The sequence below is a fragment of the Anguilla rostrata genome, chromosome 9 (genome assembly GCF_018555375.3).
Source record: "Anguilla rostrata isolate EN2019 chromosome 9, ASM1855537v3, whole genome shotgun sequence".
NCBI classification, from domain to species: domain Eukaryota; kingdom Metazoa; phylum Chordata; class Actinopteri; order Anguilliformes; family Anguillidae; genus Anguilla; species Anguilla rostrata.
The window spans coordinates 35,204,081-35,329,967 of NC_057941.1; the positions used below are offsets into that span (position 1 = coordinate 35,204,081).

The window sequence follows — 125,887 nt, forward strand, 5'->3', positions numbered from 1 at the left end:
GATTTCTGGGTAAGACTGGGTAAGACACTGCCGTTGTACCCTTGAGTAAGGTACTTAACCTGTATTGCTTCAGTGAATATCCAGCTGTATAAATGGATGCAATGTAAGTCGCTCTGGATGCGAGTGTCTGCTCAATGCTTGTAATGTAATGGAATACAATGTATTTGTTCTTGGCTTCCTGTGATTGGTCATAAACTTTACAGGCAGCATTCATCATCTCACACACCTGGTATATGCACAAAAACAAAGGTCTAAACGTGTCATGAATCTCATTTTTTTCTGTCGGAATAATTTAAGAAAAGTTTTGTGAATGAGACCCTTAAAAAGACTATAAAGTGACCGCCCATCAATCAATAAATAAATAAATAAATAAAGAAAATGGCCGAGACTTCAGAATGTAGCCGTGTTTCAATTATGTGTTGATGATCAAAAACACCGAAAAACGCAGTTCCACTCAGAATAACGCCAGGTAAGCAGAACGGTGTAGTATACCAAAGGCAGCAGTCAGAAAATGGGCTGACTGTTATTCATTTCACGCACGTTTGCCGGTGTTTTTGCTCGGGCTTTATTGCAGACGGCATTCAGAAGCCAGACGAAACGGCGCGGCGGAGATTGGGACTAATGTCACCGCTTTCAGAGGAGAGGCTCATTAAGCGGCGGGCGAAATCTTCACCCCGCGCCCCCGGGACGCCGTCATTTGCGGGGGACGGAAACACGACCCTCTCCCGTCGGCACCTCATTTCGGGAAATCTGATGCCGCGTCTTCTCGGCTCCCGCGTTTCTCGGGGTGATATCCGCTTACCCGTAAGACGTCCGGGAGCCCTGATTACAGTCGCTCTTTAATGAAAATGGCGGAGCAGTGCAGGTCACCCCTGCTGCAAATCATTTAACGGCAATCAGCGTCTCAGCGGGAGATCTGTCAAGTGCCTGCCTGTGTATAGCTACCCTGACGGAAAAGCTGCCAACAGCCACTCTCAAAGATCAGAAGCTTCGATCTGACTTCAATGCGCTGCAGTCACACAGGACTATGTCAGAACTATTTTTGTTGTGTGATAGTGTGCTGATATGTGCTTATTGCAGGTTACGTACAGTACAGTGGGGTTTTCCCCACTCGTGTACCAAACTGTGCTGTTGGCCTTCAAGGCCTGCTGTTAACGTTTCCATTACTGACAAAAACACACTGTGCTGCGTTCCAGGAACTAAATTGAATCCCTTCTCTTGACTAGGAGCTAAGAAAACCCAGCTCAAAGTAAAATATCCAGTTGAATTGACATCTTAACAGTGTCGATTCAACTCTTAACAGATAGCATTTGGTGCCACTCTGGAATGTGAGACCAAAAGTTATCTGTTAAGAGTTCAATTAACATTTTACGGCGTAGGATCCAATAGGTGGAGCTAGCAATACTGCAGATCATTGATTTAACAAGCACAATCTTTGCAGATGTCACCATAACAACTGCTTTTTTTTACTGGTAATATTCTGATCATTGTAATAAAACCACTACATGCAGAGCTAGCCCTAGGGCTTTGGTGGGCCTAAACAAGAATGCTGCTGTGGCTCCAAAGTGCTCCAATATAAGTCACACCCTCCTCCTACACTTGAATTGTGTGGCCCAGGGATTGTTGTGGCTGAACTGCACAGAGTGCTAGCGGCACTGGTTACATATGCATTAAGCGCTACATGCCATTATAAGCGCTATAAAGAGATCACAGTCTAGACGTCTGCATTAGTGAGCAAATCAGCTACTGGATTACAGCGTATAAATAGGAGCTCAACAAAGGTGTGAACCGTGAGCCATTTTACTGCGGTGCGGTTCCTCAGCCGGTCGGTTATTTTAAGGGGCTTTGAGGTGAGAATGCTCCGGAACACCTGCCGTAGAACCTTGAGATGCCAGGTAAACATGCACAGGTTTCACCTGGCAGGCGTTCAGACACCTGGCAAACCGATAAGGCATTTCAAGCTCGACAGAAAAAAGAGGCTCAGAGACTGAAATAGATCCATTTTTCACCACGGATATATTGAGCGGTGACCACCGGTCGCAAAGCCAAGTAGCTGTCTGCCGGCGTGTGTGATGTAAGTACAGTACTGTCTGAAACCGGAGAGCACTGCACACGTTTCTCTGGCGCGAGATTACCGGTTGCTTTGTGAGGGAGGCAAAATGCATTGTGCGGTGCGGGAATTCGACCAGCGTGCGTTTTTTTAAGACTGGCCATTGAGGAAGGAATTAACCCTTGTTCACTGACCATGAATTCCAAAGCTGAATTGAGGTTTTGTTTCTTTTTTTTTTTTTTTTTTTTGCTTTTTGTTTATGGGCTTATTTTGCAATTAGAGATGAGAGGAAATTCAATTAACCAGAGGCTACCAATGAGTGGGTTCCTAATGGGCCTCTAGCACAAAGCCATGCAACAGCGTAATAACCTGATCTATAAAGAAACAACGCATCTCAATATCACTGGGTTGCGGCTGAGATGTTTCCTCTTCTCAGTGCTATGTGCTGTGTTGCTGCGGCCGCTGCGTTGGCCTGTAGGGTGTTAAATAGTCAGTGGCTTGTGGGTGAGTGTGTCAGGGCAGCGTATGTGCTTGGCCTGCACTGCTTCTTTCATGGGTACAGGATATTTAAAAGCAGGGGCAGCCACTAAACTGAAAATTGAGGAGGCAGAAAACTTTCCCTTAAACTGATTATTGGTCCGGACTCGTTCTCAATCATTTTACTTGACTAACAAAATACTAAATGCCATCAGACATAGCCAGTTCTCCTCAATTAGGTTAGGCGCAAAATTATTGTTATTTCCATCAGAAATGTGCACATTTCAATCAACATTATTTAAAATTGTGGATACATACACTCTTATTTTCTTGCACTCACACTTGGAGAATATTCTAAAGATAACGCAACACGTAAATTTTGAAATTTAAATGATCTTGAAGCGCAGGTTTTGTTAGATTTATTGCAGGTTGTGCTGAAAGCTAACATGGTAGTCAACAGAGAGGTATATCTTTTTCATTAACTGTTATTCACTTAAGAACTCAAAGTGAATAAAACAGATTTTTCTAAATTGAATGTTTTATTTAATCTCCCTCACATATGAAGAAATAAGCTTTGTGGTTACTGGCAAATTCTTTAATCAGATCTTTGGCACACTTGCTAATCAAAGAAAATCAGTTTCAGGGGAAGTTTCCTGCCTCAATTTTCAGCTCAGCAGTTGCCACTGCTTAAGCTGGCAATATACTCAGTAAGAAGAAAGCACTTCAGGATTGAGAACCACCGGCGAACATGTCAACGAACACTGTTGTTGGTATACTCAGTGAGAACACCGCACCGTTTAAAGTCACTCGACGCCGCTGGGGCGTGAATAATTACGAGGCAGCTATTAACCAGGGCTGGAATCTCGCCCAGACCTCCGTCTCGCGACTACGCCATGGATGTATAAAGAGAAGAGCTACGCGAGATCACAACACAAAACAAAAAGTTTAAAGTGTTTAAAGTGGCTTTAGTTTATCTAGCTATGCAAAAGAAGAAAAAAAGGCAAAGGAGATGGTACGTTCACCCTCTAAATCAGAGTAGGATGGAGAATGGAGAGTTTTGTCCGTACATTCGGCAAATGCGGAGTTTAGACAAGGGGGTCCACTTTCTCTTATTTCCGAATGTGTGCTAGGCGTTTTGATGACTTGCTGAAACGAGTAGCACCATTCATCAAACATGCGGGAGCTCAAAATTCCTATCTCCACAGAAGAGAGATTGGCATTGATTCTCCGGACATTAGCATGTGAAGTCTGCCCTCTGAACTCTCAACTGTGACGTAACCAACCATGTGATATTTGGACCAATAGCTGAGAGGGGGAGGTCGGAGAGCAAGAAAGAAGTTTTCCAAAAGTTCTCCCTGGAGGCCGTTGCACACTGCACCGTACAAACACACAACACCGCGTCTTTTTGTTCTTCAATTGTTCTCATTGCTCCGTTTTGCTCAAAAAGTTCTACTTCTTATGAAGTATACTGCCTACTTTAAGAGACACAGCTGTCGATTTAAAATTGGGGGGGGGGGGGGGGGGTGGATATGTGGTGTGTAATAGAGAAGAAGATTTTAGGTGCAGACATTTTGTGAGATCTTTTAACCAAAACCCTGGTTACAGTACTGTCCACATCACCCTGAAAGGCATTGAGCAGGGGAGTGGAGAAGCCCCTATGGATATTACACCCCTAAGTTTTGGACCATTCTCTCGCAGTCAGGTCTCGTTTTTCCATAAATTTGGGCTGGCCGTTTTGTGCAAATGAGCCGATAAATCCTTTAATTAGGCTGTCAAAACCCCAGTTTCTGCAGTCGGGTTTTAGATAGGGTCAACCTTGTCACTTCTGCTCGAGAGCTGAGCTCACTGCATTCAAAATACAGTTGGGTATTTCCCATCATGCCCTTGATGCTGTGAACATTACATTGGACTTCCTGTTTCTCTGTGCTCCATAATGATACTGTTAGGTGGAAGCCTGCTTCAGACGCAGAGGTTCTTTTACTGTCACAACGCTCTATTTTTAACCGTTATCTTGTTTTGTCGTTATCATAAAAAACATAATGTTTCAGCCATTGGATATCTTAGACACTTTTTTGGATGATCACACTTCCAAAAACACTTCTGTCTTTCTCGATAGTTCATAAGAACCATTAACAATCATCGAAGTGGGAAGAACTACCTTCACCGTGTATTCAAGCAAAGATGACTCCTGCAAAACTGCTCGAATGAATCACTCTCACAGTGAAGCTGGAGAGACAAAGCTAAATGCTATGGATCCGTCATTACTGTCCTGTTCTCTGTGTTAAACGGGCTATGGCACTTATCTTCATTCCTAGTCCCGGCAGGGCCCAGGGTCCTCTGGTTCTTGTTGTTACTCGGCACCTAATTGATCAATTAAAGCCTGTCGATTACACAGTTGGCTCACCTCACCTGGCGAATTGGTCGAAGATTTTAAGGCGAGAACAGAAACCGGCAAACCCTGCGGCCCGCCAGGACCTCAAATGATGATCACTGGGGTGGAGGGATTCCGTGTTAGTTGAAGACTCACAAAAGGCTTTTCAAAACTGAACAGAACAGGTCCTCTTACCCTAAATGTGACCACAGCAGCTGCATATGCTTTTGGAAAAGACATTAATTTCACATTTTCGACAGGACCTGACAAGAAGAGAGATTAGAGACAGAACAACCCTGCACACCATTTTCTCTTGTACTCCTAGGGAAAACCACACACACGGACACACACACGTGCACACCCACACATACACACACATACAAAGCTTCTTATACAAAGCTTTATTTTTCTACCCGTCACTTCACAAAATGGTGTGACAACAGCTGCGACTTAACTGAACTAATTAATTCCAGCCGCTTGAATGCTGGCGTTTTGTAGGGCCGTGTAACAGCTGTGGCGACAGATATGCAACAACGCACCGCATTGAACAGCAAGGGGGACACAATGACAACAGTGAGAAATGGGACCGTATTTAATCATTATCTCTCTCTGGCAAGCCCGCCTTTCTGCTGGAAATAATGTTTTCTGTTGACTGTGCAAACAAATTGCACTTCGCCAAACACAAACCCCAGCAGTGGAATTTAGACCCGACCTGGGCCTTCCACCCAGAATCTCAAACTCAATCTGTTATTTACAAAATATGTACAATCACAGGTGTGCATAGGATTTAAAAATATGCCTGTCATGCAGGTGCCAAAGGAAGGATTTTAGTGAATGCCGAGGTGTGGGGAGGGGGGAATTTATAATCGCAGGTAGCAATAAAAAAATAAATAAAAATATCTTGACTTACCCAGGTTCTGCTGTACTACTGAATTCAGTGTCCGCTTCCCCTGAATATTCCCTCGGTACTTTGCATGTAGGCTAATGGGGAGGTGTAATGGTACCCCCTGGCACCTATCAGCACACGCCCCAGTGCATGATAATGCCATTAAAGTTAGCACAATTCCGGATCATAATTTGTCACCATAAAACCCTCTGGTAATATTAAGTTTTAAAAATAATAACCAGATTTTCTATACTGAACAAAAATATAAACGCAACACTTTTATTTTTGCAGCCATTTTTAATGCGTTTAAATAATACCTCAAATATTTGTTTTATGTGCACAAAGATCTTATTTCTCTCAAATTTTGCCCACAAATTTGTTTATATCACTGTTAGCTAGCATTTCTTCTTTGTCAAGATAATCCATCTCTTGCACAGGTGTGGCATATCCAGAAGCTGATTAAAAGCCAGATCACTACACAGGTGTTCCTTATGATGGGGTCTATAAAAGGCCACCCTAAAATGTTGAGTTTTTTGTTGTTCAACACCATGTCTCAAGAGTTAAGAGATCATGTAATTGGCATGCTAACTGCAGGAATGTTCTGTAGAACTGTTTCCAGAGTAATGGGCGTTCATTTCTCCACCATAAGCCGCCTCCAGCATCGTTTCAGAGATTTTGAAAGTTCGTCCAACGCGTGTATGGCATCGGGTGGGTGAGCGGTTTGCTGATGTCAACGTTGTGAACAGAGTGGCCCATGGTGGTGGTGGTGTGTTGGTATGGGCAGACATATCCTATGGGCAGAGAACTCAAGTGCATTTTATCCATGGCAATTTGAATGCACAGACATAGTATGATCGATTAGATCCTGAGGTCACACAATTGTGTGCGACATGTCAGGATACCATTGCGGCACGAGTCGTCAACCTGTCATGCGACGACCCCATGTTGCATAAGGAATCTGGTAAGCACAACTCTTCCTACATCTAGCTGAAAATGTCCCGGTTCTTCCATAGCCTGCATACTCACCAGACATGTCACCCATGTTTGGGATGCTCTGGACCGGCGCATACGACAGTGTATTCCAGCTCCTACCAATATCCAACAATTACAGCTATTGAAGAGGAGTGGGACAATATTCCACAGGCTACAATCAACAATTTGATCAATTCAATGAGAAGGAGATGTGTTGCGTTGCATGAGGTGGTCACACAAGATACTGATCAGTATTCTGTTCATTTTATGGTATCTTCTTTTTTGGGGAATCTGTGACTAACAAATGCATATCTGTATCCCAAATCACATGAAATCCATAGATGAGTGCTTAAAGAATCTATTTAAGTTGACTGATTTACGTTTATTACCTTTGAACTCAATAAAATCTTAGAAATGGATGTGTTCCATTTATATTTTTGTTCAGTGTAGATCCCTACAAAGCTCTACATTCAGATAGTATGAAGTAGGTCTTTTGCCCTAAAGAATAATCATTTGGCTCTATGTCATTCATATCAATTTCATTGCTATGTTTTCATCTGACTGCATTATCACTTTTATAGATTTTCCTGTGACTTAAGCAGCATTAAGTATATTCTAGAATAATAACATTGTAACTTGACCTGTGTAAGACCATCAGTGAAGTAATTCAATGTGTAAACAATTTTTAAACACTTGTAATGGCAGGCAGTATATTACAATGGCTTGGGGGCTTATAATGATGGGCAATATATTACATTGGCTGGGGAACTAGACTTGCAACTCAGGAGCTGCAGGTTTTATACCCAGCCAGCTGTGCCTTAAACCAGACATTTAACCTTAAATGCTTCAGTACATACCCAGCTGTGTGAATGTATTGTGTGTTAAATATAAGCTGTGTAAGTTGCACTGGATAAGTCTGTCTGCTAAATGCAAATGTCATACATGTTAAAACCCTGTAGTGACATAAAGCCAAATCACATCCGCCACTGTTTACAGGATACCTAACTAGGGTAAGGTATCCTGTAAACAGTGGCGGATGTGATTTCCATTTTTATTTTTTAAGCATGTGCAACCCACATGGGACAGATTTGAAAAAAGAGGCCAAGGCTTTTAAACATGTGTGAGAGAACAGTGGATATGGCCATGCAGGTCCTCTAAGGAAACACTTTTATAATATATACATCCTCTGGCCCAAACAAAAGTCCACACATCTGCTTATGCAGTTCACCTCCCTCTTCCTTCACTACTTGTGGGAAGAGCACTCTCGAGGATAACAGTAAGCATTTTACTTTACTTTAACCCTTTGAAGCATAGGTTTTTTTTTTCAAGATTCAGAGTTGGTGTTCTAGAACTCAGTGTTCTACCAGTTCTAAGTCAGTGTTCTACCAGTAGGGATTGTTACTGTACATCAACGTAAGAATGTTCAGTTAAGACCATTCTAATCACACATTTGTGACCTCACAATTTAAGGGGTTAAAGGGCTTGTGGGCAGAGAGCCTCGACTAGCAGCGAGCAACAGAATGGCAGGGGCTTCCCTCAGAGGGAACTTCTGAAACAGAAGGTTTTGAAAAGGGCCCTGGGGGTGAGGAAATTTGTAGGAGGAGGTCAAAGGTCAGAATGTTTTCATTTTTTATTTTTAAAAAGGTGCACATTGCTGTTCGTAATGTTCTGTCTGTATTTACATGTGAATTTATAATATTCAGATTTGTGCTGAGGCACTGATTGTGGGATGTCAGAGCTGCTTCTGAGTGGACCTTTCATCGTTTTCAAACCCATAGACATCCCGGACATGTTTGAAAGAAGAGGCAGTTTAACTGTCACGTATAATCTAATCCAGTACCTGTCAGGCCAATCACATGTTCTAATGGCTTCATCAAATACAGAAAAGTTAGTGAATCCATGCAGGCTTCCAGGGTAAAATACATGGTCAGTTATTCTGCCAGACATCTGAGGAAGCGATTCAGGTTCAGTACCGTACACATGGGTACAGCTGTAGCACCCAACCGAAAAACTGGACCACGTACAGACTTGGTTTACCAACTCTAGCCACTTAGAGGATGGATTATTTGTTCTTTTTCTGTTTCTTTTTTGTTTCTCATTCTTGTCAGTCTGTTTTGAGAATTAACTGTACTGCAGTTGGGTAAAAACTTCATACATACAAGAACACACACACACACTTTAACAATGACTGTCAATTAAAGTAAAACCCTATGAAATACCCAAACGCATAAAATACATAACAAAGTTTAAGGTGCTTGTGAGTAGAACCGAAGGCCGCCTTAAATCAAGGGAAACTGAATTCTTTACCTTGGTTTTAAATACAGTATCAGTACCACCTACTCTTACACAAATAAAGCACAGAGATTTTTTTTTGTCATGACAGCCTACCGGCATCTCCTCGCTCTGCCATTACCAGTGAATGCCCTCTTTTGTTCTTTCATTTCCTTTTTTGAAGACCGAGACATCAGCCAGCGACCGAACACGTGAAACTGTTTCCCCCAATGCAAAATGATGCAAACATTGAGGCCTTGACCTTACCTTCACAGAAAAGTCCAGCTGAACATTTTTCCCCTTTATATTTCCGTGATATCAGTATATGATAGATGTACTTGATGTGTAAGGATCTTGATCATGTTTATTATTGGTTTACACAAGAGCTGGGGAGGTCAGGGATTGGTGAGGTGATAAGTTATCGTGTGTAAGACAAAAATAAATAAACAACATATTTTAAAAAAAAGAATCCATTTCCCCCATTATCTCCCAAAACATCCAACAGAGATGTAAACCAGCGGGAGGGATGATTCTGACACGCCTAATTTGTGACGTGACGCGTTGCGTTGAATTTTTTCTTTTACATTACATGCTTGTTCAGGGGAATAAACACATGCGTTTCAAACCCAAGCCCTACAGAGGAATTGTATCCCTTTCATCTTACTTTCTGATCTCACAAGCAGATGTTCTCCAGTCCGCGCTCGCTTGTAATATTAACCCTCACAGGCTAACATGGCTAATGCTGCAAGCATTGAAAGCCAGTAGACGTGGTGTGCTGACCAATAGCTGCAGAACGTGCACTGAAATTATCTTTCACTCGCAAAAACAAATGGTAGGAAAAAGAGCCTGAAAAGGTAAAAACTCTTATCACATAAAAATTATGGGTTTAATAATTCATTTGTACTTTTTTATTTTTTTTTTTTTTTGCCTGTAGAAGGTTCTTAGTTAGTACCAAAAGAACATTGTTGTACCGCTTATGGTATGCTCAGTAAATTGTTTCGTTAAAGAACAAAAATGTACCTCCGCTTTCTGAGAATGTTAGCCACGGGTGGGTCTAGACCGGCTTCACCAGCTGACCATGAAGATATGCATCCTCCTTCATCAACCCCAACCCCTCCCCCCCTCCAGCATGATACCTCGCAGAAGTACACAACACATCTCACATCTATGGAGTAGGCTCCCAAATTACTGTGATATTGAAGAGTGGGCATGACAAAACTATAATGTATGCATGAATGCATGAACCATAAAAAATAATGGTTGCAGTAGGTGACTGTACATCTGGTGGATATATCCTCATATAATCAATGTTCATATTATACATTGTATCTCTGTTCTTTAACTGAAATGTTGCTCATGCATAGATGAAAGAACAGAAGCATTGGTGGCACAACAAGTGCAGATTCTTTATCTCCTATTTAAGGCTTCATTCTGTGTGCTGGTAGTGCAGAATAACAGGAAATGTTAAAGGAAATTCGGATAAGTGTTCTTTGTTGTTTGTACAGCCCCCACACACACACACACACACAAACATATCCCCAAAAATGGCCCACTTAACAACTTAGGGTTTGTCTGTCTGGTTTGGAATTTTCTAACCTCTACCCCCTCCTGACATGAATTCCTGGCTAAGCCACAGGAGGCTTGTGAATTATCAAAAATAAAATGAGAACATCGCTGTGTGGAACAGAGCTCATATTTATTTAGGGTATAGACTTTTCTCCAGAGCCAAATAAGGCATTTAGGATCACCAAAGAGCAATCAGTCACTTGACTATAGTATCCGAAATGTTTCCAATTATTTTGGTGCGTGGACTGAAGGAAGCATTGGTAGCCCTACATGAGAGAAACGAGGGGTTATAAGAGGATGGAGGATGTTTCTCAGTTTAAGGACAAAAAACACTCTGAAATTCCGCTCATGAAAAAAAAGATTGCTACGGCTCTCGGCTTAACCAACATGTATTTATGGCATTAGCAATACTGCAGAGTGTAACAGGGGTCCATTACTCGGGTTGAACAGGATGTAAATAGTGCCACTTTGACAAGCTCGTTTTAACATTCTCCTCCAAAGATGATGTTTTTATTCTAATAACACTTGAATGACACCCAACGTCATTCAAGTGTTCCAAGCACGCGTTTTACAAGATTACATTTGCATAATGCACATATCGGCCGCGGTCGACCGCACTCAGAAACGGCGCGTTCCGAATCGTCGTTTTCATTGAAAAATGCGTCTTGGATGCTATCCAAACAATGCATTACTTGTTCGCGCGAGCTCCTGTCGTCAGCTCGGATGTTTCCTGACGTAGCTGACACTGCTAAAGCTACCTTTCTAGAGGTGATTTTTCATTGGGTGGAACTGATGAACCCTCTTAATGCATTCACCTCATTATCAGCGCACCAATAAAAACTCCTATAATTAGCCATAGCCTATAAATAACTTTTTCTTACCAGCACGAAACTCCTTGAAATTATGCTGGAAGAAAAGAGGACCAGAAAACTCTTGCTGCACTGAGACCTATGGTAAAAGCTTTATATTACAACGCAAAGGAGGGAACTCTTTAATATTTAATGTTGGCTGGGGACTTTATTTGATGTCATGATTAAACAGCATTGCATTCGTAATGTTCTTTCCTGTTGGATCATTCACGATTGTCACACTCTGCCTGAAATGGGTGGAAAAATGTTCTCTCTCTTGTTTCATAAATACAGGACTATATCTTAGCCTCTTTCGGGAATCATAGATATTTCTTTCATTAAAGGCTACAAGGCTTTCAGGAACCATAGATTTTCTTTACATTAAAGCAGTGGTAACCAACCCTGTTCCTGGAGAGCTACCCTTTCTGTAGGTTTTACCATCAAGCCTAACAAAACACACCTCATTCAACAGCTAGGGATCTTGTTGAGCTGCTAATTAGTAGAGTCAGGTGTGCCAAATTAGGGTTGAAATGAAAACCTACAGGATGGTATATCTACAGGAACAGGGTTGTTTAACATGGTATAAAGACTATGAGGACTTCATCAAGTCTAAGAAACCATGACAAAGTGCTTTGTGTGCAGTGTTTGTGTTATGTCTGGGGCCTATAAAACTCTATACTGCCAGATGGCATTTATGATTTATTGGCTTCCTGTAAAATAAGAATGGATCTTGACCTGGAAAAGCACAGAAAAACTGCATTAACTTCCTCCCTTCCTAAACGATAGCTACCAATTAAAATCAAAGGGCGAGTTGGGATGTAAACCAAACACTCCAGCAGCCTCAGTGACCTCTGTGAGTGAATGAGATTTATACCCAAGACTGCCTTTTTCAAGTCTGTGGGGCATTTCCTGAAAAAATATATGATAATAAACTTTAGCTACAGCAAGCAGCTTAGCGACCTACAAACGAAGACTGCAAACCGACTGACCGATAGCATTTAAAAATGTCCACGGAAAATGGCACAAGTCATCGGCCGCGATCTAAAAACAAAACATCATTTCTGAACAGAGAAGACCAAATGTTGGAGCTAGAGGTGCACAATGAGGACTTACTTATCTTTGGTTGAAATTGCCTGCAGAGTCAAAGGAAAATAAATAAAGAATTCTGTTCTTATTTGGATTCGACTGCTCACCCCTATTTTGTGATTCTTTGGAAAAGACCACTCTTTGGTCATCGACAATATCTATTCAAAAGGAACAAAGGAACCACTTGCTGCTGTTCCTTTTAGCTTCAAATTGCTTAGTGCTTTTGGCAGGATTTCAGTGCAAAAAAAGGGCTACGTGTCCTGAAATACCTAGACAATATGTTATCTCTTTCCAGCCATTTCAGAACAAGCAGTTTTAACTCTTTGAAGAGTAGTTTTTTGGAATGTCTTTAAGTCAGTGTTCTAGAACTTCCATTACTTTCAGTTACCAGCAGTGATTGTTACATCAGCATTAGAATGTTCAGTTAAGAACATGCAAAGCACACATCAGTTATCTTACATTTTAATGGGTTAATCGCTTATTTTCACATCTAATTTGACTATTAGGGTTTGTTTGTGTGTGTGTTTGTGTGGGTCTCCACATATGATTCCAGCTGATTTCCCCCAGTCTTAAGTGGGTGCATTTAATTAGCACATCTTTTTGAGATTCATGAATTCTGGCAAATCTAACATTTATGCTATTTAATTTCAGATTTTCAAGTAATACCTGAGGGTAGCTAAATATTTTGATCCAATCATTCGTATTTATTTTGCAGATAACATCTAGATTAAATATAAATTTTGTCACTAAATGTATTTTTGCGAAATATACAGACATAATTAAAATATTTATTTTTGTAAATAATTATTTTGACAAAGACAGATTTAAGATTTGATATAAATATTAAAATGTTTTAAATATCCTTTTTATCAACCAAAATCTTCAACAAAACAGAACATTTTCATTTTGAAATTTCACAAAGCAGGATTACTTCACTCCATGTTTCAGATTTTGGAGGGTTCTGGGTTTTACTCAGTGCTGTTATCCAGCTTATATCATTAATCCTGCTTTTGTGAAACAGGATTTGTTTGCTGATGGGATCACAATCAAAGGAACTCGTAACTATTTGCTGTGGGTATATTTACAATATACGGCAGGAATTTAGCAGATGCTCTTATCCACAGCAGCTTTCACAACTTTTTACTTGGTATCCATTTGTATATTGAATCAATTTTTGGTTAAGCACCTTGTTCAGGAAATCAATGGCAGCATCCAACCTGTGAATCAAACCTACAACCATTGGGTAGCAAGCCTAGTTTCCTAACCATTACACTTTACTACCACCCATTGAAATATAAAGCCAGCGTAATTATACAGAGTCCATAAGGTCTGGAGTCATTAAGAGGACAAATATGTCTTATAGAAATCGTAGTTAATTCTGAAACCATTTCCTTTTCTGCCACATTTATGCAAGACAGATAAGTTCCCGGGGTTGGATGAAGGTTAGATATTAATGGAAAGATCATACGTGTAAGTTTAGAATGTAAAACCAAAAAGGGGACATCTGTATATAAACTGTCTTCGCTGCAGAAAGACGAGGGACATCTTAATACAAACTTATTTCATTGTGCAAATATGTGTTTTACCAAAGACAGGATGTAAAAACAAACTCCTGCCATTTGTGTGTTTTTTTATACCAAGGATAAATATTCTTCTTGAAATGACCCATTTTGAAATGTCATGGACTCTGTGTGTGTGTGTGCGTGCGTGCGTGCGTGCGTGCGTGTGTTTCAGCGTTAACTTTTTTCCCCCTGGCAATGGCTCATCAATCATCAGCTCCCAGAATTTTTTTTTTTTGAATTTCAAAAAGCCCTCTCACCAACAGCTCGGCCTCCATAACTCTATTCCAGTCCTTCCTGGAAGCTGAACTTTCCTTAACCGAAGCCGAATACAAAGTAAGATATTTCCAGGCAGACCGAAGGAACGAACGGGGCAACCTTAAAAATCTTACGACTGGATGAGAGATCGGGCAGCATTGTTAGGGTGATGTCAGTGTCTGGTGTTATCGCCGATGAAAAATATCTTTGCGTGTTTCTTTTTATGGCTTGCTTTCCCCTGATACTGAGGGGAAATATCAGTTCAGCGTAAGCAAGTTGATATACTAGGTGCCTTGCAGCACAGGGGAAGCTATTACATGTGACACACTGTGAAATATTAGCATAATATATGTGCTTAGAAATGCATAACAGCATTATAAATGGTATATAATTCTATAATAGGTCATTATTTTCTGGGTCTTGTTTACAACTTCTTGGGAGCAGACATTTTTATTGTTTAATTATGAACATGTTTATTATTTTAGAATTAGTTGACCTAATCTGTTGCTTCTGCTCAAAATGTTTAAGACATGGAGTATGCCCCTGCTATGCCCCCTTTCAACTGCAAGAACATGGGGCATAATAGCTTTGTCATGGTCTGTGTTCTTGTCTGCGTTTCCCTGTTAAGCCGCAGATGGCGCACTTCTGTTTGTGTCTGCTCCCTGTGTATTGTATGATTGTTTTCAATTGTCTCATTATTGGTTCTGATTGTCTCGTTTTCCCTTCCCTCTCTGTGCCTGATTGTTCATGGTGCCCTCCTGTGTCTCGTCAGTGTCTGTTCTATTAAGTTCCCCTCCTTGACTCAGTGCTGGTTCCTTGTGGTTATGTCAGATTGTTTGTGCATAAGCCTCTGCCGCATGTGTTCCTGCCCATGTCTTGGTTTTCTAGTGTTTTTTGGAGTTTCTGCATTTCCTTTGTTCCTGTGTTTGTTTCCTACGTATGTTTGCGCCGACCGTATGTACCTGCCTGTGTTTGTGACCTGTTTGTGTTTGTTTGAATTACCCTTGTGTTCTGCCTGCCTGTGTTCTGCCCTGCCTGTATTTGTGAGTCCCCCTTGTTTTCTGCTTTTAGATATTTTTTGAGTTTGTGGTTTTGCCCATTGTGGCCTTGTTTGTTCCCTGTTTGTTTGCCTGTTAGTAAAGTCTTTGTTAATTTTCCCCTTTTTGAGTTTCGTGGTTTTTTCCCCACTCTGCGCCTGGGTCCCAGCACCCGTACCCTGACAATGCATTATATTTTATGAACATTTATTGAGACCTCTAGTGCTTTCCATGAAAGCATTTTATACTTAGATGTGAGTGCAAAATCAGGTGTGCGCAGGGGCACAATCTGGTGTGAACAGGGGCACCACCAGGGATTTGGGGCTCCATGACATAATCTCGCATTGGCCCCCACCACCCCAGAAGATCCTGTGTTCTAATATTTTTTGAGGGCTCTTGTTTGTCTGGGTCCATGGAACCATCCTCTCACCCCACCCTCACCTTTACAGTGCCCCTGGGTGTGATAATAGGCCAATGGTGTGTCTGTATAATGATTAATTGTGACATTGCCACAGACAATATGGTAGGGCTTTGCTGTTCTGTTCAGTAAATCACTAGATTTCCTTTTCACATAAATATTTAATTATTGGCCAACGAACAAATTTGGATGTGATTTTGTTTATTCATCCGTGGCATTGCACGGTGGGGCCCCTCCGTGTTCTGTGGCTGTTTGTGGAGTGCTTCCTGCTTCCTGGGTATTATCTCTGCAGTCTGTGCCCAGTCTGGAGTCACAAGAGACCTTTTCATCCAGAGCTGTGGCCACTGGCAGCCATGGCACTACATGCTGATGAGACTGATAAAAAAAAAAACCTAAAGAACCCCCTCCTCGCCCCCGCCCCCACCCCCTTTCCCCCCTCCCCTAACCTTGTTTGAGTATTAAGTACCTGCCCTATTTGGCCTGTGTATAAGTGAATTTGAATGGTTCACGCACAGGGTAAGGAGACAATGCTGATTACTGAAAAGGTGCGCAGTGACCCAAGGGCCTTGTTAAGGGAGGAACTTTGCTATTAGAGCAGGGACGAAGGGTAATGGCTTCCATTTTATCTCCCCTTTATCTATTTTAAAGTCTCACTTCCCAAGAGAGATCGCATAATGTGTTTTTTCTACGTGTCACTCAGAAATAGAAATATGCTGTAAAATTAAAATCAAACTGTATGCACTACTGTGTGCTTAGGAATTATTTTATTTGATATGCAAACTTGTGAAAGAGACCTGCCAGTCACTACCAATTTGCAAGCCCTAGTTAACCCTGCCTAAATGAACAGAAATGGCAACGTTTCCTCTCTCTCTCTCTCTCTCTCTGTCTCTCTCTCATACCACATTCTCTTTGAAAAAGTTCCCTAGTACATCACACAGGCACCTACTGACTGGCTTTTTAGCACGGTGAATACAACTGGGTTTTTGAAATCTTGAGACTGCATTAAAGTAATTCATCATGGAAGCCACTTTTCTTTGAGTTACATTGGCAATAATTAAATAAATTGTTTTCTGGTATATTGTGAAGTAATATTAAGCAGCCCCCCCCCCCCCCCCCCCCCGAATACTGCGTGCCTTCTAGGCTCACCAGTGCACCTCATGTCTACAGGGTATCCAAATACACAATTTAGGCTGTTCCCAGTGCTTCTCTCTCCCATTGCTAATCCCTGATGTGCTATTGTTCCCTCTGAAAAGGGACGATGCGCGACGCCTGGCACTTTCTCCCCGTGTGTTTTTCGAACGCCGTCCGAATCTGAAATAGCCTCCTTGATGGTGTCCCGGCCTGAACTCGTGCGGGTACTGTAAGACGCTATTGAGTTTCGGCTACACACACGACCTCTGACTCAGTTCTGCGTGTGAAGGAATGCTACGCATGACTGCCGCTGGAGGTGTCAAATGACTGCGTTTGATGGGCGCCCAGCGGGCATCCGAAAGCACCAATCATGTGAGCAGCTCGCGAGAATGCGTTTTACAGTTAGCAGCGTGAAACGACCTCAGATTTTAACAACCTGGTTTTTTCTCTGGCGTCAGTGGCTTTCATCGCGAGATAAGAGACTTAGTCATCTTGTCTTTCGCAGATTCCTCCTGTCAATGCAAGAGGATGGTAACTCTCCCAAATTGGGACAACATAGGATTCATTACCATCCATCATAGAAAATGAATATGAATTGATTGCAGACAGTTAAAAGAACAATGGACCTTAGTCAAATGGTATTTTTCACAAACACCATCTGCAATAAAAAACCTTTTTTTGTTTATATTTCACGTTACCATTTTGAGGTTGAGCTCATGAGAGATCTTTTTAGCAGTGCACCACTGCACAACTGTGAGATGCAATATTTCAGAAGAAATTCTCATGAAATTCTATTCTCGCATAAAATATTGATGTCACACAAAATCCTGTTTTTCCTAAATATACAACAAAAATGTGTTTCTGTTTTTACTTCCTTTAATCTATCCCTCACACAACATTACAGCATTCAAATCATAAAACTACAGAGATGCATAAAAAGATTCCTGGCATGTGTTAGATTGTCATAAGGTTTTCACAATTTTCAGAATTTAGGACTCACGTCATGGTGAATGAGTGAAGGAATCAACCAGGTAAAATGAACTCACTAAATCAATCAGCAGCTCATTCAACACCTCAGTGAGGCCTGGAAATAACTACAGTATGTCACTTTAACAAAATCTATCGATCGAGTACCTGTGTGGAGCGGTAGTGTTCTGTGCTAGCCTACTCAAATGCACTATGTAACGTTTGTTTGCTGGAAATCAGGTCTGTGTATTGGTACTAAATGAAAATGAAGGAGACGTTTGGCTGCAAACGATGGTCAGTTAAGTTTTGTCCCTCACCCTGATTTGAATTGCGATCAGGTATATAAAATAAAGTAAAATATAAAATAAAATAAAAAAATTGATTAAAATAATAATAATAATAATAATAATAATAATTATTATTATTATTGTTATTATTATTATATACATATATATATATACACTACCGGTCAAAAGTTTTAGAACACTCCCATTTTTCCAAGTTTTATTGAAATTTAAGCAGTTCAAGTCCAGTGAATGACCTGAAATGGTACAAAAGTAAGTTGGTAAACAGAGGTTAAAAAGTTTAGGTTACCAAAAACTGAAAAATAATGTAAATTTCAGAGTTATAAAAAAAGGCCTTTTTCAGTGAACAAGTAACGGGTTAACAATTTACAGTTTTTCTGCAGCAATGGAAGTAAATTAAGCCTTGAACGTTGATGCAAACAATTCCTACAGGTGTCCCAACTTTTGTTGATTACTTACAAACCCTCTGTCTGTATAAAATCAGTGTTAGAACAGACTGTATTACTACACCCTCTGAAGCATTATTTGGGCAATATTGCACTGCAGGAAGTAGTACATTGCTATCATAATGGCGAGAAAAAGGCAATTAACAAAGGAAGACAGACAGACCATTATAACCCTTAAAAGTGTAGGTCTTTCCTTTAGAGAAATTGCAAAGAAAGCCAAGGTGTCATTGAGTACAGTGTTCTACACCATCGAAAGGCACTTGGAAACTGGAGGAAACTCTGACAGGAAGAGGCCCATCAGACCCAAAGCCACAACAGAATCAGAAGACAAGTTTCTGAGAGCCAATAGCTTGTGTGATAGGCAGCTCACAGGACAACAGCTTCAAGCACAGCTTAACAGAGGTCAAAGTAAGCAAGTCTCAGTTTCAAAAAGAAGAGAAGACTTCGAGCTGCAGGTTTGACAGGTCGAGTGGCAGTACGAAAGCCATTGCTAAAATGGCTAAACAAGAAAAAGAGGCTTGCCTGGGCCATGAAGCACCGGCAGTGGGCTACTGAAGACTGAAGAAGGTCTTATGGACCGATGAGTCAAAATTTGAAATTTTCGGTTCATCACACAGGGTTTTTGTACGCCATCAAGTAGGTGAAAAGATGGTTCCTCGGTGTGTGACACCAACTGTCAAACATGGAGGAGGAAGCGTGATGGTCTGGGGCTCTTTTGCTGGATCCAGAGTTGGCGACTTGCAAGGAGTGACTGGCACCCTGAACCAAAAGGGCTACCACAGCATTTTGCAGCGCCATGCAATACCCTCTGATCAATGGCTAGTTGGCAAGGGGTTCATCCTACAGCAAGATAATGACCCCTGTTTTGGGTTGAACTGGACAGAAAGGTGAAAGCAACACAAAACCTACAAGTGCAACACATTTGTGGGAACTTCTGCAACAGTGTTGGGGAGATCTTTCTGAACAATATTTGGTTTCCATTGTAGAACGAATGCCACGAGTGTGTTCAGCTGTTATATCTGCACAATGTGACTACTTTGATGAGTCAAAAAATCAGAATAAATTATGTTAAACAGAATGATTCCATGATTTCTTTTTTTTATTTATCTCCAATTGTTTATTTGTTTTATGCTTTAATTTCAGAGTACATTGAGACAACTGTGTAAATTTCAATAAAAACTGGAAAAATGGAGGCGTTCAAAAATTTTTCACCGTTAGTGTATACAGCTCACAAACCTGGGCTATCCCACAATGCAACATTACAGCTCAGAAACTGCAGGTCAGCAAACTTGTCACACCGTGTGAAATTATGCATGCTGTTAGCGTTACATTAGTGGACATTCACCCCCCCCCCCCCCCCCCCCAAAAGCCTCCCAAACGTGCCTACAGGGCTTTGTTTGTTTGCCATGCTGTTATTCAGGTAATGTGCCTGTTGTGATTATATTCCGCTGGTTGTTTTCTGAATTATACAGCCCTTCCTATGAGTACATACAGTTGGGAGAGTCTCAATCAGGATTTTAACCCATATTCCCCTGAATACAATTCCATATCTAAGTACCTTACTCTGTAAAACTTGTGTGTGTGTGCGTGTGTGTGTATGTGCATCCATGATAAAGGTATGCCTATTTATTCCCATAGGTATGTGGCAGTGCAAGCTTTGCATGCGTGTGTGCGTGTGTGATTGAGGATACATGCTACATCGTTCTCGTTAACATGTCTGTGGGTGCATGTGCCTGTACGTGTTTTTGTGTGGGTGCATGAGGAAGCATCCTATATATTAACATGCGCTTGTATGTGTGAACGTTTGATTGAGGAGGCAATCAAAAACATATCAATAAACATGGGCTGGTATATGTGTGTGCATGTGTTTTCTAGTGGATACCTGAACAGCTGGTTCTGTGGAAGCAGCATTCTGTTAGTAAATAATAATAATAATAATAATAATAATAATAATAATAATAATAATAATAAATTGTGCTATCATTTAATCTCCAAGTGCTTCACCGTGAGGGGGAAGGACCACTCACCTCAACAACCGCCAATATCTGCTGCTCATCCCGCCGAAGCACGGCAGCCATTTTGTGCTGAAATCCTCCATACATCAGCAGATGTGGTGAAGGGGGGATTCATTTGGCACATCAGACCTGTGGGATTGTCATATGGACGTTTTCGAGAGGGCCGGCCAGGAAATTTGGCCTGGATGGAGCTGCGTTACTGACCTCTTACTCAGTGTCCTCAGCTGTTGGGTCGTATTATAGAGCCAACATGGCCGTGCCCTGGCCTGATGTTGTCTCTGCTTCCTCATAATCAAATGGGAGAGGGGACAGAGTGTACCCTTCGACGTTCTCAGTCCAGATCTCACATTTCAAACAAGGCCTAATTCACTCGGGCCTCCAAAATATAATATTCATTATTGCCAGCACTCAGCCAAGTGTACTATGTCTGGTCTGTTTTTGAAGTAAGTGCTTGAGCTAAGTATATTTAGACATAGCTGCGATGCTTCAGATCATATGAGACGTTAATCAGCAGGGCCCCTCCTCTGACTGTGACAGCAGCAGTCTTAAAGTGAAAGCTATTTCTGTCCTTTCAAAAGTCATGTGTCGGTGGCATTGTCTTTTGCTGGAAGCCAAGAGTTTCCCATTGGGCACTCCATGAGGGGCGCGATAGCTCTATGGGGACAACTTAGCTCAGGAGGTAAGAGCGGTTGTGTGGCAGTCGGAGGGTTGCTGGTTCGGTCCCCCGTCCTGGGCGTGTGAATGGGTGAATGAGAGGCATTAATTGTAAAGTGCTTTGGATAAAAGGTGTGCTAGCAAGTCTTTAAAAATTTTAATTATCTATACGTCGAAGTGTTGGAATACACACCTGAAAGGAGCAGACTTTCTAGCCTGACATGTGGATTTATACACTCATAACGCGACCAGACAATCCCATGTGTTCCCCGACCCTCCACCCCTCCCCATCTCACATTTTTTACATTTCTTTTCTGTTCCACTTAGTGTACGTCACTTTGGATAAACGCGTCTGCCAAATAAACGTAATGTAATCTTCCAGTCGTCTTCTACTCAGCCATTCTTTGTTTGGTTGAATTAAATTGCGGCGGCTCTAGAGCAGATTCAGTCAAGGTCTTTTAAAAACCGGCGGGATGTTCTTGATTTATGGGCGTTTATTTTCTCAGCAATCTAAGAGAGGTAAAACTAGATGCAGGATTTTTTCAAAATATTCTCACACCATTAGAGGAATGTTTTGTCAGTGTTGTAATATTGCCGCTATGCAATGGCAGTGACACTGTGAGAACGCTCTGTGCTAGCTGGGATTTACTACGCAGTTATTTCACCCAAGTGCTTCAGCGACTCTAGGATTGCCATTTAATCAAAAGACGGGCAAATCTGCAGCAAACATGATTAACTTTGACGTGCCAATACACGACAAGCACAACAGCAATAATGCATTGGATACGGCTAATTAAATTAGATTGAGAGCAAGTCAGGGATTATCCAGTGTAAATATTGCAATATGCTAATTAGAAAAAAAATTCAATATACTAATACTTAATTGCGCTGTCACCAGCTGATTGTAAACTGAATAGTGTGTCAACAAAATGGCAGCCTTCATTCTGTGGAGGAGAGAGGCGGATGGAAACTTCACAAGTGGAGACCTCATGCTGTCTGTGTTTGCTGACAGCTTAGGCCTATTTATAATAGGGTGGTGGCTAGCATCTTTATTGTTGTTAGTGTGGCACAGGAATAGCACAGGTGGTACTGTTATAATCCAGGCGGTTATTACAGAAGAAAATAGACTTGTCTGTTCTCTCACTCTCTCTCTCACTCACACACACACACTCACACACACAAACACACTCAAAGCAGCACATCAAATTGTCCTCATAACATTTCTCAAGTCACTTTTGAGCGAGAGCGCCACGCGCGCATGTCTTTTGCAATAAAACCCCTTAAATATTTCTAAAACGTTTAAAATAGCAGAACAACAGTCTTTATGATCGCAAGATTGCTTTGTCACAGTGGACTGGATCTGAACTTCGCTGTTCTTTACGTGTGAAGCGGCGGGTCAAATCAAGCGCGGTTCAACTGAAATAACCTGATGTGCCAGACTGCTGACCTCTGAAGTCCCACTCCGCTTCGCCCTGCCTGTTGATATAGACTTGTTTATTCCACTTTGGACTGCGAAGATCACGGCAGCGCTATTCATTTCAGCGTTCATTTTATTTTATCCTCCCGGAACTTGATTTGTCGCTGCTGTCGACCCCGAGAACTGCCTCTGCCGTAATAATGTCAGTTCCCCCTGAAGAATCGCCATTCCGCTTCGCAGGCTGTCGGCTCATTTGCAGAGACCTTCGCTGATCATTAAAAACTTCAGTTCGCCCTGTTTGCACATTTGTGAATGACTGCCACTGGGTACCGTACAGAACATTTGTTCATCTCAGGTCAGCGAATCCTTATTTTTCTATGGAGTCAGGCACGGGGCCGCGTTATCGTTTTACAGAACAACTAGGTAGCAGTTAAGACGCAGGTGTAGTGAGCAGTGTCATCCAAGGCTCTGGCGCTATACTTACCTGCTGTGCCGGCTCAAGACCCTCTCTAAATGTGTCCTGCCCGATATCAGATGCATTTCGGAGTACTCAGAAAAATGCTTTAAGCATAAATTGATCGCAGCGGTCGGCCGAAAAGCGAAACGTTGCGGCGATGCTGTCTGGCACCTTACGGGCGATAAGGCGCCAGGCACATTTTAAACTGATCGTACTTATCGCGTTTTGTAGTACTTGCTGTAGAAACCCGTCTGCAGGTCAGCATATTGGGTGCACTCGGTAATCCTGCCGGCCGCGACAGAGACTCTCAAAATCCCAGTCACAACCGGGCAGTTAAAAGGGAGCTTCAGCAGGACATCTCACTTAATCAATCTCTCCTCGGTCAATGAGTGTGAATGCTGCACCTTTAACTCTTTAAGTTGCGAGGTCACAAATATGTGATTGTGATGTTCTAATTCTACTGCTGATTATAACCAGCACTACTGGTAACTGAAAGCAACGAAATTCTGGACTTAAAATAAAAAATGTTTTAAAAGTGTTTAAAAAATTTTCAAAACCCTACTCTTCAGAGGGTTAAATTTGCTTGCCCTCACCTCTCTGGCTGTTCAGCAGTGGCCGTTTTTACCAGGTCTCGCATTCCGGAGGACATGGGCCCTCTTGCCCTGTTCCTCTGAACCCTTGCAGGGGAACACTCCCAGAAGCTGGGGTCATTCCCAGTCTTGTTCCCTGTCACCATGTCAGTCATGTGTCAGCTCATTAACATTTCTTTATTTAAATGTCTGCCTGGTTGAACTACAGTCATAAAAGTAACAATTAAAATTATGGCAGGGATGCAGACTAATAAAGGTATCACATTATACCATGGCTTTGCTGAATACTCTGATTATGATTCTGATTGGTCAATGCGCAATCCTAATTTCTGTCATAATCAATGACCGCTGTAGGGAAATAACTATGCAAAATCAAAAACCGACTTTGTTTGTGGTTGCTAGGACACTAAAAGCTGTTGTTGTTTGTTGGAAACATGTTTGTGGCGGACACTAAAAAACTTCAAATACGTGCGATTAAATTGAATATAAACATGATTTACTGGCATATAATGAATTTCTCAGGCAAGTAGCCAAGGGCATAAGCAAGATCATGTGCAGCAAGCTTGTTATCTGTTTCAAAATAAGCCTCTTCTGAGAAACTGAAGACTCCATTTAGAGTCAGGGTCGCATCACCCCCTTGGAGCTTTTTCTAAAACAACTCAAACGCTCACTTGCATAACAATTGTAAGCATGAGCTGGAATACTAATGAATACTAGAACCATAAGTCTCTTAAGTTTTTACATTTTTAAGACAATGATAAACACTGGTAATAAATCACAACAGTGTCACTATTTATAACAAAATAAAGGGCAAGGGTAAGGAACTGGGTGTGTAACCGAAAGGTCATAGGTTTGATTCCTCAGTAGGACACTGCCGTTGTACCCTTGAGTATGGTACTTAACCTGCATTGCTTCAGTATATGTCCAGTTGTATAAACGGATGGAATGTAAATGCTATGTAAAGTCTGTAAGTCGCTCTGGATAAGTGTCCGTTAAATGCCTGTAATGTAATGTAATTCACATTCACAATTGAAAGAGCATTCAAAGACAAGAGATACAAGTTTGATGTGAGAATGAATGGTGAGAAGAACAGAAAATAGAAAGAAAAAAAACACCTTTTATCTAAAAGGTCCAGTCATGAACACAGATTTCATTGCATCAATACATCAGTGACAGCTTTGTACAAAACAAATACATCCGAAACAGGAAGTGGTTTGGTGTGTATGACAGGAAGTGTGTGTGCAAAGTGCTACTAGCTATTTGTGCTTCTTCCTTTGGTCTTCACAGCTGCCACTGCCCTTGTTGCGGCAACCAAAGGACCCAACCAAACATCAACAACTGGCCTTATTTTGAAACAACTGACAAGCTTGCTACAGCTGACATTATCTTGCTTATTCCGCGGCTACTTGCCCAAGAAATTCATTATCTGCCAGTAAATTGTGTTTAAACGGAATTTATCATACATACTTGTACATTTCTAGCTTCTGTCGCACACATTGTTCCGACAGACGACAACAGCTTTTAGTATCCTAGCAACCGCAAACAAGGTAAGTTGTTTTATCCGCTTTGCGACACGAGTTGCGTTTCAAAACACGACAGCGTGAGCACAAGCCCGGCTAAATATATCTCATTGCATCTAAGATACGGGCAATGCCACATTGAGCGTTAGATTAAATTCTGGCCACGGTAAACATAGTGAAGAGTACCGGAGAGTGACTGGCGAGAGAAAGGCTGATAACCCGGCAGCTGTGCTTGTATAGCTGAATGAGGGTTCCCTTCATGTGATGGAGTTGTCTGTGGTGCTCCACCGTTGACCTGCTTGGAACCCGAATCAATGATTAACAAGCGCGATGTTGGCGGTGTGTCGCCCGGGTTTTGGGACCCCTGCCACGGCACCATCGTATATTTAGCCTCATTCTGTAATTCTATCCCTGCTGTTGAGAGTGGGGGTTTGTGGGAAGGCCTGGTCCTCCCTATTCCTGCCCCCTCGCTCTGTGTATACCACGGTGATGAGACAAGGAGAGGAGGAAATTAGAAGAGAACTTAAAAAAGATACTTACTTTGAAGGGTAGGTTTTTTGAAATGCTTGCCCCCACCCCCCTTAAATTCTAAGTCAGTGCAGTGTTCTAGAACTCTACTGCTTTCAATTAACAGTAGCAATTGTTACATCGGTTAAGCACATTCTAATCTCGTGCTTACACAAAAGACCACAAATACACGATTAGAATGTTTTGAACTGAACATCATAATGCTGAAGTAACAATAATGCCAGTGAATGCAAGTGCACCCTGCGAGTGCATTTTGGCCATCGCCGTACTTGATTTTGTGTGGTCCAAGGGGCAGTTACACTGCTGTTGCCACACTTTCCCACACTCCCTGGCCTGTTCACCTGTCCTGTCTACAAATCATGTTCCCAGAGCTCCGATCCAATCACAGACACCAAGCCTCCAAGCTTGCCTCTTTGGGGTGATCGAGTACCCTCTGCTTCGCATCAGGGTCACATTGCCTTGCTGGAGATTATTCTGGAATGATTATGACAGTTGGAATCAGTCTCATAAGGTGTTTTCTGAAAAGATATAGCTAATCAATACTAGGTAAATACTGGTAATTGATCACTTTCTCCACCATTCCACTGCTTCCATCGTTTCACAGTCTACATTGTTCTCCATTAGATCTATAGATTGTCTCCAACAGGTCTGTGATCCTCCCTAGTCTGTGGAGGTCCATGCATTACGCCCAGCTGGCAATCCATCTGCAGTCCTGCTGCTGGTTTCCCCCCGGCCACATGAACCTTCCAGCCGGCTCCAACTCTTAGCTGAGGGCCTGGACATCTACCTTCCTGCAGGTTTTCACTCCAGCCCCATGAAAGCACACACCACTCAACAGCTAGAGCAAGGTTGCCCAGCCCTGTTCCTGTAGACCTGCCCATCTATAGGTTTTCATTTCAACCCTAACAAAGCACACCTCAACAGCTAGAGAGCTAGTTGAGCTGGTAATTAGTAGAATCAGGTGGGTCAGTTTAGCGTTCAAATGAAAACCTACAGTACGGCAGATCTAGAGGAACGGGGCTGGGCCACCCTGCTCTAGCTGTTAAATGAGCTGTGCTTTGTTAGGGTTGAAATGAAAACATACGGGACGGCAGATCTACAGGAACGGGGCTGGGCAGCCCTGCTTTAGCTCATCTGCCGCCAACACCTGCTGCCGTTCCCAGCGCTGAGCGATTGATTGCCCATGAAAGACGTGTTCAGCTCCAAGCGCGCTACCTTAAGTGAACCCGCCGTAAAAAACAATCTGACACCCAGCCCCATCTCCCGGCTGAATGCAGGGGGCAAACGGGGGACTCTGCAGTGAGGCCGCAAAATAAGAAAATTGCTAAATTTCTCTCTCCGACCCCAAATGGATGAAGCCAACATTCCAAGTGTTGCAGAAAGTGGAAAGCCCTTCTTCCTTCTGGAGAAGTGTCCGTCTCCTCACAGAAAGGTCACGGGAGCCCGGCCAGGGGAACTCTTTATATAACGCTGTTTATGGAGGCTATACGATCTACAGCCCGTCAGACGTGCGATACGTTCATTTCCACGCTTTTGGTTTCGGATAAATAAACCTCCTTCCCACTCCCTATCAAGTATACAGCGGTATACAAGCTCCACGTTAGTGTGAACTCTCGGGAGTTCGGTCTCTCACTGTAGATTTGCAGGTTTTGATTTCACGGTGGGAAAAGCCTTCTGGTTCTTGGGAGTATTTAACAGGAATTGCTCCCGTAGCTAGCCAGCTGTATATCTGAATGTCTTTTATAAAAAATGCAACATTCAAAAATATGATGTATGCTTCACAATAAGGCAACACTCGAGCTGATCCTCAGAATGTGGCCAATGGGGAAGGTACTGAGGCATGTCTGCGCCTCCTTTTGCTCTTCAAATAGCTCTTTGAAAGCTTTAATAAAACCACAAAGGTACAAACATCAGGTACTGCGTAACAAACAGGCCGGGGCAACATGACTTTATGGAGAAAGCGGGAAGGGGAATTAGATGAGGGATTTACTGGTTGGCGGTGATGGAGATCTTGCCGCTCATGCAGTTTAGAGGAAGAGAGGGACTGGCCATTAATAATCAAAGCAATCCTCTCCTGCAGTTCAGTACAGCAGCATCTTTTTAAATGAAGCCGGTGGGCCGGAGTAGTGTGTGCATACAGCCACTTAACGGGTGCACAGGATGTACTTGTGCCAATTAATTTCGATGTTCTGAATCTGAGAACACTGAATCATAACATCAAAGACGTTCCTTTATTTTCATACATAAAGAAACGGGGAGTGTGTATTTAAAAGGGACCGTTTCCTGGCGTCCATGACGCTCACACCCTGAGGCTCTCCAGCTTAATGTGCGAAATGCGGTTTTGCGAAAGGTCTGAATGTGAATCACTGATCAACCGTAATTGGGTACACTTAAAGGGCTGCCTCTTTTGCCAAATCAAATCCCCGGGTTCTGCAGACAGGCTGTTCAGACAGGTTCTCGCATCCATATCAATTTATTTTCTCTCCGTTCGGGTCGGGTACTTGTTGAATATTTTCATGCTGAGTAAAGAAAAAAAAGAAAAGAAAGAAAAACAGATTAATCAGAAGCTCGTTGATGTGTTCCAAGTCCTGCTGGCACCTGTCATTTAAGTACGCAGTAATATTTCTCCCCCCTTGTGGTTTTTCACACAATTAGCATTGCTGCTCAACACTCTGCTCAACGCTTATCAAAGCTCTTTTAGTTGGGGTATGTAGGTAAATTAGGCCTTTGTGGTGTTTGTGGTTTGTAAGCAAGAAGCTGTGCAATAATTTTCAGAAACTAAAATGAATTTAATGATTGAATAAATGCTCACGCCAATAAATGAAAGCAAGAAACAAAACAGCAGAACAATTATTATCTTCTTTATCAGCTTCAACAGAATTTTCCCTGTAAAAAAACCCCAAACTGTATGTCGGATGCTGTTTATTACAGATGGTTCCATCTGGCAGTGAACAATCTATCTTATTGGCTGACAGGTTTCCATCCTGATGCAGATCTAGTGTTTATGGAAAACAACCTTCCCCCCATCCTTCCCCCCCCCCTCCCCACTCGCACCCCCCCTCCCTACCACCCGCCCCACCCCAACTCCCCACCCTCCCGGCCACAAACCTCTCCCCCACCTGAGAAAATCATGAGATAATGAAAAGCCATTGCTGTTGATCACATCCTATTCAGCTCAATGATTACAGATACTCACACAACGTGATGAAACTCCCTGTAAGAGGGAATACGTTAAATCCCAAAACTCTTTCCGTCCTTAATTCTATTCCATGTCACCTCTTCATTCACTGCAAAAACCAAAAAATAAGTCAACCTTAACAAGTATTTTAAGGTATATTTAGGTAAATATATTTTAAGGTATCACATATTTAGACTTTTCTTGCTAAATAAGACAAAAGATTGCTGAGGAGGGGAGATAGTTAGACTCATTTCAAGATTTGCCAACGGGGTTAGAAAATGCAAATGTAACAAAAAGTAGCAAAAAAAACAAGCTAATATTTTCTATGTTAGAAGAAAAATTATTTTAAATCTCATTACAAGACTAAGACACTTCTTACTGTGAGACAGACTTTTTTTCTGTGTTGACCTTCTGGCAGACTGGAGCTGCACTGCTGACATTCATGGGCACAGCCTGTAAGATTTAGTGTTGTGTTTCGTTTTTTTTTTCTTCAAGGGCAGTCCACTTCAGAGTCTGCTAAGCCAGTGGTGCACAACATGGGTCGATCCATTTCAGGATTTTGTGCCAACTTGTGCTTTTCATTTTTTAATTATCTCAGTATCTCAGTATCAGGTCATATCTTGACCTGAGGTTTTTCTGAAAGCACAAGCTACAGCTGCAAAAGTGTCTTTACTGACTTTACTGTGCTCAAGAACGGGAGTGAGCCAGTGTCGTCTACAGAGCCGTCAGAAAACTAAAATAAATATAATTGGTTGGTACAAAAACCCACACGCAGACCGGCCCTGCAGGACCGGAGTTATGCACCGCTGTGCTAAATGATCTTGTCAGAGAGCTGAAGATTGATCTCTCTTTGTGCGCTACAGTCACTTTCACACCCTTTCCTTCCGCCTCTGTCTTTTATTTGCTTGCGCATGCACACACACACACACTAACACACGCAGACGCATACATACACAAACAGACACACACACAGACACATACATGCACAAACACACACACTCCCACACGCACGCACACACACACACACACACACATACACACACACACAGAAACACACACAGTCAAACCGGATAGGAAGGGAGTTGTCACCATGGTGATGGGAAGTAGATTTGGGCATGTGTGAAAAAAATTTGGTGGGACCAGCAGCTAACCACAAAAAAAGACATCAGGCAATATATTTAGATAATATAAGAGCTCAGGTAAGAGAAGAATACCCGAGTGCTTTGTGTACATCGTTCAACTAAGATATAGAGAGTGAAATTTTATTTCACTGTACACTTTAAAATCAATACAACAATATAACATTTTAAAATCAATATAGCAATCCCCTTTAACAAAAGCTCATCTTTGACGATCCGTCGATGCAGCCATAGCTTTTGTATACTTTTCTGAGGAAGTGAACTAATAATCTGTGGAAATTATTTTCATTCACAAGGACTCTTAAAGGAACAGTGCAGAAAGGTACATTTGCATTATACTAAGAAGCAACAGAACACAGGCAAACTACAGCTATGATTTGCTGACCACAGCAGGTGACAATAGATTTAATACTAACTTGCCTAGAACTAATTGGATAAGATTTTCAGTGTGGAAGCAGATCCACAATGACCGCACGTATTCATAGACATAAATAAAAACATACATGCATAGACATAAATGATAGCTCGGCCATCTTGTTTTCATAATTTTCTCTTGCAGTTCTCATGCTCGTTTGACTGATAATATGTGAGAGTGAGACACTGAATTAAAACTGCAAGCCAGCTGTGTTAACAGCTGTCGTGTGCAGCATAAGCGAAGGAAGTACAACAGGCAAACTTTGCCAAGGGGCAGATGTATATTCTGTACGAAAGTCAATTAAAACAAGCTGATGTGGTCCAACAGGACTAGATACCTCCGAATGTTGTCTTGATGTAGTTCATAGTTTCCTTTTCTCAATAAAAAACGTATCATTGTTGGGTATATTAACAAATATGTGCATGGGACGTAATTACTGGGAGGATTAAGCCCTCTGCAGTGTATGGCCCATGTATCCCCTACCCCAGCCTAGCCCTATGGCACAACAGCTGGCACTCAGTCATACAGCGCAGCAGCTGGGTGCTAGGAACACTGTTCAGGGGCTTATTTTATAACCGGTCAGGCGGCTCCAGCTGTCCGTTAGATTTCTGCCCCCTTTGTCAGCGAAGCTGTCGGGTCAGGGACCTTGTCAGAGCCCATGTTGTCTCACTCACACAGTGTTGAGTCGCTGACACTGTGACAGTCCGGTTCCTCTGTCATAACATCCGGGTGAATGTAGCTTCTCTGCCCAGCATTCCAGCAGCTGGAAAACTGCCTCGACTGGAGGAGAAATTTCTCCGGGGGGGGACGGGGGACGGGACGGGGGACGGGACGCGTGGGCTTGGGGAAGACCGGGGAGGCAAGCGGCGCCTTATGGTATCCTCTGTACGCATCACCCACATCTCTGTACCTGTCCGTCAGCAGCTGATTCTATTAGCGATCAGCCGCACAGTGCATTGCCTACAGCCTCACCACAGCTATTTTGGGGGGGGGGAATAACAGGGAGCACTGTATCAGCGAAGAATATATCAAATAAAACCTCGTTCCCCAAGGTGGTTTTTCCCCTATTTTGTTTATGTCGTTGGCATGGCGATAAAGACAGATTAGAGCTCTCCGGATAGCATCTTGACTTCAGTAGGCCACTGAAGTTATGCAGTCGAGGTCGTGGGAGCGAGCTAGATGATGTCGCGCAGAATTGCTTCTCGTGATGAAGCCGCTCATCTTCCTCACGCCACTGCACTCAATGTGCAAATGCGGGTTTGGGGTCAGGGCGCCGTGGAACTGCTTGTGGGTGCGGTGGAACGGAACGGCGTTCCTCCCAGGTCTCCCTGCATCACGACATTCCAGGGAATACCATGCGTCAGAGGGCGAGGGGAGAACTCGTAATGTCACTGCGTCACGTGACCATATCACAAACAAGACTGCTGTAGCTATTGTTGGTGGCTGGTCAAGAGTTGGCTAAATTCACCCTTTGGTTCAATAGAATAGAATAGAATAGAAGAGCTTAATTCTTCCCTGGGAACCAAAAAACATGTCTCTTTTATATATGAATAAAGTCAGGTGCTACCTTTTTGCGGCCGCGATGAATCAAATGAAACAATCACGTTAAATTTCTGACCTTTGAACTTGCTGAGCTGCGTTCACCAAGAGAAGAAAAGCAAACAAAACAACGCGTAAAATGAATTGTGTATGATTGTGTCACGTACTAGTTATAAATGATATAATTGAAATCAATATAAGGAGCACTTTTACGGCGCGCGGATAAAACCGCTGCTGCTTTTTAATATGAAATGTTTATGGCAGTATTGCTATTCAGGTGTTTCTCACACGACCTTTTTCATGAATTTCATTGTCTGACTGATTCAGTTCATTGCATGAAATTAGGACAAGACAGGCTGCCCATTATCATGCACGAGTGCACTCATTGTACGTCGCTTTGGATAAAAGCATCTGCCAAATAAAATGAAATGTCATGTAAGTGTGACACAGACCGACCGGCTAGGGCCGAACAGAAAAGCATATCAGTTTCGCAGTTTGCTTGGTGTTTGCAGTGTAAGATGTACACACATCAATGTTATGCATTACATTTTGCACAGAAATGTACAGTACTCCAACTTTAAAACACTAATCAGCATTTTAAAAAAGTTCTTGTTTGCTGCACCCTACGACATGGAGAAAAATTAGCTGATACTGGTCATTACAGGCTGGATAACTACATATTGCATACTGGCACATCTGGTCCCTTCCAAGTCAGGTGTCATACGTAAAAGACAAAATGAAGCATATTTGTGAGACTGGCACTCTATTTTGATTGGTCCGCACAGGTCCATGTCACACCTGGGACGTGATGCCAGGTACATGGCAGGTACAGCCCACCTATGCTGAGACAGACATTTGCAGTTAGACAACATTTTCTTTTACTATTGTTTGTCATGCGGTAATTTTCAGTGGGAAAATGTTTTACAGAAGGAATAAATAATAAATAATAACGATTTTTAATAAAAAAAAATTTGTGTCACCGTGGGGAAAATGTGAAAATGATTCACTGACCGCTTCAAAGACACTTGAGCTGAACTTAAAAATAATGGATCGCACATTAGAATAAAACACTGTATACAAACAGGAAGAGGAAAGCCCAGAATTTTTGTGTAACTGTAAAGACCATCTTACAATAATGGACAATTATTAAGTTGTTAGATATTATCTAGTCTGTAGGTAATCAGAGCACAAATTTAGTCAGAAAATGGTGAGTATTTTTGGGCTGAATGGCTTGTTCTTGTCATTAGGTTATGTTATGTTATTACAGGGGCGACATAGCTCAGGAGGTAAGAGCGTTTGTCTGGCAGTCGGAGGGATGCCGATTCGATCCCCCGCCCTGGGCATTTTGAAGTGTCCCTGAGCAAGACACCTGACCCCTAATTGCTCCCAACGAGCTGATTGGTACCTTGCATGGCAGCCTTTCACCGTTAGTGTGTGAGTGTGTGTGTGTGAATGGGTGAACGAGAGGCAAGGCATCAATTGTAATGCGCTTTGGATAAAAGCGCTACATAAATGCATAGTATATTATTCAGCTAAGAAGCTATTACTGCTTGTGTCCTATCTGGGCAGCTATGGTAGTCGCTAAATGAAAAGAAATACATGTTCAAATGATTTTCTTTTTTAAAAAGAAGATTTTTGCTTGTTTTTTTCTGTTGTCTGCATTATTATTGTTCACCTCATTTTTTTAGATGACCAATCTCTTGCTTGGGTGGGCCTTCTACAAGTTTTATACCTAAAGACAGCCAATGACCCATACGACAGAGCAAAGCAATGACAGGTAAATAGTGCTGTGTTGCTTGGCAACGGTAAGCATCACCTTGTCAAGCTGATTGTCCGCACTTCCACACACCTAATCCAATCCTATCCTGGATTGGTGATCAATTGGCATTCTGTTTTACAAAGAGAATTGAAAAGAACATTTTCCTTGAAAAAAAAATTCTACTGTATTTCCACTGCACAAGAAGACGTGAGCATTATTTCAAGAACACACAGTATTTAAAAATAAAAAGCCAACATTTTTAACAGTCGCAGTTCATGGCAGTTTTCCCAAGCAGTAAAATGTATAACTGTTGACTTTTAATTTAAAACAAACAAACAAAAAGGTTATTATTTATTATCTGATATAGCTTATGTAATATGTTTGGTTTATTGGTTTTTGAATACTTCAATTTTCACTATATTATTTGATATTTTTAACTTTGAACTTTTTTTTTCCAAGAATTAGTCTTTCACCTTGATCCAGTTATAGACATTCAACTCACACAGTATGTTTGTCTGTTTTTAAAAGCCAATGATAAAAAAGATTGGTATAAATTAAAGGACATAGTAACTCTGCCTAAACAGTGCCTACTTCTGAAACAAACTGTGATCACCAAATGTGCTGTTCCCTTCTTTCCTTGTAAAGGTTCTATATTTATATTTTTGTAAGACAAGAATCAAACTGGTCTCGCTCCAATTTTGTATTTGATATCTGGTTCCATATTTGTCTGGGGACGCCAAACCAGCATATTAGGAAATAACGTTATAAATCTGGGTACTCAAATGTTCCAACTGAACTTTCTTCTTCTCCTTTTATATTAAATGTCTCATTGTTAATATAAACCTTTGTCGAGATGTTATGATTCATATAAAGGAACTTGGCAACTTATCAATCCATTCACTCTCTTAAATATTAATTATTGCAAAATGTGTGACTATGTAGGCACAAATATTTAACCAATTTTAAACAGTGTCTGTAGCTTTCCTGGTCTGGATTCATTTAGTACACTGCCATACATGCATAAGCAAAGAGTGAAACTGGTCACACATATCTGGAGCAGTGTGATACGTTCTGCCCTGTATGTTCAAAGGAAACGTGCTGCTTGTTGTTTATATTTGTTTAAAAGAATCGTTCAGTCAAGGTGCTTCAGCCTGAAAATATTTCTCATCTTTGTTTTTTTTCCTTGAGCCACCCTGAGTAATTGGAAATTAAACCTGCAAATTAAGATGTAAAATCTCATATTTCTCCATTTCATTATTGTACTTGCAGATTAATATCTTACTTTTCTCACTCTGTGGAAGAGAAACTAAATCCACCCTAAACATTGCCCAGTGTTGTTGACATGTATAGCACTGTGTTCTTGCAGAACTATCTGAACAATATTTATCAGACCAGTGGAGTGCCCTGGTGAGATTTTGGGGGGGCGGGGGGGAGTGACGACCTGGCAGGGTAAAATGGAAGGAAGGGGACGCTCAGACACAAGCTAATCTGAAGGACCTGCCCCAGGAACACCAGGGGCGGTCCGTGGATACCTTCTGCATTCTGGGGAAAGGTCAGAGGTCACGCTCGTCTATAAACAGCACAGCCAAAGCCAGCGAGACTGAGTGTAGTCTGGAAAGCGTACACTGCAAAGCGCACACTGCAAAGCGCACGCTGTGTTGTCACAGGGGACGTAATGACACTGCTCTTCCTTTTGTTAATGACAAACAACTGATTTCAAATTGCATAACAGGGACAACCGCGGGCGTTAGAGCCTGATGACTGCACATGTGATTCGCAGAGCGATGAATAACGCAGCTTGCTCCACGGAGCGGCTTTAGTCTTTCCTAAGGCACCGCTTCCGAGTGGTAAATTATACACATTATTTTTCACAAAAATGTTCAGCTGTAATTCAGGCCCGTTGCATAAGGGAGAAAAGCACCAGCATCACTGCAGAAGAGTGTTATTACAGATGAAAGGACAGGCAAGGGGAAGATAATGTTTCCTTTGGAGGTGCTGGAGCTTAAAGATCTGTGGCCGTTGCCTCTCTAGATTCTGCTCCCTGGGAGGGGCTAGAGCACTCATGTTTAGTGGGTGCAGATTTTCAGGCCTACATATGCAGTTTGCATGACACACAGTAAAACGTCCAGCGTTTAATCAACTCTCACAGTATCCATCCTCACAGTGGGACCCACTGTGGCCGAAAGTGTGTGTGTGTGTGCGTGTGTGCATGTGTGTATGTGTGTGTGTAGATGTGTGTGCATGTGTGTATGTGTGTGTGTAGGTGTGTGTGCACATGTGTATGTGTGTGTGTGCATGTGTGTATGTGTGTGTGTAGGTGTGTGTGTGTGTGCACGTGTGTGTGTGTGTGTGTGTGTATATGTGTGTGTGTAGGTTGTGTGTGCACATGTGTATGTGTGTGTGTGCATGTGTGTATGTGTGTGTGTGTGTGCACGTGTGTGTGTGTGTGTGTGTGTATGTCGGGGGGTGGGGGTGTGAGGGGATGCAGAGAAAGTACTGGAAAATCGCCATTGGAAAGTGCAGCAAATTGGGTCAACCAATCAGAATATGATTGAGTTTGCAGACAGTGGAGGCACTCTGAAATTGAGAATCTGAGAAGCTGGACTTCCTGAATATAAATGACTGAACACACAACACTATACGACACCATTTAAGAATTGGAGGGGATTATCGCAAGACTTGCACAAGTAGAAAAATACATACTGCTCCTGAGAAACCAACAGTCAATAGACTGTGGTATTGAATGAGGAGGAAAAGCAACTTTTTCTGAATGGCTAAATAAATTTCATGGATATTGGATATTGCTGCAGCTCTTGCTGCTCCTGCAGGAAAATAACAGTAAGGACACACTGAAATGTGCTTGAATAATGTGGCATGTAGCCTTATTTGCCAATGCTATAACTCTCCGCTGTATGCCTGGTTGGGAAATTCAGAGAGACAAATATCTGTATATATATTGCCTATGTATAACCCATATGTTTCCAACAAATCACAGTGTCAGTGAGAAGGTGGTGATTCAAAACGAATCAAATCTTTAACAATGTTGTTGTCATTCTAAAATGTTGTCATTCTAAGATGTCGTTTAGGCTTCACTAGTGAAATGGAATCAAAGCTGAGTATCTTAGAAAAAAAAAACTGGCAATCTTAAGGCGATCATAATTCTGGAGTGTACTGGACAAATTCTGCCGCTATGACGACTCGCGAGGGAGAAAATGTTGCCCGGGGACCTCAATTGCGAAATGAAAGGAAGTTTTTGAGTACCAAGAGGAGGCGTGTGCCAAATAAACAACACGTCAGCCAGCTGCCCCGAGGGAAGCGGACCAGTGACTGCCACCACCCTTTTGGGGTGGCATTCGCTGAATCTGAAAATGCGTTTCCTGGAGAGCGAGTTAAGAGCCTCCGGAGAGTTTCTTCGGAGTCTGTTTTGATCTGCCTGTCTGGCTGCTGAGGCTCACTTGGGCATTTGCTCTGGGTTTTGGGCATCGTCAGTGAACACTGTGACTGTGAGACTCGCCTGCAGGGGGCGCCATGTTCTGTTCCAGTCGACTCATGGTGGTTGTGAAGGTGCTTGTGAAAAACGCCGCTGGAACAGCTCTGATTCACTGGTCTTCAGATACAGCAAATGAAAGCGATCCATCATACCAGTTTCAGTCAGCCATGCTCGCCCCTGCAGGAACAAGAAAAAAATGTCAAATTTGTTGCAATGCTTTGTTTAGTTAATGAAGCAATCTGTCGAGATAACTCTCAGCGCCAGTTTATCAAAACATGATGCATTATTCAGCAATCTATTTTATGACTATTTTGGATGACAGCAAATCAGTATGTTACCAGGGAAACGCAGTCACCTGTGTATTTCATTAATAATAATAATAATAATAATAATAATAATAATAATAATAATAATACACATTTGCCCAATCAAATGTTACTTTGTTAATTTACAGTCAATTTAATATTTAGTGTAAGAGTTTGAGGGAAAAGAAACAACAAAAACCACAGATACAATCACAGATCTCTGAATTTCGGGGTAACTGAGCAGAGATATCACCCCTCACTGTTTTTCTCCATTACATTACATTACAGGCATTTGGCAGACGCTCTTATCCAGAGCGACGTACAACAAAGTGTATAACCATAACCAGGAACAAGTGTGCTGAGAACCCTAGAGGGAAGTACCGTTCCAAGTGCAGGGAGCGACCGCGTAGTTTAACTTGGACCCTGTAGGTTACCCTCCAGGCACCAGTGTACCAGCAGGCCACCTAATCTGGCCCTCTCTGTCTCCCAAAAACTATCAATTCTGAGTTAAATTCACTGAAATAATCCTTCTTTCCAGCCCACAGTCCTGGGTTCTAATGTCACCTTGGTGACGAGGTGGTGGTTGAGAAGCATGCGATCGTGTATGTACGCGTCACACATACACAGGCATGTGCATGTTGACCAAAGGAGTTTGTATGGTAAATGCCATCTCATAAAAAACACGTTTTCAACGTACAAAAATGGCAAGTTACTCACACATACAAGACATACACCGTCTATAACTCATTAATTCAGACTGCCAAAATCCAGGCCTGCCATTAAAAGTACTGATATCAAAATGACGCCAAGTTACGGTACTACAAACAATATAGGCTATCTTGCCTTGCCAAAATTAAATAAGATGTATTCCAAAGCAATGCTACCCAATATTTCCTCAATTCTTTCAAGTCACTTGGCCCTGTGTTTTGAAGAGCTCCCGTTGAATCCATATGGCTTTGCAATATTGTAGTGCAGACGGTACGTCATAATGCAGTGTATACGTTCGGTGAATGGCGGGTAGATATGGTGCAAAAGCAATAATTGAGAAGTAGTGGACAATTATTAGTGAGGGTAAAAGCAGGTTAAAGAAACATATTCCTAGCTGGGCTTGAACCTAGCACCCTATGTTCCCAAGACTGTAACCTTGCCCACTAGGCCACAGGCAGACTAGCTTTTTAAACTGGAAATGTTTCAGAATAAAAAGGTATGGGTATTTTGCGTGTGTATGCAAGTTTTTGATTGGGTCATGTAGGTGAAGATTTGGCTGGTGTCGGTAAAATGTCCAATGGGGAGACATGTTGTTAGTGGGATAGGCGGCAGGAAAAATAAGAATGAGAAGAAGAAGAAGAAGGAGAAGAAGAAGGAAAAAACGCAAAATCCCCTTAGTTTGGGGCTTTATTGTGTGGACATGTGAAGTTGTTTATGAAATCTGTCTGTTGAAATGGGGTGAGAATGTACAGAATTTAATGTTTTTAAGGGCTGAGTGTCTGTGGCTGTTGTGGTTATTTTTGTGGGGAACCCTGAAAAGTGCCAAACTCTCGGTGCAGTATAGGTATGGGGCATGCCCCCGCCAAGGCGTAACTTGGCGGGATGGCATACCTGCCATCCTAATCCCAATACCTTCAGACTTGCTATGGCTAGCCATAAAAGGGAAAGTCGCAGGAACTTCTGTCTTGTTCGTTTCTCTGAGCTACACACTGAGATTATGGTCATGTATCTCCCTCTCAAACTGTCCGCAGCACATCTCCCTGCTTCAGACACTCAGTTATAAATCTCTTAATTTCGCTGGTAAGTTAATCATTCTACGGAATTTATCTTCTGTTATCTCTCACAGTAAACTTGCATCAAAGGGCCAGGGATGTTTCAATACTGATAAAATGGCGAATGGTACACTAATAACGAAAATGGTGAACTGTAACCGAGGGTTACATGCCTGAGTGACGTGCGGTGACTGGACATATCGATCGTGATGAAAAATGTCCTGGAAGATTGCAGGCGAAGTTATTAGGGGCACTAGCAGCTCTGTTGCCACAGCGACAGGCTGTCACGGTAATGGGAGGGGTGACAGGGGCAGCCGGCAGGCGGGTGGGAAACTGAGGGAGGATGAGAAACTGCAGGTCTTGCTCCCTGGCTCTCCCTAAAAACCTCTTTCTGATCTGTTGGTATTTCTCTGGAGGAACAGTAAGGTGCTCCATCATAGCTGAGCCATCTTCAGGGCTGTACTGAGGGCACCATTTAAAGTGAACGCAAAATTTATTGATACTTCCATACCCAAACTCTCAGGCTGATGCATAGTTCTAGATAGGGCAAATGTTCAGAAGAGAGTGGTCCAGTTTCTGAGTGAGAAATATCTGTTTTCACTAAAAAATTCCTGTCCTGTATTCAGGACAATAGTTTGTGTAAATATATAATTTTTCTCAATGTAACTACCCAATGCACTTAATATGGTAAATGGTAAATGGACTGAATTTATATAGCGCTTTTATCCAAAGCACTTTACAATTGATGCCTCGCATTCACCAGAGCAAATAGGGGTTAATGTCTAAAATGATGGTAGAGCAGCTGTTTAGACTCTTTCTTTCTCCATCAAATCCAACATATGGCAGAGTCAGTGCATTTCTTAAAGAGCCTAATCATGGCTCCTTCTGTCTTTTGATCATATCTGGTTCATTACATGTCATTTTTTAATGACAACCAAATTATTTTTCCCAAATGAAGTGAGAAAACAGTTCACTTGTTTCTAAGGTAGGCAAGCACTTTTTATTGACTTTCAAAGCTGTTGCTGCATGCTAACAAATTACTTTTAAGGTATGGTAAGTGCAAAGAAATTTGAAGCTCGTTCTCACGTTGTTTTACTGACTGTGTTAAAAAAAACTGCTCACATTAGCTGCTAACTGTATTTATCTTAGAGATTATTGAGGACAGGAATATAGAACCTCAGGCTTGTTTGGCTAGGTGTGTGTGTGTGTGTGTGTGTGTGTGTGTGTATGTATATGTACTGTATATATATACAGTTTTGAATGGAGACATTTTGTCCCATTTCCAGCAGCTGTGGCGTTCTCATTGAGCGTCCTGTCCTGCCCCCGGGGGTCATGGCCAGAATTTTCACAAGGGAATTCCAGTCAGTGAACGTGCCCCATGTGGACGTCAGATGCCATGACTCAAGCTTCAGCTCAAGGGCTGGACTGGTTAAGTTCTCACCCACACCCAACATGTCATGCACAACTCCTTTGACTTAACCCTTCAAGATGCATGAACACAAATATATATATATATGATTTGCACACACACACACACATACCTACACCCACACACATACATATGTACACGCGCGCGCTCACACAGACACGCACACGCACACACACACTCACACACAGGCAGACACACAGACACACACGCACACTCACACACAGGCATACACAAACACATACACACATATCCTCACACACAGACACACACTCACACACAGGCCTCAGGTTCCTTCTGCATGTTTATGAGGGTGTCCTGCTGTCTTCACTGGTGTTATACAGCATTGGCGAGAGGGGGTGTGGGGTTGACTTTCTTTGTTTGAAATTACAGAGAGAAGGCCCAAGGCCCTCTAACTCTAACTAACCACTGTACCACAGCGCACATGAGAAATCTTGATGCCTGCCTCAGTCATTCACATTTATTTGTTGTTGCTCTTGCCATTGTTCTCTCCAGTCTTCATCACAAACCGTTAGACTGCACAGACAGGCAGAGACATTCGCCCGTTGGAGTCACTTCTCATTGTGGTTTTTCCTGGTCCACTGTGAAGAGTTTAGTTTATTTTGTTAACAATAAAGGGGGAGGTGTCATTTGTCAATGATGGTTCACACAGAATATGGGGAGCCCAGCAGTAGCCAAGGAAAGGGCATTTATGAGGGTCATTATTTGCAGTGGCGGAGCCAGAGGGGTGTCCGGGGTGGCACTGGACACCCCTGATATCTGATTGGCCACCCCGGGTGCCACCCTAAAATTTCATTCGCTATCACTGGCATTTGATGCTGATTGACATCTCATTTCACCTCTTGTTGAAAGAAGCATTTATTTTGACATCCGGCAGCACCTTTTTGAAATCGAGGAAGAGAGAAAATATTTCCACAGCTCACGCGTCACGCGAGCAACTGACACAATTATGGCAGACCTGCGGTGAAAGCGGCGACTGGTGAGATGAAAATCGGTGGGGCACAAAACTTTCCTTTACACTAATCATTGATCTCAAGTTTAGCATCGGGTTTAGGTTTCCTGAACAATTTTTTGTGAAAGTTGAGTCGCTGTGTAGATGCATATTGGTAATTTAGCTCCATAAATGGAGCATCGCGTAGTTCTGGCAGGCCGCGAGAGTCAAGCGCTCCGGCTGAATCAGCTGATGGCTCAGCTGAGTGATGTTCGCCTATCACAGTACATTCACTAACAGGGCGGTCTACTTAAACAGCTTCCCTCTACTCATTCGGCTGCTCCTCCTGCATGCAAGCTGCTGCACGCTGCTTTGTAAATACCCTCCACCACCCCAGCTCCGTCCCTATGTGTCAAGAATTTGCATTTCTCCATTCCTATGTGTTAAGAATTTGTATTGCTCCATCCCTAAGTGTTAAGAAATTGCATTGCTCCCTCCTTATGTGTTAAGAACTTGCTTTGCTGCTGGATCTGTTCTGTGTGTACCCCTCTAGGGGGGTTTGGCTGCTGGCCTCCCGGCCTTATCCACGCGGGCTGCGTGGTTGGCGGGAGAGCTCCAGAACAGAGCCATACCGCCAAACATAACTGTATTGCCTTTATTGTCAGTAAAGAACTACTTTGATGACAGTGGTCCTGACAGAACAGACAGTTAATCAGATAAGAGAAATCGGTTCCCAATTTAGCCTAACATTATGTTTACATCTGTGCTAGTAATGCACACCACGCATATACAGTGCAGTGTCGTAAGTTACAGTATACAAGTGTTTAGCTAATGTGGGGTAACTAGTAGAGCTGTCAGTGTTCAGTAAGTTAACGTTTAGCAATTTGAAATCCATTAACTCAGTTAGATTTTCGTACTTGAACCCAAAATGAACAATTGTTATTATCAATCTGTTAACGTTAATCAAAAGATTACCACAATTTGCAGATAGCCTGTTTGCTATCGTAAAGGTGTAAGAAATTATAGCTACTTACTGCTGAGTAGGGCTAGCCATGATCTAACTAGTAACTTAGGCTGGTAGTTGATTTTAAGGTACAGTTATGATAATGGGGATTTGTAATTAAGATTGAGATTGGACTAAAATGTAGGTAATTGGATGCTTAGATGTAACCATATACTTATTCTTATTTTTGCATAGGGTCAATTAAAACAACCATGAAAAGAAAGGGATAGATATTATTTTTAAAGAAGAACAAACAGGCAGATCAGGTGCAAACAGAGCCCCGCCCTTGCATCACCACCGGATAGGATTCATTCATGCTCCTTAGATGCCAGGTTAGGGTTACACACTAATTTTCTGTCATGGTCTATGGACCCGCTGAAGTAGCCTTGGACACCCCCTGGCCACCCCATGTATAAAACTATAGTTCCGCCACTGATTATTTGGTCCTTCTAGATAATAATAAAAATTAAAAAAAACAAAAAAAAAAACAAATGACTGTCATTTGAACAGTAGGTTTTTTGGAATGTTTTTTATTTGTTTATTTTAAGTCAGTTTTCTATAATGCCACTGCTTTCAGTTACCAGGAGTGACAACATTCTAATCTCATATTTGTGATCTTGAACTTTAAAGGGTTAATGCTGTTCATGGGAATTCCAGTTTTTATTTTTTATTTTTTGTACACCAGAGCAGACAAATACATTTGTGAATCCCTTTTGCAGTTGTCGATTCAGGAGAGGACAGAGGACAAAAACTGAGTCACCTTCTTTGTTCTTACAAAATCCATTCATAATGTGCCGCTTCGCTCAATAGTTCCTCCTATGCCAGTCCTCTTACAGTGTACAGCACTGGCTATTGTGCACTATTGTGCACTATTGTGCACTATTGTGCGCTCTGCTGATGGGGAACCACTTCAGTTTACGTGGAGACTCCTGGCAGCGGGACTCTTGAATTCGCCCTGCCGTCACCGAGGTCAGCCGTGAGTCTGGCATAAATCCCGCGAACGAATGTTAGCGGCGGAGACAGCGAGAGACTACCCAACAGACCCCCTCGTTAGACCGCCTGCTACACTGGTGATGTTTAGAGTATTCCTGCGCTTTGATAGATTCTCATACATACTCCCCTTTTTCCTCTTGTCTTGCTGAGGGAACCATATTTGAACAAAGCCAGCCAGGATTCGTTTCTTTCTATTTAATGCACGCTATTTTATTTTTATTTTTTGGAACATGGCTTCTGAGTAAGAGACCTGTCATGAATTGCCCCCTGACCACGTTAAGCATCGATTATAACCTACAGACCTTAGCCAGGCAGATTTGATCACATCTTCAGTCTTAGTCATATCTTCATCCAGGTTCCCCACGATTGCACATAGAGACAAACATAGAGGCATGCGATGACTACCCTGTTCTCACTTTTAATTTGTTTGTCGAACACAAGCAGTTTATTACATTACAGGAATTTAGCAGACACTCTTATCCAGAGCGACTTACATTGTATCCAATTATAAAGCTGGATATATACTGGAGCAATGCAGGTTAAGTACCTTGCTCAAGGGTACAACGGCAGTGTCCTACTGGGGAATCGAATCTGCGGCCTTTGGGTTACAGTAAGCCCATATAGGATCTGACCTGCCTATGGCTATAATGCGCTTTATGCTGCTAACAGCACAGTTTGTGAGGTACGGGTCATACTACGGGTCATTTTGGCACGTAAATATGCGCCACTTGCTGAGACCATTACTGCATTTGTCCTCCATTTAAATTTAAAAAGGCAGTGCTCTGTGCAACAGTACCAATCTTCAGGTACATTTTTAGTCCAAAAGGTTTTTCAGCAGAGCATCTTAAAATGTCCTATATTATAAAATATAACTTGTTGTTGTGTAATTTGTACAGGGCACTCACCACACTTAGGTAGCTGTGCAACATATATAATGATGAGATAAAAACTGCATGAAGGTCACTGAGGCAAAATCATTGCATTATTTTGCAGCTGTCAAGCACAGACACGCACACACACATACACACACAGCCCCCACACACACATTCACATACACACACAGACATACACACACACTCACCCACACACACACAGACAGACATACACACACACACACATACGCACACACACAACACATACATACATACAAACACACACAGACACTCACACACACACACACACACACACACACAGCCCCCACACACACATTCATATACACACACAGACATACAAACACACACAGACACTCACACACACACACACACACACACACACACACACACATACAAACACACACACACACTCACACACACACACACACACACACACACACACACACACACACAACACACACACACACACAAACACTCACAACACACACACACACACACACACACACACACAACACACACAGACACTACACACACACACACACACACACATACAAACACACACAGACACTCACACACACACACACACACACACACAAACACACACACACACACACACACACACACAGACACACACAGACACACACTGAGGGAATTGTGACACAAAGGAAACGTCCCTGCCTCCTTTTATACATGCGGACAGATCCATCCCTCTGCTCTGGCAGCTAAAGCTCAGGCTGCCCACCTCTTTGTTATCACACCTGTGTTTTGTTTTGGTCGCCGTGCAGGATGAATCAAACAGAGGGTTGCCACTTCCCACTAACCCACTAACCTCCCTTCCCCCCCGACAACCAATCAGCTACCACCTCTTTCCTTTCCAGTTCCCCAGACGGATTTCAATTATACTGAATGGGCCACCCCATAAAAAACCATCATGCTATGCAGCCGTGAGAGGACAATTGCGTGATTCGCCGCGGTTAAGCTGAGGTGGCACATTGCAGCTGTCCTGGATTACGTAACGCTGCGTACAGCGTGTCTCCGCAGCCATCCTCTCAGTGGGTGTTCACTTCCCCTCGCTGACTTCCTGTTCGTCTGGGGGATTAAAACACAGTCGATCCGCAGGCCATTCAAGTACAGCCTCACCTGACTTTAAACATGTCTGATGGATGAAAGCCAAATAATTATTTAATTAGGCTGTGAAAATGGTCACTGGAAATGTGACAGGGCAGGACTCCATCTGTCAACGTGAGGAAGACGCAGAGAGGGGCTGACGAGGCCTGAAGCAATTCTGCCCTTCTCTTGCAGTTCTAATTAAACCAGCTGCTACCTCAGTAATTAGCCCTTAGCTGATTGAAAGCATTCTCTGTTGTTGACAATTTAAGTGTTTTCCAGTATGAAGAATGAAGAGAAGAGAATGAAGAAAGAAAAAAAAAGAAAAGAAACACTGGCATGTGTAGGCAACATGTGATCATGTGTTTGAAATCCCAGGTCATGCTTGTTTTACTATAGAATCTTTATTTACAAATTAAAGTTGACCACTTTTTGAATGGGTAGGCACATTTTTTATTGACTGTGATAACACCTATTTCTCTGTCAGACAAATCTATGCGCTTGGAAAGGGAGACAGCTGAAGCAATCATGGGCTAAACAGGCTTAGGGAACACAGAGGAGACTAATGATCATAGATTTAGTTGCGGTTATAGAGGTAACACAATAAATAGTCTGGATGAATAAAGTCATGAAATCTATTCTAATCGGCTAATGGTAGCTAGTGTGAGCAGGCAGTGATTGGGGGGGTAATGTATGCGTCCCTGATTGGTTTTGTTCAAGCACCAGCTGCCAAATTTGTAACAAGATGCAGGCGATACAATAGATGCCGATTCTGACTCTGAAAAGAGTCCAGTCTAGAGGGAGCGAATGTATGCACAAGGCACTAATTGGATCACTCTAATTACTGGTATGTTCCTTAATTGATTCTAGCAGGCCTGGGATACTTTGTGGCAGCACTGCCATCTCTGGTCCAGTGCATGCTGGGAAAACATAAGAGTTTTTTTTCATTATTAAATTTAGAGTTCAGTTACTAGGCAGGCATTTTTACCCAACACTATTCACATGGTAAACCAACACCACACAAGCTAGATAGGTAATAGGCAAATGATACAATCATCTAAGTGGCACTATTAAGACGTATGCCTCTAGACTTGTGAGATAACAGTTTTATTTTTATATAACCAGATGTGTGTTTTAGACATCTGCAGAAAACAGCCAGTGGGTCCACCTTCCTGACAGACAGGGGACAGTTGCTCCACCATCGGGGGCGAGGGGGGGACGGGGGGCTGAGAAGACCTGCGGTCCAGTGCTTAAAAAGACGGGACGCCTGGCGGGAGAGAGAGGATGCTGAACAGAGAGCTCTGGCTTGAGCGTGCGGTGCAATCATGGTCAGAAGACAGGCAGGCAGGAGCAGGGCCACTTGCAGCTTGGTTTGCCAGCGTGAGTGCCTTGAATTGAGCGCGCACAGCCACAGGAAGCTTTTGTGTTCAATAAGCTGTGCGACAGCGCATTTTGTACAATGCTACACAAGCTATACGAGAGAGAATACTTCAAATGAAAATTGGACTGCATTGCATAAAACTCCCCCCACCCGCCCCAAAAAAAAAAAAAAAAAAAAAAAAACGAAGGGATTGTTTTCTTTGTGGCCCTAGATCCTTGTGCGGAACTGCCTTTAGTTGCCATGCAACAAGCTGTTTCGAAAGGCTTATGAAAATACAGTTAATCAGTCAAAAAAAAAAAAGCGAAGCCAATTTGCTAGCAAAATGAAAAATAAAAAAACGGCGAGATTAGGGAGGAAATGGGCACGTACTACCGTGGGTCAGAAAATACCGCGGAAGAGAGATGACGCAGGAGCAGCACAATGGACGTGATTGCGGGGGGGAAGGAAAGGAGTCAATCCGTCAACAGATCTCTCTCCTCCAAACGCGTCCAGGTAACAGAGCGCTAACCAACGGGAAGGGCTTTTCCCTGCATCTCCGTTTTAACTGGCAGCGCGTCCGGCGAGTGTGCCGGAGAGGATCGCCGAAGCCCGGCGCACCGTAATTAGCCGGGTGCCGCTCTGTGCGGAGAGGCTGGCAGCGTGGCACGGCGCGGCACGGCGTGGCAGGGACTGGTGCTGAGGAAAGGCCACTCTAAATGAATACACAGCCCATATCTTAGGAATGTGCATTAAATAACATTAAGACATACGGCAGGTTGCTCAACAAATGGCAAAAGCCAAGTACAATCGAATAAGGGACACAAGCAACCTGCACTATGCATGGTGAAGCCATTTTTGGATTACTTCTCCTTTTTCTTTACAATTAGGAAATAATCATAAAAGAGGGGTTTCACACTTAAAACAATAATGATGTCCTTTTAAAATTGTGTTTTTCTTTTGATATGTTTTTAGACATTGTTTTCCCCAAACTAGCAATAGATGAGCATTACAAGGCTATAGCTCATGTCTTGGGCATTTAATTTGGCCATTTAATTGTATTAAATTATATGGCCAAGATGGTCCACACATGGTCCACACATAGTCTATTACAGTTAAAAGTACTCTATTGGAGTTCATTTCTCACATGACATGTTGATGTGTAATGCAACAGAAAACACTGATGCCTTTTAATGAATCTACCTAGCACAATATTATCATAAGAATTGTTGATGAATACAGTTATGACAATAATTTGGGAGTTAGTGCCTTGATGAGAAGTAGGATAAAAACCTGAGTAAAAAGAAAAGGACTATGCACAGAACCTTCACCAGAGCATAGTTATTTTTTTGGCACGAATGGAGAGAGAGGGGGCAGGCAATGATAACTTTGTTTTTTTCTGACCACAATCTCCTGTTTAACCTTTAACTGGGCTAAAGCAGCCTATTGAAATGCACCAGCAGAAAGCCCCTGAGGTCATTGACGTGCGCCTGCTGGTTATGGATCTGCCCGCTTCTGTAATGGGCTTCGTTTGCTCGCACCGAACCCCGGCCACAGACGCCCTGAAGGTGTAACGCATTGCATCTGAGGGAGAATACACGTCCCCGGAAAACTGTGTGTATGTGCGTGTGTGTGTGTGTGTGTGTGTGCGTGTGTGTGTGCGTGTATGTCTGTGTGAGTGCGAGTGTGTATGCGTGTGTGTGTGCGCACGTTTGTGTGCGTGTATGTTTGTGTGTGTGTGTGTGTGTGTGAGAGTGCATGTGTGTGTGTGTGTGTGTGCGCATGTGTGCGTGTAGGCGTGCGTGTGTGTGTGTGAGTGTATGGGTGTATATTTGTGTGTGTGTGTGTGTGTGTGTGTCTATGTGTGTGTGCGCCTGCGTCTGCGTGTGTGTGCGTGTGAGTGTATGGGTGTATATTTGTGTGTGTGTGTGTCTATGTGTGTGTGTCTGCGTCTGCGTGTGTGTGCGTGTGCGTGTGTGTGCATATGCAGGATTTTCTCTGCCAGGTCCCATTGTGTCTGTACAGGGAACTGCTGAACCACACGCACATGCAAGTCAGACAAACGACTTCCTCTTTCGGGCAAGAACAATTTCACACCCTCATTTCAACCAAGGCTGGCTTACCGATGCGTGGTGAAGACTACCACATGTTTTAAAAGGATGCTGGTGACTGGTGATTAACATTACTTCTGTAACACATAGAATGCTTTGGAAACGCATCTCTATTCAGGTTAAGCCCCTAATAGCTGTGTTGTCAAGGAGTCAGTGTGTGTAGTTTTCTTTTCTCTGGAAATAGCGAATGACCTCGGAATCAGCAGTCTGCTTTTTCTTTTTTTTTTCTTTTTGGAATTTGGCATTTTCACAGTTTAATTTCAAGCACATGCTTAGTTTCGGCAGACTCCACTGTAAAACAACAGCTGAAACCTGGACCAGCTGCTGACTTTACAGTCTCAATCTGTCATACTAAAGCTCCGGCAGAAAACAATTTCTGAATGAATCTCCCGGACTCACCGGCTATATTTTACGGCGGATCATCTATATATGCCGAAACAGGTCACCATTTGCCTGCTGTAAATCATCCTTGAGAATTTTGCTTTTAAACAAAAGATGAGAGCTTTTTCATTCATTAGTTTCATGACTGTACTATCTGAAATGTGGACATGAAGGAAGCCAAACTTTTTGCTACATCACCAGATTACACCGCTTTACTCGTTAGACCTTTTGGTCCCAACTGTTTCTGGAAATGTCAATGAAATAAACAGTTCATTGGCTCGTTAAAGTTCAGTTACTTCATCTCATAATAGTTGTTCCTAACTTCAAGTCAGTGTGGACAGTAAATGCAACTGGAAAGTTCCCTTGGGTTTGTTCAGTATGACTGAATTTAAGTATTAGATATTAATTATTGTTATGCTCCCATGACAATTTGGTGTTATTTTGCTTTTTTTTTTTTTTTTTTTGTTTAATAACGAGAAAAAAACTAGGCACAAATAAAATCAACACATTGTTTTTGAAAGCAGAGTTGACTGCAGTTCCCTGGTCATTGCTAGCTGTTTGCTGATTGGCTGGGACAGGAGGATGATGTCAGCACTGTATGCTATAAGGGCTCTGACAAATAGCCTGTTAGACACATCTAGTGCCAGAGAGCTTCATGTGTTCAAACACGGTGCGAGTGAGTGAGAGAAAGAGAGAGGGAGAGGGAGGGAGGGAAGGAGGGTAGGAATGAGAGAAACGGACAAGCAGTATGAGGTGAACAAGCTCGATACTCATGGAAACTACTTCAAACCATTTCTCCCCTTCTCCAGAGGAATATAAACAAATATAACTTTTATGGGAAGTCAGAAAAAGGATTACTCTCAGAGGTTTGTGAACTCTTTCTAAACAGTTATGGGTTTTTTTGTTTGTTTTTTTTCGATATTTTCAGAAATGCTTTCATTTTTGGACATGCTTGAAACTGTATTTTTATTTGCATATTTCCAAGAAGTAATGGACAGTGCATAGAACACATTATATAACCTGCCTCCACCACTGCACCAACAACACATAGTGCTGGCTGATCAAAAATATATATATAGCCTATATGTATATATGTATATAGCCTCTATATATATGTGTGTGTGCGTGCATGCGGGTATGTGCGCGTGTGTGTGTGAGTTTGTGTATGTCTGTGCGTATGTGTGTGTGTGCATGTATGTGTGCGTTCATATGTGTGTGTGTGTGTGTGTGAGTGTGTGCTTGTGTATGTGTGTGTTTGTGTGTGTGTATGTGTGCATGCATGTTCGTGTATGTGTGTGTGTGTGTTTGTTTGTGTATGTGTGTGTATGCATGTGCGTGTGTGTGTGTGTGTGTTCATGAGTGTGTATTCCTCTGTGTGTGTGTGTGTGTGTGTGTGTGTGTGTGTTCCTGTGTGTGTGTGTTCATGAGTGTGTATTCCTGTGTGTGTGTGTGTGTGTGTGTGTGTGTGTGTGTTCATGAGTGTGTATTCCTGTGTGTGTTCCTGTGTGTGTGTGTGTGTGTGTGATATATTTTTGTATGGTTTATGTTCATGCCTCTGAAGTCTTGCCCCTCATTTCCTCTCTCTCTCTCTCTCTCTCTCTCGCTTTCTGTTTGTGTGCTCGGGTTCCCTCTCAGATAATGGGAAGCACAGACACACCCGTGGCGTTCAACGTGTGCGTGGAGCTGAACGGCAGCCTCGCGGACCGAGGCGGGCCCGAGTACAGCGAGGCGGAGATGGCGGTGCTGGGCGTGGTGATGTCGCTCCTGGTGCTGTGCATCGTGTTCGGCAACGTGCTGGTGATCAGCGCCATCGCACGCTTCCAGCGGCTGCAGACGGTCACCAACTACTTCATCACCTCGCTGGCGTGCGCCGACCTGGTGATGGGCGTGGTGGTGGTGCCCTTCGGCGCCTGCTACAACATCCTCAACGCCTGGCACTTCGGCAGCTTCTGGTGCGAGTTCTGGACGTCGGTGGACGTGCTGTGCGTGACGGCCAGCATCGAGACGCTGTGCGTGATCGCGCTGGACCGCTACCTGGCCATCACATCGCCGTTCCGCTACCAGTCGCTGCTGACCAAGAGCCGGGCCTGCGTGGTGGTGCTGGTGGTGTGGCTGGTGGCGGGGCTCATCTCCTTCCTGCCCATCCACATGAAGTGGTGGATCTCAGACGACCCCGAGTCCCTGTGCTGCATGCGGGACGCCTACTGCTGCGACTTCAACACCAACACGGCCTACGCCATCACGTCCTCCATCGTCTCCTTCTACATCCCGCTGGTGGTCATGGTCTTCGTCTACAGCCGCGTCTTCCAGGAGGCGCGCAAGCAGTTGGAAAAGATCGGCCGCAGCGAGGGCCGCTTCCGCGCCCAGAACAACAACCTGGCGCAGGAGAACCGCGGCGGGGGCGGCGGCGGCGGCGACGGCCGGAACGGCGGGAAGCGGATGAAGTCCTGCCTGAAGGAGCACAAGGCCCTGAAGACCCTGGGCATCATCATGGGCATCTTCACCCTCTGCTGGCTGCCCTTCTTCGTGCTTAACGTGGTGCTGGCCATCTGGAGGGTGGAGAACATCAAGCTGGCCTTCAAGATACTGAACTGGATTGGCTACGCCAACTCGGCCTTCAACCCGCTCATCTACTGCAGGAGCCCCGAGTTCCGCTACGCCTTCCAGGAGATCCTGCACCTCCGGAGGGTGCACTTCGCCAAGCCAGGCCCCGCCAACGGCCTGACGTCCGGCAGGAACGCCTGGCACAGCGAGCTGCAGGCCAAGAGGACGTACGGCCCCGAGGGCGGGCATGCTGGGAAGGGCCCCCCGGAGCTGGGCGAGGGCCCCTCGGGGGCCCCGGAGAGAGACTCCTACAGGAAGTGCCAGGAGGCGCTCACAACGGTCATTTAAGCCGCTGTTCTCACGGCAACAACAACAAAAAACAACTTTTCTTGGCTTTTTGCGGTTGTTTTAAGTTTTTTGTTTTTTTTTTGTTCTTTTTTTACAAAGACAAATGGCTAAGCGGGTGAAGTTTGTCTGGTAAGCAGATGCGGAGATGGCAGATTGGAGTAAAGCGGGGCAGAGGGTGGGGAGGGGGGCTGGAAGCGGCGTTTGTTTCATTTTTGTTTTCTTGTGAAAACACATCAGCTTTATTTTGGTCACTGTGTGTGTGTGTGTGCGTGTGTGTGTGTGTCCGTGTGTGTGTGTGTGTGTGTGTGTGTGTGCATATGAAAATTTATGTACTTGAGTTTCATAAGGATCTTTTCCACTTTCACTGAAATTGGAAAGGGAATTTTCTTGCATCTACCTCATCACTTTTTGTGAGCTATCCTCACTGTCTTATCATGAAACTGTACATTTGTATACTAATCAAGCCACCAGCTGCCTGTAAGGCTTGCCATTTAAATAAATTACTAATTATATCTGACTTATGATATATGACCATTCAGTTCAATGTAATTGAATATCTTAATCACCCTAGATAAAATAAGCAACAAATAACAAAAAGCTTGTAAAACTCAACAACAACAAAAAATAAATTTAAAAAATGGTGTCTCCTGCTTAGAGAAGCTGTGCGATACGGGGCCTGATCACATTCCACGCTCGTTTGGATTAGTCTAAACCCGGGGATTACGCAGTGATTCCAGTCGCTGCGCCGCGAACATCGTAACCCAACACTGTGATGAGGGGTAGCAGGTGCAGACCGCCACTGGCGCTATTACCGTACAGCCGGGGGGGGAGGGGGGGGGGGGCGAGGGGGGTGGATTGGAGAGAAGTTGAGCAATATTCAGTAAGCCCTGTCTTGCTCTCCGTGTTTCTTATGAACTTATAGCAGTGAATAAAGTCATTTGTGTTTTTTGCTCCAAGATCCACATCAGTGCATGGTATATGCAAATAATACTTAACATATGTGACAGTTTTTTGGGGTTTTTTTTGCATTATTTTGTTGCGGGGGGAGGTTGGAATTGAATGAGTGGTATACTAATCCTAGTAGGACAGCCAGAACTGGAACATTTTGATAATCTCTCTTCTTTTTTCTCTGTCTCTTTCTTTTTTCTCTGTCTCTCACTCTCTGTCTTCTTTCATTCTCTCACTTTCTCTGTCTTTCTTTCTCTTTCACTTCTTTCTTTTTTCTCTCTCTCACTCTGTCTTCTTTCATTCTCTCACTCTGTTTCTCTCTCTACTGTATGTGTGAGTGTATATATATATATATATATATATATATATATATATATATATACACAGTATATTGTATATATAAGAACACTTTGCACTTTCAAAAGAAAAAAAAAAACCTCAGTTGAGTGGTAGTCCAGAGCGGTTGTTGTTTCTGACTGTTGCTTTGCGGGTGAAATGTCGCCCACTGTGTTTACTGAGATCTGGAGAGATGTGAGAATCCTGCAAAGCAGGGCCATTTCTGACTTCAGCGTCAAAATAGTCAAAAAACGATTGTAATCTTTCGGCACCATAAAAAGAGAAGACGACATGATATTCTCAGGTACCCGTGACAAAGAAAGATATTTGCGTAAAACTATTTTATCTTGAAACACAAGTGAACAGTTCCAGAGTTTGGCTTAAACGCGGCAAAGTGAGCTAATGCTTATCTGCCGTTGTCTGCGGCCGACAACATTGACTGTTTTTAGCCACTGGTCACCAACTGACTCCGGTCTTTTAAATTCAACACAAATGTTTTATTTAACCGCCATCCTCTAAGCAGCGACATGAAATGGCAGTTATTATAAATCTTCGCTCGAGCACATCTCTGAAATCGAGCCGCACGGCTGAGAAATATGCTCCTTCAAAGGAGCCAGGCTTTCCGACATGAGGTGTCTGTGCAGGACCCTGCAGATGTTGAAGATAATAGATATGTAAGGATAGCATTCTTAATGTCGAACTCGCAGCAGTTGGGAATTCACTTAAATGGAGTCCCAGTGATTTTCAGTCTGCATAATGTACACCAGACTGTGTGCATTACCGCCTGCCATTAAACATCAGTGTTTGTGACCTTGCCAATTTGCGTAAGCAGCCGTCCTTCAAAGTACGGCGAAGGCATCAGTGTTGAAACTGTGAACTTTGTCCTTTTGGAAGATCCTCTGGTACTGTAGTGTTTGTTTAACGTGCTAAATCTAACTGTGTTTCTGTGGCTTGTTCTCAGTGTCTTCATCACAAAGCATAACAAGTATCAACATACTGTATCAGTGTCCTAGCTGATTATAGTGTATACTGGAAATGTCTACATAAACTTTTTTCCATTTGTTACGGTTGTATGAGAAATGTTTTTATTAATGCAGACATCTGATGTTGAAGTTTTTTTTTTTTACATAAGAAAAAAATATGTAAATTATCTTAAAATATGCTGTCTACTAACTGAACGTCTTGTTTCATGAAATTGGTGTCTACAAATGAACAAAAGCTGAATCCCCCTGGCAAATATTTTCTGTCAAATTTGGTGGGATATAAATTTCTTTGTCATGTAGTATTCGTCGTGTGTTCAGTGAATAATGTTATGTGCATGTTTTTTGTACAACTGCCTTTCGATGAACTCTTAAGTGGGAAAAGCTGTGAAGCATTACAAATATATACTGCCCCCTGTTGGTAGACTCCACATCTGCAGCATGCCAGTGACCCAGCCCGTTGTAAACTCAGTTTTGAGTAGCTTTTACTTTTCCTTCCTCACCACTGAAAAAACAGATCTGCATATGTAGGCACGTTTGTTCCACAGTATTTTCTTAATTTATCCTAAGGGAAGCAGTGCTGTTGCATTCAGTGTAATAAAACTATTGTTAAAGCAGAACAAACCGATCTGACATTGCATTCCATGATACAATGCACTGACCGCTACAAACAGCCACTGCTGGCTCACTGAGTGATCTTCACTGACCGTGAGATGCGCCACTTTTCATTCTGACACCCGCGAGGGTGGGAGATGGGACGCGGCTTTTTGTTGACTTTGGATTGCGGCGTCCCCGAAGTCCTCTGTCTCGTGGAGCAGCGCAGCATAGTCTGACCACACTGTAAGCGCGGAGCCGCCATTTTAAACGCAGCTCGTCTTAAAACACGCGGTGATGACGACAGAGGCTCACCAGGCCTGTGGAATGTATTGGCGGTTCAGGTGACTTAAGGTCGGCATCTCCCTTTCAGACATGAACATTTTAGACGCACACTTTCCTGCTGGGCGATGCCCGTGCAGGTGCTGGATCTCCATGCACCCACGACATGCCAGCTAACTCATCCTCCACAGATAAATCCACTCGCTGCTCACCATTGTCACCAAACGCTTCGGAAGTCACCTGAAATTAGAACCAAGAGGCTAACAGAGAGATGAACGGTGGCCCTATGACCACAATGGTTGACTGCAAAATATCGATGTGATTACCTGGTTTACTCGTTGCATGCAATAACCTTTCTGTAGTTGTTTTGTAATACAAGGGGGAAGTTTGTGATGTAAAAGCACCATTTGTTTACTGTGATTGTGAAGATTGTTTTTTGGCACAATATCCTTTCCGTTTGTTACTTTCGTTCAAAGAAACGTGTGTTGAGATCCATTTCACTGTGGTATTTATTAAGCAAATGTGACGCTGCATTTGTATTTCAATATTAAAACGTGTATATCATGCATGTCTTGTAATCTGTTCTTTATTTTTGCAGTTCTGCATTTATATTACTAAAAGGTTTTGCCCTTCCTAAAATTTCATGAAGATAGGTGAAACGATTTTAGAATTCTGAGAATTATCGGCTGAAAAATGATCATGTACTGATGCTCTTGTTGCTGACGGATGCCCCATTCAGGCCTGAATCCAGTCAATATTTGTCCTTACACGTCCTTGGATTTTCTGGAAAGAGTTTATTTATTTATTTATTTTCATTTTTTTGGGGTGAGTTACTTTTTGTGGATATTTACTTAATCCAGGTCTCTGAAGTGTCTCTGAAGTTTATGGGGGCAAGTTATTTCTGAACGAGAAGTCAACAGAAAATTTTTACAACTTCGGTTTAACGTGATTTGAGATATATAACCTGACAAATGTCTATGCCAAGCAGGCCATTCTGCTTGGCACAGGCATACATCATGTCAGGCTGCCAAGCGTAGTTCCTGGGTATAATTTTTGAATTTGTGGCCATTTCCCAGAGACGTTTCAGGTCACGGTCAGATATGTTTGCGCTGTGCGTTCAAAGACAGGCAGGGATATGGGTACTTTTTACTGGAACGCGGAGAGGCACCACAGAAAATAATTTATAAATGATGTATGAATGACGTGGGGGGTGTGGGACAGCTTGTCTTGGGTGGAAAGTTCCTTGCTGAAGTGAGACTGCAGAGCTTGTAGTCGCATAGCTTGACTAGGTGAGGCAACTGTAAGCATCTATTTTAGTTTTGGAAAAACAAGACACGTGTGAGGAATGGAAAATGACACAGGAAAACGTTTTCAATAGATGTGATCCTTCTTTTCTGCCAAGTACAGACGTAGCCTCTTGCATTTGGGCTACTTGATAGTCACATAGTGGGTCAAATTCAGATTCAAGAGGATATTAAAAAGGTTCCGTTTTATAGGCCCAGAGAAAGAAACTCATATAGCGTAGATTTCCAGTTTTATGCCAATGAAAAACAAATAATAAACAAATCCAAACATCTTTCCTGGGCAACAGACGAGCATTTCACAAAGCAGGATAAGGGAGATTCAGCAGCTGACTATCTTTGGTAAAACATATGAAAAATACAAAATTTTACAAAATACTACTTTACAAACTCTAAAATAATGTATTTAGGAAGATCAGCCAGCACACTCCTTTAACTACACAGGCCTGTTGCTTGCTTGTTCACATACTGGACTTAACTAAAGCAGAAACACATGGGTGTATAGTCCTCCTGGCCATGCAAAGAATCATCATGATATAATCCATATCATTGCTTTTAATAGAGTGATCTCAACAATTATTATTTCAAAGTGCTTAACATATTCATGAAAGTCCACACACACACACTTAGCTTTCTTGTGCACAAACATATGCAGTAATGATGGAGCAAGGACACACAGCTGGCTAACAAACAGGTGAACTGCCAATCGTCCAATTACTTTGGTTCCCTTGAAAATGGGAATGTATAAAAAAAGGTGTAATTTCTAATATTCCAAATATGGATGTATACCCTGAACTTAAAGTTGAGAGTCTTTACTTCATAATCATTGTTTTACCCTCCAAAAGTATGCTAATGGTAGAGTGAAACTATTATTTTTCTATATACTTAAGGCATTTGGATCTGAGAGCAAAATATGAATATGAGTCAGAAGTATAGACAATCATTTTTCATTCATGGTATTTACATATACTTATGTTTTAGCATTTTACAGAAACAGTTGCTTCTCTGTTGAGACCCCTCATTTTTTAGCTGAGCAAAAGTAAGTTAACCAATTAACTTAAAGCGACAATCTCGAAGATTTCAGTTTTGTTCTCTATGGCGGTGCCAATGGCGAGAAGCGGTAATTGCAGGTGTGTTTTTGGACCTCACTTCCCATAGATCCAACCGGATCCAACCAGTGTCGCCTGTGTGACGTCAGTCAGTTGGCACGCCAACTATAACACTTACTATTTACTGAATAAAAAACGGTTGTTATAAAAGTAACGTTATGTACATACTCATTCGTTGTCTAACATTAGGCTAACTCAAGATGTCTTTACACTGCCGATCCGGGTTAAAATGCCGTAGCAAACCTGGGGTAGAATTAGTGATGATCAATTTCTGCAAACGTTCTTTATCCGCCTATTGCCCAGTATGAACATCTTTACACTGCAGAGAAGAATTTGCGGGATTCACTGTGGCTCGTGTAATTATGTATCTCGTGCACAATAAGCAGTCTTTTTCGTGAATGATTGTTGTGTGGTATTTTTGAAACAACTGCCTTGCAAAATGTTACCTCTGGTGTTTCTGGTTTTGCTAGCTAAACTGTTCGAGAATAAAGCTGAGCTGGGTGTTAAATTAGCAATCAGAACAAGAAGAATAAAACAAAAACAAAGGAGATTTCATCAAAAAGGGCATAAAGGTTGAAGGAACATATGAGGAAGCATAATAAAATAATAACAATGCTAATCCATACTGCCATATTCTTTTATTTAGTTTTTTAGTTTTCTCCTGCACTCCTGCACTTCTTGGTAAATTGTATTTGTCCTAATACTGTAGCTTATTCTTCTGCCTAGTTTGGCTTTGCAGATGTTAGACCAGGATAGTGTTCATTGTTCTCGGCTAGAAATAGCTGTACAAAATAAGTAATTGTACCTTACTGAACCCGTGTTCAGCAGTTGTCTACGATCATGAAAATGCACTTCTTCTACGTCGCTTTGGATAAAAGCGTCTGCCAAATGAATGTAATGTAAAAATGTAATGCATGACGTCTTCAGAAATCAGACCCGGCTCTGCTCCACACACCCCAGCTTTATTCCGATCGTTATAATATATTGATGAACTCGATGGCAATGTAAATAACGGTAACGTTAAGGCCAGTTCAGATCAATGATTCGCAACAAGGCGAAACGGTTTTAGAATGTTGCAGAGAAAATTGCAGTGGTGTGAACTGGCTAGTAGCAGAGCCTTTGCCTGCCCTGAGGTTTTAAAAGACCATCCTTGTCAAATCGCCAAGTGCAGTTTTAGAACGTTTACAATCAGACGTCTTGGAATTTTGCAAGTTGCACCCAGTCTCATTGCGAATCATTGATCTGAACTGGCCTTAAGTTAGCTACACTGCAACGTTGCAACAAGGTAGCATTGCATTCGAGAGACGGTTTGCGAGGTCGGTACCGGTCGGTAGCATTAGTTAGCGTTTTTTCTAATTGTTAGCCGACATTAGATTATGTTAATTACATTAGCTAGCTAGCTAACGCAACGTTACCTGATATGAGAGATGGATACTGTGCGCAACGTTGTCTAAACTAATGTTGTCTTTCTTGACGTGGTCCGGTAGCTAGCGTTAGCTGTGCAAATAGCTATGTAATTAATAAAGTTATATTGTCATTAAATGTAATGAAATCTACATCAACAAATAATATGATCTCTCATGTTACACAAAAACTTTTTAGGGTTCCATAACTCCCCCAACCACCTCTGTTATTGTAATGCATGCAGACACCAGAAAAAACAGTACGCCGCTCACACACAAGTGAGTTGAAGATCGAGCCTGTTGCGTTAGTTCCACCTGCCCTCTCTGACGGACCAACCACTGATGGGTGATGAAAAACACGTCACTAACTGTGCGCCGCTTGTGATTTTTTACCGGGAATGTCGCCACAGACACCAAGTTTTTTAATCATGAATTATGATAATAATAATAGTATTAATTAATATAAAAATAGGCTCAATCACCATTGTGTTACCCAATGCAGCGATAGATAGTGACTTAAAAGACATTTATTTTAATGAAAATCTTAAAATCAAAGTAATAACATCTAATATTGGGTTACATAGCCCTTCGGTGCAATCACAGCATCAAGTCTACAACTCATTGGCATCACCAAATGCTTAGTGTGCTTGGATCATGAGCTGTTGCTCCTGCCTCCACACTTTGGGCTTTTCGTCGGTTTATTAAAGGTTTATTTTGGTCTCATCTGTCCATAAACATGTGTTCCAGAACTATTCTGGCTCATCTCCGTATTTTTTTTTTTTTGGTGAATTTTAATCTGGCCTTTAGATTCTTGCTGCTTATCGCATCTCACAGTGTGGCCTATGATTCTGTTCTCAAAGCCTGTGTGTGGTGGCCTGTGATATTTTCACCCCTGCCCTCTGGAGACTGCTGGTGATATCACCGACTGTTGTTGAAGGGCTTTTCTTAGGATTCGTCTGTCAACTGCAGTTGTATTCCTTGGCCGACCTGTAATGGTCTCTATTTCTGAGTTCACCCGTGGTTTCTTAATTTTTTCTCGAGCCTTTCCAAACTGCTGTACTTCATGTACCCAGTTTCTGTGCTATCCTTCTGCATTAATTCTTCAGCTCACAAGTTAGTTGCTTTTCAGCCATGGTTAGTCCTCTGGTCTTCATGATGGTGTATGAGGTCTGACACCAAATACAATCTCCACAGATGAAAGCAAAAGGCTATAATCAAGACTGGACACTCACTGCTCTTATATATGTGAACAATCCATGAAAAAGGAAACACCTGAGCAACAGTTAACACCTGTCAGTTAACACCTCTTTGATAACCTACTTTGGCACAGGTGAAATTGGGGGGACTCCATACAACAAGCAGCTGTTTCCGTAAAACAGTAAAAACATGCATCTGAATGCCATGAAATAAAGCTGACTGTCTGCACTATGGTCTCATATTCATTTCATGATCTCAAATCCAAATGGCTTAAGTATATAGCAAAAATAACACTAACATTTCAAACAAACTATGTAACAAGCTGTACTATTACTATACTTTTGGAGGGCACTATATATATATATATACACACACACACACATTAAATGATCTATATAAATTATCTCTCCACACATGAGCAGGCATGTGATATCATAAAAGCTATAAATCACTCCAGCCCAGCTTGTCAAGGGCATGCGCATCCAGTGTGATAATCATCCTCCGCAACAAAATTTTCATTAAGAATTGACGTGCACTGCTCCATTGCTCATTCAGTTTCATTCTGGATGTGTGGACATTTTTCTCATTAACCCGTTCATCCAGACAGACCTGAGTGTCCTCTCCCCCATCACTGTAAGCCTCATCTGAGATCTACCACCATTACTGTAAGTTACCTTTAAAATTTTGATCTTACCTTTTTTTTCCCAGGAAGGCCAACTGAATTTCTAAGTTTCACCTGCAGTGGTGGACCTGGAGAACCAAAGTAGGTAAAGAATATAAGGGATTGTGTTCATCACAGAAACTGTTTGTTGGCAGGGGTGAAATCCACAAAAATGTAAATGCTCTTGAGGCCATTACATTACATTATGGGCTTTTAGCAGAGACTGTTATCCACAGTGACTTGCACAACTTTCTCATTTTTGACATAGTAAACCCTTTCATACCGCTAGATATTTTGCTTGAGCATTTTAAGTACCTTGCTCAGGGGTACAAGAGCAGTGACCTACATTTAGGCCAAGTTCCCTAACCATTACACCACACTGCCACCATTAAACCTGCAGAAAAATGAGCATATGATTGCATTACATTACAGACATTTAGCTAATGCTCTTATCCAGAGCGACTTACACAACTTTTATGTAGCATTTACATATCATCCATTTATACAGCTGGATATACAGTATATTGAAGCAATGCAGGCTAAGTACCTTGCTCAAGGGTACAACAGCAGTGCCCTACCTGGGAATCAAACCTGTGGTCGTTAGATTAAAAGACCAGATCCTTACCCATTATACTACACTGACACCCTGCATGATTCATAACCTATGCAGTGCACGTGCTGGGCCATAAACAGTTCAATTTTGTTATCTACGTAGATTTCAGCGCCCAACTGCAGTGCAGTACTGGGTCTGCCTGACGATTGCAAATTGCCACTCGCGACAAGCTTGGATTTGTTCAGCTAATGTGGCTATTTGCGGCTATAGTCTATATTAAAGCCGTGCATTGTGCAAACATGTCAATGACCCTGGCAGCTGTAATAGATAGAAGAGGAAGAGACCGCTAACATGCTAGATATGCAAAAGAGAGTGGCTATTCCAGATAAGGGGATCCCACTTTGGGTTTGGCAGACAGACATTTTGCCATAACAGATATGCTCAAAATGCTTAACAGCAAACATGACTTTGAACCCGCCCCCCGTAATTTTATTCACGGTCACTGTAAGGGGGGGTCAGTTGGGTATTTTGTCCCGGGCCCTTGGGTTGGGGGGTGGTGGTAAATATTATTGCCCCAAGCACAGGAATTTGGGATTTTCACCTGGCAGCCCTGGTTGTATTTCTGCTACAATTTAAGTAGGATATCCCACTGTATGGAGACAGATATTGAGAGAACTTTAATAACAATGTTACATCAATAAAAAAATCACTCATTAGAAATGGAGGTAAATTAGATGAACAATGACTGACTAGAAAATAGACATCTTCAATAAATTTTGAAGGGGTTCATTTACTGGTCATTCGACTGATCTCATTTTTTTCAGTTCCCTTGTTAAGTCATCAGTATCACTGCTCCGCTGTTTGTGTGCTAAACGAAAATGAGTGTCTCGCAAAAAGGCGGTAAAGGTGTAAAATTAATGTTATCAAATCAGTGCTTGCTCAACTTTAAAAAAAAATATGTGTGAGCAAAACCAGCCTTGGAATTTATTTTCATGAAATAACTTAAGTTATTTAAGTAAGTAAGACCTAGATTTTTTGTTTAAAAAATTTCATACTCAAGACAGCTGAAATGAGGTAAAGGCTCAAATGTGAACTAATGCAGCAAAAAAAAGATCTTGATGTGATCCTCACTCGAAAAAAAAAAAAAGTTCTGAAAGCTGATCTTACGATGATGTTTTTGCAGTTGCTCGGTTTTCTTCAGTCATTAATGCGATGCAGACCGAGCTTGCAGCCGCACGCAATGAGCTGCAGGAAATGTGCTCAATATTTTTATTTATTTTTTTATTTTATTTTTTTCTGGATCTAGCCCTCTAGGATTCTGGAGACTTTTCAATGGGCCCACTATTAAGTCGGTTCTGGGACAGATTAAGTTCTGGGGCAGATTAACTTCTGGGGCAGGTCATTTCTTGCAACATCCTCACTATGTCACATCTTCGTTATCAGTCTAATAACATAATGACACGGTGTCTGGAGGTGGTCTGGCTGCACCTGGTTATGACGGGGTAAAAGGTGCACAAAAAGTTCAGCTGTAAACGGGCCAAATATGATTTCATGGATTCCCTTCTGTAATGGGGGTGGGGGCGATTGGGCAAATGCCAAAACTGTAAATCTGTAATTAATTGAGTTGTGAGATGTGGGGAACAAAAAACAAGCTAAAACATGATGGATCAGCTGGGGTATGCCTAGCTGGAGTTTAATCCCTAAACCTGGAGATTTACTACTGGATAAGGTCATCCCCATTTTATATATTTTGAAGACTGCTCCAGTTCTAATGCAGTTCTGTGGTCTGTGTGTGGGAAGGGGTGGGTAGGGGGGTGGGTTGTTAAACTTGAGGTTTAATCTCCAGCTAAACACACTGCATTTGACCCTGATAGTGTTTTTTTTTCTCTAAAAAAAGTATATTGAGAGACTGTCAAAGGGCAGCAGACTGTGACATCATAAAGGGCTTGATGATGTCATCTGGACACACACAGGGCTGATGGGAAACAGCAGCAAGCTCGAGTCCCCAGCCGTACGCTAGTCTAATGGAGGTCCACAGACTGAGAGAGTTGTTTCTACATCCCCCCGAATCCGACTGACATGTCCCTGCTGCGTACTCCACCGACTCTCCTTTTATCGGTCCCGGATGCGTGCGCACCAGCAGCCGGCAGCGCTAATGATTTATCCGCGTCCATTTCCCAGGGGCTGGGAACGCCACAGGGCCACCATGCTGGCAGGAATTTTGGTGGGAATTCCGAGGACGGGGATCAGAGAAAAATGTGACCGGCCTTTACAAAGCCAGGAAATCTCCGTCCTCTGTTTCTTTCAGTGCGCATCAGGAGCTTTCTCCTCTTTATAATCATGTCTTCAGTTCCCTTTCAACTGCCGTTTTTATGGATTGGAGAACGTCCATTTTGCTGAGCCAAATGCAACAGGTGTGTCCTTGGTGAAGAATTTCAGCCGGTCTTGAAGGAGGCACATATGGTTCCTGATGGCTCATGTACGGCATACTCACACAGCCACACACAAGTCTGCCCCAGTTTCATTCTGTACTGGTCCGGGTCACATCCATTGAACACCCCTTGCCTTCTTACTTCTTGTTTCATTTTAATTCAACTTAATTTGCACAAGCTGAATGTTCTTAGGTGGCCTAAACACATACAGGGACAACAACATTGAACAAAAATATAGTAAATAGTATTTAATATTGAATATTTAGAATGGAAGAGAAAGAACAGAGAGCACTATTTGTTTTTGACTGATTTTTCTATATTTGGCAATAATAGTTAAAACAAAAGAGTAAAATGCGCTGTTTATGTAAGTTATTATTTGACAAGGAAACCCTGAACCTGTGTGCTAGGAGAATGATTTTTACAAAATTGCATGCAAGGTTTCTATTGGCTTATGTGTTAAAATCTTGCCTGGTGTGTGGACTCCACTCTCTCTTATCATATAATGCAAGAGAATGGAATTTAAAGTATTGATTTAAAAAAAGACTAAGTTGATTCACTTGAGTCTCTGTGTTGTGCACAAAAATTCTAATAAATGTAAACAACTTGAGCCATGTTTCCATTTGCATTTCTTTCCATGACTATTTTTTCCTATTTATTCATATCTATCATATTCTGTCCTATTTTGTTCATATCTACTGACAGTATTTTCCTATTTTCCCTTTATAAATGAAATACTGAAAATAATAATCATTATTATTATTAGTATTAGTAGCAGTAGTATTAGTAGTAGCAGTAGTAGTATTATTGGTATTTTTTATTATTATTGAGTCAGACACTTTTGTAGCCCCGTTTATGTCCGTGGAAGGAGTGCTTTATCTATAAACTTTATCCCCTTTATGCTTATATGCCATGTGTTTTCCCTGTGTGCCACTTGATAACAGTAAAACAAACGATCATGTAAAACCATCACGGTTTGTACACCATACTATCATATTATCCAGGTTGAACCGAAAACCACTTTGAAGTCTGCGTGGACTTTACAAGTGACATTTTGTGAGGTGTTTTACAAGACACCTAATATGGCAACCCTACGTGGTTGAGAGTTTAAAACTCATGCTTAGATAAAACTGCAAACTACAGTACCTTTCCCAGATTGCTGTTCAGACAAAACCGGGGTTGTTAGGGTCGAATTTGTCTTCCACTTCAAACGCTAGTTATGAGTCTCTGATTCTTGTTATTCCTACTGCTATCTCTGTATTTCGCCCCTCTGACTCTCTCTCTCTCTCTCTCTCTCTCTCTCTCTCTCTCTCTCTGTAGTAGTGTATGAATGCAGGGCACACAGTAAATAGATGTTTAAACAGATTGCGCTACTCCAGAATATTTTTCCTATCTCAGAGAGGGGCGGAGCGGCATGACATTTCCCAGCAGGCAAAGCGGCTGCTGTTACAGCGAGCTGGTAATACCTATAATGCCAAACGTCTATCATGCCGCCAGACAAGAAAACAGTTAGATTTTAAAATGTGCAAATGGAGGCCTTTTCAGCAGACGCAAGATGACAGACCTCACAAATCTTAGGCAAACTTCATCACCAAGGTTTGTTTTCATTGTAAATAGGATGTTTATTTGTGTTTTATTTGCTTTTTTCCCCCAAGTAGGTGATCAATAAAGCATATGGCATTTACCTCTGGAACACAATGTATTATTATTTTATTAAGGGTTTATTTTTTATTAGTTTTTTCATATTTTTCACCACGGTCATAAAATATGTGACGAGCAAATCAAAAGCATACAGTTGCTTCACAAAAGATACTGGTCACACAGCTAGCAAAGCATTTACATTGTACAATATCTTATCTGCTATTTTCTGTGTGTTTGTGATGTTTGTGTGCATCAGTAAATGCAATTTTTTTTTTAATGATTGGCTCATATTGTGGATATTAATTTTCTTTTGTTTTGCTGCAGCACTGTAACAACATATCCATGTCAGCCAAGAACTTTGAGGGTTTTTATATGTAGAAAACAAAATGATTAGGCATTAAGGTGGTGCAGTGAGAGTGCGCTGTCACAGCAAGAAGGTCCTGGGTCTAATTCCAGCCTGGGCCTTTCCGTGTGGAGATTGATTGTTCTCCTCGTATCCACGTGCATTTCCTCCGGGTAGTCCTGTTTCCTTCCACAGTCCGAAGACATGCAACAGAGACTGGAGACTCTAAATTTCCTGCAGGTATGAGCGTGTGAATGCATGGTGTGTGCGTGTTGCAATGGATTGGCGCCCAATGCATGCTGGGATAGGCTCCAGCACCACCGCCCCCCCTCCCCCCCAACCCTCACTCCCACGACCTTGACCAGGAATAATTGGGTTAGATATTGTATGGACACTAATATGTGTGGAAGATGCAGCAGTAACACAACACTGAGATGTGCAAACTATAAACAAGCCACATTAAATAAGAGTGCCCATTAAAGCAAAGCATGTGGACGCAAGCGCTGCAGTAAATCTTACAAGCCAAGACGGGGAAGTTCTATTTGTATGTCCCTTACAATACGTGCCATCTTTCGGTGGGCCATTGTCATTCTTGCCATGCCGTTAGCGTCATCCTGGTCACAGGAACAGCGTATCAATGCCAGAGGCTCGCGTGGGGGAAGGTCAATGACGACAGGCAGTACGCAGCGATCACAGACTGATTGACTCCTGGCACTCTGCTCCCACAGGCCTGTTTGACGCAAACGGAGTTCCTGAGAAAGCCAGCGGCGGGATCATTAGCGCATTGTTAGCGGCGGCCCCTCGCCGCTCGGGAGCCATCGAAGCGTAGCCAGCCTCGGGCGGGGCGGAAGGTCAAAAAAAATTTCAAACAGAGACGAAACACACGTGGGCTGAGACTGCGTCAGTGCAAACGCTCTCGTTTATGATCTCTGTGGATGGGAGAGGAATTATTAAAACCAGGAGATTTGACTCTCTTAAGTGTTTTAGTCTCGTAACGACATCTTATTTTCATGTCTTTTTCTCTCAAATACAAAATATTAGCATGTTTTGTTAAAATTCCTTTTTGCCTGAAAAGTGAAATTGTCTCACCCCATTGGAAAAATCTTCAAATGAGTCAAATTATCGTACATCATTGGCAATCATTTTGTCTTATGAAAAAGTAATAGAAATAAAGTTAAGACTAAAATGCTTTGGTTTTTTCAGTGCAGGGGAAGGGATGATGGGGAATGAACCCCCATCCTCCATCCATGTCACCCCCTTCCCCCGTCCCCTGTCCCCTTAGCCTGCAAAAGGGGGGGGGGGGTCAAAGAATTTAAATAGTTTCTATGGATCTGTCCCCCATGGAGATATTGCTCCAAGCACACCGTTTGTATATTGACTGCCATTACAAGTATCCAATTGAAATGGAATGACTTCTTGTTGCATTGCAAATTGCAAATGAATTGCCGGTCATGAGTTCATTAACTCATTTTTCTGGTTGTGGCTATCTCCAAATATAGTCACATGATAGTTGTAGTCATAAAATCATCATAGCAATAGTTTTTTTTATGGCATACCCCTTTTAACATGTTCTTATTGTATAGAGCCTTCCATATGATGGCTTTCCTGTTTAAGTAGAAGTCAACTGTCCATGGAAATGTACTGAATGATGTATGGATAAATGCAGAAACACAATCTCACAGCACCATCATTAGTGCCAGTGTTATAAAATGTATGGAACGTGCAACTTATTCACTCCAGATGAACCGTCTCTTTCTGTCACAGTCCAACTGAAATGAATTGAAAAAATAAATAAATAAATAAAAATCTGAATCAGCTTGCTTTCTTCCAGCTTTCCCAGAAGAAAGGGCTCCAAAAGGCTCCTTTGTGTCTCCATAGAGGAACCCAGTCTAGTTCCAGTTTTTGTTAGGCATAATGGTTCAAATTTGGGAGATTTCATACTCTCAACACCTACCACAGAGGGTTCCATAAAATGACTAAAAAGGGTATCCCTATGGAGACAAAAAAGCCTAAGAACCTTTTTATGGCTGGACCGCAACAGCGAAGCCAACCCTACAAACGCGAATGTCTGTGAGTGACTGACTGACTGACTGAGTGATGAAGTTATATCATTGGTCGGCCGAATTATTAAGTTACACCATTGGTCGGTCAGATCACGTGTGTTAGGTCCAGCTATATGCTAGGATTTAACCTGGTCTTGTTTCTGAAAGTGTATGACGTTGGAACAAATCCAGAAACACAACGTCACAATACCATCCTTAGTGCCAGTGCTATAAAATGTCCGATAATGTGTCTAATTTACTTTAAATGGTCAGAATAAACTTTCTTCCTACAATGCATTCAGGTCTGCTCCGGTTACAGGTCTTGTATAAGCACATCCAAGGCTGCTAACACAGGCTTTGAGACCAGAGCCTCCCTCTGTGCCTCCCTACATGGTGCCATAGGGTCAAAGCCTTTTTCGCTGAGTAATTTACCGTTCAACTCAAACCTCTCTGAAGTGTGGGTCTTTTCTAGTAAGTGGGCAGATACTGTGAGATTAAGCTGAAAGGTCACTTGATAAAGTGAACTTCCGTTGTGGATAGGTACAACTTGTTCGGAGAACTTCAGCGAAACAAGCCTTTAATTCCTCATTCTTTTTATAGATTTATGCTGACTGACAGAAACTCAGCAATTTGATGCAAACAGACTGAACATTTCAAAAATCTTTTACAATCTGGAGTCAGGCAGTTTGAGACTGCAGCACATTCTGTTGATGTGTCAGTAGCAGGTTAAACCAGTGCAAACTCAGAGCAAACAGTGCTTCACAGATTCCAGGAAGCACCCCTGGTTATGTCAGGGTGTCCTACGCACATAATCTGTAATCAGTCTTGCAAAAAAAAAAAAGAATCAGCGAGAAATGTTAGATTAAAGATGACACGCTGGTATTTTTAATAACTAAATTTTACTTGTCTACATTGAAATTATCTGAATGTACGCCAAGTACAGACACTGAGATTGTGAGTATGTGTAATTTTTCAATTCCAAACAGCAGCAAAGTCATCTGGTTTCGATCACAGGAATTGTTAGTCACATTGATATACCACCGGTGAATTTATTTTGTCAGACATAGTATGAATGAGGCAATATTTTTTCAGTCTGTTGATTTTATTTGATGTGTGTATTACATTGTAGATTACATGACTGAAAATGGGCCAATTTTTTGAGGCCTGCAAAGAACATAAAACTACCATTTAAACCAACAGTGAAACATATAAAGCCCAGACAAAAGAAGGAACATTTCACAGGTTTGCTTCTCTTTTCATTCTTTTATCTTGTCAGGATGAAAGAGATACACTTATGCAGAGCCCTCCAGCGGAGATGCTGATTCATTCCTGGCATGGCACAGGCTTGGGTTCGACACAACCTGTCAAAGGCGATTATGTAGATAGAGAAGACCTGGCCATGTACACTCTACCGGCCCAGCTTTGTGTAGAGAAGTGGGCAAGCACAGTCTGACGTAGGACACGACAGAAGAAGGACCTCTCACGCAGGGAGCCGAAAATCGGGATGAATCATCATTCGCTGAAGACGCCTTGCAGCGATGGGAGTCCACTTTATCACCAATCAGAAGATTGTGGGCTGAAAAAAAAAAACGAAACAATATTCTGGGGGGGGGTGGGGGGGTTGGTGGCAGGGGGGTGTGGTGAGGGCGAAGGGGACAGGGGGCAGGAAAAGGGTGGGTGGATGGAGGAAGGAAGACACAGTGACCGAAGAAAGGGATCGTTTTGTTCCCCTGCGTTTTTTGCTGCCATTGCCAGCGTGAATCGCAACCTGCAGCTGATGAGATTAGGATGCTAATTTTCGGCTGAACGAAGGGAAGGGAGGGTAGAACATCAGCATGCCACAGGCAGGAGAGAGGAATGTAGAGCCACACCGTGTTCCCAAACCCGAAAACACAAGTACAAAAAGAGAAGCAATTTCAATTTACTTTGTACCTCCCAACCACCCCCCCCCCATTCCCCCCACACCCTCCCCATTTCCCTTTTTAGTAATATCCGAAAAGCGATCATTCCAATTTAATTGCTTGCCATACGCCTCATTTCCAAGGAGAGTAACACACTGTAGCTCACATGCAGTACTATTCATTACAGAGCGATTCAGGGTAATGAGCTGCGCTCTATGTTGAACAAACACCCTTCTAGGTAAGCTCAGCTCTTTATGCACAATACTGCAAAAACAAAAAATAAGTCAATCTCAACCCAAGTATTTCAGTCTTGCATATCAAGTAAAAATCTTAACTCTATCGCCTTTCCGCCAAAATAAGGCTGAAATATTGCCAATGAGGTGAGACAGTGTGACTCATTTCAAGATTTGGAAATGGGGTAAAAAACAAAATCAGGCACGGCCATAGAGTGAGCCTGCCTGTACTCACTGTGTTTAAAATATATTCCTTGTACTGGAAGAACAAACGGCAAATAGCTTTGGCTACACATCCACATATACAAATCACTGCAGCTTTCCGCTGCAATTGCCAAAATGCGTCGGTCGCATGCTTTGCTTGTCAGGGCCATGCCAGTACCTTTCACGGGGTACATGTTCAAAGTGAGGAAAGGGCACACCAACTTAGAAAAACTGCTTTTAAATAAAATCGAATTAAAGGGGCACATCAGACCCTTGGGGCAAAAGGGGCAGGTGCTGAGGGACCCATAGATTCCATAACACCCCCACCCCCCCTCTCCCAGGGTGTATAACTATTTGTCTTTCTGTCCGTAGTTATTATGAGTTTCCACACTGGTTGTCCTGAACTGAATGCACATAAACAAACTTTAATGTGTGCACATTTTGTTTGCATACATTGCCATTCTCCCGCTTTGACTCTGTGAATGAAAAGTGCTTAAACCTTTTGTTAAACTTAAACCGTAAGTCACACTAAAATATTATCCATATTACCCCCCCTCCCCTGCCCTTCCCACACTATGCAGTCCCTCAAAAACCCAACCCCCCTGACCTCCAGAATTTACTTTACATGCTTACTTTCCATAAGAAATATGTACTTTTCCAGTGTACCCTGTAGCAGGAGGACCTCGTTCTTACTCTGTGGTGCTTTTCTGTGCCAGGCGAACACTCAGGATTCTCCATCATCTCGTTTATCTTCTGACCAGCTAAACGTCTTAGAAACAAAGAAAGAAACGCAAAAGAACTAAGGAATTACGCAGAATTATAGCTCTTAACATGAATTACTGGTTCTCTCGACTGCTTATGCACGTTTCCTTAAATTATGTTTGCATCTGCACTTATTTATGCAGATTTTGCTTAATGAGAAGTATGGAATATCAAAGAAAGATCAAATTTTGTTAAGAACTATAAAGAATATATTACTGACAAAAATGAATGCAGGAGGCTGTTGCTCACCCTCATCAAAGCACTCAACTAATAATAATTCTGACAGCGTATATCATGTGTTCTAAGCGTTGAGGTGTTTGTTTATGCATAAAGTAGGCCTTTTTGCATCAGTGATCACAGCAGAACTATGAATTAATTGCACAAAATTATTATTATTATTTTTTCCTCCTCTACTCAGCTCTTTCCCGCAACACACTATTCAAATGTTGTACTGCATAGGTCATCAATGACTAAATTTGTGCAGAAGTTAATAATTGAAACGTGAAGCAGTTTAGGTTTGAACAGGTTAAGCGCTAATGGCTTCAGTGGTTTTTGTGTGAAGCCTTTTCCAATAGTCTGAACTGGAAATTGCAGTCTGAGTCAATTATATCTAAATGTAACTGGAGTTTTGGCAGAAAATGTCAATTTGTTGGTAGTTGAGCTTTAACTTCTGCGTGAACATTGAAGAAAAACAGGAGCGTTCCTAAAGATGTGAAACAATTATTCTTCAAAGTATCCAACAGGAGCAGAATTCTCTGTGTCCAAACGTTTATTGTTTGGACACATATTTCACGAGTGATGTACAGTGAGTGCACAGCAGTTATGACAACAGCCAACAGGCATTCCGAAAAGGACAGCATCCAGCTGCCTGAAACGCATTCTCCAGCTCTTCCAGATTAGCCCTATTTGTCATCTTGTCCGTTATATAAGCTAACCACTGTGATGTTCAGCCGACACACACACACACACTCACATAAACACACACATTCTATTCATACATGTACAGTACACGTTCACATGTACCCATGTTCAAGCAAAGACACAACAGACATGTTGAACGTACATGCACTAAACATAGACGAGTGCATGTGAATACACACACACACACACACACATTCAAACACGCCGTATATGTGCACACTTGCCTCATATGCATTTAAACATGTATACAAACACAAATGCTTGTACACATGCACACACACATGTACACACATACACGCACACACACACACACACACACACGCACACACACGCCATACATGCAGCCGTGCACACATGTGCATGCACACACACACCACCTAACACACCTTATGTACACACGGATGTGCTCAAGGGCCAAACTGAATTAACAGCCTGACTGTTCTTTGCTCTTGCTGTCATCGTTGCCCTGTCCAATCACACACGTGGAGAGAGATCCCGGCTCCTGTGTAAAGGACTGTACAGTGCGTGGGGTATTTGCAGACCTGCCAACCTTAGGAAAATATTTTGAGTACCTCAATAGTCAGTGTAACGCTTAGTTCACACGCTTTGCACGCACGCACACACAAGCCTTTCTTCATAATTCTAGTTTTGACTGTTGAAGTGATCAGGAAAAATTGTATAATTTGACCTGATTCTAAAATATCACTTGCACTGCACTGGGCTATATTATGATACATTTGCAAGTCAAAAGTTTGAGTACGCCTGCTTAAAACAATTTTTTCATGATTCATATTTCATTATATGATATGTGTGCTTATACAAACTGATAACCATCAGTTAAGTGAAATGCATTCAATTATTTAATAAAAATGTAAATTATTTATTTTGTATATTGTAACATATGTTTTCATTTTCAAGTATTTACAGAAACTTATGTTGTAATGTAAAAAAAAAACTTATGTTGCACTGTCAATTATGAATAAAACCAGGTTTCTGTTCATGATTTCCATTTTTATTTAATAATTAAATAACTGAATCAGCTTATATAGGCACACATCATATAGGCCTAATGAAAAAAAAGTATTCAATTGAAAAATTATCTAGGAATGTAGGCCTTCGTAACTAGGTTCAGCTAAATTATTACCTGAAGCTCCTTGGTGGCTAATGTCAAAATCATAATTGCACAATGTGCAAAATGCATGGTGCGGACGTTTTGAGGGGCGGAGGCACGGCCATTGCTCCTGATATTTTGCGAGGAACTTCTGGGTGGCATGGAGTCGCTTCTTTTTAGTAGGTCTGGTCTGCTGCTCTCTCTCTCTCCTTGTTAGTATCCTCGTCATCTGACGTCATGATTATTTTCTAACTGCAAGGCTGGGTGACTGGCTGCAATAATAGGAATTATTTGCTACGTTAAACACCTTTGCAATAGTCACTTTGCTCCATCAGAGCGTGCGCGATTCAAAGTTTGAACAGGGAGTCTCCATGGCGTTTGAGTTACTGCAGCTAAATTACTCCATCAGTTATTCGCACGTCTCCTAACGAGGATAAATCGTATGCGAGCTACTACTACGGCTAACTATATACACAAATTTATCTCATTAGGATATACCCCTTGAAATGCATGATCTCATAAAGTTACCGAACATGTTTTAACGTTTTACATTTTTGTGCTTGATTATTACTCCCCACTTCCCATTTTACCTCAGCAATGCAGCGTTACGTCTCGGTGGATAATAAAGTACCGCTGCGTATCAGTGGATGTTGAGTGGGTCGGGGAGGGGTTACAGAACAACAAGCACAAGGTCATAGCATCTGGTTCAATCCGAGGGATGCAGTTTAAATGCCGAATAAATGTACGGTATTGCTTTGTATTGATTGTTTTCCGTAATTAAATTCCAATATTTTTTATTATTTTGACCAAGAATTGCGTGGCTGGTACACAAAGTGCGTGCAAGTTGGCAGGTCTGTATTTGTTCAGTGCATGCAGACAGAGCACAGCCCACACACCGCACACACAAAGGCAGACCCGGCTATTGGCCCACACACAGGAGCTGCTGAAAATAGTGATATCAACCGCCCGGAAAACCGCCAAGAGTCCCCGCCAGCCGTCTCTACACTGCAAGAAATAATCTTAACAATAGTTTTAGGCTCGTAATGAGTCTTAAAATATTATTTTTCTCTCTCAAGTAGACAATATTAGCCCGTATTACTTCACTGTTTGCTTGTAAAGTGACTTTTTCTTACCCTGTAGGCAAATCTTGAAGTGAGTCAAACTGTCTCACCTCATTGGCAATACGTAGCTTTGTCTTATTTAGTAAAAAAGCTATAGATATAAGATTTAAATTTTAAATATGTAATTAAAATGAAATATGAAAGATGCAAATACTTGTTGAATTTGACTTGTTTTTTATTTTTGCAATGTGCGGCTGAATATATACATTAGTATAGGTCTTTTTTGGCATCATTATAAGCTATGTTGCAACTGCTGTGTAGTTCAAAAGCATTAGCAACAGGTGTTCGGGACCTAGAATGGGTAAAATCTTTCCTCATTCTAAGTCCCCAGCACCTGTTTCCACCTGAAATGCACTATGATGTTAAATAAAGGGTATGCTTGTGGGATTAATAAAATAAAAGATGTGTTTGTACCATTTGTAAAATAAAGGATGTGTTTGTGATGTTTGTAAAATAAAGGATGTGTTTGTGGTGTTTGTAAAATAAAGTATGTGTTTGTGGTGTTTGTAAAGTAAAGGATGTGTTTGTAAAATGAAGGATGTTTTGAGTGGTTTGTAAAATGAAGGATGTGTTCACGGTGTTTGTAAAAAAAAAAAGGATTTGTTTGTGCCCTTGTTAAAAAAAAGGATGTATTTGTGTGGTTTGTAAAATAAAGGATGTGTTTGCACTGTTTGTAAAATAAAGAATGTGTTTGCACTGTTTGTAAAATAAAGGATGTGTTTGCGGTGAACTGTTTTGTTCTGGGAACTCACACAGGTTGTACTCTTCTTCTGTCCAAAGTACACGTCACTGCTCAGAGTTCAGGGAAGGTTTGTCATAGTTTGTAAGGGGCTGGAAAATATGCAGAAATATGACTCCTCTGACAGACGCAATAATCCATGCATCCGCGACAGAGGTGACATACTGTACACACAAACATCCTAGGCCATTCTACTGCAGAGCCATTTGCAGGAAGTGAATTATTCAGTAACTCTGCGCCTTATAGTTGGAACAATATGCAAAAAAAATCCTAAACTAGACAAATTAATTTCAACTGCTGATTTTAAATATGTAATTTGTGACTTGGTGACTGAATTATGCTCCTGCTTTTAACCTCTGCTCTGCTCTTTTATTCCATTATACTTTGTTTTTTTAAGTCAGGTCCTTGTAGTAAGAGAGATTTCGACCTCAATGGGGCATTCCTGGTTAAAATTATGCTGAAAAGTGGTTGCCAGGCAAGACATACAGCGATAAGTCAGATAATAACTATTTACAGACACTCCTGCGAGGGGACATACTGTTCCTCACTCCATGTCCAAGCGACAAAAAGAGCAGGACATTCGCCGGAAAACAAAATGGCCGCTCTGTTCCGGCTCTGCTCGTTCTGCAGTGTGAAGTTTCTCAAGCGCAGTAAACTGTTTGTTTTCGGCGGGACCAAATCGGTTGTGGCAATGCACTCACACAGCAGCTCCCAGGTGCAAATGGAGACACCATTACTGTAACCAGTTCACTGGGTCTGAATGAGTTTCACACACCCACATTAGAAGACCTTGTTTTTTTAATATAGTACATTTTGGGAATTGGGGCAGCAGTACAGGTTCCAATTACATTCTGATGCACTGGCTCACGGACTTCCAGCTGATTCCTTTTAGGACCACATTGCAATAAAATGACCCCAAAATTCAATAAATAGCGGAGCCCACTGTAAGATGAGCTATTTGAATCCGCCACTGGACTAATCTGGGAACATCTTCATCGGTTGATTTTGGCAGAATGGTGTTTTTGCCGACGATGCTTTTTCCAAAACAGTTTTTTTTTTAACCCAGATTGTTTTTTCTCCCATCTTGGTATGCGCAGTCACACATTGCAGGCCTGCACTCTCTCTGCATTGGACATTGCACATTTGGGAAAGCACAGAGAAGGGCTTTGACAAGCTTGCTCAGCTGTCACTCCAGAGGACACATGCCTGAATGGTGAGACAGGGACAATCCCACTGACAGAAACCCTCCCTCTCTACCTTACATTACAGCACACTGCAGTTACTTGGAAAATGCTCTGATACAGAGTGGCACACAGCAGTGCAGAACACCAGTGTTGCTCTCAGGAATACAAAAATTCAGCAGCACCTCAAAGGCAAAGAGCCTCATTTATAATCAATATTTGTGGGGGGGGGGGGGGGGTTCAATGAGCTCGACGCCACTGGTTTGAACACCTGGGTTGTGGAAGCTTGGTGTTGGGATTGGAATGACAGCCAATACAGGCAGAGGTTTTATTAAAGAAAGAAAGAAAGACAGAAAGAAAGGACTGCAGGCAGAGCTGATACAGTATACTGACTGTGGAGCGTAAATTCAGCCTTGTGATGATCATTTTATGTCATTTTATTTTATTTCATCCTGGAGAGATGTCGCAATATGTAGTTCTTTTCAAATTTCAACAAAAACAGAGTTGTGTGGGTAGATAACCTTTAGGGCACAATTCAAATGAACACCTCTTAAATCTCCAGTTCAGAGAGTTAAAAATAAAACTCACAGCGTTAGCATGAGTCACAAGGACTCCTAACAGACATGGCCTTTGTTTTTTTCCCAGTGCAAACCTTTAAGGTTACTTGCTTACTGTTCTCGTCAAGTACATCTTTACTTCTGTCTCCAGAAATGTTACAAAAATGCACTGAATAGTCACCACGCTACACTGTGAAGCTGGGTGCTACTGCAGCTCTTGTACTAATCATTCACATAAAAACTTGGTGACATTCGCTTTTTTAAAGAATGAGGCACTCACAAAGTCTTTTCTGAACTCTGTTCACTTTGCTGCAAACATGTCAGAGGTGCTCCAATTTCTTTATTTTTTGCTTTTCTTTTTATCTGACTGGACGATGCCAGGCTGTCTGGCGGACAGTCCTTCCTGTTCCCGTAGCTGAAAGGAGGCCCGCTGTGCAATGTCATTTTCTGTGCCAGACAGTTCCTGCGCGAGGGCTATCTCCGATAGGAGCTAGCGCCGAGGGACAGCTCACCTCCGTTTTTAATTCAGCACGTTTGCGGTCTGACCGTGTCAAAACGAGTGGGTCAGCAATTCACAAATCAACAGTCCGTAATTTGTGAATGCATTCCTCGCAACTCAGCCGTCCACAATTTGTGAGTAGGTCGTTCACAAATCAACAGTCGATGATTTGTGAATACATAATTCAAAAAATCATCAGTCCACAATTTGTGAACGCATAGTTCACGAGTCACAGTGGCCCTGCCCATCATGTAGACATACAAACCTACACTGCTTTTATGCTGTCACATATCTGGGCTAATTCTTATCTTTTCTCCCCCAAATCTAATCTGTTTTTTGTTTTTTTTCAACCGTCTACGCTCAGTGATTTGCATGAGGCTCTGTGGATTGAGACCCATTACACAAAGTAAAGAGCATAAGCAGAGAGACTGTACATACAGTGCAGAAATAAAGCACTGACATGCAAATGAGTTTGACCTGCACATCAACACAGAAAACACCAGTCGCACGAGAGAGACACAGAACTGAAAGAAAATCGAATGCGGAATGCAAATGCGGTCAACTGTTCCCAAAAGATCGTTTTTTTCTGTTTTGAAAAGACCGGTTCCAAGTGTTTTATTTCCTGTTGATGTACTGGTTGAAAAAAAGCATCATATTTTGAAACTAATTCAATTCCGATCTGTCAGATGGTGACAGTCTAAGCATAGGGATTTGGTTTGTTTTCTCACAAAAGGCACTGCTCATCTAGAGTGGTGTAGAGACTGAACCTTACCAGTGGAAGGTTGGAAGGAACGCAGAGGAACAACGCATGAATGGACCTAGAACATTGCATTTATGGATATTTTTAAAAAATCCAAACCCTGGTTATGCATTAAAATTTACGAAAACACAATTTTAACGGGCAGCGATCCAAACTGAAACTGTTTGTTGCGTGCACTTACAGCGTCGGAGCGGAGTGTGCATATCAAAAGGCCGCGCGCGCTAATAAAAAGCGCCCGGAAATCACGCGCTGCCATTCGGGCATCTGGACTTCATTGTGGGCTTGTCTGCCACAGCGGGGAACGTCGCGTGAAATATTTGAGGGATGAAATATTTTCTACTTTCTTCTGTGAAGAGGTTATACAATATTGGCTTAATGCAGCAGTTTTTCAGAGATAAGGGCATTTCACTACCTGATCTTTACAATTCTAATGAGACTGAGGAACAGTGACAGCCCAAACACCATAGAGGGCTAGGTTATAATTTTATAACTGTAAATGAAAATTTCCCATTTAAATAATCTTAACCTTTAACGAGTAATTCCCACTGAAGCAATATCTCATATTGAAAATATATTTTTCTGGAAAGTAGAAGCATAATTGAAAATATCATTAGCTGGGTTACTTGCAGGAAATTATCCCATGGACCAAAGAAACCTAAAATTTACAAGAATAAAAATATCTTGCAGTGGGAAGGCTGAAAGAGAATATATATATATATATATATATATATATATATAAATAACAAAAAATCCTCCAAATGGAAAAGAGTTTGAGGCTGTCCTCTTCTACAGTCAGTTATGATAAATCAGAACTGTTTAAAATTCCTCAGAAGGAACTCGTCTTTAGAAAAATATACACCCGTATCCTGTTAAGGCACTGTTCTGGTGCATGGATGTGGCAGCGCTGACTGCGGCCAGCAGTCCTGCAGGGTCGTGCACGCTGGGCCCTACCATCCCACAGCGCTGGGCGTGTGTCAGTTGGCTGGGATGCTGGCCTCTCATCGCGCACTAGCGACTCCCGATGGTCAGATCCGCCAGTTAGGCCATGCCATGAAGTGTCTTCCTGCGACTCTTGTCTGCATTAGCCCAGCTAGCGAACTGTGTTGTGATAAGATGTAGCAGCAGATATCATGCACGTCAGAGTAAAGTGGATGCTCGTCCGCGCTCTCTCAAATCGAAGACAGAGGTTGCGGGAATGACCGCGAATGACTGGACACTTCAAACAGGAGAGAAAAAGAGGGACACACACACACACACCCGTGCACACACGCACTCACACACACACACACACACACACACGCTCACACACACTGAGGACGGTGCGCTAATTTAATCAGTGCCATCCCCTGAGGCACCCTCAGCTGGTGAAGCCCTTCAGTGTGTTTGGCTCTGTACCACTGGGCCGTTCTCCCCTGAAACTGGAGCTCAAATGGAAAGAATCCTCCGCTAAAAATTCAGGTCTTGCTTCTTGTATCTTCGTTCAAGACTATAAGAAAAAAGAGAAAAAAATACACTCATTACACCCCACTGTGCGTTTAGTGATTCTCTGCCAAGAGAGGAATCTGTGGCCTAAATCATGTTAACATAAAGTTGCAATTCACCTGATTTTATTCAATTGCCAATTTCTCTTATGCGATCAGACTTTAAGGAGAAATGTACTGATTGCCTCTGTTACTCTCAGTACAACAGCTTCAATGGTTTCATTGATGACTGTATATTCTGCTCATGACCATAAAATCTTTTGCTTGGCAACCATTTGAGGCATCCGAGGAAACCATGTTTTACCACCATCTTGTGGCGATCTGTAGTAATGCATGATAAACATCGAATAATCCGGGGAAGATGCATTTCCAATTCTTGAATATTATAATATGGTTTTGTTCCGCGGTCAATAAATCGTCTTAAAAAACAAGCAAAACATGTGGTTTTAAAGCATTAATTTATTAATATTAATATTTAAAATGCTTTTATTCGTAGTAGGAATATTCAGTAAGAATAACAAAATGTAGTTCTGGACAGAAAAGCAGAATATGGAAGGTGAGAGAGAAAGAAAGAGAGAGAGAGAGAGAAAGAGAGAGAGAGAAGGATGGGGACAATCCCTTAACTGGCTAAAATTAGCATACCCCAATCCACAACACCTGTCTCCACTCCCAGGAAAGGGCAGGGAGGTAGTAGCCAAAGTGCAAGCACATTTGCAGATGTTCCTCCCACATAATGGAGAAAAATCCTTTCCATTCCCAAGCAGCCCAGAATTACTGTATTTGTATTGTAAAAAAAAGTGATATACAGGATGACGTCACCACAATTTAGATACCAAAGGACCACCCTGCACATGAATAGATATACAGATGGTTCATTCATACAAACAAATTACATTTTTTAAATTAAATTTCAGAACAGGCCATAACCTGCAATGACTCACTGGTCTCAGTTGGTCACTTGGTCCTCTCTGGCCCATTTTGTTTGATATAGCATTGAGCCACCATGTACCTCCCACATCCTCTTCAGTCTCCTGTCTTCTGGTCAATGGAAACCAGAAGCACAGCTGTCTGACATTTGTGTGTGTGTGTGCGTGTGTGTGTGAGAGAGAGAGAGTGTGTGTGGTAGCGTAATGTAATGGGTAACGAGCTGGTCTTGTAACCTACAGGTCACAGGTTCAATGTTTGACAAGTTTGCTAGACAAGTGAAATTGTCTTACCCCATCTTGAAATGGGTAAAACTGTTTCAAATCATTGAAATACAGTATAAAGAGTTTTTTTTGTTGTTGTTTTTGTTTTGTTTTTTACAAAAAAGTAATATAAATAAGATCTAAATCTAAGACTAAAATGCTTGTTAAGCTTAACTTCCTTTTTGGTTTTTGCAGTGTGTGCTTTGTCTCCACAAGAGAGCATCATACTTAAGTTAGCTTTACTTTGTTCGGTTGTCTTTGGTCAGTTGATCTTACCAGCAGAAGTTCAGACGCACTGGTGGGTTGGCTTGAAGGAAAAACTACACTACCCAGTAGTCAAAGGGAGACCAAATAGCTCAAGTGATGTTCGCTGGTCAATCCTGGAAAAAGGTATTGTCAGAGCAATGAGAAGCTAGCTAAGTTTAAATTCCTCACACAGCTGGACTTTACACGACAAAGACTGTGACACCTTTTGTGGTTTTTTCCTTCTTCCCCACCAGAGTATAGCCAGCTGTGTTCTTGAAGCCACCTAATTAAAGTCTGACATGGTTTCCGGGGCGACATAGCTCAGGAGGTAAGACCGATTGTCTGGCAGTCGGAGGGTTGCCGGTTCAAACCCCGCCCTGGGTCCTTGAGCAAGACCCCTAACCCCTAACTGCTCTGGCGAATGAGAGGCATCAATTGTAAAGCGCTTTGGATAAAAGCGCTATATAAATGCAGTCCATTTACCATTTACCATTTACCATTTTCTGAGGGTCGGAATGTCAGTTCTGGAGCAATTGTTGGATTCTAGCTGCTGCACACAATCCCCTGTTAAGCTTAGAAGAATCCAGTGACTGAAGTTACCGTGGTGAAAAGAAATCAAGAGGCCCCAGTGCATTCTGGGGTTTTCTTGAACTCATAATGAATGATTATATTTCAGACTCTCCCTCTCTCCCTAACAACAGGTTACTGCAAAAGCAGCCTTCTGGCATTGCCCAATTACCATTTTCCCCACGGCTGTTAATATAGCTTTATTTTACTGCAAATAGCCAAAATGCTATCATTTTGATTCCTTAAATAAGAAGAAAATATGATTCACTTCAAAGCATCTCGCCAATGCTCAAGTGCATGGCTTATATCCGGTCCTCCTAGGCTGATAGGAAACTGCCTTGTTAAGCTGAGGTCTGTGTGTGTGTGTGTGTGTGTGTGTGTGATATAGAGAGAGGAGGGGAGAGAGAGAAGCTGCAAATTCTTAAAATGTGTGAGTTTATGGTAATTGTTCAGTGCCTCTGTGTTCATTAACTTCATAGGCTTTTGACCCTATCAGAGAGAAATAAACTTGGCGGAATGGTTTTCCCTCCTGTCTTCTGTTTACCTGAACAGCCCCAGTTAAAAGCATTTGTGGACCTCTGCTTGGGCTTTTTTGTCAATTATTTTATCGTTCTTCCCTTCGGTTGGTTGAACCCAATAATGTCCTGTTTAAAAGAGATTGTTTAATCAATTTTGCCATTAAGTCCATTATAAGGCAACATAATGCAACCCAAATTTTATGCTCAGTACTTGAGTGGAAATGAATTGCTACAGTACAAAGGCTTGTGTAATAGAATAGAATAGAATAGAATAGAATAGAATTTATAATAGGGGGAACATCAGGTGAAGTAGCTGACATACATGGTATGAGGAATGTAGGTTTATGTAAGGAATAAACCATATGATAAAGTTGCCATACTGCTTTGTATTCGCAAGAGTAACGGTTGATGTTCTCCGTAGCTGTTCGTTACCCTGGATAAGAGCGCAACGTGATTGCCAAGTGATTGTAATGTAATGCGGTAATGTATTCTCTGGACGCGCACGGTACGTACACCGGGACCGCTAATGCAGCTGAGGGCTGAAGGCCAAGTGCCATAGGCCGCTTCGGAAGTGCGTACATATCCCGCGAACGGCATTATGATCACGCGGCTCGGAGGGGTTTATTCAGCTCATTCCACGCATTGCTTCAGTAGCTATACATCCAGCTGTGTAAATAGATGCAGTGTAAATGCTATGTAAAGAGTTTTTGCGTCTGCTAAATGTATGTCATGCAATGTAAGACAAATAAATATACAGTAGTGATGGCTTAAATAAGACGTGTTTTTTTTTTCAGACCAGTGCTGCCATCTACTGGACCAAACTATGCACTACATCGATCCCTGGCAGGAACAGTATTTCTTGGCAGTTTTACACACAAAAACAGCAAGCATTTTTACTTAACTATTTTAAAAGATTTACATTTGCATTTTAATATGTACTTATTATTTTTACCCATGGTATTTAGAAGAATGAGCCACTCAAGCCCATTGATTCTCTGGATAAATACCCACTTGTGGGCAGATGAATATTCCCAAATTCCTGCTATGTCCGTGTGTGTTTAGGATTTGGAAGTCATTATTTGATTTTAGGCTTTTAGATTTCAATTAATGATTTTGAAATCAGGCTAATTTTTATCCCAAATACACAACTAGTAAATGTAATTCACTCAAACTGTTTTTGTATATTCTTGAGATCCATTGTTTAGTTCTGCACATTTAGTGAAGAGATGTTAAATAGGCAAGCAACTTCATCTTTGAAAACACTTTCCTCTATTTAACTGGGAACCAGTTCCACAGAAATCCCCGTTTAATTCTCTTCTATAGAGATAATCTCTAGCACGTTTAATGTTTCAGAGAGTAAATAAGTTTGGGAAACCTTTAAATTCAGCAGCTGTAACAACATTACATTACATCACAGGCATCTGAGCAGACGCTCTCATCCAGAGCAACTTACGCAACTTTTTAACATGCCATTTACATCGCATCCATTTATACAGCTGAATATACACTGAAGTAATGCAGGTGACGTTTAGATTACAAGACCAGTTCCTTACCCATTATACTACACTACAGACAAGTGCAGTGTAGCAGAATTATATATTATCCTGAGGTGGGGGCATTGATGAACACATTGTAAATTCAATGAACGGGAATAGTTCAGTTGTTAACATGCTCTAGCAAAATCAATACAGCAGAATTAAAAAGATATTGGGGAGCACTGAACTGGCTTCTCCCACAGAATGTATAACTTAACATGCTGTTATTTAGTTTAAAAAATATTTCATGCTGTTTCATAATTTTATTTGTAAATTTAAGATGATATGATGTGAGAAGCGATTAAACAAGAACAGGTGAAAACCTATTATATGGCTGGACCTAACACACGTGATCCGGCCAACCAATGGTGTAACTTCATCACTCACTCAGTCACAGACATTTGTGTCTGTAGGGTTGGCCCTGCTGTTGTGGTCCAGCCAAAAACTGGAACATAAAATTCATATTATAGCCATCATTTATTCATATCTCAACTGACTTTTTTATTTTTAAATGTCATATACAGGCAGTTGCTCTTCGGTGTGATTTTGGCCACTGTATTCAGTTGTGTTACAGATTATTTCTGCATCTATATCTATTATTAACCCCTTAGCGCACATGCCAAATATTGCCAATCCTTGCCCATTTAAGGGATACCCTATTTAAAGTTTTATAACTCCAGATATGAACATCACAGAGACTTGAAAAATGGCTTAAATGAAGCAAGACATTTGTACAATTTACAATACTAACGCAGATTAGTTTATATTCATAATTTTGGAAGAAATAAAGTGCCACAAATTCAATTGTCTAGACAAAAAATCTAAAATGAATTTGCACTTTTTTAGTTTGCAATGAAATACTGAGAGATTGCATATATACAGCAGGTTAAACTATACATGTGCTGGATCGAAAACTTCTTGACCACAAGTGCATAAAATCTAAGGGTGGATATGTAGAACTATTATAGATGTATGAAGCAAAAACTAAGCAATATACCCAGCATCTCCAAATCTATCCAAAATGTCTAAATTATGCATTTCTGTAAATCACAACTCACGTATTTCACTACAAATCAACTGTTTTGACTCAAGAAAATCACTGTTGCATCATTTTCAAGTCGGAATTGCAAGCTTTCAGTCCGTACAGTGGTCTAAAATATCTAGGGGTCCAGAAAAATATCCAAAATCTCTCCAAAATTAAATAAAATGTTTTTTGTCCATTATAAAGCATATAAATGAGCCCCTTATGAAGGTTTAAGATGAAACATTGCTATCAGATTTAAAAAATAATGCAAAAATATTGTCACACAATGCGGTACAGTACCTAAATGTGTAAAAATTAACTCTTGTATGTATTTCTATACTCTGTACTCTCGTATGTTTTCTTGTATGGGGATGGGACGACATGAAAACAATTTTCAACCGTCCACCACGTTTTGACAATGTTCCAACTCTCACATCATCATTGTTGCATGCTTCACAAAAACTATTTCACTACCATCCAACGCTTACATTACAGTGTGAAATATCCACATTATATAACACCACTAACCTATTTAAAGACACTCAATTTCAAAAATAACGTATATGACCGAAATATTTTGAGCAGTAATACTTACATAGCAATGATGAAACCTCATCTATGTTCAGTAGATGGGGACAGAGACAGTATCAATGATACTGTTCTATTCGCTTCAGTTTTGCTCCCGAAAACGATGTCAGCTAGGTCTATCAGCAAACATATGGCTTAGCTATGTCCAGAAGTCCTCAATAATAATAGTATTTTCGAAAAATCGTTGACCACGTTTTGTTAGGTGCAGCTACCACAGAGTGAATGCGTCAGTGAATGCGATACTAAGAATATTTTCGGTTACGCTGACCTATAAAACGCAATTCCAAAAGCAAAATTAGACATGTTATACATCGTTAGAAAGCTTATACTCTCACCTACTAATAAATAAATGATTGTCAATCAAGCCAGACTGTACTAAAAAGGGCGACGACGCCCTAAACAACAGGGGTGGTATTACGCACAGCTAATTTGGAAGGTACCCAGTAGGAGTGTGCAAAGAAATCATTATCTGTATCTGTATCTGTATCTGTTCAACCAACAAAATTATCTGTATCTGTATTAGAAGACAGGAAGTGGGCGTGGTTTATACCGAAAGTCACGTTAAATCAGGCAAATGTTGTATTTTCTAACCTAATATTCATTGGCAATGCAATGCCATATAATTAATTATGAAATATATTTCCACATCCTCATACTGTACTTTTCATCTCTCTCTTCTATTTTTAACTAAACTAAGTTTTATAAACTGTCTGAACCCCAGCACCCCCGCCCTTTAACTGGGGTACATTGAACAATCAGAAACAGAAAAAAATGTTTAAATGTTTTATAAATCGAAAGATTCTGTTTTGCATTGAAAAGAGAAACTATTTACAGTAAAGACATATAGAAACATATCCTTCAGTTGAAGGGAATAATCTTAAATTTCAATGATGCTGCGTTCGCGTTTCTTGATGTGTGAACGTTACTGCAGTTCGCTAGGGAAACGTGAATTACTACAAATTACGTAACATTAATAGCCTACATGAACTTTTTTTTGCCTATTTTATTTATTTATTTATTTATTTTCCCCTACTGAACTAAGTTTGGATAGACTGCAAACCATCTGATGTCCTCATATTTTCCCTTGGTGGCAACTGTTACCATGAATGGATTTCGTGTTCATTATAGCCAAGACCTATGACTGATACATACAGCATGTACATCTTAGGCCTACCTTAAACGGATGAATATTGACTGAAATACAAGGTAAAACGTCGGTTTTTTTCAATATTTCGACTGGGTTTTTTAATGGATGAAATTAACATATACAGCTAAAAACTACAGGTTCTAGGCTTGATTTTGATGTATAGATTGCGATGGTTTGAAAGAAATCCAGCTGCCACATCAGGCTTGTGTCTCGCTAGCTCCCGCACCTCCTCCTCGATGCGAGAGTTTCCCTGAGTGATAGCCGGGAACGGTCAGCTCTCAGCCCGCTGCCTGCTGTGCGCTGACTCGGTGGGGGCGACTACAGAATATAGCGATCACTTTTCAATAATGTGTAGTAAATTAAACGACTAGTTAATGAAATCAAAGTCCTATGTTGCAAACTGAATGGGCATTTTTATCTAGTGGCCATCTACAATGATATGAATCGATTTGAAGAAACATAATAGCTGACGCATAGAACTTAGGCTATTTATTAAACGTTTTGCAGTGCAGTGGCTCAAACTTTGTTGGTGTGTGAACTGGTGCCCCCCCCCCCCCCCCCCCCCCGCCCGTGTAACGTTAGATAGAGGCTATGAGAACTTTTTTTCCCCCCGAATCCGAATAATAACGAGCAACTTCGGGTAGAAGTTTCCATCTGTTTCCATCGCATTATTCGTACTTACCCGAATACAGTATTCGGATTCGGATACATCCCTAGTACCCACGCATCACAAATACGCGTATATTTCCCAAACGGATTGTCTAAGACAATATATGACCACTCAGTCTCAAAAGGGACATCTCTATGCGTAAAACCAATGGTAAGCTTCTATATTTATTCAATAGGCCTATTTAGTCCCAGATACTGACTGTAGCATGACATGGTATCATTTTTGAAAACTTTGTCTCGTTTATTTCGTTATTCAGTGAGCAGCATTTTCACTGCTGTATTGGCATATCTTAGGGCTGTTGTCATAGCAAACTTTACAATGTTGTGATGTGAACGCAGCGTTAGATGTCGTAAGCTAACGTCCATAGATATATAGCCTACGTGTATATATCCAGAGGTGGACATTCCAGTGGTCAGAAAGTAAAAGTCCTGCCATGTATTTCATCCACCCCTGAACTCAGCCAGTTGATTTAGCTCTACCTCCTGGCTGAAGAATGGTGATCATTAGCAAATCCAGCTGACTGGAACAAAATCCTGGGATGAACTTTTACTTTCTGAACCTGGATTGTCCACCTCTGTATATATCTATAAGCTAATGTTGGTCACTCACCAAGGCACCTGCCCAGTTCTCCACTGGTTCTCCTCACACCGCAACTACATTTCTTTCCTCTGACCGTTATTCCTTCTAACCCTGGTCTGCTCCTGGTCTCTTGGACGCCTAGCAGGCTCATAATTATACGGTTGTGGTCCGTCATATGCGTTTGCATAAACATTTACAACCTCTTCAGTGTCAAAACTACCACTGAGATCCATTCTTCTTTATTGTTCAACTTGATCGCCTCTCCTTTTGTTACGTTACTTCCGGTTTGGCGGTTTTTTTAGATGCGAAAGTAAAATTCTCTCACAAAAAAGACTTCAGAAGTCACTGTAGTGTACATGTAAGTATATTTTTATGAAAATCTAGTTCCTACATCATTTTCCTACACATTGATTCACTGGGGTCTCCAACCTGCAATATGCCCTTTAATGGACTTCATAACATAGAGCACGGTCAATCACTCGCGTGAACCAAAATATGGAACGGAAAATAACTCCTCTTACATTCCCCATTCAAACAATTAATTAATTGAACTATCAAGGCACTTTTAGCGGCCTCTATCCCTGAGCTATGGAACTCTATTCATTGAGCGCTGCTGAGTACGGTACTGCAGTGTAATTTCAACCAATTCCCGTTGCCTAAATTGCCCAATTAGTAACGGCTCATTTGCAGTCCTCATCTGTAGGTTAGCGCATTCTAATCACAAAAAAGAAAGAAAAAGTTCGCGTATTTAAATCATTTTGGTAATGAGTAAATGCATTTTTTAAATACACGCACACAATTGCCTTCAACAAAAAGTAGTTTCACACCTCTGCTACACGGTCGTCGACGTCACTCACGAGGGATTAGGAGTCTGTCCAACATACCGACAGATGTCTGCCAAATCTAACTGGCTCCAGTATCCCAGTTTCTTAGACTGGCATGGCTGAAAGCCAAACCGGAGACGCGTGATTTCTAAATGTCCCCTAATGTGTTAGTTCAGAAGCTTGTGCTATACTTCATACGAGGCAGATACGATCTAAAACGGGCAATAAACTACCGGCGGCAGGCAGATATCCAGGATGGCTCTTACGGGACAAGATCACATGTAGTGGCAACAAAGATAATTAAGACAATATATCACTTGGTTGCAGTTGCAGTTGTACCAAATGGCAGAAATGAAAGTCGCTGAAATCATAAACAGAGTCCGTGCAGAGCGATAGGCTGCCGATGGGTTAATGTTGTGCGAAGTACATGATGATGAGACGAATTCAAACGCGTGCCGTTATTGAAAACACGCATGTGCATTGTCTGTGAACAGTGCGTGACACGATGAAGCAAGCAGCCACCGTAACCAATTTAAAATTGAGCACACCGTGGAGCCTTCTCCCATTTTTTATTAGTTGGCTAAGCCGGTACAATACGTTAAACGTCATAAAATTGCAAGTTGAACCTACCAATCAACAACCAGATGACAAAATGAAAGAAAGACAACAATGTTATTAGGGGTGGAAGAACTTGAACCATGGATTCCTTTTTCCCCCGGCGCTTTTGTCCGTCTTTATCGTTCTCTGAGGCGCTGTCACTAAGCTTTCTTTCCGGATGTCTTCTCTCCTTTCCCCCCGCGCTCCCTTCTTATCCCCCTCGTCTTCTGTCCCGCTTTTGAGAAGCGGTCACCTTGTGATGATGTGTGCATACCCCGCCTCTTCCCAGCTGATGCTCGCGCTCTGTCAATTTCGATTCTGAGAGGACGAGTTGAGGAAAAAAAACGGGGGAAAAAGAAAATACAGGGGTTCTGCGGAGTCGCGTAGTTACAACATCCATGGGTGGCTGTGTAGGCAGTCACCATGATTCTTCAGGCAGTTTAAACGAAAATTCGGACGGAACTGGAGGTAGGAAACCCGATGCACGCAGTTATGTCAGATTTTAGGTATTCCCGGAGTATGCTTTTTTCTTTTTTTGGTCCGTACCGTGTGTTGGTTCTATGTGCATTGCCTCTTGTCTGTCTCTGTTCCGGATGGAATTCCCGTAAATTGCAGGCGCCGGGAACATCATCGGCAGCAGCCCGCCGGTGCGATGGTTCCCCCGGGCCTCGTGCTCACTTAAAACACTAATGAAAACATGCATTCCCGAATATGCAGCGACGGTTACCATCGACTCTCTTTGTCTATTGCCGAAGAGCCAGACGTTTTCGTGACTTTGTGTCGCTACGCTGGCTTGCTCCGTTGTGAATGTGGGTCACTGTTTTTGCCTTTTGACGTGGAACGTGGAACTTAAGTGTGCAACCTATCAATGTGCTAACACTCGGAGCTTCGAAAGCTAATTGCTTGCACTGTATCATCCTGTAGACAAATGTGGTTTTCACAAACTTTGCTGGTGTTTGTAATAATGCATTTCCATCTTGTTAGTGTTACACATCTAGCTGTGGCTAAACTGTACGATATATAGCCAGTTGCACCCATTTAGCATGGATGCCACATACATTTAAAACTACCCGGACGATTATCATGTAATTATGTCATAAAAGTTTGATTCTCCTAATGCAAGTTAAATTTGTTACGGACGGGACAAAGTAGCTATACAGTGACGTCTACTGTAAACGGATTGAACGGGCTGAGGGAACACGAAAAGGGTGAAACGGTTAGTGTCTTGCGCTAACTATTTGGAGTTTTCAAGAGATGGTAAAAATGCTGACTTAAGCCAGGTAAAACTTATGATTTCATGAATTGCATGAAGACGTAGCATACACGGTCACTGTCCGTGTTTAGCTGTCCCGCGAAGCTGATTTTTATTTGGAATATCTATTCTTTGCTTTTGCCTGCTGTTTTAACATCTGAAGGTGTGACCAGTTTTCAGGTAGCCTATCTGATGTCGTTGTGTGTATTATTATTTTTTGTGAATGCCAGGGTTGTAATAGTGTCATATGGAGAGGGTTGCTAGGTCACGTGAGGATTTCCAGCACAATGGCCCAACCGATTTATACCCACACAGACGTATCCTATTTGGGGAAGAAAGTGGGCAAAAATTGTGCCTGCTGAAATGATGATAGCAACTGAATGCATTTTATATAAATTAGCAGTACATACCAGCTTCCATTATACATAAGATCCAAGGCATCAAGTTTTTAGACGAGCGTGACTGTTTGGGTGCCATTTTAAATTGGTGACTTTTGCAAGAATGTGCTATCTCGAACCCAACAGCCACCCTGCTGCTAAAGTGCAAAGAGGGGTAAGGAAATCAACTTGGCAGTAGTTTAAGCCTCGGGTTTGAACCTAGACTGTATAACTTTATGGAAAGTGGAACAGCTACTGCTAATCTGTGAGATAAGTGGCAACTGTTCCAGTTTTAATGCATCTCGTGGCCCAGGGGGTTTAAACCTGAGGTTTACATGCTAAACTGAGTTTGTTGTAAATACCTCGGGGGTGCCCAGTCTTATCTGAGTCATTAGATTAATGGAAGATGCTGTAATAATTTGCCTCTTTATTTAGTTATTCATGCAGTTTTGAGAGGATGTTTCTTATCTTCTCGCTGCTGAGGCAGTCATGACTTGCAGCGGTAGCGGTTAGCCTACTTATCCGCTCAGAATGAAGCCCAGTAAGCTACACTGGCTAGTGTAACAAAGTAAGAAACCAGAAAAGCCTCGCTTCCATTGGTACATAATACCCTCGACTGTGGCGGTGATCCTCAGTGAAATGGGAGATGTCCTTCTTCTTCTTCAGCTTCTTCTTCTTCTTTCTGCCCTTGGATGCTGAACGAAGACACAGTGGCGGGCGACTCGTGAATTATTAAGTATTAATCCTGTCAGTCAGTACTATGGACAGGTCTACTGGAAGCTTGCTTCTCTGTGCAGCAGTGTCTTATCGATATCTTTCGCAGGGGTTCCCGTAATCTGTTTACAAGCACGTCCCCATGCTGTATCCCAAAAATAAAAAATTGTGAATATATGCAGTGAGAGAAAGGGAGGGTACTGTGTGTGTGTGTGTGAGAGAGAGAGAAATGAGGTGCTGTGTGTGTGTTGAGGTGTTGTGTGTGTGTGTGTGTGTGTGTGTGAAAGGGAGGGTGCTGTGTGTGTATGTGTGTGAGAAAGGGAGGTTGATGCGTGTGTGTGTGTGTGAAAGGGAGGGTGCTGTGTGTGTGTGTGTGTGTGTGAAAGGGAGGGTGCTCTGTGTCTGTGTGTGAGAGAGAGAGAGAGTGGGTGGTGGGGAAGGGTGGTTTTAAGAGGGGTGCACACATACATTTTCAGCATTAGAGGGGCCCCACCACTGGTTGGTTACTTTTTGCCGAAAACAAGAAAAGAAGCCATTAGTTTTATTAGTGCATTGTAAATAAAATATTAATGATGATGTCAATAACTGACAAAAAGCTATTAATCGTATGTTTAGTCAGGGCCCCTGTAATCATCCTAATCCCCACCCCCACCTACCTAAGAGCCTGTGAGAGATATGTTGTACCCTACTGTAGATATTACCTCGTTTGTTTCAATCAATCAGATATTTTTGCACGCTTCGTTTTTCTATAGTGTTTGTTTCACAGACAGATTTTGGAGTGTAGGAATATGTCAACTCAGTTTATGTTGTAAATTTATTCTGCGTATTATTTTATTAGCCTTTCTTGCCCGGATTTCTGCAGCTGGGAATTCAGCAGAATGCTATTGTCTAATTTGATGTACGAATGTTCTGTGGCCCCTAAGATTGAGCATATGAACATTATGAAAGTTTTTTTTTTTCCCCCCCATAAGCACCATGTGATACTGCAGGTCAAACCCTGCATCCTCATTCACATGCAGTACGCTTTCAGGCTGGGTCATTAACAATCTTAATGAATGATTTCATTCGGCGTTCCTTCATTAATACTTGGGTGATATAATAGATCTTGTTTCCTTAATTAACTAACATTTTCAGTGCTGTTACAAGTAGTCGATTAATCTCACGGTCAGTCCTTTCTGTTTGTGAAATTGTTGTTTCCCCGAACAAAACCGATTTCCTGTTTTCCCATGATAGTGTAGATTAAATCATTTCTCTCACGTGACTTTTGACCTGTGTGACCTCAGTAGAACTGGTATCCATTGCGCCCAGTGTCCCTCGTCCTCTGGCTGTGCCCCTGGGGCCTGGCAGACAGGTGGGGTTGCAGCAGGGCTAAAGTTATGGCCCCAGGCAGAGGCTGGAACATGGACCAGTGTAGGAGCTGGAACAGAAGCCGGTGTAGGAGCTGGAACAAGAACAGGTGTAGGAACTGGAACAGGAACAGGTGTTAGAGCTCAAACTAGAACAGGTGTAGGTGCCGGAACAGGAGTGGATGCTCAAACTAGAACAGGTATAAGTGCTGGAACAGGAAAAGGTGTAGTAGCTGGAACAGGTGTAGGAGCAGGTGCAGGATCTGTAACAGAAACAGGTGTTGGAGCTGGAACAAGAACCGGTGTAGGAGCTGGAACATGGACAGGTGTAGGTGCTGGAACAGGAGCTGGTGTATTTGCTGGAACAGTCGGTACAGAAACATAGACAGGTACAGGAGTAGGGGGCAGTAGAAGAGCCGAGTCAGGGGCAAAAGCAGCAGCATGGGTCTGGTTTCATTTGAAAGAAGACAGGTGTTTTGGGAGGGGGCGACTTGGCCGTGGTGGGATTGAGTTCAATGCCTGCAAAGTAAACCTCTGTGTTTCTTTAGCTTTAGACCTCTTGTGGCTAAATCCCTTGCAGAAATTCCTTGAATAGCTTGGCGCGTAGCATTCTGAATATCTTACGACCCTCATCCAGATTTTTTTCCCATCGGGCCTGTTATTAAATTATTATTTTTTCCTCCAGGGCGCACTTGTAAAAGCATCTGGTGGCGCAGCGGTGAGTCTGAACCCCTGGTCGTCCCCTCTTTGAGTGCAGCCCCCCGGCCGGGTGCATTCGGGTTTAGTTCCAGTTCAGCTCTTCCTCTGAGCAGAGTGTGCCCCTGCCTCCTGACGTATCCTGTTCCCAGCATGCCGTTTTCCCTTCAGATGGGGAACAGAGCCGCGCTGTCGGGGCTGCGTCGGCGTCGGCGTCAGTCCGTTCCGCTGAGCCCTGTCCGTCTGCGGCGCCGGCCTCGGTCTGGATGTCCGTGTCTGTCTGAGCTTGGCGGCAGCGGTTCCACACGCGTATGCGCGGAATGCTGAGTAGGTTTCGTTCTGAATGATCGGGTGGTGCGGAGTACTGGCATGGGTTGGGTGGGCGGGAGATGATGGGGTCTGGGGTTCGGGGGTGGGGGAGGATGATTGGGGGTGGGGTGGGAGTGGTGGGGTGGGGGCGTGGGGGGGTGGGGTTGGGGAGTTGACCTGGGTGAGAAACAATAGGCCCTGCCACGGAGGCCACGGTCGGGACGGCCGTCCCGGGACATCTGCTGCTGCTCTGTGCAGACGGCCCGCTCTCAATTATTTACACGGCTGTGAGCGCGCTCTCCGCTCCCTCCGCATTCTGACTGCGTGAATCACAGGGGCCCGCGCTGCAGTTCAGAGGAGCCTTTAAGGAACGCCGCGAGGGTCTGCGTACTTTTCTTCATCTCATTCCCTTCTCTTCTCTGGCCCCCGTTCCGCCTCCTCCCAAACACCGGAAGCATTGTCTGGGCACTAATGGGGGGGGGGGGGTGGTTATGTGTTTTTATGGCTTGCAAACTGTATATCTGCAGAGTCACCGCGCGATGATGAATTATGCACAATCCATCTCTCCGTCTCTCACGTGACCCTGTTCCGGTTGGCTGAGCGCTAAGGAGATGAAGCGCGTGCAGTTTGTCCTGGATGTTCGGTGTCCTACAGACCTCCCGTACCCTGGGCTCTGGGGCAGGCAAATCGCACGCATACAGCTGCCTTTAAGTTTATGTCGATCCCTTTTGCTGACTTCAGCCATTTTTTCCCCCCAACACTCTAGGTTTGGGGACTTTTACTGCAACACCATCATTGTTCTCATCACAAAGCAGCCAAGTTACTGGCAATCGATTTTTTTATTGACCCAAGTAATGGACAGAAACGTGACATGCTGTATGAGTGCTTGTCAGACCAAAAGCTAGAAAGTGTGTAGGAGACACTGGAAAAACTAGAGAGAACTTTTTATTTTTCCTGACCCCAGAATCACACACCTACTTATCAGTGACTAATGTCCACATAAAGAAACTTCTTTAAAGCGATCTGGCATCTTGGCGCTGTTAAAGTTTTGGCAGCGCCGATGTTATTGTGGGAATAAAGAAAGGAGGTGGAGAAGGAGGCTTTGAGCTTTTTTAAACAGAGGCCTGGGAAGGAGTCTGGTCTCCCCCATGCGTCCACAGCACCTCATCCGTAACCATAACAACAACGATTCGCCTTCTCCTCGTCATCGAATGTTGGACTGCGTTCGCGCTGTCGCACAGCGGTTTGAAGTCACGGTCTTTATCTCTCCCAGGTGACCAGGGCTTTGTGAACATAGACAGGCACAAAAATAGGATTTTTTCTTCTCCCGTTTTGACCAGTAATGCTAATTTTACCCTGGGACCAATCGGTTGATCAGATGGAGGGTTACGACTTTCGACCAATCAGGATAGGGTAACTTCACTGATATACCAATTCAGTGTCATTTAATGCATGTGTATATGACTGATTTTTAAAGCAGCTATTGTGGTTAAAATATCACTCACCTTTTTTCTCTCTCTCTAGCATTGATTATTGGTTGATGCCCTTATAAGGTAATACAGTGAGGTCATCCCACGCCATGCTGATGAACAGCAGTGGTCGACATGCAACAAATGACACTTATTTGGGCAGGTGAGATGTATGGGGTAAACGTCACATGACTAGCAGGTTTTCGGGACTGAGAGACACAGCGTGACCTGACTGTGGGGGGTGTGCAGGCCGCGGATGAGACGTGGTGTGGTTTCCTCCGATCATGTATGTGGATTGGCCAGTGGAATTCCGGCCCACTGTGTTCCTCATTCCTCCTTGGGATGAAGAGGTACTATGAGCAGGCAGATGGGCGGATACGGTGGCATAGTGGTTAGCACTGTCGCCTCACAGCAAGAAGGTCCTGGGTTCGAATCTCGGATTGGGGCCTTTCTGTGCGGAGTTTGCATGTTCTCCCCGTGTTCGCGTGGGTTTAATCCAGGTACTCCTCCCACACTCAAAGACATGCATGTTAGGTTAGGTGCGTTGCCCTTGACCAAGGCACTGCCCTCAGAACTGGAGTTGGTCCCCGGGCGCTGCACTGTGGCTGCCCACTGCTCCTAAGTAACTAGGATGGGTCAAATGCAGAGGACAAATTACCCCACGGGGTTCAATAAAGTATATCTTATCTTATCTTATGGTGGAGATGGTTTCCCATGAGAGGGTGGAGGTAGTTTTCCAGGAGAGGATGGAGACAGTCTGGGAAACTGTTTCCTGGGAGAGGGTAGATGTGGTTTCCCAGGAGACGGTTACCTGGGAGACGGTGGAGACGGCTACCTGGGAGAGGGGGGAGGCGGTTTCCCGGGAGGCAGTAGAGACAATTTCCTGACAGTGCCAGACATGAATCCTGGCCCAGGCCCATCCTCCCTGGGCCCCCCATCCCAGCAGGGCCCTGCTATTGGCTTATCCCAGCCTGCTACAGTCTCCATACACCTGACTCAGTGGGTTCCAGTCTGACAGATTCTCTCTCTCTCTCTCTCTGCCTCTCTCTCTCTCTCTCTCTCTCTCTCTCTCTCTCTCTCTCTATCTGCCCCTCTCTCTGCCTCTCTTACCTTCTGCACTCTCATTCCCTACCTCTACTTGTTTTTCTCTCACCACTTTTTCTCTGTCACTCTCTCTCCCTTTTCTGCTCTCTCCCTCCCTACCTCCAGGTGTTTCTTTTTCCTTCTTTTTCACTCTGTTTATTTTTGTCTCAGATATAGGGTTGTCCTATCCCCGTGTGATTTATGTGTTTCATCTCTTATGCAACTTTGTGGGTTTGGCTGGTGGTGAATCTAAGGAGAAATGGCATTTGAGAAACAAAAGAGAACTTGCATTTGGGTTAACCAAACATGACAACGTTATTTTGGTGACAAAGCACAGTTGTATTGACTGAAGACTAATATAAGTCTGTGCACTTCCTTAACACAACCTGCATCCCCATTGGTTGTCGCCTTCAATTTTCTTTGTCTGAAAAAGCTACACAGAGCACCTGGAAGAAATAGTGACTCTCAGTCTCCATTAGTCTCATTGTTAGTGATCTTTTGTGTGTACCAGTGTGTTTTCAGGCCAGTTTGATTCGGGTTTAATGTATTTAGTTACGCACAGGGTCCAAAGTGTGCTTGTGTATGGAATGTGGCTGTGGAATGGCTCTCAGATGGTTCTTATCTGGGAGCCTAATAAGGTCCATGCCACAGTGGATTCCCCTTATGGCCTGGAAGTGTGTGGTTTTTTGGGTGGAACCGAAGCAGAAGTGCAGTCTGTCTCGATACTCCGGTGTACTGCGAAGACGGCTACTCGCACACTCTCTCACATGGACAGACACGCGAGTCGATCCTCAGACGAGGGCACGTGTGCGCACACTGGTTTCCACAGTCTCACACGTACAGGTGTGCGCACACTGGTGTCCACGGTCTCACACGTACAGGTGTGCGCACACTGGTGTCTCACACGTACAGGTGTGCGCACACTGTTACAGTCTCACAGTCGTTGCCACAGCCACGTACAGTGTGCGCACACTGGTCCGTCTCACGTACAGTGTGCGCACGGTTCCACAGTCTCACACGTACAGGTGTGCGCACACTGGTGTCCACAGTCTCACACGTACAGGTGGCACTGTTCACATCACTCGTTGCGCACACTGGTGTCCACAGTCTCACACGTACAGGTGTGCGCACACTGGTGTCCACAGTCTCACACGTACAGGTGGGCCTGGTGTCACGTCCACACGTCAGGTGTGCCACATGTTCTCACACGTACAGGTGTGCGCACACGTGTCCACAGTCTCACACGTACAGGTGTGCGCACACTGGTGTCCACAGTCTCACACGTACAGGTGTGCGCACTGGTGTCCACAGTCTCACACGTACAGGTGTGCGCACACTGGTGTCCACAGTCTCACACGTACAGGTGTGCGCACACTGGTGTCCACAGTTCACACGTACAGGTGTGCGCACACTGGTTCCACAGTCTCACACGTACAGGTGTGCGCACACTGGTTCCACAGTCTCACAGTACAGGTGTGCGCACCTGGTGTCTCACCGTACAGGTGTGCGCACACTGTTCCACAGTCTCACACGTACAGGTGTGCGCACACTGGTTCCACAGTCTCACACGTACAGGTGTGCGCACACTGGTGTCCACAGTCTCACACTGGTGTGCCACACTGGTGTCCACAGTCTCACACGTACAGGTGTGCGCACACTGGTTTCCACAGTCTCACACGTACAGGTGTGCGCACACTGGTGTCCACAGTCTCACACGTACAGGTGTGCGCACACTGGTGTCCACAGTCTCACACGTACAGGTGTGCGCACACTAGTGTCTCACACGTACAGGTGTGCGCACACTGGTGTCCACACAGTCTCACACTCGTTACAAGGTGTGCGCACACTGGTGTCCACAGTCTCACACGTACAGGTGTGCGCACACTGGTGTCCACAGTCTCACACGTACAGGTGTGCGCACGCTGGTGTCCACAGTCTCACACGTACAGGTGTGCGCACACTGGTGTCCACAGTCTCACACGTACAGGTGTGCGCACACTGGTGTCCACAGTCTCACACGTACAGGTGTGCGCACACTGGTGTCCACAGTCTCACACGTACAGGTGTGCGCACACTGGTGTTCACCGTACAGGTTGCCACACTGGTCTCACACGTACAGGTGTGCGCACACTGGTTTCCACAGTCTCACACGTACAGGTGTGCGCACACTGGTGTCCACAGTCTCACACGTACAGGTGTGCGCACACTGGTGTCCACAGTCTCACACGTACAGGTGTGCGCACACTGGTGTCCACAGTCTCACACGTACAGGTGTGCGCACACTGGTTTCCACAGTCTCACACGTACAGGTGTGCGCACACTGGTGTCCACAGTCTCACACGTACAGGTGTGCGCACACTGGTGTCTCACACGTACAGGTGTGCGCACACTGGTGTCCACAGTCTCACACGTACAGGTGTGCGCACACTGGTGTCCACAGTCTCACACGTACAGGTGTGCGCACACTGGTTTCCACAGTCTCAAACGTACAGGTGTGCGCACACTGGTGTCCACAGTCTCACACGTACAGGTGTGCGCACGCTGGTGTCCACAGTCTCACACGTACAGGTGTGCGCACACTGGTGTCCACAGTCTCACACGTACAGGTGTGCGCAGCTGGTGTCCACACCGTACAGGTGTGCGCACACTGTGTCCACAGTCTCACACGTACAGGTGTGCGCACACTGGTTCCACAGTCTCACATGTACAGGTGTGCGCACACTGGTTGCCATCCACCTGTACAGGCTGTGCTCATGGGTCCAGTCTCAACCATACAGGTGACACTGGTTCAGTCTACCGTAGTGTGCGCCACTGGTGTAAGTCTTGCACACACACAGGTGTGTGTGTCCACAGCACCGTACAGTGTGCGCACATGTTCAGTCACACGACTGGACGTGTCCACAGTCTCCACGACAGGTGTGCGCCAGGTGCACAGTCTCACTACAGTGTGCGCCCTGCCGCGGACCAATGCGCTCGCTGACACGCTGAAAGACTCATGCGCGCCTGCATACGAGTTACGCATACAGACACGTGCAGTCATACGCGTGTAGGCGCTTACAGGCTTGGGAGTGCCCTTGCACACTCACACACGCGTGGTGCTTCAGAAGACAGCATTGGTTAGCCAGAAGATTAGCCATTAGCTGCTTCTTTAAGGTCTGCATGCTGATGACCCTCTTGGGGCTTTTGTGAAGATTCAAATTTGCACATTTTAATCTTGCAAAAACATGTTTAGTTTTGTGTTTTCCATTCCTCATTCTTGTATTTAATTAACCAGGCTCTTTGTACGTCCCGATCCGAGTATTCTTTGAGGACCAGATCCATTGTGAATTATCTTTGGATCATGCTGTAGTTTGTGTTGCCCGTGTGTGTGTGTGTGTGTATGTGTGAGTGTGCGCATGTGTGTATGTGTGCACATTACATGTATGCAAAAGGACACTTTACGGCAAGGTTAGAACGTAGAAGAACATCACTCTAGCTAAAGTGCTGTACCCTTAGTCTCCTTCTTGAGCCTATCATGGCATTTAATGTTAGGTTTTTACATTGCAGAACATTCCAATAACATAACGTTGTAGTTCCAGCTGTAAATGGGAGGACTCAATACAAAAAACAGCTGTTTCTGTAAAATGGTAAAAAATGTCCAGTATGCATGTAAAATACCATGAAATAAAAGTTGATTGACTGTTCTTTTGTTTCATATTCATCTTTTGTTCTCAAATATCGAATCCAGCTGATATGGGTGGCTGTGTAGTAGGCCTATAATGGGTAAGGGACTGGTTTTGTAACTTAAAGGTCACAGGTTCGATTCATGGGTTTAGACACTGTCGTTGTACCCCTGAAAAGAAACCTTCTGTTAATGTTCTTTTGTGTGTACCAATGTGTTTCACCGTGTGTTTGCTCTGTGTATATGCAGCTGTGTAGTGGGTGCAGTGTAAATGCTGTGTGATAAGATGTGGAAGTCGCTCAGGCTGATTGCCAGTACTGTATGATTTATGCAGTCAGCTCTGACTGATAGACTGGTCCCTGCTCTTTGCCTGGCCGTTGTGAAAGTAACTGTGGGTGAGAGCATCCGCTGAACGCTTGAATCTGCGTGTAAACGCAATGCCACACGACACAGGAGGGTAGCTGAGTTCTCGGCTTTCAGAACGCGGCAATTGGTAACGTGTAGCACCCGCCCACCGACCTGTACCTTTCTCAGGAAATTAAAATGAAGAATTCTTTGAGGACCAGATCCACTGTGAATGAACTTTGTGTGTGTGTGTGTGTGTGGGGATGCGTGTGTGTATATGCTGTGATGTGTGTGTTGTGTGTGTGTGTGTGTGTGTGCGCTTGTCTGTGCGCATGTGTGTGTGTGCGTGTGCATGTGTGTGTGTGTGTGCTTGTCTGTGCGCATGTGTGTGTGTGTGTGTGTGTGTGTGCATATGCGCGTGCGTGTTCGCCTGTGTGTATGTGTGTGCGTGTGTGTGTGCAGGTGTGCGTGTGCGCGTGTGTGCATGTGTGTGTGTGTGTGTGTGTGTGTGCTTTGCGCATGTGTGTGCGTGTGTGTGTGCAGGTGTGCGTGTGTGTGTGTGCATGTGCATGTGTGTGTGTGCGCGTGTGTGCATGTGCGTATGTGTGTGTGTGTGAATTCTCAGCATTCAGAAAGCTGCGACCAGCAATGCGTAGCTTCCGCCAACCCAGCCTATGCTGTACTCAGCTCCCCATCATTCACCTGTCCACTTAGACCAAAGGACATTCGAACAGTAAAAGTGTCCGCTCCACACCATTCACTGTATTTCACTTCATTTCCTTATTTATGTAGGCGTCTGGTTCCTCGGTTACAAGCGTGACAGGAAATTAAAGACTGCAGACCTTGATGCAACAGGAGGAAATGGGTTCTCCCCCTATGCCCCTGTCCACGAGTGCAGGGGACCGTGTCAAACCCGCCCTCTTGGCAAGCGCTTCATTATCTTCAGCTTTTTGCGTCGGTCACAAATTGAATCTATTTATTTTCTTCTTCTTCTGTTTTTTTTTTTTTTTTTCCTGGCCTGTTTCTGGGTCACTGGCAGGGTGCATGGAGAGCAGCAGTTACTGGGCTGAATTATTGATGGAGACCGGGTGTGCCGTAGTTTGCCAAATGCCTGCAAGCGATCCGCCGACCCCCCACCCCCCACACCCCTCCGCTTGTCCTGTACCCTTTGTAAGTGGCTGTGGTCAGTGTGGAGAGAAACGGTGCGTTTGGCTCCAGGAGCTGAGCAGTTACAGGCTGCTGTTGCCAGTCCGCTGTTTGGCAAGTGTCCTGTAACGGAATTCCGTTCTAGAACCTGTATTTTCAACAGGATCCGAAGAGGTTCTAGATGTTCTAGAACCCAGGCCTGTTTCGTTATTTCACTCTGTGTCCATATGGCAGGTGCTTTTATCCAGTTTGACTTCATAAAACAAATTACTTAAGGGACAGCTCACATTCTGTGGGTTTTTAAAATATTATTTTAGTTTTTGTGTGTGTTTCTCACAACCAGCTTGCTTTACAATCACTGGTAATGAGGCAGTCAGGAGTTTGTGTTCTGAAGCAAGAAAAACAAAACTTAGAGGCTGTAAAAATGAACAGCTGTTTTTTTTATTTTAAAGCATTTATTCGTAACTTTAATGCCAGAATCGGGTCTGCTGTTAAAGTGTTGAACTGCTGTGTCAGTCTATAACTTATGGGGAACGTTCCAGAACAGATGTCTATTCAGAGGCGTAGAAGCGAGGCATATATGGAGACCCTTCTAGAACACACGTTTGTTCTGCGAGTCGGTGCGGTTTGTGGGAATGATTTTAGAACGCGTGTTTGTTCTGAGGGAAAGGGGTGAGGCATCGGAAAGATCCGAGAACACACGCGGGGTGAAGTTGGAGCTTTTCGCCGTCCTCACCAGTCCCAGATGCTCGGTCTTCCCTCAGTCACGGCAGCCAGATGTTTTCCCATCAAGCCCCTCTCTCTGCTCTCCGGACCCCGCCAGTGGCGGATCTCGGCTGCCGGCCAGATCGAGCGCATCGAACGCTAACAGCCAGGCTCGCTCTCAGGGCTGGATATGTCTGATCAGTGCCAGGGCCCTGATAAGAGCTCTGCGGCCAGGCTGTCTGCGTGCATCGAGCGGGGCCTTGTGCTAATCCTCCTTCTGCTGCTTATTATGACTGTGCCGTCCCTAATGGCATTGATCTGTTCCCCCAAGTCTTTGGTGCAGTGGTACTAAGGGCTGATCTGAGCTGGGGCGGGAATGTGTAAAGATGGAGGCAGAGTGTGTGTGTGCAGTGTGTGCCTGAGTGTGTGTGCGTGCATGTGTGTGTCTGTGCGTGTGTGTGTTTTTCTGTGTGTGTGTGTGTGTGTGTGTGTGTGTGTGTGTGTGTGGATGAGTCAGTGCGGACAGGTCTGTACTGGCGTGGGAGTGGAGGGGAGAGACGGGAAGACGAGGAATGAGGAAGTCACACACACACACACACACACATATACACAGACACAGCTGTCTCCAGGTCTGAACCACACACACTTGCACACATACACATACATACACACACACACACACACACACCACATGTAGGAAACAGGAAGTAATAAAGCCATTCCTTCCTGTACCAGCACTGCTTGGTTTGGTCCCATTTCACACTAAATGCATTAATGCACACACTGATAAGACTAACATAACCACTTAACTTTTATTTGCTTATTTGCTTTAATTATTTTTACTTTTTTTGTTGTACTTGTTTAATTGAATTGAGAAAATCCTCTTTGCTATATTCAACCTTAAGATATTATCAACAAAACTAATTTAAAAGGATTTTTTGTCAATTTTATTTGTGTTTTTTTTTTTTTTTTACATCTAATACACATGTGAATGTGACATTGTGGCAGTTATCATGTTTGAATATGACAGTGTTGCAGTTATGTGTAAATGTGACAGTGTGGCAGTTATCATGTTTGAATATGACAGTGTTGCAGTTATGTGGCAGTGTGGCAGTTATGTTTGAATATGACAGTGTTGCAGTTATGTGTAAATGTGACAGTGTGGCAGTTATCATGTTTGAATATGACAGTGTTGCAGTTATGTGTAAATGTGACAGTGTGGCAGTTATCATGTTTGAATATGACAGTGTGGCAGTTATGTGTAAATGTGACAGTGTGGCAGTTATCATGTGTAAACATGGCAGTTGTGTGTAAATGTGACAGTGTGGCAGTTATCATGTGTGAACATGGCAGTGTGGCAGTTATCATGCTTCAGTATGACACTGTGGCAGTTATCATGTATGAATGTGACAGTGTGGCAGTTGTCATGTGTGAATGTGAGTGTGACCCTCACACTCGTGTGAATTTGAGGATGTGGCGTGAGGATGTGACGTGGCGGGCGTGACGCTGACAGGCCCCGCTCTCTGTGTCCCAGTTGCCCTGGGGCGGAACCACTCTCTGAAGCGGGACAAGCCCAAATGGAAGAGCGACTACCCCATGACGGACGGGCAGCTGCGGAGCAAGCGCGATGAATTCTGGGACACGGCGCCCGCCTTCGAGGGCCGCAAGGAGATCTGGGATGCGCTCAAGGCCGCCGCCCACGCCTTCGAGAGCAACGACCACGAGCTGGCGCAGGCCATCCTGGACGGGGCCAGCATAACCCTCCCGCACGGTAGGGAGGGGTCCCGCCCCGCGGTCCTTCTCTTCATCCCTCTCTCTCTTCATCTATCTTTATCTCCCTCTCTCTCTCTCTTTCACACACACACACGCTCTTTATCTTTATCTCTTTCTCTCACACACACCCACACACACACACTCTCACACACACACACACACACTCTCACACACACACACACACACACACACACACACACACACACACACACACACACACTCTCTCACACACACACACACACCCACACACACACTCTCTCTCACACACACACACACACACACACACACACTCTCTCTCACACACACACACACACACACACACTCTCTCTCACACACACACACTCTTTATCTCTGTCTTTATCTCTTTCTCTCACACACACACACGCACACACACTCTTTCTCTCACACACACGCACACACACTGTTTCTCTCTCACAAACAATCTCTCTTTTTCTCTCTTTCTCTCTCACGCACAATTTCTCTTTCTGTTTTTCTCTCTCTTTCTCTCTGTCTCACACACACACATGCACCCTGTATCTTTCTCTGTCTCACACACACACTCTCTCACACACACACACACACTCTCTCACATACACACACTGCAAATAGATCAAATTGCCTTTATCTGTCCTTGTGGAGACAGGGGCCTTCAGGAAGGAGTCAGGGAGGGGAGGAGGGGACGTGAATAGATAAATAAACCAATCAGCTCTGACCATCATAAAACTACTGCTGGGGGGAGAAGCTTGGGGCTGGGGGGGGGAGGGGTGGGAAGTATGAGAGGGAGAGAAGGAAGCAGATATGTATAAAAACGGAGAGGGATGGTGGGAAATGGGGAGGCTGAGAAGGACGGAGGTAGAAACAAATGATAGAATGGGAGAGAGCAAGATGAAAAGCTGAGAGCATGAATTAGAGGAAGGCAAAGGTTGGAGAGAGGGAGAGCGACAGAGACTGAATTGTGGAAGGGAGTAAGGGAGCACTAAAAATGCATTGCAGATGTGTGTGTGTGTGTGTGTGTGTGTGTGTGTGAGTGAGTGTCTGTCTGTCTGTCTTCCCATCTGTCCATTTGCTTGTCTGCCTATCAGTCTGCCTGTCTGTCCGTCTACCTATCTGCCTATCAGTCTGCCTGTCCGTCTGTCTGTCTCCCTGCCTGTCTGCCTCCTTACCTATCTGCCTGTCTGTCTTTCTGTCTGTCTGCCCTCCCGAGCTGCCATTACCCATATTGTGCGATGCTTGTGACCGGGGTAATTAGCCCTGCTGTACACCCCTGGAGCCTGAGGTAAGAAGCGGACCAATCCCCCCCCCCCCCCCCGCCGCTGTGGGTGGGCGGGACCGCAGGACGAGGCCAGGCTGCTGCTCACTGTCAGCGCTCTGTCACTGGCCATTTCGGTCTGCCAGGTGCTGATTTATCAGGGCTGCAAAGGGCAGCGTTGCTTTGGTAACAGGCTTCCTCCCTGCGGCCCTGCACCGTCGGGGCGAGTGGGGTAGCATAGAGGTTAGAGTGCTGGGCTTGCCTGAAATGTAATGTAGTTGTAAAATGACGGCCCGACAACAGCTGCTCTGTGTTTCCGGCTGTTATGGGGTCCCGTTCCTGGACGCGGTCTCACAGTCCTGATACAGTAAATCAGGGTTGAGCGAGTACAGCCGGGGTTGCTGGTGGAGTTGGCCCTCACTGACTCTGCCAAAAAAGGGTTACCATTTACCATGCACAATATATATACTGTGTGTGTGTGTAACTGGTTTTGGTTGTGTGTGTATACGATATTGCTGTGTGTGAGTTTTCTGGAGATTGTGTTGATGTAACTGCTGTGAAAGGTCTGGCATGGTTGAAAGTTCTTACCAGGTGCAAAACCGCTTTCTCACACCCTCAGCTGCCCCACTGTCAGCCACATACTAGTTTATTCACCTTTGTTTCTGTCTGTTCAGTGTCATACTGAGAGTGTCCGTCCATGGAGCCGCTCTATCTCTCTCACCCGCTGCGATAGATCACCCTCTGGCAGGAGCGCGACCTCAGTTAGCCCTGTCCCTGCGCCGTCGTTCGCCCCGGCGGGGGACGGCACTGCAGCTCTCCTCGGTAATGATCAGCCATTTTGGCTCAGGGAGCGTGACATCCAATTAGCGCAGCTATTTCCCGGCGCCTTCTTTCTTCTCCCAGCCTGCTCGCACAACGATCGCGCAGCCCCCCCTGCTACCTTCCCGAAAAGACGGCTGTCGGCGTTTCCCGAGAGCCGAACCCGCTCAGGGATTGGCGGACGAGGCGGACTAGGAGAGAGCCCCTCCGCTGCTCAGCGGCTGTGGTCCGTGACACCGCCTGCCGCCGGAAGAAATGAACGCGGCGTGCGGCCGTGCGTGGCTAATGGCTAATTAAGCGCTCACAGTCGCAAATCAGAAAATATCTGCGGTACCGGGGTCTCTACGATCCCGTCTACCCCAGTTCTGTCATCTTGTGCATTTTGCACCGATCTGAGAGTATTTGACGTGCAATCACATCGAATACGTGAAAAATGTTACCCTCGCAGCCTCCTTCCCAGGCACTCGCGACAAACATGCCCTCAGGAGGACAGAAGCAGTTAGGCTGGGAGATAATGGGATGATGTGTCACCGTGGGAGCCGCCCAAACTGCGAGATGGATCAGAGGTCAGACACTTAAGTTCATAACAAAAGCCTGTCTCCGTATCGCTGGGAACAAAAAAACATGGAAACAAAAACATAGGAATGAAATTAACGGTCGTGGCCGGGTAATTAAAATACATCACCGTGGTAACGGGCAAACGGTATTGGCGAGAAACAGTATAACCATGGTGTTGTGGAACACCAGAGCAAACTGTAGGAAAACGCAGCTAAATCCCCAGACTACTAATGGTGATTATTGGCTAATTGCTTTGTTTTCTAACCTGAGGATTTCTGTCTTAGTGGCCTTTTACGCTGGAACTATCGATATTTGTCCTTCAACGCTGTAGAAGAATGAAGGTGTGGTGTAGGCTACTGTCCCCGTGAGCAAACGCAACAACATTTACAGTTGACGTTTAGAGGGATGGAAATCTCGGTTGAGACATAAACGGACTTGGTTAACCCCAGTATAGCAAAGGTTTAATCAGAACGTAGCCTGGCAATGTCCGGGGAAAATCTGAGCTATATTGGGGTTAACATAGCCTGTTTAACCCCAATATAGTCAGCTGGAAAACTTTCACTTTTCACCATTGCGTTTCACTTTTCATCGCAAAAAGTGTTCACTGGGGTTTGGCTTCTGGGGTCAGGGTGGGCTATGTGTCACCATGTGGAGTTTTAAAAACCACTCAGTCATGGCTTTCAGATGTTATTCACACCTCAGGTGAGCAGGGAGAGAGAGTGGTAGGACGTTGGCTCCTCCTGGAGTTTGCCAACATGTATAACATAAAAGGAACAAGAGGAAGAAAAAAAAACAGAAAAGCAAGTCACTGAAGAAAAAAAACTGTAGAAACATTTGCTAACTTGTTGGGGATTTAAAAATAGATGCAGTTTTGATCTTCTCCTAGGTGACTTGGAGTGTCATATTCATCTTTTTTTTTTTTTAAATGTAAGAAAGCCATTTCCCCTTCATCAGCATTTCTCATTTGCTGTGATTCCCATGCCATTTAAACTGAAAAAAGTTAACCTTTCTCAGGCAGAAATTCGTACGTACTTTTAAAAAGATGCAGTCATTTGGGGTCCTGTTTAAAGCTGTGGTGGTCTTATGAGCAAGATAATCCCGCAATCTCTCCCCAACCCCCCCCCAGGATTTCACTCGGTTTGTGTGGTCAGAATGACCTGTTGCCGGAGAAACCCCCCCTTTTTCAAAGGCCCATTTACCAGGACTCGACCATGTCCTGCGAATTCCTGTAATCCAGCTGTAGAGCATCTCGACTCAGAATGAGAATGAAAACCTGGCTGTGGGGGAAGATGGGGTTTGGGGGGGGGGGTCTAAATCATATCTGAAAGAGAAAAATGACTACAGCTTTACCGGAGCCAGGTGAATTTCAGAACAAGCTTGCAGGAAGACGTGGCCGCTGCATGAAATGAAATGTTCCACCGTCTCTGACGTAGACAGCGCTTTGAGAGAGAGATCGCATGTGTGGGTCCTGAGGTCGGGGGGCAGGAGGCTTTTTGAAGGCTAGTTTTCAGAAATAGGTCAAATTCAATTCACTCCTCTGTACTGTGGAAGGATGCATCATTATCAAGTCCCAGCATGCTTTGTGGTCGTATAGGAAATAGACCAGAGGACAGGCGACAACGAGAGCTGACCGTGAAAACTCCGCTGTTAGAGTCGATAAGGGGAAGGTCACCGTGTTCAAGGTGCCCTTTGATCTGCGCCGACGCTCAGATGGTGGCAGGAAGCACAGGCCACGTGATGCTGCAATTTCCTGTGGCGAAAATAGCATTGTTTATGACAGCGCATTTTCTACTCTAAGTGCGTTTGTTTGTGCGCTTGCACGGTGCGAAACTGTCAAGTGCGGCTCGGTGAACCGGTACTCTTCCTGAAAGCTGCGAGTCTCAGCAGAGTCTTAAAGACCCGATGAAATGAGAGAATTCTCAAAGCAGTCCATGCCACCCCGAAAATAATTCTGAAGGTTAGCTGCGATTCTAAAAAAAAAAACACCTTGTAGACAATTGGCCATATATCGTATAAGGGGGGTGAACAGCGGAGGTGCGTTCTGTTGGAGAGAGTTTAATTCCCAGAGCCCTGAAACAGGTTTTATAACGCTCTCCCTCCACCCACATATTTGTTTTTTTGGCAGTTGTCTGCAGTCGGCGAGCAGTTCCTCCGCCCGTTAATCTGTGAATTGTTCCAAGTCCGTTGGGTGTAACGTGCGTGCTGTTGTGCTCGGAGAATAACGGCTTCGGCGAGAAGCTGAGTATTAGTCATTTTTTATTATTTGAGGAGTGTGGAAACGTTTTTTATTGTGAATTTTTAGAAATGCTTCCACAGAGACTTCGCAGATCAGTGTCAAGTCCTCCTCTGTTTATAGGACTGTTACTGTGGGGCCTGTTTCAAATGAACTGGCAAGTACTGATCTACCTGGGCTCTGCAAGCAGTCACTTCATGTAGTAGGCCTCAGTCTGCCCCTTGCATGGTAATGACAGCTCTCTAGCAGTGTAGTATAATAGTAAAGGAACTAATCTTGTAACTGAAAGGTTGCAGGTTTGATTCCCAGGTGGGACATTACCGCTCTGGAAAAATGCCCTTAATGCAGGGCTGTCCAATCTTATCCAAAAAGGGCCAGTGTGGGTGCAGGTTTTTGCTTCAACCCAACACTAAGACACCTGATTCAGCGAATTAACTAATCATGGTTTCAATCAAGTAGAATCATGTGTCTTATTGCTGGGCTAAAATAAAAACCTGCACCCACGCCGGCCCTTTTCGGTTGTGTAATGTATAATGACTACTGACAAGTATAATGACTACTGACAAATCTACTTACAGAAGCTGGTGGCATGCTGGGTAATGTAGTTCCATTGTTCTGTGGATGATAGCTTGTAATGTGTTGATAATGTGAAGTGCTTTTTGCTGTGCATGAAAGGTCATTTGAGAGGTGAGTATCTCTAATCTGTCTCCCAGTAAACTAATAATACAATTTTGTGAATGCTGCATTTTTTTTCTACCACGAGTGAAAGTTCCTCCATTATTTTATCTTAGCTCTTATTGAGTCTGAGGTGCCTTTTAAGGTCCAAATTTAAGGATTTAAAATCTTTACAGTAGTGACATCACTCATGGGAGTGTGAAGCCTTGTAAAGCTCAAAATGTAAGGAGTTTCCATATGATATGCACCAGTCACTATCTTGTTGTGGGAGAAAGTCATTTTAATTGGGTCACCCTAACATATGAGTGATCGAAAGCTCACTATAACTCTGCTTTCATAGGTAAATGTAGGTGTTTTCCAGGCTTGCGCGGATGGTGTTGGTCTGAAATAGAGGCGGTGAACCCGGGTCCGTACAGGACTGCCTAACCTTTGCCTTCGTGGACAAGCATGAAGTGGAATTTCCCCTTCATGCAGATGCATATTAAACTGTAGATCATACTACCGAGCTACTGACATGAGTTAAGATATTTCCAATGTGTGTGAAAATGACATTAAGCACGAATTAACCCTGTCTGATGACTATCAGCCAGGAGGTGAGCCCTCAAGTGCTTAACGCTCCCATACATGTGGATGTGTGCATCTTTGTGTGTGTGTGTGTGTGGATGCATGCATCTTCCTGTGTGTGTGTCTGTGCTGATGTGTATTTGTGCATGTATGTAGGCACATGTCTACTGTATGTATGTATATGTGTTTGCAGATGGATAAGTGGCGGTCTGAAGGAGAGAGTACATACAGCACCAGCACTGTTTTTTGGGGTCTTTGCTCAGTAAGGCTGGAAGACTTCGGGGGAGGGACTTCGTTTCTGCAGCTCAACCTATCAGAGAGAGCCAGACCGAAGTTCCTGCAGGTTAACAAAGCAATGTCACGCACTGCCATTGGGACGTCCAGGTTGATTGACAGGCTTCTTCACCTGGCTGTCACACGCTGCGGAGCGGGGGCGGGGCTAACGCCTGTCTCCGCTGCTGCCTGATCTTCCCGTCACTGCCGTCCCACAGGAAGTAGCCGGAGTCCGTGAGCTGGCTGCCCGCAGACCGTGACGCTCGACAATCCAGTTAAAAAGCGCTTTTATTTCAGCTTTCCCCTGACGCCAGAGCTGGCTGGTGACGCGCAGCTGAACTTTATTCGGCTCCGATCCTACGAGTCCCGTGAAGATAACGCATCTTTCCCATCTTCTTTGAAGTTGCGGAACTGCAGTAGATGCTGGTGAATTTCACGCTTTTTTCCCAGTTTGGTTTAACATTTTGAAGAGGTTTTTTTGGAATGTTTTTTTTTTTGTTTGTTTTTTTTTTCTGAATTATAAGCCGTTGTTCTAAAACTCTGAAACTTTTATAACTTTGTTCTCAATAACCAGTAGTGATTGTGACATCAGCATTAGAATGTTCAGTTCAGAACATTCCACTCACATGTGTGTGACCTCACAGCTTAAAGGGTTGAGCACAGCCCCAAGAGGAAGTGGGAGCGCTAACCCGCGCGCTGCGGGCTGTTCCCCCTCTGGGCGCCAGAATGGGGTCGGTCCCGGGTGTAGTCGCCTTTCAGTCTCTCTGTCATATGGACGTATGTTGTTTTTATGTGATGACCTTGGCTTCGTGCAGCGTTAAATAAAGGGGCCTCTGTCTCTCTCTCTCTCTGTCTTTCTGTGCGAAGTTTGCATGGGATTCCGCATGGGTTTCCTCCCACAGACCAGAGACATGCAGGTTAGGCTAATAGAAGAGTCTAAATTGCCTGTAGGTATAAGGTTAGTGAGCGAATGGTGTGTATGCCTTGTGATGGAGTGGTGACCTGTACAGGGTGTAGTCCTGTCTCGTGCCCAATGCATGCTGGGATTGGCTCCAGCCCCCCTGTGACCCTGACCAGAAATGAGCAATAATGGAAGATATTGGATAGTTGGATAATGGTTAGATAATGGTGGCTGGATGTATTTACTTGTCCTTGCGTAACATTTCAGCTTTTCTGTGTGAGGTTATCTAAGTGGGTTATCCCAGCAATGCTTTCATTCCACGAGTAACAGCCCGGATCTTCACTGCGTTTTAGTGTCTGGAGCGTGACGGTGCCACCAGTGCACTTTTTCCCATTTTCCCGCACTCACTGTCCTATTTCGTAGAAATCTTCCATTAAGAGCAGATATAGGCAAGTAGGTGTTGCATAAACTGTAATATTTATGAGTATTTATAGCCTTGAGGCCTTTAAATTAAGAGCCCATTCTGCCATTTAAGTGTTCAGAGCCGCAAACGAAGCACTGCTCTCCTCTCACCAACTACCACAGTTCGTTCGGCCGGAAGTATTACAACAATAAAAACACTTGTCACTGAATTGTTTTTGAGACCCTGCTCGCCATTTTAAGTCACAATTGACCTTTTCAATGCATTAATGACCACAATCTCACACAGAAGACAAACTGTCGGACCGGTACCATATGACATGTAATGGTTGAGTATAAATCTCACACTGTCTCTCTGTCTCTGTCTCTCTCTGGGGTTTGTCTATGTCTCTTTTAACAGGGGTAATAGTCTGCAGCTATGCAGTCTATAGTTTTAGGCTCTTACGGTTATAATTCTTCTTTTATATATCCTGTAAAAAGCTAACTTTGTGTGTACTGAAGGTACCTCTGTGTGGCCTAATGTTAGCTGCCTCAGATGGGTTATCATGAGGCAGTTCTAGGTCTGGGGTTATTGTGTTTTATGTCCGTGTGTATGCACTTTGCTTTTCCCACTTCCTGGATTTGTGCCTCTGGCTGGCTTATAGCATTAATTATGTGTGATAATGATGTTTGGAGAAAGGGCTTGTTCATTGGCTGGCAGATAAGCTGCGTGTGTGTGTGTGTGTGTGTGTGTGTATGTGTGTGTGCTTTATTAATGCACTTGTGTGTACACGCTGAGGGCTCCAGCAGTTTGTGTGTGTGTGAGTGCGTACATGTGTGTATGTGTTTGTGAGTGTGATATGTGTGTGTGTGTATCAGTATGATGTGTGTTTGTGTGTGCATGATTATGATGTGTGTGTGTGTGTGTGAGTATGAGGTGTGTGAGTGCGTATGTGTGTGAGTTTGAGGTGTGTGAGTGCGTGTGTGTGTGAGTATGAGGTGTGTGAGTGCGTGTGTGTGTGAGTATGAGGTGTGTGAGTGTGTGTGTGTGTGTGTATGATGTGTGTTTGTGTGTGTGTGAGTATGAGGTGTGTGAGTGCGTGTGTGCGTGAGTATGAGGTGTGTGAGTGTGTGTGTATGAGGTGTGTGAGTGTGTGTGTGCGTGAGTATGAGGTGTGTGAGTGTGTGTGTGTGTGTGTGTGTGAGTATGAGGTGTGTAAGTGCGTGTGTGTATGTGTGTGTGTGAGTATGAGGTGTGTGAGTGCGTGTGTGTGTGTGTGTGTGTGTGCGTGAGTATGAGGTGTGTAAGTGCGTGTGTGTGTGTGTGCGTGAGTAAGAGGTGTGTGAGTGTGTGTGTGTGAGTATGAGGTGTGTGAGTGTGTGTGTGTGTGCGTGAGTATGAGGTGTGTGAGTGCGTGTGTGTGTGTGTGCGTGAGTAAGAGGTGTGTGAGTGTGTGTGTGTGTGAGTATGAGATGTGTGAGTGTGTGTGTGTGCGTGAGTATAAGGTGTGTGAATGCGTGTGCACTGGCGTGCATTTGTAACCTGTAGGCAAGCACCCCAAACCTGATCCCAACAACAGCCCCCAGGTCCCTGACAGACACCTCCAGTGCTTACTGGTGAATCATTAAAGCTATTTATAGTGTGAAATATTATTCCGTGCGCCTGCAGACACCATGAAATTACTTAAACTGAGCCCCCAACCTGGGAGAGGAGAGGAGAGGGAGCGCGAGGGGAGGAACTAACGCAGTAACAGTGACAGCGGGCTTCTCCTCTCTCAGGGCTGTGTGCGCTTCCTCCCGCTCATTAGCAGGTGCGACCGGCGCCAGCTCCTGACAGCGCCAGATACGCCGGGCTCTTCACCGTCACACAGAAGAGAGGAGGGAGAAACAGCCTCTCTCCTCAAACATTCGGCACGGTGTTTTCTAAAAATGCGCCTTTAAATTGATGCGGAGGCTGTCTCCCAATATGAAGCTGCACGTAGCTCGTTTTGCTAGTTATTTTCAGCAACTCCCTCCCCACGCATCTCCTGTTCGTCTTGGCTCGATATTACGTCAGGTAAAATTGTCTGACGTTAACGTTCCACATTGCGCTTCTGAAGAGAAAGGTGACAATGATCAATGTATTCATTTTGCTTCCCTCCCGCCAAAAAACAAATAAATTTTAGCATCTTATGTGGCTGCAGCATCCTGCGGTCTTACTGAAATGGCTTCTTTAGTGAAATCTGCGAAAAGCGCAGAGAAAAAACAATTCCTTTAGCTTTCTTTAGCTAACTGACAAATGGAATCCGCAGTCTGCTATTGCCATTGTGAGGTCATGCCTGAAAATGGCAAGTTCCATTACTATGTTTCACTAGTGAATTAATTAATTAATTTATTTATTTATTTATTTATTCATTTATTTATTTATTGTTGTAATCTTTAAATCAGGAGGGTCGCAGTGTCTGCAGGTTTTTGTGGTTTCCTTTCAATCAGCTGCCAGTTAAGGCCTTGAGAAGAAGGTGTGTGGATTCCTTAGCCAGTCAATGACTCAAATGGGCACCCCCAAAAACGAGCAGACCCTGCGGCCCTCCAGGACCGGAGTTCAGCGCCCGTGCTTCAAACGCAGCTGCGTGTAGTGGCGCCCGTGGACTCGCTCGTCTTCCTGTTTTCAAAATCGATGCAAAATAAATCGGACGTGATCTTTACGATGTCGGTTCCCGTGGCCGCCGCGGTGAGTTGCTACGGTGCTAAAATTGTCTTTCCCTCGTCGCCGAGGCCCGTCGTCGCGTAGCGGAGCGGAAAGCGGTTTCATCGATCCCGCGGCCTCGAGGCGCGCGTCTCTCATCTCTCAAAATGACGGCCGAGGGAGGGAGGGAGGGAGGGAGGGAGAGGGAAAAAAAGACCTTGTGTGGAGTGAAACTGCTCCCAGGAACCGATGAATCCTGCCGAGCAAATTACTGCAGGGTTTTGTGAAAGCGATTTCCGCGCTCGTGCGGCAGCAGTAAAAGCCCTGGCCCTGTCTCAGCGCGGCGTCTCGTAGGCCTCTGTCACGCCGGCGCAAGGGCAGGATTAAACCTCCCTCTCTCAGCCTGCCGCATATATTTTTATGGGCCATCGCCATGAACGGCGTTCCGCGCCGTCAGATTTATGAAAGGTTTAAGCCCCCTGTTGCTAATATTGTAGCACTTTCAAGGTGTTTGTCAATGCGGCGGTGGCTTGTTTCCTTTTAAACCGTAGTGACCCTGCGTTCTGTACGAAAACATCAATACACCACTTTCCACAGAAATGTGCTTCTGAGTGTTTTTCATTGAACCAATATCAGCGAAAGAATTCTGTTTATTTTCTTTTTCTCTCCTGCTCAGCTGAAATGAACCGAGCCATTTCTAGTGTCCGTTCAAATTTAACACCGCTGTTTGTGAGTTTCAGGGCATCGGGGATGTCTTTTAAATCCACTCGGTATTCTCTCTGACAGAATGGTCGCCTTGGGGACGATCGGCACCAATGGAAATGATGTTCTGAGGATCAACTAGGGCATGTGACCTCTCTGCTGTTACCGTGCTTCATCAAACGCGCCCCGCTGAACTCCCTCCCCGAACAAGAGAAGAGTTATTTACCTTGGCAGGTGTTTGAAAACATAATCTCAGGTTGTTAAAGAAGACGTGGCAAAGAAGCCAATCTCATGACACAGCTTGTAATAGCAAAAACAAGAATGTAAACATACCTCGGTGCAAGGCAAACAGCGGTGTCAGCCAGGTGTGTACGTAGTCCATTGGGGGGAGGGTCAGAGGTCGGGGGAACAGTCTTCCGTAGAGTGGGAAAGGCTTAACTATAGTTTCAAATGAAGCGAAGGGGGGTACGGTCACTTACATCCAGCCAACAGGCCCCGCTGTAAATGATTCCTGTCATTGGTTGCAGGCAACCAATCGGAATTCAGCTCAGGAAGAGATTCTCCACAGCAGGTTAGCAGAGCAGAAGTTGCATTGGATGATGGGATAGCGCTTTACTGGGGAAAAATTGTCTTACTCCTCTCTCAGCCCTGAAAACCAGTGATTTTTCCAAAGCCAGTAGAGCTTTGCCTTGTTCCTCTGAAAGAGGTTCTGATGACATACGCTTTGCACGTCATGAAAACGGTGTAGAAATCTGTCCTGAAATTCCGTGAATGATTCATTCCTTCACCTTCCTATTTTTAATTGACCTCAGTGGTGGCTCTTGAAATGAGGCAGACTTTTCTGCCATTCTGATGGAAGTGAAAATCATGTGACTTCCAGATGTCAGGAGGACACCGTAGTGATCGGTCAGTCAGTCACAGGAAATGTGCTGTCATGGCAGTCAGTTAGTCAGACAGACAGCATTAATATCCTGGTCTGATGGTCACTCATTCAGACAGACAGCATTAAGATCCTCAGACAGACAGTATTAAGATCCTTGTCTGATGGTCACTCATTCAGACAGACAGCATTGAGATCCTGGTCTGGTGGTCTGTCAGGCAGACAGACAGTATTAAGATCCCGGTCGGTGATCAGTAAGTCAGACAGACAGCATTGAGATCCTGTCGGTGACAGTAAGTCAGACAGACAGCATTGAGATCCTTGTCTGATGGTCACTCATTCAGACAGACAGCATTGAGATCCTGGTCTGGTGGTCTGTCAGTCAGACAGACAGTATTAAGATCCCGGTCTGGTGATCAGTAAGTCAGACAGACAGCATTGAGATCCTTGTCTGATGGTCACTCATTCAGACAGACAGCATTGAGATCCTCAGACAGACAGTATTAAGATCCTTGTCTGATGGTCACTCATTCAGACAGCATTAAGATCCTGGTCTGGTGGTCAGTAAGTCAGACAGACAGCATTAGGATCCTTGTCTCTGGCCTCCTCCTGTAGTCCGTCAGCTTGGAGCGTCTCTTTTTGTCCAGTGCAGTGTTACATTACATTACAGGCATTTAGCAGACGCTCTTTTCCAGAGCGACTTACACAACTTTTACATAGCATTTTACATTGTATCCATTTATACAGCTGGATATATACTGAAGCAATGCAGGTTAAGTACCTTGCTCAAGGGTACAACGGCAGTGTCCTACCCGGGAATCGAACCTGCGACCTTTCGGTTACAAGCCCAGTTCCTTACCCACTGTGCTACACTCCGTCCTGTTAAACGCTCAGTCTTTGGTCAGAACCTCTGAGGCTGAAGGAAGGCTCATATTTCTGTGCTGGCAGAGCTCTTCTTCTTCTGAGATGTTTGAGCAGTTTTCAACATCCAGTATCTTTGTAGCTGGGTCTGTAAAAGCTGGGGTCGCCCGGGTTTGTGATGAGGTAGATTTTATTTTCTTTTTTTTCTGGTGAAAGCATGCTGGAACTTCACACAGTTTGTTATTTCTTTAAAGGGTTCAAACTTCCCGGGTCCCTATGCAGAGTATGGAGCTCACACTTCAGGCATCAGAACGGTTTTCCGACTCAAAAGCTGGGTCCCTTAGGACCTGAAAACAGAAGTGAGCGAGAGAGTTTGTCAAAGTAGGGAGGGTTACACTTTGAAAGCACTGAAAAAGGAATTTTAAAAAAAACTTTGGGGAAAATATTGGCCTTTTTTAGCAAACAAGTAAAGGTGTCTCATGCAAGAAGCGGACTATCTTAGCCACACGGAGTGCGTGGCTGACGTTGTAGAAACTGCTACGTAGAAATCTGCTCCCGAACTGAATCAGTGACCTGCAGTGAAGGTAATATAATTACAGACAGCAGTACAGAAAATCATTTTATTTGTACAACTGGAAAAAGATGCCTGGGTTTTTAGCGGGCTGGAAAAGTATGTGGCGCTTTGATTCATTTAATTTTTTGTCTGTAAGACTGGCCATTTTTCAGAGGCAGATGGGACAGGGCTGCAGGCTCAGAAAATAGCTTTACTAACAGGGTGCTGTGTGAAGAGAATAGAGGACTCATTTTCTTGTAAATGCTCAGTGAAGTTTATTTTTCTCTTCTTTACCTTCAGTTGTTTGTGTCGTTGTGGGCTTGTTTTTGTTTTTGTGTTTGCATTTGTGTGGCTCTTAGTGCAATATGTGCATTTTGCGCATGATGGCCTTAGCTTCATGTAATATCGAATAAAGGGCTTTTAAAAGTCATGTCTCTATTCATTCTGAAGTACTCTCTCTCTCTCTCGCCTTCTCTCTCCCTCCCCCATCTCTCTCTGGTGCACTCTGTTTTTCCATCTGTCTGTCTCTCTGTCTCTCAGTATATCTCTCTCTCAAATTCAAATGGCTTTATTGGCGTGAATGGAAACCAACCATTTTTGCTCTCTCTCTCTCTCTCTCTCTCATTCTCTCTCTCATGGGAAACAGTGTGCATGCAGTCTCATTGTTTCCCTGCTGCAGTCAGGGACACGTTTGTTCATTGTGTGCATCATTTTCGTCTCATGTTCAGCAGAAGATGTGCCAGTTATTCGGAACGTGCCCCTCCCAACCCCCCTTCGCTTCAACCTAACTGGGCATCATCACACAGGGTACTCCCTTTGCTTCAACCTGATTGGGTATCATCACACAGGGTACTCCCTTTGCTTCAACCTGATTGGGTATCATCACACAGGGTACTCCCTTTGCTTCAACCTGATTGGGTATCATCACACAGGGTACCCCCTTTGTTTCAATCTGATTGGGCATCATCACTCAGGGTCCTTGCTTGTCATCATCGTGATTATCATCATTATTGCTGATGAGGTTGACTTTGTTTGTGCTTCCTCCTCCTCCAGGCGCCCTGACGGAGTGCTACGACGAGCTAGGGAACCGCTACCAGCTGCCAGTCTACTGCCTGGCCCCGCCCATCAACATGATCGAGGAGAAGAGCGAGTCGGAGGCCCCCGAGGCGCCGCTGGAGCACCCGGCCGGCTCGGGGCAGGAGTGCCAGCTGCGTCTGCGGCTCTCCACGGGGCGGGACCTGCGGCTGGCCGTGCGCACCGGCGACTCGGTGCGCCACATGAAGCGCCGCCTGCAGGCCGCCGAGGGCGTGGCGCCCGCCGCCCAGCGCTGGTTCTTCTCGGGCCGGCCGCTGGCCGACCGGATGACGCTGGAGGAGCTGAAGATCTCCCGGGACTACGTGGTGCAGGTGATCGTCAGCCAGCCCCCGGCTCCGGCCCAGGCTCCGCCTCCGGCCACGCCCCCGCCCGTGCAGGACCCCACACCTGTGGAAAACTAGCTCGCCCCTCCCCATACACCAGGGGCGGAGTCAACAGGAGAGAAGCTGCTCTCGGAGCATCTTTATGGATATTATTATCGGTGTTATGAGAGCTGCTGAACAGAGGAGGGTGTTCTGCAAGTTTTCATGCCCCCCCCCCACCCCCCCACGGCCGTATGGCCGATGATATCCGGACACGACCTGGACTGCACAGGTAGACTGGGGGGTGAGTCCTTGGGGGGCGTGGCTGAGGAGAAAAGGGCGTGGCCCAGCAGGACTGAGGAATGCCAGGCTCGACAAAGAGAGAAGGACGGCAAGTTATCCGGCTGTCTGGGTTTTTTTAAACTCTACTTTTTGAGAAAACTTCTTTATTTTCTTTTCTTTTTAAAGAAAAAATAACAATAAAATTGTTTGGGGTTGGGGAGGGCAGGAGAGTCAGCTGGGAGGGGGGAGGAAGAAGGGAAGTGGCTTGCTTCCATGGTCGGGGGGGTGTTGGTGGTTGGATATTTTCTCGCGGGAAGGCGAGGGGGGAGTGTTTGTCCCCGTGGGGATTCCGGCAGGTTTTCAGGCCGACGGCGGCCAGCCGCACCGAGCGTCGATCGCACGCAGAAAACAATCAGGAAGTGGGGTTTCTCCGCTATGATGTGTTTCCTCTTTGTGGGGGGGTCATCTGGACTACAGGTCACGCTTGGATTCACTCTTTAACTCACCTGCTGGGTTCTTGCAGGATAAAATGGCTTTGTGAAATCTGAGGGGAAGAATATGCAGAGGTCTACCTAACCCTAGCATCCAGTTTGTCATGAATAAGTATCTAATCCTGTACGATAGACCATCAGGCTCACTGTTTGTCTGTACCTGAATGTAGAAAGCTGGAAGTGGGCTTGGTCATCGTAGGCCTGTCCCCTCAGCCCTTAAAGAATTTATGCTTTCTCTCAAGTGCTTATTTAGGTTTGCACGTGACAAGGTTTCTACAGAACAGTGCTAAGGTAGTCCGCTTCACGTAGTTTTCTTTCTGCAATATTTTATTTTATTGTTTGTGTGTGTGTGTCTGTGTGTGTGTGTGTGTGTGTGTGTGTGTGTGTGAGAGAGAGAGAGAAAGAGACAGAGAGAGAGAAAAGAGTGAGGGAGACAGAGAAAAAGATGCATGCTGTAGTGTGCATAGAGTTGACAGTATACACTAAATGTGCGTGAGGGAGAGATGGTATTTATGCAAGGGGGAATGAAGCTGAACCAGACTGGTACAGGTCATTGCTTTCTGTGTTCAGGGTGTGCAGGTATGCAGGTATGCAGGTACAAGCCATGCTGTGGCAGCACAGGGTTGCTCTACTGCAACTGTAGTCATTCAGGTGGGATGTATCCATTTTAACTCATTCATCCCTGTGCTGTTACAATACTATTCAACAACATTTCTCATTTTCACCAGGACGCCATGTTTTTTCAACAGTAAATAGCTGTATCCACATAACTTCATAGAAATAAAAAAATAAAGGATATTTTCAAATTTTCCAACATGTTGTACTCCACATTTCATCTAATTATTTTACATGTAAATGACTTTATGTATAAAGTGAAAACATAAACATAGCTGCATAGCTTTTTTTTCCTTTTCCCTGTTGATTTTTTTCTCCTGGTTTCTGTTGGATTTTGTATTTTTTTCATGGATTCATGAGAGTAATTGAAGTGATGATGCTATGCTTGTGCCTCGCAAGAGTGGAGTATTAAAGCAGTGAATGCCTGTAGCAATGCGGAGCCCAGAATGATTCCGTTTTTAACAGTTACTTCATCGCTATGGTTATGCCTAGCTTTTTTTTACTGACTTTTTTCTCCCTTTTTAAACTGAATAAACACAAAGTATTAAAGACTTTTTAAGCAACGCCTTTGTGTGTCATTGGAAAACCTCTGTAATTCTTCTGATAAAATCTGAATGTTTTGGCAGAGGTGGGCGGGGGATTGAGGTCAGGGGGCTACCTGAAAGATCTGAGCTGCACCTGTCAGGTTGATCTTCTTTATACAAAGCCACTGGACACAGGGCTGCCGGGTGAAATGTCCTGCCTTGGGACAAAGTTATATTACTATATTATTCCTATATTACCCCCCCCCCCCCCATCTCCAGGGCCAGGGACAATGTAACAATGTACCCAGTTACCTGTAGTGTAATGTATTAGGTGATTATGTATATACAATATCTGTGCCTGTTTGCTCGCATTTCCCAAAGTCCTCCACATAATCAGAGTTTACTGCCATTTGTGTTTGCCTCGTTTTCATTGAAGCTGCAGGATTGGCTAAGCTAGCTGAGTGGCTAACAGGAAGTGCAGTCGTGGAATTCCATTGATGGCTCTCTGTGATGACCTATGGTGTCACCACTGCAGGAAGATTCCTGGGAGAATGATGTCACAGCATTGCACATCTTGACCTTTAGGACCTCATTGAGATAAAACGAAACTGGAATTTCACTGGAGGGGAAGTGAGCTGTCAGAGGGGTTTCAATTATGCCAACCCCTGAATGAGAGGAAGAGCTAGACTTTCGATGGAATTTTTTGGCAAAATTATTTTAACATTTCTGCGAGGCAGGTCATGCACTACGAGAACGGTTGTCATTATTGAAAGTTCTTTATTTAGTTACAGCAAATTTTTTTGTACATCAGTAGGCGAGTAGAGAGTCTAAGTGCCTCATTACTCACAACGTTCTCTGTTCTCGGGGAAATAAAGGTTTTTTTTCATTGTCACCTACCTTCTGAGCTCTTTTCCATGTCATATCTATTCCACACACAGCAGAAAAAAAACCTTTGGTTTATACTATTTATTTGTATTCAGATTTTTAAAAATGGGGCGACATAGCTCAGGAGGTAAGACCGAGTGTTTAGCAGTTGGAGGGTTGCTGGTTCAAACCCTGCCCTGGGTGTGTCAAAGTGTCTTTGAGCAAGACTCCTAACCCCTATCTGCTCTGGCGAATGAGAGGCATCAATTGTAAAGCGCTTTGGATAAAAGCGCTATATAAATGCAGTCCATTTACCATTTAAAAAATGCATTAAGATAAACAATAGGAGATTCTTCTTACTTTTGGCTAGGGGTAACTGAGAACAACATGAAAACTTTTTGTGTCTGAGCCAAAAGTACAGTAAGTGCACTTCGTTTAATTGTCCTGATGTTGCAGCCAGTGGTGAATTGCATAAGTTTGTCTTGGCGTCAGTGAGCTGATGCCTTTTGCCTTTTGGATCACCAAATTGTTCTGAAGGAAAAGGAAGATAGATACTAATGGCAGAAATTAAAGTAATAATCTCGAAGATTTTCATTAAAATAAATGTCTGTTAAGTCACTATCTATCGCCGAATTAGGTAACACAATGGTGATTGAGCCTATTATTATAATAATAATTTATGATTAAAGAACTGGGTGTCTGTGGCGACATTCCCGGGAAAAAATCACAAGCGGCGCATAGTTAGTGACATGTTTTCCATCACCCATCAGTGGTTGGTCCGCCAGAGAGGTTAGGCGGAGCTAACTCAACAGGCTTGCTCTTCAACTCACTTGTGTGTGAGCGGAGTACTGTTTTTTCCGGTGTCTGCTACAATAACAGAGAAAGTTATGGAACCCTAAAAAGTTCTTGTGTAACACGAGAGGTCATATTATTTGTTGATGTAGATTTCATATTACATTTGATGACAATGTAACGTTACTAAATTACATAGCTATTTGCACAGCTAACGCTAGCTACCGGACCATGTCAAGAAAGGCAACATTAGTTTAGACAACGTTGCGCACAGTATCCATCTCTCATATCAGGTTAGCTAGCTAGCTAATGTAATTAACACAATCTAATGTCGGCTAACAAAAAACGCTAGCTAATGCTACCGACCTGTACCGACCTCGCAAACCGTCTCTCGAATGCAATGCTACCTTGTTGCAACGTTGCAGTGTAGCTAACTTAAGGCCAGTTCAGATCAATGATTCGCAATGAGACTGGGTGCAACTTGCAAAATTCCAAGACGTCTGATTGTAAACGTTCTAAAACTGCACTTGGCGATTTGACAAGGATGGTCTTTTAAAACCTCAGGGCAGGCAAAGGCTCTGCTACTAGCCAGTTCACACCGCTGCAATTTTCTCTGCAACATTCTAAAACCGTTTCGCCTTGTTGCGAATCATTGATCTGAACTGGCCTTAACGTTACCGTTATTTACATTGCCATCAAGTTCATCAGTATATTATAATGATAGGAATAAAGGTGGGGTGTACGTGGATCAGAGCCGGGTCTGATTTCTGTGTAAAGATGTCAAGCCAGAGAAAACTAAATAAAAGAATACGGCAGTATGGATTAGCATTGTTATTATTTTATTACGCTTCCTCATATGTTCCTTCAGCCTTGATGCCCTTTTTTGATGAAATCTCCTTTGTTTTTGTTTTATTCTTGTTCTGATTGCTAATTTAACACCCAGCTTAGCTTTATTCTCGAACAGTTTAACTAGCAAAACCAGAAACACCAGGGGTAACATTTTGTAAAGCAGTTGTTTAAAAAATATTACACAACAGTCATTCACGAAAAAGACTGTTTATTGTGCACGAGATACATAATTGCACGAGCCACAGCGAATCCCGCAAATTCTTCTCTGCAGTGTAAAGATGTTCATACCGAGCAAAAGGTGGATAAAGAAAGTGTGTGGAAATTGATCATCGCTAATTCTACCCCAGATCTGCTACAGCATTTTAAACCGGCTCGGTAGTGTAAAGACGGTTTAAGTTAGCCTAATGTTAGACAATGAATGAGTATGTACATAACATTACTTTTATAACAACCATTTTTTATTCAGTAAATAATAAGTGTTATAGTTGGTGTGGTCCAGGTGCCAACTGATTGACGTCACACAGGCGACAATGGTTGGATCCGGTTGGATCTATGGGAAGTGAGGTCCAAAAACGCACCTGCAATTACCGCTTCTCGCCATTGGCACCGCCATAGAGAACGAGACTGAAATCTTCGAGATTGTAACTTTAAGGAAGTCATTAATCACTGCCCATCATCCTGATACAGACTGAAGACTCCCCTCATATCCTTTAAATATGCAGTAAAATGTCCTGTGTTAATTCGACTCTAATGGTGTTAATTCCACTCTTAACTGGTAACATTTGGTCTCACTCAGGAATGTGGGACCAAATGTTATCTGTTAAGAGCTGATTTAACACTGTTAGAGTTAAATGAATACTGGACATTTTACAGTGCTTTCTTTAGTTTCTTTCTCTGAATTTCCTTTTGGCTAATGCTATAGTTACAGCTTTGTAAAGATGAATTATCTGTCTTGTGGTACATTCTTTTTTTAAAAATATGCGCTGTTGTTTTGTTCAGTTAACATCATATTCATCGATTATTAATGGGCCTCTGTACCTTCTTGGTGATACAGCATTTTTGTATTCCTGAGAGTAACACTGATGTTCTCCACTACTGTACATCGCTCCTGAGCATCTGCCAAGTGATTGTAATGTACTGCGATGGTCTACATCCAAATAAGGTATCAGCGGGGGACTGGACTTCTCTTTCCTAATCTCCCAGAGTGAAAAGCCCCCACTGTTCCAGAAGGGAAATTGCTTCTTTGGTTTTAATTTTTTTTGGTTTTAATTTTTTTGTTTGTTGGTTTGAGTTCACTGAGGTCAAGGACCATCGCTAGTTTCTTGTAAACGTAGGCGTAGATTAAACTTTTTCACTCAGCGGTAGTCAAGGTTTTCTGCACAGCAGGGGTTTTTTTTGTAGCTGCTGTTATTTCTGTACCTTCTGTATCTTCTGGCCTTTGAAATTGCATTGGGCAATGTTTTCATTCAGGATTTGTCTTTAAAAGAAATGACTTTTTTCTTCTTCCAAAATGACTTTTTTTGAGTGACCTTTGAACTTTGAAGTTCATGAAACTGAAAGGACACAAGTGTTACATTACATTACATTACAATCCTTCTAAGGGTTGGAGTTTTGTGAAAAGCCAGACTTGGTTTTTTTTTTTTTTCAAAACACTTTAAAAATTCTCTGGGTAGCGTATGAATGACCTCCATTGTGGTCAGCAGGAATAAGGGCTGATCTTTCAAAAAAGGGGGGGGGTGGTGTTTCCCCTCTTTTTTCGTGGACAGTCTGCTGTGTAATGAATTGAAACCGAAAATGCTGGAAGCCCTCGCGGACACCCAGAGGTTTGCACAAAATTTAAACAGCATTTTGGAGGACAGCATTTTGGAGCAACTAGTCTGTAGGTAATCAGAGCACTAATTAAGTCAGGAAGATGGCGAGCATTGCTGGGCTCAATGGCCTGTTCTCGTCATTATGTTATGTTATTTCACACAGATTGTAGGAAACAAACAGCAATAATGCACGCATTTTCCATGGAGAAAGTTGAAAAAAAAACATTGGATGAAACATCCAACTGTTTTCTTAGCCCAGGGTTACTGGTGAATTGCATTCTCTGGTATTCTTATACAAGGTCCTTGGAAACACATAAGTGGTTCGATTGCAGTTTCATTGTTTCCACATTAGATCAGAAACCCTCAGCTCTACCAGTGTGCCTGCAGGGGCTTGTTCTGTGGCGCACCTGTCTTGCACTGAACAAGTTCAAATGAACTATGACCAGATGGTCCTGGGTTTTAACTCCACATGAGACATTGCAATGCAAGCAGAGCCGGCTCTAGGATTTTGGTGGTCCTAAACAAGAACCTTTGGGGATGAACCGATCGCGTAACAGGGAAGCAATCACCACAGACACATAAACAACAATACTGTACAATTAAAATGTCTTCCAAAAAATAATGTTTTAAATTAAACTCAGACTGTGTGGCCCAGGGATGGTTGTGGTCCTAAGGGATCGCATAGAGTGTCTATGCCAGTGGCCAGCTCTGCATGCAAGGCAACAAATCACAACTTAAAGCGTATGAAATGTAAG

At 43.4% G+C, this 125,887-nt stretch overlaps 2 protein-coding genes and 4 long non-coding RNA genes across 14 annotated transcripts; 2 read left to right on the top strand and 4 right to left on the bottom strand.

Annotated features, from left to right (window-relative positions):
• Positions 1-28,045: 28,045 nt before the first annotated feature.
• Positions 28,046-36,184, bottom strand: LOC135263671 (uncharacterized). Its single transcript, XR_010332504.1, has 2 exons — positions 29,025-36,184; positions 28,046-28,347 (listed from the first exon to the last, which is right to left on the bottom strand). It is a non-coding gene; the product is annotated as an uncharacterized LOC135263671 (long non-coding RNA).
• A 76-nt stretch (positions 36,185-36,260) lies between these two features.
• Positions 36,261-65,651, bottom strand: LOC135263673 (uncharacterized). Its single transcript, XR_010332505.1, has 3 exons — positions 65,468-65,651; positions 61,373-61,428; positions 36,261-37,525 (listed from the first exon to the last, which is right to left on the bottom strand). It is a non-coding gene; the product is annotated as an uncharacterized LOC135263673 (long non-coding RNA).
• Positions 50,096-56,234, top strand: LOC135263672 (beta-2 adrenergic receptor-like). Its single transcript, XM_064351970.1, has 2 exons — positions 50,096-50,502; positions 51,272-56,234. The coding sequence occupies exon 2, from the start codon at positions 51,275-51,277 to the stop codon at positions 52,526-52,528; it is 1,254 nt and encodes a 417-aa protein (XP_064208040.1). The 5' UTR covers positions 50,096-50,502; positions 51,272-51,274; the 3' UTR covers positions 52,529-56,234.
• Positions 65,652-69,410: 3,759 nt separating the features above from the next.
• Positions 69,411-71,966, bottom strand: LOC135262408 (uncharacterized). Of its 3 annotated transcripts, none has more exons than XR_010332221.1 (3): positions 71,697-71,966; positions 71,319-71,454; positions 69,411-69,923 (listed from the first exon to the last, which is right to left on the bottom strand). It is a non-coding gene; the product is annotated as an uncharacterized LOC135262408 (long non-coding RNA). The 3 variants fall into 3 exon arrangements; XR_010332220.1 differs by having other exon boundaries at positions 69,412-69,923; positions 71,339-71,454; XR_010332219.1 differs by having other exon boundaries at positions 69,417-69,923; positions 71,379-71,454.
• Positions 71,967-89,254: 17,288 nt separating this feature from the next.
• On the bottom strand, positions 89,255-90,337 carry LOC135263676 (uncharacterized). The gene is made up of 2 exons (XR_010332506.1): positions 89,846-90,337; positions 89,255-89,617 (listed from the first exon to the last, which is right to left on the bottom strand). It is a non-coding gene; the product is annotated as an uncharacterized LOC135263676 (long non-coding RNA).
• LOC135263674 (ubiquitin domain-containing protein 2) lies at positions 89,616-120,855 on the top strand. 7 transcript variants are annotated; one of them, XM_064351971.1, is made up of 4 exons: positions 89,616-89,767; positions 103,937-104,173; positions 118,236-118,356; positions 118,561-120,855. In XM_064351971.1, the coding sequence occupies exons 1-4, from the start codon at positions 89,698-89,700 to the stop codon at positions 119,090-119,092; spliced, it is 960 nt and encodes a 319-aa protein (XP_064208041.1). In that variant the 5' UTR covers positions 89,616-89,697; the 3' UTR covers positions 119,093-120,855. The 7 variants fall into 7 exon arrangements, with proteins under 7 accessions (XP_064208041.1, XP_064208044.1, XP_064208042.1 ...); XM_064351974.1 differs by having other exon boundaries at positions 118,236-118,314; XM_064351972.1 differs by having other exon boundaries at positions 118,239-118,356.
• Positions 120,856-125,887: the final 5,032 nt, after the last annotated feature.

Bases quoted from the DNA above. Each gene is read 5' to 3' on its own strand.
- LOC135263672 (XM_064351970.1), top strand. From the start codon at position 51,275: ATGGGAAGCACAGACACACCCGTGGCGTTCAACGTGTGCGTGGAGCTG.
- LOC135263674 (XM_064351971.1), top strand. From the start codon at position 89,698: ATGGGTGGCTGTGTAGGCAGTCACCATGATTCTTCAGGCAGTTTAAAC. The intron at 104,174-118,235 runs GTAGGGAGGGGT...TCTCATGTTCAG, and splicing joins CAGCATAACCCTCCCGCACG to CAGAAGATGTGCCAGTTATT. The intron at 118,357-118,560 runs GTACTCCCTTTG...CTCCTCCTCCAG, and splicing joins ATTGGGTATCATCACACAGG to GCGCCCTGACGGAGTGCTAC.